Source organism: Peromyscus eremicus, chromosome X (assembly GCF_949786415.1).
Source record: "Peromyscus eremicus chromosome X, PerEre_H2_v1, whole genome shotgun sequence".
Classification (NCBI taxonomy): domain Eukaryota; kingdom Metazoa; phylum Chordata; class Mammalia; order Rodentia; family Cricetidae; genus Peromyscus; species Peromyscus eremicus.
The window spans coordinates 8,565,490-8,708,388 of record NC_081439.1 but is presented as its reverse complement, the minus strand read 5'-3'; the positions used below and the strand labels follow the sequence as shown (position 1 = coordinate 8,708,388).

The window sequence follows — 142,899 nt, the reverse complement described above, 5'->3', positions numbered from 1 at the left end:
GAATATACAGAACCAGTGCTCATGTACCTGCCCAAGTTATCAAGAACATAGATTCCTAACTTCCTGCCCCATCATCCACAGGACACAGTTTTCATCCTTATGGTGCCAAAATGGCTGCTGCACCTGTAAGTACAGCATTTGTGTTTCAGGCAGAAAAAAAAAAAAAGGCAGCGATATTAAAATCTTCTCCATATTAAAATCTTCTGCACTCAAGGTCTGCTTTATTTGAGACAAGAACTCCTCTCCAGAGATGTCTGCTCACTTCTCACTGACTGACACTACATCACATAACCACCACTAGGAATTTGGGAATTTGAGAGTTTTACTATTTAGCCTCTATGACAAAAGACAAAAAAGCAAAAGGAAATTTAAATGGGAAGTAAGTGACACTGACCCCAGGGCTCTTATCTATTGGTCCAGGGCTCTCGATATTTTACACTGTGACAGGGCTGGCTGCTGTGGGATAGGAAGGAAAGGGGCCACTCATTTATCTAGGCCAGAACCAGGGAAGATGGCCAGCTCATAGACACTGATAAGGTTTCATGGAAGACGCGGGGCATTAGGAACAGTTCAAAAGGAAGATTAGTGAGCATGCTCGATGTGGGGAGGAGGCAACGGAATCCACACCACAACAAAGGAGCAAATACCAGGCGTGTGGGCTACTAGGTGCTAAGCCCTGCCTTCAGACCCAACCTGAGAAGAGTTAGCAGAGCGGGTGGAAGAACGCGTTAGTGGCTGGGGAGATGGCTTGCTCAGTAAATGCTCTGGTGAGCATGAGGACCTGAGTTTGATCCCTGCTACCTTGTAAAAAGGCAGACATGGTAGCTGGCATGCAGTTGTAATCTAAGTCTAGGGGAGGCAGAGACAAGAGGATTCCCGATGCTTGGTGACCAGCCAATCTAGCCCAGTTGACGGACTTGAGCTTCCAGTGAGAGATCCTCACACACACACACACACACACACACACACACACACACACACACCCCAAGCTGAACTGCTCCTGAAGAACAACACCCTAGGTTGGCCTTAGGCCTCCACAGACACAGAAGGACAGGAAGGGGGAAGAGGGGAGAGAAAGGAGATTACATGAGAGGACTGGATGGGAATAAAAAATATCCTTGAAAAGTGGGCAAGAAAACCCAACCCAAAGGAGAGAAGTTCATCTTAGAGGAGCACTCAGGAAAGTGAGAACACAGTAGGAACTCCTGGACAGGGTGAAGAAGGCTGGCACATTAACATCCCTCTGGGTAGGACCTCTGGAAAGACACACGGCGGAGAGGGGGGGAGGAAAATTAATGGATGACAAAGTTCCCCAGGCCACACACAGCGACTGAAGAAGAGGTTTGGGTTTCCATGCTAACCCTGTAGCTCCTTGGATTGAGCTTTCCCAAGCTTATCAGAGGGTAAGGCAGGTCCTCTATAGTTCCTGAGGAGGCAGGGAAATCATGACGTGGTCATCTTCAGAACAAGCAAGTTGGGCTGAAAACAACCAAGTAAAAATGATATAAGCAGCCAGGTGGTGGTGACACATGCCTTTAATCCCAGCACTCGGGAGGCAGAGGGAGGTAGGTGGATCTCTATGAGTTCAAGGCCAGTCTGATCTACAAAGTGAGCTCCAGGACAGCCAGGGCTATACAGAGAAATCCTGTCTCAAAAAACCAAAACAGAAAAAAAAAATTATGTAAGCAAAGAAAAGGGAATTTCTTGGCTCATGTAACTGGAATGGATCTAGTTTCAGATTCAGGTAGATCCAGGAGCTCAGATACAGGTAGATCCAGGAGCTCAGATTCAAGTAGATCCAGGAGCTCAAATAGAAACTGTAACCCAGCTCTGTTCTACTCTCAGGCTGACAGCCCAGCTTCTTGGCAACTACAGAAACATAGAAACATACAACACAGAAAGTATGATTCTCGGGACTGGAGAGATGACTCCGCGGTTAAGAGCACTGACTGCCCTTCCAGAGAACCCAGGTTCAGTTTCCAGCACCCACATGGCAGCTCACAACTGTCTGTAACTCCAGGATCCAGCACCCTCACACAGACATATATGCAGGCAAAATACCAATGTACATGAAATTAAAATAAATTATTATAAAAAAAAAAAAGAAAGTATGATCCTCTTCCCTGTTAGAAACAGCAAGTTGCCTTTTTTTCTACAATCTTTTCTTCTACAATCTTGGGTACATGTCACCTGTGAGCCAGTCGCTGTGACCAGGTTCATATGAAGGAGGATGTCCAAGTGTCCTACTCATCCAACTCCCATCCCACCCCACCCCGCAGCCCAGAAACAAGTCTCCAGCAAACATATAGACTCAGCATCCAAGAACAGTGTTCACCCAAACAAAGCGTAAGTTCTGCTTCTAGATGGAGGGCCAAATGATAGACAGGCAGAGCCCCAGCTGTCTATCACAGTGGTTCTATGGAGCTGCGAAAAGAGCCCTAATTGCCTAAACCTCCCCATGCATCAAACGCTAGCTACATCCCGTCTTGGGGATGCAAACATCTAGCTACATCCCGTCTTGGGGATTGGAACCCTGGCTACTTCTAGGTCTGTCCAAGAGAATACACAGGAGTCAGAGCTGAAGGAACCTTAGCAGTCCCTCTCTCCCTCCCCCCCTCCATCTCTCCCTCCCTCCCTCCCTCCCCCCCTCCATCTCTCCCTCTGCTAACCAGGAGCAGAGAAGGAGGAGGCCAGCTTCAGCATGCAGGGCTGACTGGCCGGCCACAAATAGAGTGGAACAGACTGACATTTCAGTCCTGGCTTTCCCTTCTGCCCACAGCCATCCTGGGAATGCTTTCTAAAAGACTGGAGAAAGTCCCCAACAATGGGAACAACGACTGGCCTCCCTACTGGACCAGTTCAAGTTTACAGAAGACCACCTTTTGGAACCAGGTGTGATTTCTCATGCCTATTCTCCCAGTACTTGGGAAGTTGAAACAGGAGGATCATAAGTTTGAGGACAAAGCCAGGTGTGGTGGCGCATCCCTTTAATGCTAGCACTCAGGAGGCAGAGGCAGGAGGATCTTTGTGAGCTCAAGGCTAGCCTGCTCTGCATATGGAGCTCCTGGACAGCCAGGACTGTAAAGAGACCCTGACTCAAGAAAAAACAAAAACAAAAAACAAGTTTCAGAACAGTCTCGGCGCCGGGCAGTGTTGGCGCACGCCTTTAATCCCAGCACTCGGGAGGCAGAGGCAGGCAGATCTCTGTGAGTTTGAGGCCAGCCTGGTCTCCAAAGCGAGTTCCAGGAAAGGCGCAAAGCTACACAGAGAAACCCTGTCTCGAAAAACAAAAACAAAAACAAACAAACAAACAAACAAAAAAACCCAGAACAAGAACAGTCTTGGCTACAGAGCAAGACTCAGTAACAGAAAACAAAAAGGAAATGAAGGGGGCGGCGGAGGGGGGGGGGGGTAGAAAAACATCTCTAGGGAAAGGAAACCCATGGCATGACTCCTCCAGCTTCAATTAGTGTGGCTAGGAACAGGCTGATTTGGGCTGAGGACAGGAGCAGAGTTGAGGCCCGCCCACACCCCCAGCCATCATACTACATACATAAGGAAGAAAAAAATGAAGGTGTTCAGGGTCACCATGTACCATCTGTCTTCCAGATAGTGGTAGCCCAGGCAGTCTTATCAGCCTGCTGCTCTGATCTGACCTACTCCTGGCCGGCTCCCCAGTCAGGCCACGTGTGCCCTTCACCTTTCCATCCAAAAGGAAAATTCGTCCCTCACCTAGCTCTTCTTTCCCTTCTGTCCAGCAGAAGCTTTTCTCAGAAACTTGGGGACACACTTAGGAAGTTTATCTGGACGGTGTACCTACGCCAAATAGGCAGGCTGCAATGGATATTAGAGATTAGAGACTAGGCTCTATTCCCTCTTTTTTTCTCCTCATCTTTTTCTTTTTTCAAACAGGACTCCAGCGGAGGACACCAAAATGCTTGGACCCTAAGGAATTTGAAAAGGTTATCTTGATTACTTAAAGAGGGGTTTTCTGAAACTCCCAGCCAGTGAGAAAGAGAGAAACCTCTAAAGTTATATAACCCTTTGGCCATTGGTTAGATAAGAGCAGGGCCGAGCAAACAGAGAAACCAGGAGTGAGAGGCAGTGTTCCCATTAACTCTTTCAAAGCCTAGAAGACACCCACAGGAAGTTATTTTAAAGTCTCCTAGGCAGTGGTGGCACACACCTCTAATCCCAGCACTCGAGAGGCAGAGGCAGGCAGATCTCCGAGTTGGAGGCCAGCCTGGTCTACAGAGCCAGTTCCAGGACAGCCAGGGCTACACAGAGAAACCCTGTCTTGAAAAACAAAACAAAACAAACAGGTCCCTAGGCACCCGGCCATTCTATCATTTGCCAAAACAAGCCTTCGCTCCTAAACCAAAGTTCATGAACCCAACCTTTCACCTTCTGCTTTTACTCCTTCCTCCAAAGTCTTCCAAATCTGTTTCGACTGTATCCCTAGCTAGGAAGGAAAGTCCCTATTTCCCAGGGGGCTATGGTGGGTTTCCCAAGCAGGCAGCCAGCTCTGTGTGCACCCCAGGATTGCCCAACATTACCTGGCACAGTTTCCTATGTCTCCCCTGGATGGGAGGAGAACATGAGAGAAGGTCTTAAATTGCACACACATCACCAGACAGTTGGACGGTGAGAGAAAACTGAAGAACTTGCTCTCCATCTCAGAAACCTGAGGTGGAGGTTGTTGGGGGTGGGGGAAGCTTCTGGCCTAGGCCCAGGTATGCCGCACAGGGCAGGAAGCCCTCACTAAGGACATAAGGACAGAGGGTAATGTGCCTTCAATTTCCCCCAGTCTTGACACAAAAACAAACAAACTAACAAAAATAGCCCTTACAGTGGGAGAGGGCACCTGGACTAGACAGTATAGCCAGTGTTCCCAGGAACTGGCAACCCCTGGTACCTTGCCAACCTGGGACCTGGGAAAGGAATAGGGGCTTTATCTGTCCCTGGGCAGGCTTCCAGTCAAGGGGCCCACAAAAAGCGAGCCCTCTACCTCCCCAGATCATGCTCAGGCCATGCAAGAGCCCAAGGGGCCTCAAGTCCCAAAGCGTGGGATTCTCCCAGACCCCACCCAGACCTTGCACCACTCCCAATCCTATGGGCGAAGGAGGTCAATGCCATTCGAGTAATTTCTCTGCGAACACAAGATGGCAGCCTTAAATAAATGCAACCCTGCGCAGCTTTTAATCTTACACATCATTAAATTCCTAATTTACACATTATGTTTTCGTGGGCCAACCCATAACTCATTAGTGTTGAACTCACGAGGCATAAAGACCAACGCACGATGGGCGCCGGAACGCTGTCACCTGCCTGGGTTAACAGTGCCCGCCATGGGGGCAGGAGGAAGGTGTGAGAGGGACGCTAGGGTGCCAGATCGGCCAAGGCCGCAGCACAGAGGATCCCTGGGTGCCAGGCTCAGGTCGCATGCTCACAGTGCTGCTGCAGGGTAAAGTACTCCCTCCAACCCTCCTGGGGCCCACAGGCGCGAGTCCACTCCTGCATGCTCACACCCAACTCAGGTGGTGGAGCCGGGCTCCAGGCCACGCAGGCCTACTTGGCAGACATCTTCCTATGGGAGGATTTCAAACGAGCAGTGAAAAGCCAGAAACTACATGGGTTACTAACTCCAGAGTCCCTGGCTGGTGCCAAACCCTTTCTCCACCTCTGATGGGGCCTAGGGCCAGGAATCCACGAAAAGACAAAGTGCACAGGCCCAGGGCTGTGGGAGCTCAGGGACACATAGTCCGCTCTAAGGTCCCATCCCTCCTGCTCCCAGAGTGTCGCGCAGACAGCCAGCCATAGCACTCAGGCGTTGGGGCTCGGCCAGGCCCTGGAGGATGAAATGCAAGGCCATGAAGGCTGCTGCCTCCCTTCTAGGGAAAGGGCGGGCAGGGTCACCCAGTGGAAGCTGAACAGCAGCTCCAGGCCTCGGGCAAGGCGCGCCCTAAAGGAGAGGGAAGCTGCGGCCTGCTCTGGCCTGGAGCTTAGGATCGGGATGTGTACCCAGGACCGGGGGCGAAGGAGCTGGCCTCGCTAGGCGGTTCAGGGCCGAGCCCGGTAGGTGCTCAGCGCCTACTCAGTCAAAAGGCGGCCAGCTCCGAGCCTGAGGCGGGGTGGGAGGGAGGAGGCTGGGAGAGCGCCCCGCCCTCGCCGCCCGCGGTCACAGGGGCAATTACACTCCTCGCTGCAGACGGTTACCAGCTCGCCCGCGCATCCCTCTCCGGCTCCCCTCCCTCCTCCGCACAACTGCTTGCTCCTTCTTAGCGAGGGCGCCGCGAAAACGCGGCGGCGGCCGGCGGCCTCTGGGGACTTCCCTAGGCTCCTGGCTCTGGGTGAACCGCCTAGACCGCTGGGGCGAGGCCGTCGTACCGTGCAGTTCGTCCCCCAGACCACCGACAGCCTGGGAAACGACTTTGCTGGTGGTGAAAGGGCCGCCCAACCCTTCACCAAGGCCTTGCAGCAACCCTCACGCTCCCCTCCAATCTCACGGATGCCCCCTGCCCCTCGTGTCCTTTCCTAGTCCCAGAGCATGATTAGACCTCCAGCCAGAAACCTCCGAGGCTTTTTACTCTGCCAGGCATGCGTCCTCGGCACCAAATTAACAGTCCTTCTCCCGCCCCCTATGGCTTCTACAATTCCGGAAGGTGTCTTTGAAGCTGTGAATGAAAACTCAGGCTTTGGATTAAGGCTTTATTTTCAACTAGCTGCGTGATTTGAAGCGAGTTTCTTAACCTTAGGTATTTCATCTGCAAAGGAGAAGAAATGATGCCCATGTAAGGGTGGCTCCTTGGATTGGGAAGAGATATACAGGAATAGCATGTGAAATGCTTGGCACAATATCCTAGTGGATATTATTGCCACATGGCCATAACTGTGGCGACATTAAAAGTGAGATTCACCACCACCACCACACACATCGGAGGGTAAGGCCGGTCAGAGTTCTGGCACACATCCACAAAACAAGGTGCACTCAAGCCATGAGCTAGGCCGTGAGTGGAGGCTAGGGGCAGCCAACCAAGCGAATCAATCAGCCTTCCTTTGCAAATGAATAGGGCTCTGTCTCTGGCTTCCGCCATTCCAACGCCAGGTCTACAACGCCTAAGGTTTAAACCTGGCGCGGCAGTAAATTTAGCCTGAAGGCAGCGCCTCCTGTGGGGCGCGTGGGGGGGCGGGGTGTCTCCTAGCAGAAAGGAAAGGGAACAAGGTAGGAAAAAGGAGTTGCCTCTGGGAAGAGGGGTCCGGGAAAAGAAACATTTCCGGCTGCTGGAGGAGCACTGACAAAAAGAAATCGGACGCAAAAGAAGCCTCCCCAGAAATTGGGCCACTGTGGGAGCCGTGCGAGACAGACTTCCCATCTGGGAAGGGCTGCCTACGGGTAATTGGGTTTGTTCGAGTTGCCTCTATAATTAATAAGTGATTTGACTTGGAGATTGGAAATAGTCATTGAAAGGAAGCCGCAGGCTTAGGGGTGTGAGGCCCGGGAGTCTCCCTCTGAAATCCAATGACCGCGGAGAGGGACGGTTAGAGGAACAGGACGAATGTGATAATATTGGCATCCAACCTTCTAGTGTTTGAGTAATTCGTTGCTTAGCTACTTTGGATAGGCCATTATTTTGCAAACTGGAAACATTTGCAAGTGGTGATATTTTGCTCCTGCCTGACGCAGGGGCTGCAAACCTACCCCGACTCTGCTGAACTCTTCGAAATATATATGCATAAATTGTTCCTAATGAGACCATCTGTTTTTTATGGCCCCTCTGGAAGCAGGAGGAACCCGAAGACTGCTCTGTCTTGCAGAAATCTGTGGCCAGGCAGGCCTGAGAAATAAATAGGGGGGGATGAGAACAATACGCAGACAGCCGGTTCCGTGGTTGAGATGTGTGCTTGGGTTCCCGGGGGTATGAGTCATTTAGGGCAACTCCGGGTTGCTTGGAGCATGGAGATGCCAGTCAGTGGACTTCCTAAGAGGCCCAGGACCTGAGAAGGGGTTTCTCCGAGTACAAGACCTGATTTTTTTTTTTTTTCCGTGTCTGGAACATCGCCAGAGCTTAAAAGTTGAGACTGCTCTGGGGTCCCAGGACACAAACCCTAGCTGTGGGTGGCCTCGGGCATCACCCACCGGCCCGGACCCCCGCCTCATGGAGGGAAGAGAGGGGTGAGCTCACAGCGACCGAGAGTAGCTCTCCCTCCAGGGTTTGATTCCAGCGTTCCTGAGCTTGTCTCAAAGGTTGAGCTTTCTGCTCCGCGTGTCTGGCAGGCCCAGCAACACGGCCTGAGCCCTCACGGAGGGTGGCAGGGCAAAGACTTTTCACATTACCGGGTGGCTGTTAATTGGGGCAGTGCAAAAGACGCCGCTCCTACCCCTTTGCAGTGGGGGTGGGGGTCAGGAATGGGCAGTGGGGCTGCTTAATAATAGAGGGGCTGCCCTGGGGAGCCTCAGATATCGGTAACCCCCATGATTAATTCATAACCCTCCACTGCGCCTGGCACCGTCTCGGGTCTTTAATCGGTTCTGAATGTCAGTGAGGCTTCCCCGACAGCCTGAGCGCTGTCTTTTGAATGTGTTGAAAGTGGTTGCGCACACACCAGGAGACAAAGTTGCCATCTGCTCCGGGGACCACAGCAACTGGGCACTGGGAGGGGTCATCCTCCCGCTGTTCAGGCTGCCTCTGGGGACCTTCCCCTCCCAGCCTGCCCCAAAGCCAACACAGTCCGAAATATTCCTTATAGCCACCACTACCCGGCTTTCGGGAACATGGGGGTGGGGTATGTGTGTGAATTGTGGAAACTTCAGCTTGCTACCGTAGTAGTGTGCCCCATGGGAAGGCAGATTCGAGGTCGCCCAGACCTAGGCCTATGCTAATGAGATTATAAAACTCTGTTGTTTGTATTCGGGTAAGTGGGGGGGGGCAGATAATATACAGAAATGGGGATAATTTAGGGGGGAGGCCCCTGGAGAACAAAGCTCCTGGCCCTTGGACTCCAAGGAGTCGCACAAGTGACCCCTTCGTGCACAGGAGGAAGCAGGGTTGGAGACCGGGAGGGGGAGGGGGGGAAACAGACCTTTTAAAAGGGGGGCAGGCAGTGTGGACCGGCTCAACGCGAATCTAAAATGTTTGGCCTCCTGGCCAGCCGCTAAGAGGCTGGATCTCAGTAAGTTGGGGCAGGGCGGAGAAGTAGGCAGTCTCCATTTAGCTTGCTGGGAGAAGCCTTGTGAGCCACACTTCCCCCTTATTCCCACCCCCACCCCAGACTGCAGAGGATCACTGTGTTAATCGACCTTTTGGCTATGGACCTCAAGGAGGACTAAGCAAGCGAGGCAGCCAGAGGCTTTGGGGGTGGGGGCGGAGGGCTGCTGGCCCAAGCTTCCGCACTGCCGGGCTGGCTTTGCCTTGCCTCTTGTGGCAGGCAGCGCCTTGCTTACAGACTGTAATTCCACACTCCCTCGAGCACCAGGGCTGAGGAATCCATTGAGGGAATTGGAACTGCATCATCGGATGAGCACCATGGGTGGGGGGATTTAGAAAATAGCCAAACCTTTGGAGTTAGACGCTGCCTCACCCCACCCCACCCTTGCATAATTACCCTCCCCCTCCCAGGCCACCACCTCCCCCAGCCCCCTTGATTCTTTAAGGTTTGCAGCCAGTCTTGTCATATGGTTTTGTTTCTGTGCTGCTTTTTTTTTTCAGACACCAAAATTGGACATGTGTAGAAGTAACCCAGCTGGAGAAGAGAGGGATTCCGACTCCGAACAATGGTTTGCTGCACCTTCCCCACTCCAACCCCAAAGCGACACCATCTTGTCTGCTGTGAGTGGGTAGGCCCTCTCCCCCAGACCTGACCAGCCTCTTGCTCCAACTAAAACAGTGTGTGTGTGTGTGTGTGTGTGTGTGTGTGTGTGTGTGTGTGTGTTTAGGGGCAGGGGGGTGTTCTCAGAACTCAGTAGCGAAGAACTTGCTGTTTTCTATGGAAAGGACCCTACCTCAAAAAAAAAAAAAAAATGCCACCCGGATACGAATGTTTTAAAATCCAACCAGTCTCCATACATTGTACTTTGATAACTGGAGGTCCCTCCCAATCTGATGAACCATCTCCAGGTACTCTTCGCTGAAGCTTCCGCCAGAATTGTCTTCTACTCCAACTCCGACCTTGCCTCCCACCCCCTAGCTCCCTAGTGGCAGCCTTAGCTTCCCGACGCAGTTTCTCTTGCTCCAGTGGCCTGTGCATTCTCGAAGGGCACACTCACAGCACGGGAGCTCCCCAGCCTCCTGACCTCCTGCCTCCCAGAGCTGGTTTTCCTTTTACAAGCTTTCTTCCAGCTGCTGGGACTGTGGCAATGCCTGCCTGCGGCTCCCTTGCAGCTCTGGGTCTCCCTGCAGAGCTTGGGGCTGTGATCTGCCTTCTCCCTTCCTGCAAAGGTCAAGCCTGCCCCTCTTGAGTGGCCACCTTTCAGTTCATACCTTGCAGAGCTCCCACACTACAGCAGTGTAAATATGGAAACGGGGGTCACACCCAAGCCCAGGGCAAGAACCAAGGGGTGCAGGATTGAAGGAGGGAAACACTGCAAACCCCAGGAGCAGTTCAGATTTTGTAGCCAGACTCAAGAAAGGGCCAGAAAACCCAGAAATGCACCTAGAACATAGGCCCTTCACCTCCTAGAAATAGATATGGAAGGAGGCCTCTGACATCTGCAGTGATACTTTGTGGCCCAGCAGCTCAGAGGACCAATGTTCTTCCTGACAGGCTGCAGTTAACTCAGGGTAGTAATCAGAAGCTAACAGCTTAAGGCTCAGAACTCAGCAGCCACCTGATACCAAAGCAGCTCCAGCTCCCCTCCAAGGGGGAGCTCTGGAAGAGTCCTTCTACCATCCCGGTCCCAGAGACTAGTGAACTCTGTAAACAGCAGGGAGAAGGATGTGGAGAAAAATAAGAGGAAAAGCCATTAAATTTGCTTCCTCTAAAGAACACTACCCCCACCCTTTCTCGGAACTATACCTTAAAAGTCAGAAGAAAGAACTCGTTAACTTTTGTTTGGTTTAACATTGCCAGTTTCAAGTCAACCGTAGCCCCCCCTTCCAAGGTTTTGTAAAATATTTAATCTAGCTCAGACAATTTCCTGCAGTCCCTAACTGGACCACCCCACTTACTGAGAGGCTGCCAAAAATCCGTCTTGACTGCAGGCTGGCAACCGGAGGCCCTCCAGCTGGAGCAGCCACAAGACTCCTAACAGAACCAGAGGAGATCAGGGCCAGGGAATCCCGGAGGTACAATCCAGTAAGAAGGAGAAGCTCCAGAGATGAAATCAAGATTTTTCACACTAAACTGATTGTTGACCCTGTGACCTTCTATGGTCCTACCCACTCTGAACTCTTGTCAAACGGTCATGGGGATGTCTCACTTCCCTCCTGGTGTCATGCATTTGTAAGGGTGGTGTGGGAAGGCTGGCCCACTGTGGGTCTCCCAGCACCCTCTTCTGCTCCATTCCGTTTTCTTAGACATGATCATACTGAGGAATACGAGAGACAATACGAGAGAGTGGGATCCTTCGACGTTCTGGATCGTGAACCCCTTCCTTCTAAAGTCGACGCTCATGGGGGAGAACAGCTCTGCCCAGTTTCCATTCCCGCCTCCAGAATAAGGAGCCGAAAACATGTGTACTGTAAATAAAGCCTGTCTAAATAAAGCACTCGGGTAAAGGCTGCCGAGAAAACACTCTGCATCGCTCTGTGCTCAGAGTGAGTCAGCTTCCCAGCCCCCGGGGAACAATGGAGACCTTGCCAAAGGACCCCTTCTGTAGACCCCGACTTCTCCCAGGCACGTTTAGGTGGGGCGAGGGACACCAGTGTCCTGGGACTTTTGGCCCTGAGAATGGAGGGAGGGAGGGGTGTCCCCAGAGACTGAGGTTGGGATCCAGCCCTGAGATTAACGCCACCAGGAATCCCTCTGCCACCAGCTGCGGAGGCTGGGTAGAGAGTTAAACAAACAGAAGAGTAGAAGCAAGGTTGTCTGTCCCAGGCTGTGGACTGCCCTCACTTGTGCTCTCGCTCCCCCCCGCCCCCCCCCCCCCCGCCGCTCCAAAATCTCAGAGGGAAAGAAGAAAGAAGGTAACCAACTACCTGAGTCACCTCCACTCCTTTCTTCCTGCACAGGCCCACATCCACACACCAACACGCATGTGTTGGAGGCCTGGCCTCCCATGTTGGCAGTGTGGGCACCAAATCGGAACAAAACTGCACGCCCTCAATGAAAGGCACAGTGTTAGGACTCATGGTGGCTTCCTTGCCGTGCCTTTTATGGTGGTCTCTGTACTTTCTTGGGAAACCGAACACCCTTAAAGATGAGGCGATGTGGAGATATTCAGCAAGGTGTTAATTGGTATAGTGGCTTCTGCTCTGGTGTGAGCCAATGGCTCCAGTTCCCCCTCCCCAGCCCGATGACCTTGAAAAAGTCAGGGATCTACCTCAAAGGCTTGGGATTTTCCCACCTCTCGAGGTCAGCCTTTCAACTCAGCCTCTCAGGCTAAGGCCACCCTTGGCAACCCAGCTTTGTCCTGCTAGGCTGGCTAGCCGCCTGCTCTGGGAGGAGGTACAGGGGGCTGAAAAACACCAAAGGCTTCACTCACACCCTTTGCACCCCCTTCCTCGCTGGGGCCCGGGCCAGTGCTCCAGCCACCTGATGTTGCCAAATCGTCCCTGGGCAGGGTTGCGGGGTGAGGCTTTGGGAACATGGTTTGAGCTAGAGAAGATGAGGAAAACAAGTGAAACGGGAGGGGCGGGGTGGGGTGACGGCTCATAAATCAACCAGCTCCACCCCCAGGCTTCAGAGCTGAGGCACCTCAGCCCGCAGGGAAGAGGAGGGTCACTCGACCACTCCTGGACGACCTCTGAGCTCTCCCGGAGCCAGCGCCCCACCCAGGGCTCAGACCGCGTTAGGACCAGCTCCCGGCCCAGATCGTAAACCGCCTGCCGGATTCGGCGGGAAGCCGCCCTTGGACGCAGCGCTCATCCGCCCAAGGGGAAGTTTATTTATAGCTTGTAAAACGTAAAGGAAACCAGACTTCGCTAGCTTGCGGAGCCTGAGCGCCTTCGATCCCCACCTGCCCACTAAGAGGGCTCAGCAGGGGTTCTTGGGAGTAAGGTGGCTTCTAGTCCTCCTTCTACTCTGCACCCAAAGGAGAAAGGAAACTTCTGATGCTCTCCAGGCTTAAAATCTCTCTCAGTGTGCCTAAGCAGGGCGCTGAATGCCACAGAGGGTGGAGGCCAGGGCTTGGGCCCTGCGTGGTTAGTGTGGAGGAGACTTGAGTTGGCCCACTTGGCACGCACGCACCGACAGGCCAAGCGGCCGGGTGCGGGATTCCACAGCTCCCGCTCCCCGCAGGGGAAGTCCCAGAGTGCCAGGAAGCCTTGAGTGGGTGCTCCGGGAGCCTCTCCTTGGAAAGCAGGGATGCTGTCCTCATTCCTGCGCACGTGTCCTCAGCAGAGCAGGCGAGCGCTGTGCGCCCGGGGCTGCGATCCGCGGGTGACAGCGGCTGAGAGCGCGCCCTCTCCACTTCACACCCCCGCCATCACCTCCTCCCCAGGGGAAGCTCCTCGCTCCGGGGTGCGCGCGGAGCAGGAGCCAGGGAAACGGAAAAGTGCCGACAAGATTAGGACGAAAAAACATAAAGAGCTCAGCCGAGCTCCCCAAGATACCCGCGAGTCCCCACTACTCAACAGCCCAGCCCAGGCAACCCTTCCCAGTCCCGGCGGAGCGCACCCACCCCCTGCCTCAACCAGGGAGACTTCGTGTCGTGTGTGTATGTGTGTGTGTGTGTGTGTGTGTGTGTGTGTGTGTGTACACGCGCGCGCGCGCGCGCGCGCGCGCGTCCCCGATCGCCGGGAGGGCAGTTGCGAAACAGGCTCTTGGCTGCAGCGCGGCATAATGGAGGTGGCTGGAACAATGCGCGCTTTGTGCGCGCGGGTTGTTTTCTACCCGCCTCGCCCCCCTCGCTCAGGCCGTATGGCACTTTAATCCCTACCACGGCTCGGCACAAATGCACTTGTGTCCTGTGGGTCACTGGGGGCCGTGCGGCTGGAGCCGTCCCCATCCCTCCCCCGCGGGGCCCACGGCCCGCCGCCCTGTCTTCCTTCCTGCACTCCCCCCCCCCCCGCGCCACCCCCGCGCGCCACCACTTCAATTCCCGGCGTGGGCCGCTCAGCCGGCTTGGAAGCTTCCGGGCCCGCCGGCCACTTTTATTTTCCAAGAAGACGGCCCTCCCCACCCCCTTCGCGAGCACGCGCGCGCGCACACACGTGGAGCGCAGGCCTCACACTTGCAGCCCTCCCTCGCCTCGCCCCGCCCGCTCCCGCCCGGCGCTCCGGACTCCTGCGAACAATAGTAAATGTCAACAGATTCCGCGCGGCGAGTGTCTGACTCGGCCGAGATAAGGGTGCGCGGTTGGCCCGGAGCTCTGCGACACCGCGGGGGGAGGCCACCCTGACCCCAGCTGGAAAGAACCGGCTGTGATGAAGCCGGTGCCCGGGGAGAGAGGGCAGGAGGGGAGAGCCCCAGACTCAGCCCGGGTGGGAGCGGCGCCTGGACGCCAGGCCTTGCCCAGCCCCCAACCCGCTTAGCCGGGTGCTGCTGGGCAGCCTAGGGGCCGGGTGAAAAGCCACATGCTAGATGTCAGCCCACGGCTTGGATCCCTAGAGGACATTAGAAAAACTCCGATGTGGAGGTGAAGTTTCGACCTACGGGGAGTCGGCACCTGAAAGATGTAAAGGATCCCAGCCCTTGTCTCCTGAAACTCACTAAAATGTTTTTTAAGCTCACACAACACTTGCAGGTCCTCCCCCTGGATCGTCCACAACCCACCACCCGAGTTAAAAAATCGCAAATTGATTCCCACGCGTTAGTATTAATGGGTTGTTCCTCTTAAATTGTTGCCAACTTTGCTAATGGATTATTATTTAAATTTCTTTTTTATAAAGTACGTGTTGTTTTATAGATGCGTATTTACTTAAAGAAATCAACTGCATCTATTAACATATTAAAGAGAGAATAAAGCATGAGGCCGGTGTAATGTACTGTTCAGCCTTACTTTGGGTGCTGCGAAGATAGGAAAATCTTATTTGTTTAATAATAAGTCACTCATGAATATGCAAATGACATCGTTGCAGTACCTCACTTCTGTCACTATTAATGAGTTGCAAATTAATGTGACAACAAAAGGAAAATCTATTTAGCGGAGGAACTCGGGTTCCTACCTGGGGAGATCACCAGCAGGCCTGGAACTTACAGACTCTGGAAGGAAAGGACTGGAGATGGACACCTCCTCACTCCGCCTTTTCCTGAATCCACCGCTATTGTTTGAACCCATGGACCTGCTTTGTCAGTAACCCCTTAAAATTCCAGCTCCAGGCCAGGGGAAGAATGGCTGCTCCGGGGTAATTAGGGCCAAGTGTGATTAATGGAAATCAGCCCACAGTTTGAAGTAAAGCAATTGGTGAAGCAGATTGGGAAGGGGGGGGGGGGGAGTTCGTCTCTCCACCCAGTTTAAAGATTCCCCGAAGCCTTTATTGGCCTCTGTTTGGGATAGGGACAAGTTAGGCCTCAGAGTGCTGATTGATCACAGGTATTAAGATAGAGCCCCATCCTCTTGCGCCTGGTTTTTACGAGGCGACTTTGCTGACGGGAGATTTAAGAGCAGATCAGCTCATTTTCCTGCCAGCGGACTTCCCAGTGGCTACAGATTGAAGTCTGCTTGGCTTCCATTGAGTTTCACTCTTCTGGCCTACACATCAGAGCCTGTGTTTATTTCCTCAAAGGATGCTGTAGAGATTCTTTTTCATTCACTTAAGTTTGAAAACATCACTGCAAAATAATAATAGTGGTAGTAGTAGTTGAGCCATAGACTTGGAGCCCAGGTACCTGGGTAGTATTTCAAGTTTGTCTAGAGAACGTTCTAGAGAGATGCAGACCTTCTCTATCCAACCTAATTAACAATTACGTGGTTTTATAAAGATAGAAAAATACATTTAAGATTTGTGTACTCTGTTATGGCTAAATCATATTTTGTGACTTATTACTGAGTGAATCTACCCCAAGACTGCTGGTCTAAAACAATAGTCACTTATTTGGCTCAAGAATCTAGTCTGAGGCTTGACCGTGCTGTGTGCTGTGTGGGTGAGGGTAGCTCCGCTGAGATCCACTTTCAGGATGGTGCACACACAGAGCTGGCAGGGCCATGCTGGCTGTGCTTCTCCTCCATGTGGGCCGCTCCACAGGGTGGCATGGGCTTCCTTACAGCATGGTGGCTGTGTGCCAAGAGCAGAGCATCCCAAGAGAGAGCAATGGAAGCTGCCAGTTACTTAAAGCCTAAGCCTAGAAGCAGATTTGGAGTTTTCCCAGCTTAAAGATTCCCCAAAGCCTTTTTGGCCTCTTGCTTTGAGTAGCAGTTTAGATCTGTAAGTGCTCGTGGACCTGCTTACCTGTCTAAAGAAAGCACCCAAGTCAGGTGTGGCGACCCGTACCTGCAATCGCAGCACTTAGGAGAAGAAACGTGAACATCCTGATCTCAAGGATAGTCTGGGGTGCACAGTAAACTTCTGTCTCAAAAAAGAAAAGACTGGGAGTTAAGCGCTTGCCACACAAGCATGAGGATCTGAGTTCAGATCCCCAGACCCCAGAAAGCCTGGCAAGGTAACTTGATTTCGTCGAGCCAGCACTACAATGAAATGGGAGATGGAGCCATCCTGGGGTACCAAGGCAAGCATGAGACCCTGTCTCAAACAGGGTAGAAGGAGGTGAGGATTGACATCAGAAGCTGTCCTCTGATTTCCACATAAGTGCCATAGCACCTTCACGCCTGCCTGCGTTCACACAGGAGCACATGCACCACTTGGGCAGGCAGGCAGGCATACACACACACACACACACACAGAGAGAGAGAGAGAGAGACAGAGACAGAGACAGAGACAGAGACAGAGACAGAGAGAGATTTACAAAAAGAGCACCCTATGGTGGTGTCATCTCTGCAATAATATATTGCTCAAGCAGTCACAGAGCCAGATTCAAAGGGAAAGGAAACAAACCCTTCCCACAAAGGGAAGTGTGTCAGAGAAGTCAGGGCTATTGTTTGAAAATGGCTACATATGTGACTTCAGAAGAATATAGTACACATGACTTCATTTCTTCATTCACACCTAACCCCATTTTTTTTTTTTTTTTGAGGAGCTGATGATAGAGAGATGGAACCCAGGGATCTCAAGCATGCTAAGTAAGTACTTTGTCAGATGAGGTACTTTAGGGCTAAGTGCTCAGTGCCTTAAGACCTGTGCAAGCCTAAGCTTCCATTTACTGGCCTTGTCTTTTTTTTTTTAATTAAAAATTAATGCAATTATTTTCTGGGGAAGGAGGATTTGATAAAGTTTTCGTCAAGGCAAATCCAACAAGTTAGGCTAACCATTTCTCAATATTGCCTAATATGACACCTTCATATATGGAATTTCTATTGTTTTTTTTAATTTAATTATGCCTGCCTGGATGGACAAATTGATGACCTTGATAAGCAAAATCTTTCCAAGGACATAAACATTTGTAAAGCAAATAAATTTGTTCAACATATAAAATGTGTACTTGTCTTAGACTCTGCAGCTCTGTTTGCTGGATAAAAATGTTTAATTATTTTAAAGCAAGTATAGTGGTGCAGGATGGTAATCCCAGCACTCAGAAGGGAAAAGCAGAAGAATCAGAAGTTCAAAGCCAGCTACATACCGAGTTTGAAGTCAGCATGGATTACAAAGAACACTGTCTCAGATAAATAAGTGATTTTAGTTATCTTAAGCATTTACTTATTTGAAGTACTAAGAATCAAACCCAGGGCCATGCCAAACTAGGTGACTATTGTACCAGGTAGAAAGTCACATTTTAAATTCCTTTTACCTTTAAATCACAAGTCTAAAATCTGTCACAGGAGACTAGGGAGAGATGACTCATGGGGTAAAGGCACTTGCCACCAAGTTGGTGACCTTGGTTAGATCCTTGGAGCCCTGGAAGGACAGAATCACCTTCTTTACTTGGCATACATGTGCACACAGAAACAAATGAATATAAGACATTTTAAACAAATAAACAAATAATTGGAAATAAAGTCTGTTTTCAAGCCAAGGGGAGCAAGCCAGTAAGCAGCATTCCTCCACAGTCTCTCTGCTTCAGTTCCTGCCTCCAGGTTCCTGTCTTGAGTTCCTTCCTCCAGGTTCCTGCTTGTGAGTTCCTGCCGTGGCTTCCCCTGATGATAGATAGACTATAACCTGTATAGTAAATAAACTCTTTTCTCCCCAAGGCACTTTGGGTTATATGGTGTTTAGCTCAGCAGTAGAAACCTAACTAAGACAGTAGCCCAGGCTTGCTTCAAACTCCTACAATCCTCTTGCATCAGCATCCAAAGTGTTGGGATTATAGGCATGCAGCACCAGGCCCCATTACTGCACCATGATTTTTAGAGAGAAACCGGAGGCTAATCTATCCATTTCTTTAATGCTCTCAAGTTTTGTAAACTCTAGACATTGAATCGCATACATAGATTATTTTTTCCTTAACACCAAACTATTACTACAGTATATTGAATTCATTTCATCTTTGCCATATTCAATTCCCAACCTTCTCAAGGTCAAAAGAACACTCTCTGAAGAACATGTTTTACTGTGTTAGGGAGTTAAGGTTATTTGATGTAAGGAAACATATCAAGGCTTTGAAATAAGGGGGGGGGGAAGGATTCCTAGGTATTTTTTTTTTTTTTTTTGCAACGGGATGTTGTAAGAGTAGAAATACTTAGCTATGTAAAGATGTGTTACATTTGTTTAGGCTGTGGAATATTACTTTAACTTTGTAAAGGTGTGTTACATTTGTTTATACTGTGGAATATTGAACTGTGTAAAGGCATGTTACATTTGTTTCTGCTGCATTTGTTTAACAATGTAAGGATGTGTTACATTTGTTTACGCTGCATTTGTTTAACTATGTAAAGATATGTTACTGTTTCACCTTGCCTGCCTAAGGCACCTGATTGGCCTACTACAAAGCTGAACGGCCAATAGCTAGGCAGAAGAGGAATAGGCAAGGCTGACAAGCAGAGAGAATAACTAGGAGAATGAGAAGTGAAGAAGAATGGAGAGAACGAGGGAGAGAGAGAGAGAGAGAGAGAGAGAGAGACCTGGGACCAGTCAGACAGCTGCCAGCCAGCAGACACAGAGTGGGATATACAGAAAGGAAGGCAAAAAGCCCTGAGGCAAAAGGTAGATAAAGAGAAACAGGTTAATAATTTAAGTTAAAAGAAGTAGCCAGAAACGAGTCTAAGCTAGGCCGAGCATTCAAAACTAATAAGTCTCCGTGTCATGATTTGGGAGCTGGTTGGTGGCCTAAAGGAAAAGACTGGTACAGAGACCAGTCTGGTCTACAGAGCGAGTTCCAGGATAGCCAGGGCTACACAGAGAAACCCTGTCTCGAGAAACAACAACAAAACAAACAAATGAAAGTTATTTAAAAAAAAAAAAAAAGAGTAAATCGTAATTGGTAGCAATGGGAATACTTCTAGCTTCTAGACAAGCAAGTAACTTCTGAAGGAAGGGTCAGCCCCATCCCACCCCAAAACCCATTTATGTCCATTTACAAACTTATTTCAACATTCCTTATCTATAGAAAGATCTATAGAATTCTCTTTTGAATTAGTAGGTGGGACTATCTTACCCATTCCTTCAAATAAAGACTCAATGAAACTTTTATTTTTTTTATTTTTTGACCATGCTATCTATGCATTGGACCCAAGATACACTCTGCTACTGAGATATATTTCCAGCTCCTTTGCTGATACCTATATGAAAGTCATGATTTTGCCTTCTTTTTTTTTCCCTCCTGCCTCTGCCTCCCAAATGCTGGGATTAAAGGTGTGCAAGGATGTGCACACATACACCTCAGAGGCCAGAAGAAGGCATCCGGTCCTCTGGTAGAGCAATGAGTACTCTTAATCACTGAGCCATCTCTCCAGACTGAAACTATCTTTCAAGTGTGGGTGAAGGGGCATGTATGCGCACTTGTGAATGCACCCCAGAAGTCTTCCTCTCTAGAAGAACGTCTGTCTTCCTCTACTGTCTTCTCTTCATTTTTGGAGACAGAGTCTCTCTCTGAACGTAGAGCTCACCTCTTTAGCTAGACTGCCTAGTCAATGTGCTTCAATGATCCGCCTGTCTCCACCTCCCCAGCTTTGAGTTTACAGGCTTCTGCATAGGTGCTGGCGAGTCTCAACTTGGGTCCTCATGATTTCAAGTCATGTGATTTCAAGGACATTACTGACTGAATCATCTCCCCAGCCCCTGAGTATTAACTTTTAACACCGGTCAACAGTTCAGCGTTACATTTAGAAAGTAATGCATTGCATTTAGAAAGTAATTAGAAGTCAGGGTACAAATCTCTAAGGAAAACGTGCTTCCACTGTAGACAAGCAAAGGGAGCCCTTTAATGATACTGGGGATGCTGAGGATGGACTCAGGGCCTCAGGGCCTCTCCCATGCTAAGCACACACACTCTACCATTGAGCCCCACCCCCAGCCTCTATCCTATTTAAAATTGCCATGGCAACTGAAAATCCAAGGCCAGACCCTTCAGGTGGAATTGTTTTTCTCAACCTCAAGTTCCAAGTTCAAGGTAAATCCTTACCTGATTCCTTTTGACACTGTCTTTCAGCTCTGCCATCTGGCTGAAGGAAAAGAAACTATGTAGCTACCACTCGTGTTGCTGAAACACTTGGTTGGATTCAATTAGCCTATTTACTGTCTGCACTGGTTTTAAAATATGTACACAAATTCTTCTGTACTCCTCCCTCCAAAAGGTGGAGGCCGATTTTCCTCCTTGGAGTTGTGAACTGTGTTTAGTGACTCACTTTTAATAAATAGAATGTGACAGAAGTGACTGTGTGACATCCAGTATTGGGACATATAAAAGGCATTACAGCTTCCTCTTAGCAATCTGGGGGAAGCTTAGCGGTCAGATCACCAGGACATCACCATGGCATGAACCACATGCCCACAGCCTTGGGAGGGAGCCATCTTGGAAACATATCCTGAAGCCCCTGGTTGGGTCTTCATGTGACTCTGACCACTGCTGACATCTCACCGGCAGCAGCATGACGTGATAAGAGTCAGAACTACCTGGCTAAGGTGCTCATTTTTTCCTGACCCCTAGGAACTCTGGGAAATAGGAGTGTGCTGTTTCGAACCACTGAGTGGTGGGGTGCTGTGTTATACAGCAGCAGATAGCTAATACGTAAGCCAATCTTGCATATGGCCTTAGCTTCCACCCATTTTTCCTACCCACACACACTTTTAAAATGTTGTTTCTTCTGTTTGTTTGTTTGGATACAATCCCTTTATGTAGCCATGGCTGTCCTGGAACTGGATATGTAGCCCAGCATGACCTCAAAATAACAACGCTATTCCTGCCTCTGCTTCCCAAGTGCTGGAACTGTACCACCACACCCAGATCTCTCTCTCTCTCTCTCTCTCTCTCTCTCTCTCTCTCTCTCTCTCTCTCTCTCTCTCTCTCTCTCTCACACACACACACACACACACACACACACACACACACGCACGCACACACACACGCACACACATTCTGCAGTACCGAGAATAGAACTTCATGCCTGCTAGGTAAGTGCTTGCTCACTGAGCCGCACCCTCTGCCCTGCTAGGCCATTCTAATAACTTTCACACTGTTTAAGGCAGTAGAGAAGCCCTCTTCCAATCTTCAAAGCAAGATAGTCACCAGTTTTTAACAATTACATTCGATTTCTCTACTGTGTATATGTATGTGTGTAGGTGTGCATGTGGCATGGCATCCATGTGGAGGTCAGAGGACAATTTGCAGGGGAGTTGGGTTTCTCCTTCCACCATGTAGGTCACACACGTGGCTCAAACTCAGGTCTTCAGGCTTGACAGCAAGAAGCTTTTGACTCGCAGAGGCATCTCACCATTCCCTCACCGTTTTGTTGTTTTTTTTCCCCCCTCAACCTCGAGAACCATTTTCTAAAAACTTGTGAGGAGTAACCTACATCACATGTCTGGGAGTGAGAGAAAAGAGTGAAGGGATGGAGCAAAATCAAGTTTCCCGTGACTGTAAACTCCGAAGCAGAGGCGGTAAAACAGTTTTAAATAGTTCTTTTGATCACTTTGCAGTTGCAAGTTGGATCTCTGTAAGAGCTCATTAGCATTTTCACTTACAGAGAGGAACCATTCTTGAGGGTAGAGTCAAAATGAAAGCAAACACACCCAAAGTCTGAAGAGGAACCAGGATCATTCATTTCTGGAGGAGGTATGCCCCCGGGCGCTGCTTGCGAACCGGCAACTTCCTTTCCCTCCTTCTTGGTAGGTTTTCGACAACTACAGTGATAAAATGTTTGGTGTGTGACCTAAATGACTAAGATTGTTTCCTGTCCCCAAAAGGGGTACATTATCGAGTCAACTTAAGACTCTCAACTTCGAGTCACTCCTTTCTGGTCGCTCACATGAGTCAAGAGAAGAGCAGAGAGGAGCGGAGAGGAGAGGAGAGGAGAGGAGAGGAGAGGAGAGGAGAGGAGAGGAGAGGAGAGGAGAGGAGAGGAGAGGGAGAGGGAGAGGAGAGGGAGAGGGAGAGAAAGAATATCACCTACAGAGGAATTGACAAACAGGACTTGGGTTTAGAACCTCATCACCCATGTAAAAACCCAAGCATGGCCACGCCCTCCTGAAGCTTGATGACTGAATCACTGAGTTGAATCACTGAGCTCCAGGGTCCATGAGAGACCCTGCCTCAAAGTAAGGTGAGTAGGACACATTTTTGTTCTCTGATTTTTGAAACAATGTTTCTCTGTGTAACCACCCTGGCTGTCCTGGAACTCCCTCTGTAGACCAGGCTGGCCTTGGACTCAGAGATCCACCTGCTTCTGCCTCCTGAGTGCTGGGATTAAAGCTGTACACCACCACTGCCTGGCAGTGGGACACAATTTAAGGTGACACCTGGCATTGACCTCTGACCTCCGCACATGTAAGCGTATACACACACACACACACACACACACACACACACACACACACGCATATATGTATCCACACCCATGCACATGTGAACACAGAGGAATACACACATATATATACACACACAAAATGAAAAAACATAGTAGTGCATGCCTGTGATTCTAACACTCAGGTGGTAGGAAGAAGACCAGGAGTTCAAGGTTATCCTCCATTACACAGCAGGCCAGCTGGAGCTACTGAGAATGTGTCTCAAGAAGCTAAAACCAAACAAATAAAAGAAAGCAACAAACTCCACAGAATCAGGGAGGGGCTTTTCTTGTTTGGTTTTTAGGCTGGTAGTGATAGAAGCCAGGACTTTATGCATGTTGGGTAAGTGCTCTATCTCTGAGCTACATCCTAACCCCAAGGGGGAATTGAGCTAAGAGTACAAGGATGCAATTATAGGAAAGCCGTTAGGACATACTTTCTTCTATCAGTTTGGAAACACCCAATATTCATTCATTTGAATGATATGTGTTGAGCAGCTATTGTGAAGCAGAAGTTAATAATACAAAACTATTTAGAAGGGAAGGGGGTGTGGCTCACTGGTATAGTGCTTGCCTAGCATGTGAGAGGCCCTAGGTTCTATCCCCAGCACCAAACAACCATGGAAGAAAGATGCTCTGAGTGCAGTAGAGTGTGCTGTGCAACCTAGTGTTCTAGCTACTTCCACAAAAGGCTTTGGAGCCAGGTATGGTGATGAATGCCTTTTATATGAGCATTCAAAAGGCTGAGGCAGAAGGATCAGCAAGTTTGAGGCCAGCCTGGGCTACCGAGTCTCAAAAAGCAAAAGGCAATTGAAGAATATTCAGTAGCTAGGAAACTGGAATTGCAAACAGATATTCTCCAATTCATGGCTTATACTGGGATTGTTGGTAATGCCCCAAGCTAGAAACTGCCCAACTGCCTATCTATACCAAGATGAGCAGAGAAACTGTGATATGTTCATATAGTGGAATACTACACAGCAGTGAGAACCAACAATAGACGCCTGCACATTGCAGTGTGAGGAATCCCTTCTATATGGCGTAGGGTGGAAGGATCCAGCCCTAAGAAAGCAAGTACTGTATGATTTCCCCATAGACATTAAAACCAAGCCAAACTGGCCCATGCAGTCAGCAGTCAGGAAGATGGTTATCTCAATAGAGGGAGGGACATGATGGGGAGGCAGCCACTGGGGCAGCCTAGGAGTCAGGGAATGTTCTGTTCCTTAACTGGGCGCTGCTTATGTCCATGTGCAATACGTCTCCTCAGTTTATGAGAAACCATTGGTAATACTTGCACTTTCTTCCTGTCTGCAGTACATCAATAAAATGTGTTTTTTTTAAAACCCACAAAAGTCCTCCCTTGGCTGGAAGGGTTGGACCAATGAGGAAGAAAGGAATGGGCAGGGCAGGAAGTCTGAATTCTGCAAAAGGTGATGAGGTCTTGTTTTTTTTGTTGTTGTTGTTGGTTTGGTTTGGTTTGGGTTTTTTTGTTTGTTTATTTGTTTGTTTTTGAGACAGGGTTTCTCTGTGTAACAGCTCTGTCTGTCTTGGAACTTATAGAGAGAAGTTTCTCTGTGTCTCTTATGGCCCCAAAATTAGAATGAATCTCTCCCACCCTTGGTCCTGCAGCCACTTATAAAATAATCACTCAGAGGCTTATATTAATTACAAACTGTATGGCCTATAGTTTCAGCTTCTTACTAGTTAGCTCTTTCATCTTAAATTAATTCATTCCTATTAATCTATATATGCATACCAGTCTGCTGGCATCTTCTTGCTTCTTGGGCTGGCGTCTCTCTTAACTCTGTCCTTCTTCTCTCTGTATCTCTGCTTGGATTTCCCACCTGGCTGTAAGCTTTCTTGCCATAGGCCAAAATAGCTTTATTTATTATCCACTGGGAGCCACACATATTCACAGCATACAGAAAGACATCCCATAGCAGGAACTCGCTCTGTAGACCAGGCTGGCCTAGGACTCAGAGATCCACCTGCTTCTGCCCAGTGAGTGCTGGGATTAAAGGTGTGCACCAACATCACCTGGATTGGTTTTGTTTTTTAATGTGTTCTTTTTGTTGTTGAATATTTATGTATTTGTGGCATGTGCACAAGTCACAGTGGAAGACTGGAAGGCAAGTCCGGAGACAACTTAGGAGAGTCTTTTCTCCCCTCCTTGTGTGAGTGGGTCCCAGGGCTCCAACTCAGGTAATCAAGTTTGGCAACATGTGCCCTTACCTACTGAGCCACCTCACTGACCCTTTTGCTTTGTTGTTTGAGGCAAGATCCTATACAACTTCAGCTGGCCCTGAATTCTATGCAACTAACGATGACTTTGAACTCCTTGTTCTCCTGCCTCTACCTCCTAAGCAGCAAGATTACAGTGTGCCGTCCCTGGCTGTTTATTTGTTGGTTGGTTGGGTGGGTGGGTGGGTGGGTGGTTGGTTGGTTGGGTGGGTGGGTGGGTGGTTGGCTTGCCTGGTATGTGCTATGACCTCAAATTTTCAGGAATCCTTCTACCTCAGCTTTCCTAGTACTGGGATTGTAGGAATATGCCAGTATGTAAGCCCCGCCCCCCATGTCTTACTTTTGGAGGCAGAGTCTCGTTTTGCCTCCTAGGCTGGTCTAAACCTTATTATACAGTTTGTACTAGTCCCAAATGGGCAATCTCTTATGTCACAGCATCCCTTGTGTGCACCACATCCATCTCATCTCAGGCTTGGTCTACACAGAAAGGTCAACTTTAGCCCAGGGGATAGATGGGTAAATGTTCAAGTAAGAGCTGAGGGGCTCGAAGTAGCCTGAGCCTGGAGGAGTGCCTTGGGAACTGGAGAAGAGACAGCTGTGGCAAACTTCACACAAACCCTTTTCAGCCCTTCCTTCCCAGTATCATTGGCAGTGTGACCTGGAGAGGAGGACTTGTGAGGGTGGATGAAGTCCTGAGGGAATTTGTATCATCAGCACAAGCATGGTCATGCCAAAGACCCCAATGCCTTAGACCCATGGGGATGGCAAAGCCCTCCCCAGGTCAGTTTCAGAGGAATGGCAAAGCCTTCCTCCCCTGGTCCAAGTACAAGTGTTGACCAATGGTCGACCTTTAGCTAAAACCAGTGTGTGCAGAAAATATCAAGTGCATCTTCCTCTTAGGGTCTGGATGCTGACCGTTGCATGCAGAAACTATTGGCCCAGGCTCCCTCCTCCAAGATGACTGCAACCTGAGACAGCTCTCCTCCAGACACCTCCTACCGAGAGATTCAACCTCCACCTGGTTCATGCTATACATAATAAATGCTCTGAGTTTCTGGCTTTTGTCTCCATTAGAGTACACAGCCCATGCAGTCCCAGCTTTTCTGTATGCGTGTCTGCCCTTTCTTCTTTCCTTGTGGCCCAAATTAAACCAATCCCTAAGCAGCAAAGGTCCTGGCAAGGACAGGATGACACTTGTGTTCGAAGAAGCTCACTTCAAGAGTGACAGCAGAGCTGGGGGTGGTGGCACATGCCTTTAATTCCAGCACTCAGGAGGCAGAGGCAGGTGGATATGTGTGAGTTCAAGGCCAGCCTGGTCTACAGAATGAGATCCAGGACAGGCATCAAAACTACACAGAGAAACCCTGTCTCGAAAAAACAAACAAACAAACAAAAGAGTGACAGCAGAAGCCACCAGTGGTGGCGCACACCTTTGATCCCATAATCCCAGTACTCCTGAGGCAGAAGCAGGAGAATCTCTGAGTTCGAGGCCAGCCTGATCTACAGAGTGAGTTCCAGGGCAGCCAGGACTATTACACAGAGAAACCCTGTCTTAAAAACAAAAACAAAAAAAGAGTGGCGGGCAGAGAGCTGAAGACCTAGAACTTTCCTAAATGTGGTTTAGATAGGGGATGAAAAGTAGGGGTTGGGGAGGGGGTAGAAGAACCGACGATTTTAAGGGGCAAGTCCATGGAAGAATGAAAAGGAGGTATTTTAAAGATTCTGGTTACACATATAAAAATGCAGTCTATCCAGCTTTCTATAAAGACAGTGTTCTTGAATTCTTAAGGACGGGATTGGCCATCAAAGGGATGCCCCGATTTCCCTTTGAAATAGATTCTTACCTTGGTATCCACAGCACGAATTCAGGAGACTTGTGAACTTCAATGGCAAACATTTTTCTTTTTCTTTTCATTACCCTTGAATTGTAGCTTAACATTTCCTTTGGGGTACATAGGTACACGGCAACTACAACCATATCAGAAGCACCCAGAACTTCATCGACAATCAAAATCACCAAGATTGTCATATCAGATTACAATTGATTTAGATATTGAAATATATTGATCATACACATCACTAATTCAAAATTATGATGTTTGCTGGGTTGATCTTATTTAATTTGTGATGAGTCTTTGCAAACTTTTTATTATTTTTTTGGTTGTCTGTGTTATGTAACGAAGTATTCCCCAAATTTGGTGGCTGAAACAATAGGTTTCTTTTATTTTTCTTTCATATTTTGTATTTATTCTTTGACAATTTCATACATATCTATATGTATATTAACCGTCTGCATCCCAATGCACCTCTTCTCACATTCATGTGATCATCCTCCGCTTCTTCCTCTTCCTCCTCCTCCTCTTCTTCTTCTACCTTGAATCCAATTAGTGTCACCCACTGGAATGTTGATGGAACTTGTTGGCTTGATCTTGAACAGATCTTGTGCAGGTGACCATAGCTGCAGTGATTTTGTGACTACAATGGCCAGATTATGTCCACAAGCCATTTCATAGTACTCCTCCCACCCTCCTGCTCTCATGTTCCTTCCAACCCCCTTTTCCTCCAGTTTCCCTGAGCCTCGGGGCTTTGGTATAGATGTCCCATCTAGGGTTAAGCACTCAATAGTCACTTCCTATTCCATGACCAGTTGTGAGTCTTTGCACTCCCTGCTGCCCACTGAAGAAGCAAGCTTCTCTGACCAAGGTTGAGAGCAGGTCTCTGAGTGTGAGCATATGCATTTAGAAGGCAGTTTGACAGCATGTTCACTTAGCAAAACCACAGCAGGAGGTTCCACACTAGGGCCTATGACCTCTTGGCCATGGGGTTTAGATCAGGTTCACAGCACCAGGTATGAATTCCATCTTGTGGAGCAAGCTTCCAATCCAATCAGAGAGCAGCTGCTGTTGGCCTAACCTTTACACCACTATTGCTCCAGTGGACGCGTCTTGCCTGGCTGATCAGTAGTGTCGCATGCAGAGTTCATGGCATCCGAGTTTATCAGCATGGGCCAATACCACTAATGGCTTTTCACCCCCCAGTGTTCTGCTGGGCACCTGCTGACTCGATAAAATCCAGCCTGAAGGGAAGAAGTTTTCATGTCAGTTCCAGCTTGATTTCTCTAAGTCTATGACCAAAGTGTCTTGCTCTACCATTACGGTGGTTAACCAGGGGCAATGGCAATAGCCCGTGTTCTTCTAGAGGCCACTGGGGCCTCCTGGGCTAATAATTCATAGAGAGGTAGCCTACACATGGTACTGAGATTTTCATTTGATAACTCATGTCTTCTGGGAGAAGTATGCTCCATTCATGCCGAGCACCTGTGTTCAGACGCCTTTTGGAAAACAAGGAATTTAGTGACTCCATATATAAATTTTCGACAGTTTGTGGGAAAATAAGGGAAATGACAATGTTAGTTGGTTGCATCTATAAGCTTAAAATTGACAAAGGAAAAGTATGAGCTCAGTGAAAAAAATTAACCGGCTCCAGATTTGCATAAACAGTCTAAAGATTTCTCAGTGTGCCCTGGAAAAGAATATTCTCTCTGGCAGCCGAAGAGCTTAAGTTTTAGAAAATTAAACCCAAGCCCTCATGATAAGATTGTCTAACCTAAATGAAAATTCAAGTCTCAGCCTCAGAGAGTGTCGGCAGCTAAACTAAAGGCATTGATTGGTAAGGAGTGGGATCCTGTAACTTGGGATGGAGATGTGTGGGAGGACCATAATGAGACTTCAGACTTTGAACCCTCAGATTCTGATGGATTTCTCTCATCCGAGGAAGTAGTCTTTCTATCCTTAACAGAACACACACACACACACACACACACACACACACACACACACACACACTGGGGGTAGGGGTTGTGTTTTGAGTCAAAGGTTTCTGTATGTAGCCTTGGCTGGCCTGGAATTCACTATGTAGATCAGGCTGACCTCAAACTCATAGAGATCTGCCTGCTTCTGCCTCCTGAGTACTGGGATTAAAGGCACGCATAACCATACCTGGCTTCCCCTAAGACAGGGTGGTGGTGGCACACACCTTCAATCCCAACACTTGGGAGGCACAGGCAGGTGGATCTCTGAGTTCAAGGCCAGCTTGGTCTACAGAGCAAGTTCCAGGACAGCCAGGACTACACAGTCAGATGCTGTCTCAATGAACAAAACCTAGGCAGGGCATGGTAGGATATTTCCTTTCTGCTCCAGGAAATGTTAGGGGCCTCAGATGGGATGGCACAAATGATTGGGGTGGGAGTTGGGGATGGGGACTCTTGGGACATTTCTGCCTCTTTCTCTTGGCGATCTTCAGACCTCTTCAAGTGCTCTCATTTGATTTTAATGGGTGATGGTAAGGATCGAATTCAGGTCCTCACAGACACTGAGCAAGCACTCCACCAGAGCGCTATCCTTGGTCCCTTTGTTTACTGACTTGCCTTTTGTTTTGTTTGTGTAAAGCAGTCTCAGTGTGTAACCCAGGCTTTCCCACAGCTACTGGACTCAAGTGATTCTCCCAACCTCCGCCTCCATAGTCCAGACAGAACGCAGACTTCTAAGGCTGAAGGCCCTGATGCCTTGGGGACATTGCAGCTCTGAAATTGTGCCGGGCCTCTCAGCTCGAGAAAGACTCGGGATAGTTTAATTAACTCGAAAACAAAGAAACAAATGAGTAAAGGGGATGGTATTTGTGCACTCGGCTTCCTGGAGGGAACAGGAGCACATGTCCTCTGTCTTTGCTAACTAATGACAGTTCCACACATGAGACAAGGCCTTCCCCCAGCTGGGTCTGGTACCAGGGCTGAAGGAACACAAAGAAAACTCTCAGCCACCAAGATCTCCAATTTAGCAACAGACAATACAAATTCCTGCAGGTAGGTTGCCTGGGATACGAAGTAGCCAGTGTATAGAGAGTAACCCAGGGCTAAGAGATGGGATTGTCTCTCTCCTTTAAACTGGTAATTAAGGAACCCAGGCCAAGTCTGTCTCCATCACTGATGGAGGGCCCATTGTGCAGCACAAGGCTGAGGAGACCTTGGTGCCTATCTTCAGGGAACTTAGGACACCGGGAACAGAAATGTAGGGGACCTGGGACCAGAAAAGAAAATGGACAGAGACCTTTGTGTGGGTCTCTGGATGTTTCATTTTAAACATGCAATTCTTTCCTTGACAGAGTTTCATGTGTCCCAGGCTAGCCTCGGAGTTGCTAGACAGCCAGAAATGACCTTGAACTCCTGACCGTCCCATTACAGGCATGTGTGCCACCATGTCCGGTTTATGTGGTGTCAGAGAGAGAACCCAGAGCTCCAAGCTTGCCACACAGCTCTGTCCACTGGGCTGCGCCCTCTGCCCCTAAACTTGCAGAGGCCTAAACTGTATTTCATTTTGTGTTGTTTATTTTCAGAACTGTGGTGCTGAGCCAAAAGAAGAGGCAGGTTTGGCTGGGCGGTGGTGGCGCACACCTTTAATCCCAGTACTCCAGAAGCAGAGGCAGGTGGCTCTCTGTGAGTTCGAGGCCAGCCTGGACTACAGAGTGAGTTCCAGGACAGGCTCCAAAGCTACACAGAGAAGAAAGCCTGTCTCCAAAACAAAACAAAACAAAAACAAGGAATTGCCAGGCTTGGTGGCCAGCCAGGACTATATATACATAGTCAGAGTGTTGTATTTTTTTGTTTGTGCCTGTCCTGGAATTCACTCTGTAGCTCACAGAGATCCGCCTGCCTCTGCCTCCCGAGTGCTGGGATTAAAGGTGTGCGCCACCACTGCCTGGCCAGACTGTTATATTTTAAAAACAACACAGGAAGGAGTCACACCATACAACAGGGCCTCCGTAGGAGGTTTATTGAGGGGAGGGGACAGAAGGGGCAGAGAAGGGGGCAGGAACTGGCCACTGGGGACGAGGAAGGCAAAGAGAAAGGAGATGAGAGGTGGGCAAGGCCGGCCTTTTGTAAGGAGACCAGTGAATGCGCACAGGAAGTACTCTTAGTGGCTGCAGCTGAGGTCTATCCTGTCAGGACCCTAAGGGCAGCCCAGTAGAGATGCCTGAATGCTAACATTCCTACCTTTTGTTTATTATAAAAAGTGAGGAGTTAGAAAGGGGTAGCAGGTGAGGTGGGAATAAGGGTGCCGTGTTCTCGAGACTGCTTCCTGCTGGCCTGGGGGACGTCGATCATCTCTGGGGACCTGAGAGAGCTGGGATGCTGACCATGTCCTAGGGGAGCTGGCTGTTTCACTTCACTGTCTAGGCTCTGTGAAACCGTCCAGTGCCTCATGGACCTGGCAAGATGCTGTTTGAGGTGGATCCAAGTCGACTCCCTGGAGCTCACAAGAAATCATGATGAGGTCACAGCCAAGATGGAGGAGAGCCACGTGGTTGCTGTTAATAGTTACATGCACATACACACAGAATTAAACAGGAGTTGAGTAAATAGAAAGGGAGAACCAGTGTGTGCTGAGCAAGACGAAGCTGGTTTCTCCATCTCTGATTCACACGTTGCAGCAAAGAGATAGAACATTTAAAGAGGGAGAGCAGACAGACACAAGCAGGTCTTGGAGCAAAAAGGGGGAAGAAAGTGGAGAATTCTTTCTCAGTTCCCCAACTGCCTGGTCCGAAGAATGGTCAGTGGGTCTCCAAAAGACATCCAATGGGAGGGAGCAGGTGTATGACACAGTTTCCAAGGATGAGGCAGAGAGAAGATCACAGGGCTGGAATCGCTAGCATCCCAGGGATTCAGTGAGGACTGACGAGGAGGCACATGCTGCTCAGTGGACCGTCATCAAAAAAAGCAGGGGCTGAAGAGCCCGAGAGAAACACAGTCGCCTGGTACCAGGACTTCGAGAAAAGCCAGAAGGCAAGGAGAGGACTGTGCTTGAGAAATGAAGCCTCACATCTAGGAAAATGGTCAGAGGTGAGTGGCCCCACCAGAGATCCAATTGGTGGTATTGAATGGGAGGCAAAGCTGTTGGTGAATGAGAAAGCAGATTTGTTGCAGGTGTGAGGGAGGGGGAGCGCAAAAGAGTGAAAGAGTGAAAAGCTGCATTGGAGTAGGGACTGAATAAGAGAAAGCTTGAAAGCAGGGTACCCCCTTCCATCTATCAGATCACCAGCAGAAGTTACAAAGGTCCTGGAAAATACCAGGCAGGATATGGAGTGCTGGTAAGTGGTCATTTACCCAGTCTGACTACAAAGGCAGATAAATTAAGCCCTTATGGTGGTAGGCACATTTTCCGTGAGTGAGGTAGAAAAGGTCCAAGGGCTGGAATCTCCAGCATTCCAGAAATTGAGCGCAGGCCGATGAGAAGGCACAAGCTGCTCAGTCTACCTTCGTCCAAAAAGCAGGGGCCGATCGCCTGGTACCAGGACTTTAAGAAAAACCAGAAGGCTAGGACTGTGCTCGAGAAATGAAGCCTCATTCACAGGAAATGGCCAGAAGTGGGGGGTTTACCAGTTGTCAGTGGTGGATGGAGAGTCCCAGCGATCCGATCCGTTAGGTGGGAAAGTAGGGCTGTGGCGGGCAGACCAGGTTCCAGGGTCCCAGCACATTTTGGACTGCCCGGAGAGCCTTCCTGGTCAGGGAACCAATGTTGTATTTTAAAAACAGCAGGAAGGAGGGGCTGGGGATTTAGCTCAGTGGTAGAGCGCTTGCCTAGCAAGCGCAAGGCCCTGGGTTCGATCTCCAGCTCTGAAAAAAATAAAAAAAATAAAAAAAAACAGCAGGAAGGAGTCACACCATACAACAGGGCCCATGTAGGAGTTTTATTGAGAGGAAAGGGAGAGAAGGGGACAGGGACTGGTCACTCGGGACGAGGAAGGGAAAGAGACAGGAGGTGGGCAAGGCCTGCCCGCCTTTTTTGTTTGTTTGTTTTCTTTTTTCGAGACAGGGTTTCTCTGTGAAACAGTCCTGGCTATCCTGTAACTCACTCTGTAGACCAGGTGGTCTCAAACTCACAGAGATCCACCTGCCTCTGCCTCCTGAGTGCTGAGATTAAAGGCATGCACCACTGCCACCCAGCAAGGCCCGCCTTTTTAAAGGCAATGTAGCCAAAGTGCCCAGAAGGTGCTCTTAGTGACTGCAGCTGAGGTATATATATTCTGTGAGGACCCTTGGGGCAAGCAGGCCAGTACAGATGCCTAAATGCTAACACAGACCCTGTCTCAAAACAAACAATAAAAAGAAAACAAAAACAAAAGCCCAGGGCATTGATGAAATTATCTCTTGGATAAAATAAATCTTAGTGTACTGGCCAGTTGTAAAGGCTCACATCTGTAACCCCAGCACTCAGGAGGCTGAGGCAAGAGTGTTCTCTGTGAATTTGAGGGCAGCCTAGGCTACACAGTGAGTTTCAGGCCAGTCTGGGTAACAGAGTGAGACTATGTCTCAAAAGGCAAAATATAGGGCCACTGACATGGTTCCATAGCTAACGACGCCTGCCCATGGGCCTTAAGAGCTGACTTTGATCTGTGGGACCCACATGGTAGAAGGACAGAGCTAACTCCCACAGTTGTCCTTTTTGGGGGGTCAGGGAGTTCGAGACAGGTTTCTCTGTGTAGTTTTGGTGCCTTTCCTGGAACTCACTCTAGCCCAGGCTGGTCTTGAACTCACAGAGATCCACCTGGCTCTGCCCCCCCCAGAGCTGGGATTAAAGGCGTGTGCCACCACTGTCTGGTTACCTTTTCTTTTCTTTTCTTTTCTTTTCTTTTCTTTTCTTTTCTTTTCTTTTCTTTCTTTCTTCCTTCCTTTTTTCGAGACAGGGTTTCTCTGTGTAGCTTTGGCTATCGTGGGTATTTTCTAAAATTTATGTTTATGGGCATATGTCTGTATTAGTGTATGCCACATGTGTGAGAGGCCAGGGAAAAGTGACAGATCTCCCGGAGCTGGAGTTACAGGTGACTGTGAGCCACCTGACTTGGTTCTAGGATCAAAACCCAAGTCCTCTGGAAGAGTAGCAAACACTCTTAACTATTAGGTCATCTCCCAGAGAGTCCAATTTTTTTTTTTAAGACAGGGCTGCATGGGACAAACCCAACTTTAATCCCAGCACTCAGGAGATAGTGGTAGACAAATATCTGTGAGTTCTAGTTCATCCAGAGCTACATACTGAAAGCCAGTCTCAGAAACATACAAGGGCCCTCCATGGAGGCCCAGGCTACTCTTGAATCAAAGCTCCTTCCGTCTCAGCCTCCTGAGTGCCAAACAGTTATTTGAAAAGTTTACAGATTTATTTTTCAATTATTTGAAACTATGGGTATGTGTCTGTGTTTATGTGTGGGTATATGCAGAGGCCAGAGTACCTTTTCTACACTTATCAACCAAAACTTAAGACATGAAGCTTAGGCATTTCAGACATGGGAAGTGGAAAGGGTCTCCCTGGTCCTGCTAAGAGGATGGTTGGTTGGGACTCACTGACTGGCTGTCGGCCTAGCTCCAGGTTCAGGCAGAAATACAGTCTCAAGAGAATACAACAGAGGAGAGCAATAATAGCACCCAGTATCCTCCTCTGGCTTCCTCGTGTACACACATGTTGTATATATTTCTCGCGCACATATGCACACATCAAGGGCTGGGTTGTAGGTCAGTTGGTAAAGTGTTTGCTTAGTAGTAGGTTCTGGGTTCAGTTCCCAGCACCACATACCATCACTAGGTGTGATGGTATAAACCTGTAATCCTAGCACCCAGGAGATGGAAGCAGGATTAGAAATTTAAGGTCGCCGGGCGGTGGTGGCGCACGCCTTTAATCCCAGCACTCAGGAGGCAGAGGCAGGTGGATCTCTGTGAGTTCGAGGCCAGCCTGGGCTACCAAGTGAGTCCCAGGAAAGGCACAAAGCTACACAGAGAAACCCTGTCTCGAAAAACCCAAAAGAAAAAAAAAAAAAAGAAATTTAAGGTCATTTTTGGTTCCCTACTGAGTTGGAGGCCAGACTGGGCAACATGAGACCCTATGTCTCAATAAATTAACCCCCCAGTGCTTCTCACAGCCAGCAAGGTCCAATGCATTCTTCTTATATGGACTGGTCTTAGCCATTGGTCTGTAGCAAAAAGACCACGGTGGAAGTGGCACTGTATGACATTGACAGCTAGGTCAGGGAAGGGAGCAGTTTGTGAGTGACCCCTTCCCTCGCCCGGCTACTATGGAGGCCAGAGGCCTGGACCACAGGCAGAACTACTGTGCTTCAGCTGTTGGACCCAGCTGTTATCCAGTCCACAGCCAGCTGGAGATAGGGCAGAGGAGCCTCCAGAGTCTAGAGGTTTCTAGTCTAGAAGATTCCAGACCAGTCCTTGCGCCACCCAAGCTGACGCCCAGTGGATCAGAGGTGAGCTCTCCAGGGGAGGGCTGCTCCAGCTGCTGCTTCACAAGCAAACAGATTGTTCCTACTTTGAGACATGAAGTTCCTTTTAAAAAAAACTTTATTGAGATATAATTCACATACCATAAAATTCCCTCATTTCAACTCTACAATCAAGTGGTTTTAACATACTCGCAGTGTTGTGTGACTATCTTCATCACGAACGAACGAAGGACACTTCACTGCCCTTCTGACACCTGGAGCTTCCCCATTCCCTCCACCCTCTCCCCGGTCCCTGGGACACACCAGGCAGCTTTCTGTTGTGTGGATTTGCCTACTGCAGACATCTCACATGAATGGTCTCCCGTAGTCTGTGGGTCTTCACATGTCGCTTCTTTCATTCAGTGTGCCTGCAAGGCTGTGGTAGCTTGTTCTTACCTGAGTGCTTGCTTCATTCCTTTTTATTGCTAAATATCATTACTTGTATGGTCACACCACACATTCTTTATCCATTCATCAGCTGACTGACATTTAGGTCAACTGTGTGTGTGTGTGTGTGTGTGTATGTGTGTGTGTGTGTGTGTGTGTGTGTGTGTGTGTAGGCCAGAGGTGGACACTGAGTGTCTTCCTCAGTATCTCTCCACCTTATTTTTCATATTTTATAATTGTTAGTTTAAATTTGTATTTTAGATATATGGATGTTTTGCCTACATATAAGCCTGTGCACCACATGGCCAAGGAAGTCAGAAGAGGGAGTTGGATCCCTGGGAAACAGACTTATGGATGGTTTTGAGCCGCCGTCTAGATGCTGCCAATCTAACCCAGGTCCTCTGGAAGAGCAGGCAGCACCTTTAACCACTGAGCCATCTTGCCAGCCCCTTCCTCTCTGTGACAGGATCTTACTGTACAGACTTAGGCTGGCCAGTGAGCTCAGAAGGACCTGTCTCCTCGACCTTGGTCAGAATCGAGAAAGAGCTATCAATCTGTCAATCCTGTCCATGTCCCAAGATTTTTGGTTTGTTGTTGGTTTTTGTGTGTGTGTGTGTGTGTGTGTGTTTTGAGATAGGGTTTTTTTTTTGTTTTTTTTTGTTTTTTTTTTTTTGTAAAGAAGGCTTGCTTTGAATTTGCAGTGTAGTAGACAAGGACTTTGAATTCCTCCTGATCCTCTTGCGTCTGTCTACGTGGTTATGCCGTGCTGGGCATCAAACGCAAGACTTCATGAATACATCCTGAGCACTCTACCTGAAGAGGTACATCCCCAGCCCTATTTTTTTTTTAAGATTTATCTTTATTTTTAATTATGTGTACTGGTGTTGGGGGAGGGGGTGAAACATGTGCTCATGTGTGTAGACCAGAGGCGTCAGGTCCTCTGGAGCTGGAGTCACAGGTGGTTGTGATCAGTCCACATCACTCCTTTTCTTGTTTTTACATCATCACATTAAGAATATAAGATGATATTTTGCCTATTTTTAAACTTCATATGAATGTGTCCTATTATACGTATTCTTCTGCAATTTGCCTTCTACTTTGGTCGATATTATGTGTGTGACATTTCTTTCTTGGGTGGTGCAGCTGGAGTACAGCATCTTGTTTCACTAAACGCTCATTTCTATGTCCACTTGTCTTATTCACAGCTCCTCTCTCTAGGTCTCTTCCCTGACCCCACAACTTACCTAAAGCACAAGCTTTGCAGTCTTCTCCGCCCCACCCCCTTTCCCCTTTCCTTGTGGTATTTTGGGACAGTGTGTCAGTCTGAGCTCAGGACTGTCCAGAACGTATGTGACACTGGTGACCCACCACCGTGAGCATTGACAGGTCAGGCATCTAGGAGAAAGGAGGGGGAAGGTAGGTGGAGCTTTTAGCCTAAAAGTCTTCTGATGGGCGTGGACGAAAAGGGAAAGGAAGGTCAAGGAGGGTGAGTGGGAAAAGCCCCGGAAGGCAGCCAGGCTGAGGAGGATTCCTTGAGCCAAAGTGGCCAGTTTGGACTTGCATCCTATCTGGATGAGTCAGTCCAGCACCACAAGTGATGATGAGTGAATGGCCACCCCTAAGTGAGAGTGCTGAGGCCCTACAATAGGAAGGTTCTAGCTTCTTGCAGTGGCCTAGCCTCTCTCCAGCAGCTGGCTCCCATCCTCCTGGCTTTAGTGTGTTCACGAGGACCTTCTTGCTCAGGAGGAAATCTGGCTAGGAAATCACCTTCTTTTAAGCCAGAGTGCACTAAGAGGAAGCCAGCATCAATGTGCGAAAAGACCCCTCCCCCAAACCAAATTTAAATCTAAACCTTGAATTCTGATTCTGAACTCTGTGTGTGTGTGTGTGTGTGTGTGTGTGTGTGTGTGTGTGTACACAAGGTGTGTCTCTGGTGCTCTCAGAGGTCAGAAGAGGGCACGGATCCCTGGAACTGGAGTTGTGGGTGGCTGTGAGTCAGTATGGAGATGGTCCAGTGGAAGAGCAGTTAGTGCTCTTAATCGCTGTGCCGTCTCTCTAGCCCCAAGAATTTATAGTCTTTATTTCAACTTCCCAATTGAATCTATACAACCACATCATAGGGTGAAGGAGGTGTAAAAAGAAAAAGGAACTTTGGTGTTGACAGGTTTCCTTCTTCCCTCCCTCCCTCCCTCCCTCCCTCCCTCCCTCCCTCCCTCCCTGTCTCTGTCTCTCTCTGTCTCTGTCTTTCTCTGTCTCTGTCTCTGTCTCTCTCTCTCTCTCATTGAGACAGGGTTTTTCTGTGTAGCCCTGGCCATCCTGGAAATAACTCTAGATCAGGCTGGCCTCGAACTCACAGAAATCAACCTACCCCTGTCCCTGCCTCCTGAGTGCTGGGATTAAAGGTGTGTACCACTGCAGTGGGCTGAGAGGTTAGTTTTCTAGTAGATTCTGAACCAGGAGTAGTTATACTGGGTGTAAAATTCCCAAAATGAAAACAGAACATTTACATGAGTTTTTATTTTATTTTATTTTGTTTTGTTTATTTTTGTTATTTTTTTTTTTCAGGCAAGATTTCTCTGTGTATCCCTGGCTGTTCTGGAACTGGCTCTGTAGACCAGGCTGGCTCCAACTCAGAGATCCTCCTGCCTCTGCCTTCTAAGCACTGGGATTAAAGGCGTGGGCTACCACCGCCGCCGCCACCACCTCCACCACCTCCACCACCACCACCACCTCCACCACCTCCTGGCTGTTCGGTTTTTTGAGACATGGTTTCTCTGTGTAGCCCTTTTTCCTGGAACTCAGTTTGTAACCATGCTAGCTTTGAACTCAGAGATCTACCTGCAGAGGAATGCTGGGTTTAAAGGCATGCTCCACCACACCCAGATACGAGTTCTTTTTCTTTTCTTTTTTTTTTTTTTTTTTTTTTTTTTTTTTTTTTTTTTTTTTGGTTTTTCGAGACAGGGTTTCTCTGTGTAGCTTTGCGCCTTTCCTGGGACTCACTTGGTAGCCCAGGCTGGCCTCGAACTCACAGAGATCCGCCTGGCTCTGCCTCCCGAGTGCTGGGATTAAAGGCGTGCGCCACCACCGCCCGGCGAGTTCTTTTATTACATACAAATAAGACCTCAGCAGGGTGGTGGTGGTGGCGGCGGCGGCAGCAGCTGCAGCGGCGGCACATGTCTTTGATCCCAGCACTCGGGAGGCAGAGGCAGGCAGATCCCTGAGAGTTTGAGGCCAGCCTGGGCTACAGAGTGAGTTCCAGGACAGGCTCCAAAGCTACACAGAGAAACCCTGTCTGGAAAAACCAAAAAAAAAAAAAAAAAAAAAAAAACCAGTCACACGTGTGACTATTTCCTGTGTTTGCGTCTAGAAGCCTGTCAAGGTTTGTACGCTGCATTCCATTGTCCTTTCTTTTTAGCCTCCTCTGCTCTAGGATATTCCCTCCTCTTTAATTTCCTTTCCCCTGATGCTGATTTTTAACAAAGAAGAAAAGGAGGAGGACAACAATGACAACAGTCAAGAAGCAGCAGTCAAGCTAGTGTCTACATTATGGGTTTATCTGTTTCATCGAAACCAGATTCAGCTCAAACATTTCCTGACAAAAATCCTACCTCCTTATTGGCCACCTCAGGTGGCAGGTGGACCCTGTCTGTCCTCTGACTGGCCAGGCTTGCCTGTGTGTGCCTTGCTACAGACTTGCGGCTAGCTGTCTATGAAAGCATAAAAGTGTTGCCAACGAAGACTGGAGACCAAGAACGTGGTGTTAAGAGCGCTGGCTGCCGCCAGGCTGTCAGGGTTTCTTGCGCCCTTTTTACAAACCAAGCTTGGAAATCGCGTTTGTTTCCTGAACTCCAATTTATTTGTGACATCCTAAGATTCTTTCCCCCTTTCCTACACTCCCTATGAGTATGTCTCCAACCACAGCAGCTCTTACCCCACCACGTTAAAAGTATTTGCTCTGCCCTACAATGTATACAAAAGACTTCCAGTGCAATACAAATACTACTGCAGGGGCCAGTACAACAGATCCGTGTCCTCCCTCATCTCATTTTGTGCTTCGATTATGGCCCGTCAAGGATTAACATGCAAGAGTACTATGTTCTGGGATAGAGATGTAGCTCTCAGGTTGGTAGAATGCTTGCCTAACAAGCATAAAGCCTTGAGTCTGATCCACAGTAACCTCAGGGCATCATGGTACATGCCTATAATCTTAGTACTTAACAAGTAGAGGCAAGAGGAACGTAAGTTCAGGGTTATCCTTGGACACGTAGTAAGGTCAGCCTGGGCTACATTAGATCCTTTCTCAAACAACAGCCACCAATTACAGCACCCAACAAGACAACAATAAAGACAAGTACCATGGTGGGAGGGAGGCAAGCCTGTAAGGCCAGCACTGGAGCAGCTGAGTCGGGAGGATCAGAGTGCTGTGTTTGGAACATCGGCTAAGTCTTTCTGTGTAGCAATGTCATCAATGTGACACAAAGCTTTAATTTGTTCAGGTTTATAGTCAAATTTGGTTTTTGTCTTGGTTCATCTACTTTCATCCAATGTCTTTTTTTTTTAAATTGAGCATTATTATGGTCGGTTTTCATGTCAGTGTGCCACAAGGCAGAGTCACCTGAGTAGGAAGCCTCACCGGAAGGACTGTCCTGATGGCCTTGACAGATAGGGGAAGACCTGCTCTGACAGGGCCTGCACCTTCTAGTAGCAGCCCAGCTGAAAGAGAAGGCATAAGGAAGGTCTTCCTGGCTGGCTTTCCCTCAGCTGCAGTATTGACTTGCCCTGCAATCAGTACGCTGCCTATTGCTATGCTGATAATCAGAACTTGGGGAGCAGAGGCAGGAGGAGCCAACGCAGAAGCTTCCAGGTTCTTCAGTACCAGACTGGGGCTGCTGAGACACTCAGCCTCAAGGAGTGAGCAACTGCTGGACTCTCCGCCTCTTAGGTGTGATTCAGCTGTTGTTACTATTTTAATATGGCAACTTAATAAATTACATATATAATCCCACTGGTCTGTTCCTCTAGAGAACCCTAATGATGCAAACATGTACACCATTCAAGTGAAAACTATATAAATAGGTATGCAGAAAGAAATCTGCATGGTGTACTGCTGGGTAGTACAGTACTTGCTTAGCATGCACAGGCCCTGGGCTCTAACCTCGTCACTGCAATTAAAACCAAACAAGTGCCCCCACAAATTTGGTTTGGAGGAACAGACTCCCTTTTCTTTTCTTTTCTTTTTTTTTTTTTTTTTTTTTTTTTGGTTTTTCGAGACAGGGTTTCTCTGTGTAGCTTTGCGCCTTTCCTGGAACTCACTTGGTAGCCCAGGCTGGCCTCGAACTCACAGAGATCTGCCTGGCTCTGCCTCCCGAGTGCTGGGATTAAAGGCGTGTGCCACCACCGCCCGGCGACTCCCTTTTCTTTTAAAGCTTTGTTTTTTGGATTTTATTTTTAAATTTTATTGTTAAAAAATTTTTTGAGGCCGCGCAGTGTTGGTGCATGTCTTTGATCCCAGTGCTCTGGAGGCAGAAGCAGGTGGATCTCTGTGAGTTCAAGGCCAGCCTGGTCTACAAAGCAAGATCCAGGACAGCCAGGGAAACACAGAGAAACCTTGTCTCAAAAAAACGAAGCAAAGCAAACCAAACAAATATTGAGATAGGATCTTACTAAGTAACCTTGGCCAGCCTCGAACTCACTACATAGACCTGGCTGGCCTCAAATTCAGAGATCTACCTGCCTGTCTCCTGGAATTAAAGTGCTGGGATTAAACAAACCCAGCTTCTTTTCTTCAAGAGATGGTGGAATAGAGCTTAGTTGACTGTACCGATTAAATAAATTATTATATTATTAGTAAAACCTCAGGAGTCAGGCCGGGTGGTGGTGGTGCACGCCTTTAATCCCAGCACTCGGGAGGCAGAGCCAGGCGGATCTCTGTGAGTTCGAGGCCAGCCTGGGCTACCAAGTGAGTTCCAGGAAAAGGCGCAAAGCTACACAGAGAAACCCTGTCTCGAAAAACAAAAAACAAACAAACAAAAAACAAAACAAAACAAAAAAACCTCAGGAGTCAGATATGGGGCAAAAATCTGAGTGATCAGAGTCAAAAGGCCCAAGAATCTCTAAGCTCTCCCTACTACTTCCTGTGTTTCTTTCTATGTCTTGGGTCCTCCAAAACCTCTATGGCTAATTCTGGTCAGCAAGTAGCCAGCTCTGCCCTCTGACTCAAGGTAGACTTTATTGGCAGTCTCAGGAGCGTCACAGTGGGATCAAAATATCCCACAACAGTTGACAGAACGTCTACCTACCTAGCACAAAGCCCCAAGTTTGATTCCGAGCACATTTTTAGCCTGGCATGGTGACACAGTCCATTAATCCCGGCACTCAGTAGAAGCAGGAGGATCTCTGTGAGTTCAGGGTCAGCCTGGTCTACAGAGTGAGCTCAGGACAGCCAGGGCTACATAGACTCTGTCTCCACACACAAACAAAAACAACAACAGAAAAGGTGGATGAGATCTCCCTATTTGCTTAGGCTTCTCAATTGCTGGTCTAAAGCAACCCTTCTGCTTCATCCTCCTGAGTAGCTGGTATAGCCTTGGCTGTTGGTATCCATCTTGACTAGGTTCTATGGCCTGCTGCCCACTGTGCAGAACACGATCTACTTCTGCTCATGCCCAGTTCCTCTATAATCACAGTGGTGATGGGTGCTCTCAAACTGAAATGCTGGTCCATATGAATCCTCTGCTTTTGTGGGAAGCTCCTCAGTGCCCTAATTCTGCTCAGCTATATTACTCTTTCAAAGGGAAAAATATTAAAGGTTATTTTATATGTATGACTGTTTTGCCTGTATGTACATATATATGTATGTGCACCACATAAGTGCCTGTGTCCACAGAAATCAGAAGAGGACATCCAAACCACCAGAAATGGAGTTACAAACTGTTATGAACCACCATGTCCTCTGCAGAGCAACAGTTTTTAACCACCAAGCCAACTCTTCAGCATCGACTCCCCACCTTTTCTCACACTTTTTTCCGCCCAAGACAGGATTTCTGTGTAGCTCTGGCTGTCCTGGAACTCACTCTGTAGACCAGGCTGGCCTTAAACTCACGAAGAATCTCCTGCCTCTGCCTCCTGAGTGCTGGGATTGAAGGCGTGTACCACCACTGCCTGGCCCCACTTTCTTTTTAAGACAGGGTCTCACTATATAACCCTGGCTGGCCAGGGACTTGCTCTGTAGATCTGCCTGTCCCTGCCTCCAGGATGCTGGATTAAAGGAGTGTGCCACCACTTTCCCAGCTCCACTTTTTTGAGGATAAAGTTTCACTATGTAATCTTGTCTGCCGGGAACTTGAAGAGACTAAGCACCCACATTTGCCTCATAAATGTTGGAATTGAGGTCAAGTGCCACCCCTACCTGGCTAAAATTTTTTGATTATGTTCATTTATTACGTGTGTGTGTGTGTGTGTGTGTGTTGCATATATGGAGGTCAGAGGACAACTTGTGGGAGGAGAGTCTCTCCTTCCACCATGTGGGTCCCAGAAATGGAACTGAGATCATCAGGTTTGGGAGCAGGCACCCTTACCAGCTGAGTCATCACTCCATCACCCCAACCTTCTTTAACTTGGTCCCAACTACCAGAGGCTTCTTGAAGGTTCTCTACCAGCTTCCCCTAAACCTTTTTCCTACACCGAGCTCATTTTGTCTTGCATCCGCTAAGCCCCGACTCAGGACTCTCCCTCTGCCTCCAGCTGAAATACCCTTGGAATTTTGCTGTGGATTTTCCTTGAAGCTCCTAACCAAATCTCACCAAAATCTGAACAGTGGTTCAGTCTGGAGTGGGGAGAGTACTGACTTTGGATGACAAAACCTTTTCTGTGTCGAAAAATGCTTGTTTAACATTTTTTTTCCATGATCAGAAAAGTTCACCAAAAAACAATGAACAGAAATCTCGCTTGCTGCCTTGTTTTCAACACGCATTCCAAATTTCACTTGGTAATCCGTCTTTGAAACAACAACTTCTGTTACGTGGAGTTATTCACCCACAGGACATTTCCTCATTCCCAACCACGTGTTGATTTTCTTGCCTGTCAGGCCCCAGCACTTGCAGGTCTTCTCCATCCCGGTGTACTTAAGACTCCACCTGGTAACTAGATGTTGGGATGCTATGGCAGTCACTGGAAGCCTCCCTAACCCATCTTCCTGTTTTCATTGTTTCTGCTCTTGGAGGGTAAAACTAGTTGCAAGGGAGCCCAGCAGTTAGTAGCTTTCCAGTCTTTGTCTTTAGGAGGATGGAGTTAAATGCCTGTAGGATGGGCTGATAATACTAGTAGATGGTTCTAGAGAAAAGTAAAAATAGCGCAAAAGTTAAAACTGATCATGCTTCTTTTTTTTTGATTTTTTGAGACAGGGTTTCTCTGTGAAACAGTTCTGGCTGTCCTGGAACTCACTCTGTAGACCAGGCTGGCCTTGAACTCACAAGAGATCTGCCTGCCTCTCCCTCCTGAGTGCTGGGATTAAAGGTGTGCACCACCACTGCCCAGCTCTGATCAGGCTTTTTTTTTTTCTTTGAGACAGGATTTCTCTGTGTAGCCCAGGCTGTCCCGGAACTCACTCTGTAGACCAGGCTGGCCTCGAACTCACAAGACATTCTCCTGCCTCTGCCTCCCGAGTGCTGGGATTAAGGGTATGAGCCACCACTGCCCAGCTCTGATCAGGCTCTCCCCCCCCCCCCCCCCCGAGACAGGGTTTCTCTGTGTAGCCCTGGCTGTCCTGGAACTCACTCTGTAGACCAGGCTGGCCTCGAATTCAGAGATCCTCCTGCCTCTGCCTCCTGAGTGCTGGGATCAAAGGTGTGCGCTAATGCGCAGCTGATCAGGCTTTTAAACAGAGCAATAGAACAAAAAGAGGCCTAGAGGAAGGGAAGTGACAATAAATATAGCATTTCAGGGAAAACCTGTCCTAAAGGACCAAGGACTGGCAATGGTGTGGGACTGCAGTAGATGAAGGTCAAAAGCAAAGCCAAGTCTGGCAATCAGAGGAGAAAGGGAACAGAAGACCCGAGGGCTGGATATGCTGGTACATGCCCATAACCCCAGCCACTCAGTAGGGTTGAGGCAGGAGGAGGCTTGAATTTGAACACTGGAGTGAGCACTGTAAAAAGAGGTGGGGGTGTGGCCCAATGGTAATACAGTTGCTTATCATGTGTGAGGTCCTGAGTTTGATCCTCAGTACCTCAAAACAGGATCCGAGAGATAGAGTTAAGAACCAGCTCTTGGAATAGAACGATAGATCATATTCTCAGCACAGTTCCCCTGAACTCTGTAGTCTACTTTGGTTTATGGAAACGAAATTGTTTGCAAGTTGCCCACAGGGAATCCATCATCGGCATTTAAAGGAAACCAGTGATGATGGTGACCCTTTCGGAATACGAAGGAGGCAAAGTACTTCAATTTGCTCCTTTCCTCAACAGGTTTATTGCCTTTTAAGAAAATTTTTGTAAAATATAAATACAAAGGCAGAGATTTACTTACAAAGTTAAAACACAGATTTCAAACATAAACACACAAGTCAGAAAATTTTAGTTTTATGTACATTTTCAAGCAACCTCAACATATTATGTTAGTTTTCAATATTTTACAGGGTACAGAAAAAAATAGCTCAAAGTCTTCTTTAAATAAGAGCATAAAATGTTTAAACATATAAACAATCCGGTTTGATGTGTGAAAAGTAATTTCACAGCTTTTAAATTAGGATACAAAAGTTTCATACAGTTAGTTGTTGTGTGTGGATATGGTTTGAATTTATATTACATACTACTGGATTACATCCAATAGCATTTACCTGGCGTGAGCAGGTACTCTGTAAACAAAACATAAAAGCACATCGCCACCAAGTGTCCTCACCCAATTCACTCCCCCAAACTACCCACACGACTCTGACCACACGGGACAGCCAGGGCCCGTCACCAGAGCTTTGTATGAAAGAAATAACATTAAAGTATGGGGCTCCTTTTTCTTTTTTTTTAATTTTTTTATTTTTTCTCCTTAGAAAAGAAAAGAAAAATGTTCCAAGTAAAAACAAACATACATTTCTCAAAGCATGTGTGCACTGAAAAATAAAGACATTTGAACAGCTTCATAAAAACTGACTTAAAAGTTTAGAAAGAAAACACAGGCTTCTAGGTTCTTCGGACTGGAGTAACGTCTCTTATATAAAGAAGAGATATTCTCATATGTAATAGTGTCCTTTCTTTACAGAAATCGTCGTAGTATGTATGACACATATGCACAAGGATTAACACTATAACACACTGTACACAGTGGGTGGGCAGGGCAGGGCAGGGCAGACGGCTCACCAGTAGTCCTCAGGGACTGTGTCGCTAGGGTGGAGCCACTCCACGCTGGAGCCCAGCACAGTCTGGAGCTCATTGGTGAATTCCACCAGATCTAACAGCTCCTTGCTTTCGGAGTTGAAGGCTTCCAGGTCTTTGGGGCAGGAGAACAGGAGACTTGCAGAGACCTGTCGGTAGAACTCTGCTTCTGCAATGGTGACAATTTCCATATTGGGAAAATTGCAGCGGAATATCCGGGAGGACATTTTCAACTTCTTGAGTACATCTGAGAGCAGTAGCCAGTTTCGTGGCCTAAAAAATAGAAAGGGATGGAGGTCTAGTCAACTCTCCTGCCCTGTTCCACCACATCCTATCACCGGGCTGTAAGGTAAGGAGACTAACCACAGCCTAAGAACGTGGGACAGATCTGGTATTATACACAGAACATCTAGTAGAATTTGAACATGCTTCACTGTGCCTGCTACAGATGGAAACAAATGGGGAAAGTCTTGCTCATCCAGCTCTGGCTGAAACTTGCTTCATGCTTCTCCAGTAGACCCTGTACTCACCGAGGAAAAGCAGGCCTGCACCCCAACCTCTTTGACCTCTCTGAGGACTCTCACCAACAGATTACTAAACATACAAGGCTCTCTCTCCTCCCCTTTCCCAATTCTATCCCTGTCCTTCAGTTATCTGGGTAGTGACTCCTCTGAGAAAGGATGTTTAATCGTCTTTGAGGCTGACACAATTTAGAATTTCTGTCACTGTTTGTAATGGCATATGTGTTTATAGCTTCAGAGCCGAGGAGGACATTACTCATGAAACACCTTTGTTAACACACAGTTATAGCAGTTTCTTGACATGTACAGCCCAAAGGACTGGTTATTAAGGCGCAGTGGCACACCCATAGGGAAAACATGGGATCTGACCAAATCTGATGACACATTAAGGACTCCAAGTGTCCTAGATAATTGTCCTATTCTTAGGTGAGGAGGTAGTTTATCACTGTAGTCCAATTATATCTCAAGCGCCCGGGGGAGCCCCTAGGGTGACTTGGTGGGGGATGGGGCAACAGCTACTAGGGAAAGACTCATTTCTTAACTGTTGACTGCTGTAGTATCCAAGATGGCAGCTTTTCTGTGGAATTTGAGGTCCTGGCTTCCATGCCCACAGACCCCAAGAATGACGTGAACATACACCTTCTCAGGAGGGCAGTCTATACCATGTTAGGGTTAAGCCCCATCTCCACTGGGCATAAATAATCAAGCTGATTGGGACCATTAGCCAAAGACTGAGGACAGCTAAGCAGCCACCCGCCACTCCATCCACCTTCATCTGCCTACAGGGACATCTGCCTTAGCAGCTAGTTTGTCCTGACAGCCATGCTCACCCCTGAGCGACGGACACCTGGATGTTATAACACGGCAGGAGGGAGCTTTCGGAAAACTCAAACTCAAACATATCACTGTAGGAATCCTCCTCCTCATCTTGGTCCTCTGGTCCTGGGGGGTTAGCCAAAACATCGTACCCACTTTCATCATCTGGGTCTAACGGAGGCAAAGGAGAGAGGCTCCATCAGTTAGCTGTAGAACAGTAGCTGGCCACCATACCCTGAGCAAGCAAATCCCTCTTCAGTGCCCATCTCCCACCTCCCTCCCTCAGAACAGGCTGAAACACTCTAAGTTGCTCACTCTCCCCCACTGTACTATGCACAGTGATGCTCACCACACACGCAGCTGCCATAGAACTCCCAAGCGCCACTGGAGTCCTCATCGCTGCGACCCTGTAGGTCATTTAAATAGTCTGCAGAGAAAGGGGTGACAGAAGATAAAATATACTGGCAAGTTAAGTGTGGTATCACCCAACTATTATCTCAAAACTTGTGAGGCTGAGGCAAGAGGATTCTGAGTTTGAGGCCAGTCTGGACCACACAATGGGATCCAGTCCCCACGCCAAACAAAACCCTATCTGACAGGAACAAAATGCTGATCCGGTTAGGTGCATTTTCCTTATGAACTCATGATAGGCTGCTTTGTGATTGCGCCTGCAAGTCACCTCTCAATGTTTAGAAGCCCTCTGTGGTACCTGACTGTTAACCTGACTTGCTGAAGGAATTCTTGGCAATAGATGTCTGATAAGAAACTTAACCCCAAGTGTCTGACATTTTCTGACACCGCTGCTTTCTGTTTTCAGGATCTATTAACACTGGGGCTTAAAAGATGGGTTTATCCTAAGACCAAACACCACAACGCAGTGCTGCATGCCCAGGAGCTCAGGTAATTTCACACAGACTTGCTATGTAAACCTATGGGCCATATTTAGGTGAAAAACAGATTTGTAGAAAGTGAAACCAACTAATCAAAAAACCAAAACAAAGTCTGGCCGCAAGGGCAGACACATTTCTGTGAGTTCAAGGACAGCCTGGTCTACAGAGTAAGTTCCAAGACAGCTCTGTTAACAGACAAATCCTATCTCAAAAAACAAAACAAACCAAAAACAAACCAAAACCAGAACAAAAAAACATACCAAAACTTTAAAAATATTACAGTGAAGAAACCAAAATGGTTTCGATACAAATAAGATTATACCACAGAAACCTTTGCTTTCTGCCTAGTCAGACCCAAATCTAAAATATGCAGGTTCCATCTCCTCCCTTCCTACCCAACCCTTCCCTTTGGTGAAGCCCAGGGCTTCATACATGCCAAGTGTTCAACTACTAAAGACACACACACACACACACACACACACACACACACACACACACACACCCCAGGCCCGATCTAACACGTTTTTTTCTTCTCCAGACATACAATCCTCCATCCTTATTTTCTCAGACATGCACAAGTGAATTGAACTTTTGAACAAGCTCATTCACTGAACTCTTATCATACCTGTTAAAAACTTCTCCATCAGTTCACTGTGGGTCATTTTCATGATGGTTCTACCTGAGTATGTGGCCAAAGTAGGGTCAGCACCATAGGAAAGAAGCAATCGGACAATTTCTAAGTGGTCATTCTCCACAGCATCATGCAGAGGCCTGGGAAGAGACACACAGTAGCATTGAGCTTGTGCAGCACAGCGTCCTTGTCTCCCAACTGTCTGGTCTAGAAGCAGGGAAAATGGAATACGTGCACACCTCCTCCTCCAGTGAGCATCCTGCCTGCAGTGTCATTATCACTGCATATGCAAGAGACCAAGGCACAGTGAGAGGCTGAAGTCAGTCAATCAAACAACCCAGTGTTATGGACACGGAATCCGCGGAAGGGCCAGTTCTCAATTAGACATCTATTTTATCCTTAGGCCTCAGGAAGAGCTGAAATCCATGTTGAAAATGTCTTCAGTGAAATGAGGAGAGACATGGTCTGTTTCTACCTCAGACAGAGCAGTCCAAGTCCCATGACTGCAGAAGCCAGCCAGTGCAATAAGCAATCACCAGACAAAAACAAAACAAACCAACAAACAACCAGCCACCTCTGCTATTAGCAGAATTTGCTAAGAGAAGCATCCCCCAAGTCCTGCTCCAGCACTGTATGGCCAGAAGCCAAGGGCCTGGCAGTGGCCTATTCTCAGGAAGGCACACACCACCCCCAGGTCCCTGAGTTAATGCTATTCGGAAAGTATGATACTCAGGAGGCAGAGGTAGGCAGATCTCTGCGATTTCAAGGCCAGCCTGGTCTACATATCAAATTCCAGGACAGCCAGGACTAGATAGAGAGACAAAACAAAACAAAGAAAAAAAAAAAAAGAAGGAAGGAAGGAAGTCTATAAATCTTATAAATTATAAAGCATGGCACAGGTTACCTTTAACCCGTGTTCTGAATCCCAGCAGTGCCCTACTCAAACATCAGCAAGATGCTTCTGCTGACTCAGATCTGGGTCTTGTCAATCAAACTGAGGTCAAGGACAAGGTGAATATTAGGGCCTGGATGTGGGTGATGACTGAGGAACCAGTGGAAGGAGGGACGGATGGCCTTTAGTTTGTCTGGGGGGGGGGGGGGGGCGGGGAGTTCAGCTCATAAATACTTTGAATAGTTATCTCACAGATGGCAATGAACAGTTCAGGGTTCTATAAGGCAGCACTCTCGCCCACCGACTCTTCTTGAGGACCATGGCCTTCTTGGAGAACTATAGAACTGGTTAAGACAGGGAGCTTTTTGTCTACACGTGCCAGAAAAATCTGTTCAACTCAGTTCTAGGCTGGCATCAGCGCAAGTGTGATTTGCTCTCCATCTCTCTCCCCGGGGCTTCTGCATTCCTTGAGAGCTACTGTCTGCTTGTCAGCAGGGCAAGGATGCAGGGAACAAGATACACCACTGACCTGGTTCCATCCTGGGCACTGCAGTTGACATCGGCGCCATATTCAAGGAGGTGGCGAACTATGTTGAGCCATCCCCTGGCACAAGCTTCATGCAGTGCACAGTAACCAGCATTGTCTCGATGATTCACGTCACAGATCTTGTTCTCCAGGCAGTATAAGACCACTTCCTGTGGGGAGGGAACGGAAAATACCATCCGATCACCACACAGTCACCTCATAAGGAAGACTTCTTCATAGTTCTAAGACTACACATGGAGGCCTGAGAACCCACTGTGGTTTGGGTGGTGCCTGGATGTTTACTGAGGGGACCACAACAACAGTGTGAAGGGCTCTGTGTGGCCTAGGGCTGGGCAGCCCCAATCAAATGGCGTTTTACCTTCTCCCAAGCCTCCATAGGCTGTTCGTGGGGATGTAAGCAGTGTGCCCCCAAACACTTGTCTTAGTGTTGAGGGAACATTCAGAGACCTTAAAAGGGCTCACTGGAAGTTGGGCATGGCGGCTCACACCTGTATTTCTCAACATTCAGAAGGTTGAGGCCAGAGAGCTGACGTGAGTTTGAGATCAGCCTAGGATATAGAGTGAGATCCTGTCTCAACGAAACAAATCCAAGGGTGCATTCACCTGTACAATGGCATTTATGTTCCACAGAGTCATTATAGATAGTAAACGGCCAAGTTTAGATAAAAGCAAGGATGAGGGTGGCGGTGGCGCACGCCTTTAATCCCAGCACTCGGGAGGCAGAGGCAGGAGGATCTCTGTGAGTTCGAGGCCAGCCTGGGCTACAGAGTGAGATCCAGGACAGGCACCAAAACTAAGGATGATCAAAGTGAAGCAAAATGGGAGAGCTTCATAATATCCTGCAACCCAGAACAGATCAGGTGGATGGTGGCCCTGTGTGTAGACAGGAGGCAGAACCTGGGCAGCCAGGCCTCTGGCTGAGATGCAGAGCTCTAAGGGGCTCTTGCCAGATACCTTCGACCTCACCAAGAACTCACATGAAGCCAAGTGAGGTGGTATACACATGTAATTCCAACACTCAAGGGACTAAGGCAGGAGGATGACTCGTTTGAGAACAGCCTTGATGGCAAGCTTGGGATACATAGCAAATCCCCTCTTAAAAACAAACAAGCCAGGCGGTGGTGGTGCACACCTTTAATCCCAGCACTCGGCAGAGGCAGGTGGATCTCTGTTGAGTTCCAGACCAGCCTGGTCTACAGAGCGAGCTCCACGACAGCCAGGACTGTTACACAGAGAAACCTAGTCTCAAAATACCACCAGCCAGCCAGCCAGCCAATCAACCAACAAACACCCCAAACAGACAGACAGGTGGAAAAAAGAGACCTAAAAAGGGCTGGCAGAATAGCAAGTAGCTCAGTGGTAGAGCCTTTGCTTGGCATGGGCTTCATTCTGGGTTTCATTTACACCACCACCACCACCACCACACACACACACACACACACACACACACACACACACAGACAGACACGGACACCAAGGCCTCAAATAAGCCCACCTTTCCTCACTTTTCACTCTACTAAAGACTAAATCAATGCAATACACTCTTGTTTACTTAAGTCAATGACAGGAATCGGATAGATCACATACTAGAACAAAACAGAACAAGCCTGCCCCTCCCCCTCTGCAGAAAGCATCCGAAACACTGTTATTAATCTCACTTCTTTAGCATGTTAAAATAGTGATATGAACCACTCCCAGTAAGCATAGTGGTAATTTATTCAATGTCCAATTACCATGATTAAGCAAGTTTTCAAACACATTAAGCAGTATCTGTTACCAGGAAACAGGTTACACTATCTTCCTCTAAGTCATACCAAGTAGATCCTTACTAACTTCTAAGAATGGGGGTAAGCAATGTGGGGTGGTCTAATACCTGGCCTATCAGTGAAGGGGAAACTTCACATTGGGCCATCCTTTGTGACACTGGGGGAACTCGTCTGTTAGACATAAAATATGGCTCCTCCTGGTCACTGACATGAGGTGGGTTGTGAAAAATCTCTTATGTCCTTTCTAGGACAGTTCAGTCAAAGGTAAAGGCTCACTTGGGTGCTAACTAGAATGTTCCAGATGCCTCCCTGGGAGCCTAAAGCTGCACGCTGGTAAATCTGACCATCTGTGCCCTGTTGCTCCAGGTCGCCACAGCAGCTCCCTTCTAAAAACATGAGGAAGAAGAGAGATGGCATTTCTTCCTTCAGGTCCTAACCTGCCAGAAAGCCCACAATCCTCTGAGCTCCCAGGCCACCTGCCCTGAGCACCGGTATCCAGGATACCGCATGCAGCCGCTGCTCTTTTAGCAGGCCCTTACTAGCCAAACTCGAGTGGATGGCTGCAATCTAATGAGTTGTGTGCCCCAGCCAGGAAGAGACCTTGTCACATGACTCTGGGATCGGCCCTGAGCACCACTGACTGCTGTGCAAAGATCAATTTATGTGGATCCCGGCAGTCTGCCTGGTGTCCTCTCAACCCAGGGTTTATTTGTTCTGACAATTATGGCCCTCACCTAGAAACCTTCATCACTACAGGGCTGATTTGAGGGAACCTAGAAATGAAAGAAGTCAGCGCACAAGGCTAAGTCGATTCTCTCTTTTCCTGGAGGATGGCACTAAAGACAGCAGTGAGCACACACTAGGTGAGCGAGCATTTGCCACAGCCTAGCCTCATTCAGCTGCCCTGGTGTCATTGGGCCTGAGATCTGCTCATCTGGGGTGTATCCCACACTACTCTCCACAGCCTAGGGAACAGCAGGAAGAAAAGTGCGAGTGTTCTCATCTAATCCTTGGGGTGACTGCGATCCAGAGGGGGCAAGACTCCCAGGTCTGCTGGGAAGAGTCAAGAGGCCCAATGAAAGGCTCTGGCTGGAGGGCTTTGATCCAGCTGTGATCAGCATGCCTCTGACCCTCTGCTGGGCTCAAGCAAGCTAATAACCACGCTCCTAGCTGGGAGAGTGATAGCCTCTTTGCAGATGCCAACTGCTGTCCCCAACAGAGAGAACGGTGAAGACGTGTGCATTTCTCAGTTATTTTTTTTGCCTCAGAAATGGGTGTGTTTGAAGGACAGCCCACCCATTCCCAAACAAAATCAAACTGTTTTTGTTGGACAATTCTGTTAAGAGGCCATAAGCCGAATGCCATTAACCGCAAAATGTAACCATAAAGGCCATAAACCCGACATTGTTAATTAATTAAATGCCTCATTAACTTTTTTAAAAACATGATTTATTTAATTCATAGAAAATTTAACCATCACCACTAAATGCACAAGCATGTGGTTGCATACTGACATTTTAGCTGGAGAAATAGAAGCTTCCTTAGCAGGAGACAAGCACCATGGGTGTGTCTGGCCTGATCGGTGGTCTAGGTAAGACAAAGCTGAGGAGAAGCGGTGCTGTAAACCCCTAGACCCACATTAGCTGGAATAGAACGAGGCTTGGGTGACAGGGAGAGCCTTTTTATTGCACACAAGGCATCTTTAGCCAAACAGGAAGCAATGGTGTCAAAGTTCACTCCTGGGAAACTCTCCCATAGCTGTGGGATCAAGCAGTCTCGTACAGGACTACGGAAACTGTCCTTCATTTAGAAAGCTTGAAATCCCCACATCTGAATGGCCTATCATTGAGCATCTTAAATCCTGCCAAAAGAAATCCAGGAAAGCCAGATTCTGAGTGAGTGAAATGCTTTAACATCAACAGTTAAAACACTGGGCATCGAAATTTACATACTGAAAATTACATGTGCCTGTATGTTGGGGGAGAAGTTCAATAAATATCCCCTGGGACAAAGGAACAGAGCCTAAAAAGTGCTCCTTAGTCCAGTCTACGCCTCGGACCTCCAGGCTGTATGAAAACTGTTCCTTAGAAGCCATGAGGGTCTCGAGCCTTGCCATCTCTCTTTGCAAAGGAGTAAGACCTTTGGAAATGATGCCGAGATCAAAGGCTGGGATAGAAGCCTTGTTTCTGTGAGCAAAGCAGCCTGCTGCCCTTGAGGGAACCCTCATTCCCTCACTGTCGTCTCCCCTGGTGAGCTTGCCGAAGCCCCTCGGAAGGAGCTGGTGCAGAGCACACAGCCCCACCCTTGCCCTTCTAGGGGTAGATGCTCTTGGCTTCTGGGAAAATAACCAGCGGCCACTTGGACTTAATCCACAGTAACTGAGCTAATTACCAATCTTTCCATCTAGTTGTTTCGGAGATAATCCAGAGATCTAAAAAAAAACGAGCAAACAATGGCACACACATCCAGAAACACCAGTGCACCCAAGACCATCCTTGCCTCAAGTTCCCACCCACAAAGCCACAATTCCCAGGGTGGGATCTGAGTCACTAGTTAACGCAGGGCTGGGTAATGCCAGTAGGAAGTACAGTGGTATCATAATGATGGTAAGGGGTTCTGGCTAAATCCTGGCGGCCCTAGCCTGCTGTGGGCCAGTGTGGATGCTGCTACCTCTTTCCTTCACGCCTCCACACTTGCTGAGCTGCTTTTTATTTTCACCATCCAACTCCCAGAGGGCTGATGTCAGCATAAAAAAAAAAAAAAAAAAAAAAAAAAAGCCTTTGCCCTGTGGGCCACTGCATCACAATTTCAAGTGGTAAGTGTGTGTGGGGGGGTGCACATGGGGGCAGAAGGGGCCAGTCAGTTCCAGGAGGTTCTCAACTGCAGAAAAGGTACCAGTGTGAGCCCTTAGAGAGATGAGCTGGAGAAGGTGATGGGACTTAACTGGACTTTGCAGCCACCGTACACGATCACTATCTTTCCAAGTTCATCAATCCCTCTTCGACTTCCCTCAACAGAAAGTGCAGAGAACAGCAGTTACCAGCCCAAAGACGATGAAAGAGTCAAATGAGTTCCTGTGGCTCACACAGGCTTGAGAGCACTCCGTGAAGTGCTCAGTCAGGACGACGACACTGAGGGGACAGGCCCAGCTGACAGCAGGGAGTTCGGGGCAGAGGCCTTAGGCCACCATTCCCTCTCATCCGTCATTCCGGTCACTGCCGCCTTCCCCACCTCAGTGGGTCCATGCCAACCCTCTCCACAGTCACTTCCTACTCCCCAAGACCGCCTTTCCAGCAGCAATAGCATAAGCCACCCTAAATAAAGCTAATCACTTCTGCACACCCTTGTCAATCACGAACCAAAAGAAGTCATTACAATCTCCCCAGCCGCCAAGTCCCGGGTTATGGCAGACATTCCGACATAAGTGAGCAAAGAAGCCTGGTCTGCGCATAGCCTACCTGCCTGAACAGGAACTGAACAGCTGAAGCGTCTTTCTTTACTCCAACCCATCTAGCCACCCAGAGCCAGCAGCCAGCAGCCAGCAGCCAGCAGCCAGCACGTGGGGCTAATAACACAAACATCCTGCCGGGCCTTGGAACACCTCCTGATGTGGAGGGGCTGGGCACTGCTCTCCAAGTCCCTCCCTGAAGCTACTGCCCCCAGCCTGGAGCAGCAGCTACTGGATGCTTCCGATCCAGAGCGCCCGCGAGCACACTCACCTCATAGCCCAGCCGGGCAGCACGCTGCAGGAGGGTCTCGCCAGCATTCTTGTTGACAATAAGTCTCCGAGCTTCTGGTGGCATGGGGCGAGACTGGGTGGTCTCTTGAGGAGAACTTGAGCGTGGCAGCTGGGTGGCCTGGGTGGCCGGTAGCAATTGTTGCAAACGGTCAAAGGGCTTTGGGTCCTGCTTGGCTGGTGACAAATCGTAGTCTGAACTGGGCTCAGGTCGTTTTCTGAATCTCCGCACAGTCATCTGTCAGGAGACAAAGAGGTATACACAGGTAAGGCTGTGACCCTTCAAACAACCCATTGCTTCTCCCTAGCCTCTTCCCAGAGTGGCAAGCCCATAAAGACACTTTTTTCTTTCTTAGGAAGGGAGGGGGCTGTCAAAGGAGGGTTGGGGATGGCGTTTCCCTCTTACTAGTTTGAAACTTCATGGCCATCCTCTAGGACAGGAGTGAGTTGTGAAGGGGAAGGGAGGGCAGTCCCGGAAAATGGGAGCTTGGTCCGTGAGAAGCAGGCACTGGGGGGAGCGGGGCAGAAGGTACCTTGCTGTCAGTGCTCTCCACATAGTACTCTCCCGTGATCGGCAAGCTCCTCCTGGCCTCCTGAGGGATCAAGTGCTTGGTTTTGCACAGTCTCTTCCCGGATGGCTTCTCGCTGTTGTCGGTGTATTTCTGCAGCGGGGAGGCAGCCTGGCAATCCTCTTCTTCGTCTGTGCACAGCACATCTGTCTTCTGGCTTTCTTTAATTTTCTGCTGTTTGGCAGGCAGCCTCGAGGCTGGCGTGCAGCTTGGCTGAGTCTGCTTTTTGCCACTTGCATTGGTGGATGAAAGGCTCTTCATGGGCGGAGAGCCGGAGAACACAGGCAAGCCTAAATACGGAGGGGGCGGTGACGGGCGGGGGAGGGGGAGAAGAAGCAGGCGTTACACAGTTGTAGCCGATGCAGAAAGAAAAGCCCATTGTTAGCACTGATCACTGGAGCGGCTTCAGTTTTTAAAGATATACCAATTATGTTTTCAAAGCATTAATATTTTAATTATCCCACATTCAAATGGCAAATAGGTTAACCCTCAAAATGCCAAGTGCTAAGTTTCTTCAAAGGGCCAGGACAAGAGGACAGAAACTGCCTCTTCCTACTCTCCCCCACCCACTGGGCTCGGGTGCTCAGAATCCAGATGACTGAGGCTGCTTGAGCCTGTGTTGGCAAGGCTGTGCGGCCACCCAGCCTTCCCTTCCTGACCAGCCACAGACTGGGAAATCAGGAAGGAAGTGGAGAGAGTCCAGGAAGTGGATGTCCAAGGACATCACAAAAATGCGCCAGCTGCCACAAAACCTAGTCAGAGTCAAGTCCGACGGCTCAAGTCCCCCTTGCCCCTCAAAGCCCCTTTCCCAGCGAATGCATGACCCATCCTCTAGGAGCAGAGCGGGGAGTTGAGAGGTGGCCTCTGCATACCTTGTTCATTGTCACTGGGTTTGAGGGACTCTTCAGACCAGCCTCTGTTGCCTTTGGCCTCTGCCTTTTTCCTGCCAGGCTTCTCTTCAGTGATGTTATTCCCCTGGGGGGTGACCTCAGGCTGAAGAGCCTGGGTCACTTCCTTCCTGCTTTGGCGGCCAGGTTTGCTCTCTGCTGCCGACACCTGCCGCTCCCATCGTTCTCTAAGGTGCAGCAAGTGGCGTTGCTTTTTAGGATGGAGCCCTGTTAATTCAATGCACACCTTCAGGTTGGTCAGCTCACTATAATGTGGGTCTTCTAAGTGGTTAGAGGAACTGTTTGTCATTTCCCTCTCAGGCCAGTCATCTAATGGAGAAATAACTACAAATTAATCAAAAAGCCCCCTGGGGAGGGAACAAACTGTCTTACATAGCACCAATGGGGTGGGGGAGGGGAGGGTGCGGCCACTGTCTCGGCTTCGGCAGGTCTCTTTTTTTCCTTCGGCCGCCTCTGGATCTGGAGGGAGGGGAGGTGGGTGCCGCCTCCCCAAGGGTTTCAGGAATGGCAAGGCTGCACCAAACCCCCGCCTGCTGTCTATGGAGGGAGGGGGGACAGGTGCTGCAATAACCCCACTGTGTCCCCACACAAGCACACCTCAAGTGTGCCCCCTGCGGCTGCATGCACAGGCCTCCCAAGCAGGCAGTGGAAGCTGGCCAAGCTCACCTTTGGAGACCCGTCTCCGCTTGGCTTTCAGAGGGTCCTCTGGCAGCTCTTCCACAGTGGCCTCAGCGTGGGTGCTGTCACCTGACGCTTTGCGTTTCTTGTCTAGCCGGAGGGTGGGGCTGTGCGGCATGTCCACCACCCCCTGGTCAGCGGGTGGCTCGCCTGTGCTCACAGGCGGCCTCTCCAAGAAATACTTTTCCACAGGAAGATCTTTGTCCTCTGGGGCTTCAAAGAGATCATGTTTGTTTCCAGTGCTATACTCGCCTGTGGGAGGAGAGACAAGAACACAGGAATGAAGGTCCAGGTCCTCATGAGGAGGCAGGAGACAGGGAATCAACACCTTACAGATCTTGAAGACAGGCTCCTTGCCCGTCAGAAGCTGGGAACCAATGGAAAGAGAACTTCGAGAGGAAAGGCATGTCAGACCGAGCCAGCAAGTGCAGTAGAAAGCAAGGCAGGCGCTTCATCTTTCCAACTTTTTCATCACTGGGGCCTGAGGGAACTCAGAAAGGGGCTGAGGTACCCACACTCTCAACCCAGCCTGGTTAAGCTAAAAAATATATATAATCTCTTCAGGGAAGCATTTGTTTAAGTCATTATTATGAAATAGAGGGGCAGAAGGTTGTAGTAAAAGACTAAATATCCCCAAAATGTCATGTTCCCAAGGGACAACATCTATGTTTACTTGAATGGTGGAAAATGAGGAATGCAGATGGCAGGGTGGAAAGAAGCCTAGGACCCTGATGGGCAAGAGGGGGCAGAGGACCCTACAGATCGAGGGCTGCTGGGAGGAGGGGCCCGGCAGAGGCACCGGCAAGGATTCCTAAGCACGCACATCGACAACTTCAGAGACAACTTCAAAGGGCTCAATCTGATGGCTGCCCACAGACATCCCTATCACTAAATCAAGGAGCTGCTCTCATTTAATGTCCAAAATAGGGGATCCCCACGGGGACTCAGGTCACCTAACCTGCACTCTTTCTCTCAGGCAGACATCTATAGACAAGACCTCACCCCTTCACAGTTCTCGGTGTCTTTTGTAGCCGGGCAAGCATGAGGAGAAGGGCTGGCTCCAGCCCCCTAGGGCTGCTTCTGTTCTCTGGACCAGACCAGACAGGAGGAGCGGTAGGCACCCACCTTTTCCCTGAATCACCACAGCCCAGAACCACTTCCTAGTGGTGTTCTCGCTGAGAAGTGACCCACAAATTGCTCTGGTATGGCAGTTTTTCTAATACACAACAAAATAGCAACACTATGGGAATCAGTGAGGTGGTTCAGCGGGTAGAGGGACCTGTTGCCAAGCTGAGGAACTGAGTTCCATCCCTGGGACCGACATGGTGGAAGGAGGATTGTGCTGACCTTCACATATGCATCGTGACACGTGTGTGCGCACACAATAAATCCTCCAAACAAAAAACCCCTCTGTAACGATCACCATGCTATGTAACGATCACCACGAGGTTCGGCACTCACCCCTGGACCACTAAACTGATCCCCCATGGCCCTGGGGGTGTGGGTCTGGTGTTTTGGTAGCGCTGCAGAAGTCATTTTGTAGATGAAATGAGCGCACACCTCGTAGGCTGAGCTCCATCCATTTCCAATCTCACCCTTACTTCCCAGTAGCTCAGGGCTCATCAGCTTCTCTCAAGGGCAATCCAGCACTGAGTGGCTCTCAGCTGCGGGGTGAGCAGCACCTTGGGCCGTGGAAGGCTGGATCCAATCTGAGCTAAGGAATGGATGGCCACACGGCCCCAACCGCTCCTCCTCTTCATGGTGGTATACCTTACAGACAACAGCCGGCGGCCAGGCCCCTTGCAGTTCTCTGAGTACACCTAACTCAAGGACACGGCCAAAGCAGGCCTCTAGTAAATGGCAATGTCCTGCCATTAGGATGGACAGCAGCCAGAGAAGACATGCACACTGTCATAGACCACTGCACTCAGCTTGGCAGGGTCTCACTTGTGCCACGTTGGGCTGTAAAGTGGGAACATTATGAGCAGCTGCCTCTCCTCCAGGGGTAGACTTCACCAACCCAGGCTGCTCAGGGCAAAGGGAAGGGCCAGAGAAATTACACTGACAGGATGCCACTTCCTTCACCCCAGCCTTTTGGAGGTGATGTGAAAGAAAGGTAACGAACGATACTGTACTAACTGTCTATGCAGCCACTCACTATTAGACAGCATAACCAGTGTGGGGCGTAACCCAGATCACACCCCTCACTCTAATCGATCACTAAGGCTCTCTCTCTAGTGAGGGTTTTACATTCCCTTCCTAGTCTTACAGCTGAACTCATGTAGGCACCTGTACCATTGTCTAAGCTGTCTTTCATGGGGAGGTTTTCCACTGAAGTTTTCATTTTCAGCCTCACTGCCAATTCCTAACAGTGAAATGAGGCTTATCTCAATCATGTGACCATTTGCCCAAACTGCCCTGTAAAACCACCCAAAAGACTATTTTATGGGCTGGCATCAGCCAAGGGTGACCTGTCTCTGTTCCTCACTCAACAGAAGCATTCCTACAAAACCCCATGGTTTTGCTATCTCTTTTTCTTCTGGTCTTTTCCCATTCGGGCAAACTTGCACACAGTGGGTAGGTAAGAAAGGTGTCTCTACCACTCCATTACCACCCGCTATTCATTGACAGGGAGGCTGGCAGGGGAGAATGGAGAACACACTGCTCACTGGCTCCTTCAACTCCCCACCATTCCACATCCATCTGAGCCTCGGGGGTTGTGAATCACTGCATGGCATGTCCCCTTCTGCCTTATCCTGAGAAACCTCCAGAGCAGTGCCTATTCTCTCTCCATTCCAAATTATCACCAAGAACACTCACTGATGAACCTGGGGTTCACACTAGTCCACACACCATCACCAGAGCTGTTTTCTCGGCCATTCCCCAAACCTTCACAAACTGGGGGCAACCCTCCTCCTCCTTCCAGTCATCAAGCCTCTTAGGGCACCAACTCTCCTTCCCTTCAGAGACGCCCCAAAGATCTTGCACCGAGGTGATCTTCCAGGAGCTAACAACAGTTCTGAAGCTAACCTACCTTACCCCGACTGCCATCAGCCATGGGAAGCTCCATGGCATTCCCATACACTTGGACGTGGACCTCCTCAAACGGGGCCAGTCCAACCACCACTTACAAGATTACCCTTAGAGCCAAGGAGATGGGCCGATGAGAACAAGCAACAGAAGCCCTAACCACCAGGCTCTACCCACTGCTTGCACTGGCCCCTTGGTCATGCCATGTGGGCAGATGAGGGTGTGGCTGTGTTAGACACTTACTCCCTATAGCATGGTCACATGACTTGCAGCACCTATATCCCATAATTTATTATGGCTGTGCTGCCATACTATACCTCATAGAAGCATCACCATGGCAACATTTACAAATCACCATGGCAACAAAGCAACTTCATCACTGTGGCAGCCATGCCCACTGAGCCCTAAACAAGATGGGGAGAATTTAAGACTTCTAAGGGTCATCCTAGATGTTAGTCCCCTCTGCAGGTAGCCAGCTGTCACCCACAGCAGAGCAGACCAGGTGACTGATGCCAAGGCATCTCTGCTCCAAACTCAAAGTAGTTCATAAAGCATGCTGCTGCTGTCCTGGGGGAGAAATTCCCCAAGTGACAAGTTCCCATAAAGCCCCTTGACTCAGGCTCCCTCCCGCTCTTGCTCAGGCTACCACTTAGCAGGGTCCAGGGCTATGTCACCCACAAGACTGGCAAGGGACACGGTAGCTTATGTTCGGGAAAGAGCAGGCGTCCTCGTCCGTCTCCATCTCCAAAATGTGACTGAGAATTCCTTTCTACGAATCTCGAGTGTGCAGGGACGTGCTTCACTCATTTGATCAGCTTCTACAATGATTGGATTCGGCCATCATACCAAAGAGGGCAGATTCAAATCCTGACCATGGCCTCTTCCAAGTTCCTTCATTTGTTTACATAGCCCTTCCAACCAGACACAGCCACCATCTCAGAAGCTACTTATGTTCTGGGAGCAGAGGGGCTGCCTCAGAAGGTGAAGGGAGGGAGATTGACAGCACAGGTCTACAACCCCAGCATCCAGGAGGGTGAGGCAGGAGGACTAAGGCCAGTTTGGGTTATGCGGTAAGATCCATGTACTACACTCCTACCAAAAAACCAAAAGAACCAACCAACCAAAAAAAATGTGGGAGGAGGTAGAGCTTAGAATCCCCAAATCCCCACCCTCGCTCTCATATGCAAACAGCTTGGCTCTTTCTCCCGAGACATCTATGAGAAGTAAAGAAATCCACAGGGAGCACAGCCTCAGCCCACCTGAGCTGTGAGGGCCAGGGTGGCTCCGTAATTCGCAGCTGAAGAAATCTAGGAGTCCCTGTCCTCCCACAATAAAGCAGTAATGAGAACGAGTATGATGGTTCTTTTAGGGTGTCCCTGCCAGTCAGCCACAAACACCAAGTCCCCAGACAAGCATGGGGTTAGTAACATACTTCCTTCTTGAAAAACAAGCCTCTTGCCCATCACCTGCAGAGCACTTGGTGGCAATTTCTGGCTCTTACAAGTGGCAGGAGCCCTGTTTGAGTCTTGGAGGGGCCTCTCAAGCCACTCCAATTTCTTGTCTCTAGGGTCAGTGGGGGGGGGGGGGGACCAAACCAAACCTGAAGGAGGTGGACCTCTCAGGCAGGTAGGTGGGTGGCCTCTGATTTTTATCTGAGGGCAATGGCCACTCAGTCCAAAAGGCTGGAACCTGTCCAAGTTCCCACCTCTCAACCTCTTCTTACAGTGTCTCTCACCATTCACTCAGAACAAAGGGGAACTCCCACTTGTGGGTAGCTCCTCTCTTCTAGAAGCACCTTGGCTACTTCTCAGTTCTTACAGGCCCTGCCAAGATCTTCGGCCTCACAAGATGCTGGTGATGGGATGGCTTTGTATCCACTCTGAGCACCAGAGTGGAGGAGGAAGGCTTTCTTTGCTAGTTCCCCCAAGAGCAGCCCAGACCCATTGCTGCCCCATACATATCCTGTGATGGGGAATGTAAGGATACTCCCACCCACACACAACAAGAGTCCCTAGGGAAAGGGCATCGCTTGCTTGCCCCAGAAACGACTTTTCTTTAGGACTAACTCACAGCAAACCCTCTGCCTGTTGCTGCAGCCTGGCCAGAGCATTTGCTGGACCTTAAAGGTGAACTGAGGGGTAGTGGAGGAAAGATGGTGCTCTAGATAGCCAAAAACACATGCTCCTGGACCACAAAGGCCCAGATTGCAGCAGGCACTGAGGAATTGTAGTGGGGATACTTCTTTGCCTTCAAGGGCAACAACAACAACAACAACAACAACACAGGGCTCTCAAACACTCAACATCAGGGACTGGTTTGTCTAGGAGGCTTCTGCAATTGTCCTCCATGTTCACCCCGACATCCTAATTGGGCCAGAGCAGGCCTCAAACCTTAGGTGTGCACATTTGAGGAAACCGAAGACCTTCCCCAAGTGTTGCACACACCCTCACCCTCACAATTCTCCAAGGTTAACTCCCACAGGGGACCCACTGTTGAGACTCAAGTGTCCTCAGAAAGGCACTTACTTTTGCCCACATTTTACCTCCAGAACATAAGCCACCGTCTGTCTGGTGGGGACAGACCTTGCACAGAAACCATACTTGGGGTCTGTTGGTAACTCCCAATGACAGCAAAGGAATTCAACAAACACCTGTTCCTATCTTTCCGGTGCCTTGGCCAACCTTCATCCTGTCTCACCAAAAGCCTGAGTACTTTCCATTCCACATTAGACCGTCATGTGGGAGAAGGGCAAGGTTAGAGTATCGTTCCAGCTGCTACAGAAAAGAACTGACCCTCACCACCCACTTCCTACTGCTACATTGTATTGGGCTGTCATTCACTTTGCACCTGATGTTTCTTTGAAAACAGAGATGATGCCCCAGAAAAGAACCCCACAGACGCCAAATTCCCTGCTGTCGCAAGCAGACATCACTGTGCTAATGGCCAAAGCAGCCCCTTGCTCAGAGCAATCCCCAACTGGACCTTGGACCATTAGCCAACCTCTTCCTCTCACCATCCGGGGCTCTGGAAGCAGAGTGGCCCTGTTTTCACTCACGGACATGGTACTACAATCCAACTACTCAAGTTACTTACATCTCTCACTGTCCTTCTGCTCGGCAATGGCCTCTTCCAGGGCGACTGACTTTGGCTTTTTGTCCTGACTTCCTTTCAACCTTTCCCAGTCGGCTGGGCTGAATTTGCACACCTCGGAGTCTTTGGTTGCTGGGTGGCCACCTTCTCTCTCTTTCATCTCCAACTCTGAGAAGCGCATCATTGCACGCTAGAAAGAGAACGGAGACGGAAAACAACATCTTACCATAAAGGCTATTTCATGTGCCTTATACTATAAAAGAAAGGGTTTTCAAAGAAAAGCTTGCCCAAAGCCAACCACAATTTATGAGATCCAACTCAGATATTTTAAAGTTTAACAGATAAAATTTAAGAGTGTCTATGTGAGTAGTCACAGTCTTTATCCGTAAAGTCATGTGTATATAGATACAGACGCAATGTGTATGTATAGCCATACATACACGATTGCACAGAGACAGACATTCTCTTTTGAAGGTTATAAATAAGACAAAACAAAACCACAACGCAAAGAAAATAAAAGAAAAGCACAACAGAAAAGAAACAAAATATACAATGAATAAAGACGACCATGGCCCACAAACTTCCCTTTGTATATTTGGAAACGAAATTGAACTCAAAAGGTTTATGGAAGATTCTAGTAATAAAAATTTGAAGAACTGACCTCACAGTAAGCAGCGGGTAGACATAAAATACTGTCCTCTTGTAATCCTTCCATCTATGTAATTAAAATGGGCACTCAATGGATCATTTAGATAACTTCATCCATTTTTATCAGCATAAACCAAGTCTTTTCTTAACATTGCAAAACAATTTGGCTTTATTCATCTTTTAATTAAAAGTAAAATATCTTAAGGAAATTCCTATACAACATCTATCATAATTCACTAGCAAATTAAATACATACTCTATCCCTTTAAGCGAATTTTTTCTTTCTGTTTTGGTGAAAAAAATTGCACGATTCCCACAGACATGCGACTGCTACACATCTCCACCAAGTATCAAGTAAGGTATTCTAAGCAATGCTTCTAGATATATTTGTTATCTTACAGGCCGAGACATCAAAGCAATTGCTAGGTAAACGTCATGCAGTCTTTAGACATCCTTCATAATAATTACAACTTGTTATCAGCATTCCAGTAGAGTTCTCATATAATCTACAGAATAGCTTAAAGTATCCAGACACATGAACCTTCTCAAAGCTACTACTGCCGTCCCCTTATTGAACACATTTCATACATTCCAATTATCTTAAGTGTCATTAAACCAAATCTGCCTGGTGCTCTGTCCTACCACGTTCCCCCCAAATCCCCTTTGCACATTACAAAACTGACAACTGATAAAGTTAGTGAAATTAGGGTGGAGGTGCTCACCTGCAATGCCCGCTGCTCTCGGCTGAGCTGACTGGAATCTGCGTACAGTTCGGTAGTGACACACTTGAATCGGTCGCCCACATAACCTGCCGAGTTAGCAATTCTCTTTGCCAGCTTGGATGGCTTCGGTTTCAGAACTTTGCCATCGTTGGATTCTGCCTCATCAGTTCCATCTTTGGTATAGGTGGGAGTGACGTCCATGCTCGGTGGGGCGCTGCCCACACAAAATGGTTTGGGATCCTCTTGGGTTTTACCAAAAGTCACAGCAGGGGCCTCGGTGCCCAGAGTTGTCTCCAAGAATGGAGTTGCCACCGGCACCCCCAGGTTCTCTTTGTTGGTTCCTGCTGCAACACTGTCCTTGCCTAAGCTGAACACTGGCTGGCTCGGGGCCTGTTTGAAAGCGTAAGATTCGTGGAAGTCACTGATGCGGCCCAGCTCCTCTCTGAGGGAGATGAAATCACGGTGTTGCTGGATCACAGGGTCAGCCGCGGGCTTGGTGGGCTCTGTGGTCTGGCCCACATTCTCGGCTACGAGGCCTGGTTTCGATGCTCCTGCATCAGTTTTAGAATCTGCTTCTTCTCGGAGGTCTACGTAGACTAGCTTGTCACTTTTGACCCCAGTTTTGCCTTGATTCCAGCCAGGGTTTGGCTTCAGGTTCTTCTCAGTGGGGACTTCTGGGTGTAGTTTGGTGCTGCTAGCTTCCAACATCTCAGAAAACCGACTGCGGAGGGTTGGGTCCTCATAACGGGTTCTCTCATGGGAGCGGGACCGTCTCTCCGGTTTCTCCTCTTTCGTGATCTCCATGGGTGTGTGAGGGATCAACATGGGATGTACCATGCCCAAGCCCAGGGCATCTTGATAGGTCACAAACTCTGGCCGGCTTGTATGCAGCCCATAGGGCAGGCCAGGCTTGGGGGCAAGGTGCCCAGGAAACAGACTGCCATTGGGTAACAAAACTGGGTGAGGGTACACAGGTCCTTTGCCATGTAAAGAGAGGGGACTTAGAGCGATGCCTTCTGGTGCTGGGTAAGGGAGGTAACTCCTAGGGTAGGGAATTGGTGGGGACCTGAATGCTTCATTTGGAGATAGAAATATTGAGGTTGGCGGGAGGCCATTCTCACTCGCTTTGAAACTCGGTTCTGGGTTGCTGGCTTTGGCTCCCTTGCTGCTGGTGCTGCCACTGTGCTTGGCAGGCGTGGCTGGGGGCTGGCCCACGTGCTGAATGACTGATGGCGTGGTATCCATAGAGCTCCTGCTGCTGCTCTTGGTGCCATCTGCATTGGCATTGGGGGCTGGTGATGCGGAGGCTGGGCGTCCCGAGCTGGACACCGACCCTGAAACGTTAGTGATCACAGCGTCTGTGCCGCCCATGCGGGGACAGGAGGAACTCCTCTGTTGTGGTATTGCCCAGTCCAAAGCCTTGTTTTTCAGCGACATGCTCTTGCCATTGTTCTCTTCATTAGGACTTGGCCCTGGCACCACCCAGGATGAGGGAGCAGTGCTGATGATTTCTGATCTATAGATAGCACAGCCATTTCCTGGAGGAGATAGTGTTTCTTTTGGAATCTCACTTCCGGAGAGCACTAATCCACTTGCAGCCCGACTGTGAACCAGGACTGTGGGGGCCATCTTCTTCATGTGGTCAGCTTTGGAAGTGTCTCCATCCACCACTTTAGAAGACAAGTCCAGTGGTTTATCTGTGACATCTTTGGTAACACTCTGCTTTTCCAACAGAGGTGGTGAGCCCCCATCTTTTCTGTCTTGAATCGTTGTCTTCCGGGTGTGCCCAGACATGGACTGGGCACAGTCACCCCCATCTGGAGCCTTGGGGTACTTGCCATTGGACAGTCTGGCTGTTGGGAACTCGCTACTGACTGTCATGTATGGCTTTGTCAGGGTGACTGAGGGGGAGGTGGAGATCCTGGGATAATGCTTGTGGAACTCAGAGTAGGTCTCTGCAGTGGGCTGCGTGGGGAGATGGACACGAGGTGAGGGCCGAGGTGAAGGGGGCAGCAGGAGAGCTGTGTCGCCTGGCAGGCCACTGTTGACTGCCTTGGCAGAGGGCACCCTGGACTGTTTACTGTTTTGGATGTGGGGATAGTTATGGGAATCAACAGGGTTCCCAGGGCTGACGCCCACCTTCCACGGGAGGCTTTTGTCTGAGCAGTGGACAAGAGGTGGGATGGCTGGAGAGGCTGAAGGTGTGGAAAGCCTCATGGGTGAAGCCAAGGAGGAGGGGATGTGGGGGTTAACATAGTGTGGGGGCGGCAGGTAGAGGAAGCGTTCCCCACTGGTGCAGACTGGAGAATACAGCGGCTGGGCCAAGCCATAGGACTGCTGAGGTAGCAAGGCCTTGTACATGTTCAGTGAATACTTATTTGGCGAGTCGAGGAAAGGATAGATGGCTGGAGTGGCCCCCTCCATGTAAGGGTTGACCCAGGGCAGCCGCAGGTAACTAGCACCGTTGATGTTAAGAGGGCTCTGTTTGTCGCTGGCAGGTCTGTCCAAACCCAAGCTTTCTGCTGTGGCCACAGCACTTTTTTGTATTCCAGGCGGTGTTTTGTATATAGCACTGAAGCCATTTGGGGCCTTTCCAGAAACAGCAGAAGCCTCCACTGTCTCAGGAGTATTCGGTTTGAATTGCATCTCTGGATTTCTTTCTGAAGAAAACCCAAGGCCACTGAGAGAGCTTGAGGCAGCCTCCCGACCCTTTTCTGAGCCCAGTCCACATAAGCCAGAATAGACGATGTTTCCAGGGACGCGGAGCCCTTCCCGGATGAGGCCTGTGCGGTCCATGCTCAGTGCTGCCAGGCCATCAATCCGATGGGCGCCACTGGTATCCACCTTTGTAAAAGAACAACATGGGTTACTTGGGACACCTGTCACAGTAGCAGCCCTGGTCCCCACTGGGTCACCCACTGGCACCCACTGGGTCACATGATGTCACCCACAACACCTCCCAGAAAGGTTAAAGACAGCTTTGCTGTATCCAGAGCCCCCTCCTCCCACATTCCAATCCTCCCAAAGCCTCATTCTCCATCTCTGTTCAACTAGTACCCTGCAAGTACTGAAAGATCCACGCAGACTAGAAGCCAATACATTATTTTGCTGCAGCACAGACAAGACCAAATACAACATTCTCTGCACCACTCTTGTAGGGTACAGGACTTAGACTAATCCTTGTAGAGCCTGGTAGGTTGGATTGGGGGTGGGAGTATTCATTTTTCCTGGACACAGAAAGGTATCATTGAACAGGACAAGAAACTATTTTCCACGGGACAACTGGTATGGGGAACTTTAGCTTAGCCTCATTTCCAAATCAATAATGGGGCCAGGGGTCAAAGTGTGCTCGCATGTTTTGACTTCTTCTCCCTGGTGCCTGAAAGGACAGTCCAATGTTTCATGTTACATTGGCAAAGTAAAGCCTCAGGAACTACTTGGAGGCTGGAAGTTATCCAGCTTGGAGCACTAATGGGGCACACAGTTTATGGAAGCCACACATCCCATCAGTGAATAAGGGATAAAGACCCGTGGGGCAGAGCATGTTAAAAGCAATACATAGTCAGGCCCTGACACTCTCCCCCTTACACGGAATGAATGCGCGCGCGCACACACACACACACACACACACACACACACACACACACCCTAATTGCATACAAGCTAATGCATAGTTGATTACAGATCACTGATATTCAGCCACCCTATCCAAAGGAGCCATTCATCCCTTACCACGGTGTGATTCAAGGGATTCTCCTCCCTCAGTTCCAGCCTGGCTTTTGAAGCGTCACCATCATTCACAGGAATTTTCCTATTTAAAAGGATACACCAATTTCATGAAAACATTTCTTGCTGAATATATCTTTCATCTATCTCCCCAGACCAGACCAGTTTCTACTAATCTCATTTCTTTTTGTGAACTCTCCTAGCCCTCCCTGCCATGACCTAGAGTGAGAGTTGCTCCCAAATGCTGATTCAATATTACCCTGGCAGAACAAAGCAAAGGCAGGCCTTTCATGTGTGGGGACATGAATAACACATATGTCCCAGAGGTGGGCAAGCCAGAGATTAAGCACACTTCTCTCACGTGACCTTTTCTACAGAGGCCAAGCGCTGTCCTAGCTAACCCTTACGAGCTGTCTTGGAGGGCGGCAGACACTAAGTGAAATGGCCATGGACCAAGCGGGCTAGAAGTCTACAGACTAGCCCCTTCACCTACCACATCTGCATTAATTAACCCTGAGGGCAGGTTTTCAAAACTTCCCCCAAACAAAGTTAGGGACCACATCCGCGAGACTAGTTTCCATGGTGACAGTGAAGTTATATTTGCGGCCTTTATCAAAACAATGTGGAGATGTGTGTGGATATACAATAGTATCAGAGAAATGTCAGCTACTCCAGGCAGAAGAGGAAGCTACACATCTGTGCCAGGCTGCTGTTGGCTGTCCCGGGACTTGTTATCAGAGAGCATTGATAAAGGAAGTGTTCTATGCCAACTTCCAAATCCCCAGGATAACATCGCTGACAAGCAGCAGAGGACAAGCTTCACCATTACAGCAAAGCTGCTTCAATCGTCTACTGTTCGGTTGTCTCTACCCCAGTCCGAAATGACTGATTAGAAAGCCCAACCGAGCTGTCCAGTGATCAGATCCGGGCCAAAAGCCACACGGAATGGCAGCAGAGGGCAACCTGAAACCTTGGGCTGGACCCAAGGAAAGGGTAGCCATCTCCTCATTTATTACTAAGCAAACTATTTGTTTTAAAAGCACATCGAATGCCGATCCACCTGGGCCCACACTCCTGACATTTAGAGTTAAAGCAGCATATAGACGGGGATTAATTCTCCTTCATAAATATGAAATAATAAATTAAGGACGAAAGTGCACTGAAAGGCCGCTTCAGGGGCTAATCTTTTAAAGGGCGGCAATGCTTCGCTGAGCCAGACTGCCTGTTAAAACTGTAAATCAAGGGCCACCAGCTAGGAGATCTCTCTTGCCCAGACCTTTTGGGGCCCTCTCTGGCTGTGAGAAGGTGAGGGGGCTTGGGCATGGGTTCTGCTCAGGAGTGTGGGGGAGGAGAGCACTTTTCCCTCACCAGGCCTGGCCCTGGAGACCATTCACCTGTCTTCACTTGTTCCACACATGCGGACCCTTTCGCTGTTCATCCAGCTGTGAACGTTCCCATACAGGGGAGTTGCTGAAAGCATGTCGTCCTCTCGGCTGGCAGCTTGGCTTCAAGCGTCTAGTCTGTTTAAAAAAAGATGGGGGGGGGGTCCCCAAGAGGTTAGCTAAAGGAGAGGCACTGGCGAAGCAGAGAAGGCCTCTCTCAAGGCGATTCATACAGGATGCAGCTTGTGCCTGAGGATTGTCTACAAATGACCAGGAGCCAGCAACACATCTGACCCCGTGATTCGGGGGAACAGGTTCAAGCTAACAGGAAAAGCCCATCCAAGCCACAGCTCTCCACCTGCCCACACTCTTGCCACACAAAGAAGCCATATTTGAGGAGGGACTGGAGATACACAGGGCGCTAGATCACTGGCAAAATGATCCCTCCTCTCGGGGTGGTAGAAGGAGTAACAACAGTGAGGTGGTGGTGGCAGGTTTGGGACTCACATTAGGACACATTGTTAGGACTGAATTTCCAAGCTGTCCTGTGTACGACCCAAAGATCGAGGGTGAAAGAGAGAGTCCAGTGGGCTGGTGAACCTCTCCACTGAAGCCCTGGATTAGATTAAGCACCTAACAGGGGTGGTTTTGCCTGGGAGCTGCAGGGGGAGGCAGCTGAGTAATTCAATGACGCCTGCTCGCTGGGGACAAGAAATCATTAGCGCATAAGTCTTTGCAGCCAGGGCTGATGCTGATGGGCTCCGGGTAGCTGGCACACAGGAACAGGCAAGCCACCCATTTTCCACATCATGGGAGGGGGAGGCTGTGTGTGTGAGGGAGGCTGTGCCGTGCGGGGGAGGCTGTGCGTGCGGGGGTGGGGGCGCGTAGGGGCTGCAAAGGAGCCCAGACCACTTCCCCCACTTACCTTCTCAGCCCACCGCCCCCACCCACAGCACATTCTAGTTTGCTGCATGAGTGAAGGGTCAGGACAAGCTGCATTTTATTAACAGGATTATCACGGCGCGTGATTTATCCTCGTGCAGGATTTTAATTGCTCTTTGGAGGTTGAGCCGTTTCTTTTGACTGCGCTTCAGCCCATATCCTGCTGTTAAATGCTGGGTTAATAAGTAGGGGAGCCTTTAATGCCTGGGACCGATGGCCCTCGGCAATTCCCTGCTCACAAACACATCTCAGTTTCCCTTGTCCAGGACAGACCACGGCATTTTTCCACGGGACCCAAACCTGAGTGTGAAATAATTGGTGTGCAGATAGATCATCAGGGGAACTTTTCTTTCTCCTCCCTCACACACCCACCCACACAGTTTCCGAAAGCCCAAATGTTCCCTTAAGTCGACACATTTCCTTTGTTAGCAGGAGAAAATATGCAAATGCTTGCTTTTACACTTTAGCACTCGGAGAAGCAGACTGCCAGGTCGGTTGGGTGGAGGCACCCTGTCCAGGGACTCTTCTGCCAGGGACTGGGGTGGGGGCAGGGAAGGCTCAGCTATGCTCCTTTCTTTGTCCTAACTAGGTCTTTTGTCCACCAGCAACCCCCACTGGCCCCCAACCATAGAACAACACGCACCAACACAGCACGCACAGTTAGAGCTCAACAATGAAGCTGGAAGAGGAGGAAGGGCCCTGAAGAGGCCAGAATCGGTGAAGGCATCATGGGAATGGACTTTGTCGAAGCGGTTTTCCTAGTAAGGGTCTCTTTCTCCAGACAGGGGAACGAACTCCAAATGGCTTAGCCATAGTGCATAGAGGAACTGACTAGGGTGTTGCAGAAGGCTGGGGGGGGGGGGCTGTCCACCGTTTTCTATCCTCCAAATATACAGGGAACGCCACCCGACCAGTGCTGGAAAGACCCAAGACCTATTCCACGGAGTGGTGTCTCTTTCCTGAGGATCTGCTGCCTATGTTGTTGTGTGAGGATCTCACAACAAAAGGAAGACATTGTGGGTGGCCTCATCAAGTAGAGCGCCATTCCTTGGTGCAGGTGTCCTGGACAGCAGTCTGCAACGGAAACCACACCATGCCTTCGTGGAGCACTGATCGAGTGCAGAAATTCCACTGGAAACGGGAACTCCACAACCAATACCCAGGAAAAAGAGCCTGCCTAAGAAAAAGTCCAAACTCCATGCTCCAGTTCCTCAGTCGGCCTTCCCTTGAAACCCAGCTGCCTCCTACATATCTCCCTGAGTGGTCTGTCCGCCTCGGGAAAAGTACCTCAGGGAACCTCAAGGAGGAACAGAATCAACTTAGGGAATGCCTGCCGTCTTCCCCACAGAAGCATCTCCAGTCCCTTCGCTTTTCCAGAAAAGGCCACCTGGGATAGACGAGAAAACGGAGGCTTCCGCCCCTCTCTGGAGCTCGTCCTTCAAGATTTTCAATATTAATGTCACAGATAAACAACATTAGCCATCAGGCTGAAGCGTCCGTCACACACAGGGTCAGACAGAGAGTTAAGGCCTGGAGTGCATCTCAGTCTCTTCTGTATGTGGCTGCCAGGGAGGGGCTAAACGAAGGGGAGCTGCACTGTGGACTATGCACACATGTGCATTAGTGCTTGTGCACACTCGTGTACACACACTTACAATCTTTCGCTGCTCCGTGAACTTTTTGTGAACTGTTTAAGAGTGGAGGTCTGTTGAACAAACAGCGGCGCCACTGCCGGCCATAATTTCATTGCAACAAGCTAAGGACTTTTAACTCTTCAGGTGCCTGGCCAAAGAGGAACAGCGTAGAAAGGGCCAATGGCTGGGATCCCGTCTCCAGGAGGCCCTTCTGGAGGGGGACAGACAAGGGCAGCTCAAGGCCCCAGCAGGAACATAATCAGCAGAAGCATCCTGCTTCCACTAAACCATTGAGGAGCAGGGATTACCATCACTCAAACTCATGGGTGAAAAGCCAAAAAGAGAGCAAGAGGCAGAAAAGAGCAACACTCAACTCAGCCCATTCAGTTTCTAGAAAGTGCTAGTAAAATGGCTGGGGCTTTGCTTTCTACTGCCGAGGCAAAGTACTTCAGAACTGACTTTGCTGACCCTTGGCTGTGGGATGTGGTAGAGAGAATACAGAAGACCTCAAGGCACTTGGCTGCTATATATAAGGAAGAGGTTCACATTTGCCCCTTCTTCTGCATGCAGGCTATGCCTCTCCAAGTGCCAAGATGTGTGAAGTCACTCATGAAATAACACTTTACAAGCACCAGCCTGTTCCGAGGGCAAGTTGCTAGCTTTACCTTGGCTCTGGGTTTTAACCCCTATCGCCAGTTGTGGAGAGAAAAGCAAGGGGGAGAAAGGAAATGCCAAGAAATGACGGCTCAGAGAGCCAGCCAGGGAAGGCTGTCTGACTCTTCCGGAGCAGGTTGATTACTAACTGCAGTATCTGCCTGCTGAACACACGGGTCTTGGGGACCCACCATGCCACAGCTACACATGGTGTGTGGTCACAGCTCCTGGAACCGTGTTTAACCGGAGTCGCCTGGACAGACTTTGAGCAATCATCTGCTCTAGAGCCAAAGGTTGTGGCTAGAGTACCCAAGCTTGGCCTGAACACAGGGGAGAAGGACCTGACTGGCAGAAGAGGGTCACAGGGACCAAGATTAGATGCTGTCCCTCCAAGCTTGGCATCCTTGAGAAGGAGCATTGCTTTCCTTTACAAAGAGACAAGAGGTGACAACACTGTAGATCCAGGAAAAGGACACACTTTGCTTTTTTCAAAGACAAGGTCTTACTGTTCTGGCTAGCATGGAACTCAAGATTTATCTGTCTTTGCTGGGATTAAAGTCATATACCAGCCCGCCCAATTTACCTATTTCTTCTTCGAGGGCATCCATCTAAGATTTCCCCTGCAGACAACAGGGAGCGGACGAGGGAAGGGTAGAGCACTGACGCACTGGGCTCTTAACCTTCTGTTCCCTCCACTGTTAGCCCACTACGACAGGCCACTGCTCCCGGTGCCCCCTGCACCCACAACAGGAAAGCGTCGCTCCCGACCAGGGGCTAGGAAGAGATGATGAAACCTTTTCCACTCAAATGCTGCCAGAGTCCCTTCTTTGGAGGCTTTTCTCCATCCCGCAGGCAGGTTGGACATAAGTAGCCTGATGTCAGCTCAGTGTGCTAGGGAGGGTCCTCTGGAGAAAAGAAGCCTCTCCTCCCATGGCTGGTTCTCTTATGGTCATCACAGCTCCCACTCTCACCCTCACCCACCCTGTGTCCCTGGGCAGGTGGCCGAATCTCTCCAACCTTGGTCCCCTCTGTAAATATTTGGCACCGTGTTTTCCAGAGGCTTCAGCTGCACTATGGACTTGAGTTTTGACGGCAATAGCTGGAGCTGGCCATGGTTAACCCCAACAGCGTCTGACTCCACTAGACACACTGTTCATATTAAGTCCCAGAATGGCTACACGGTCTTCATCGCCGGTGCGGTGCTGAGGAAGGAGATCCGGAGGGGCCGGGCTGGGGGGAGGGGACGACAATGACTGGTGTGGATTTCACCCAAGCCTAAAGCTAGCGCCAGCCCTTCCTGGGGTTGCTCCAAACCCAGACTGAGTCACAGCAGCACCACACTCTGGGTGTCAAGGAAGGGAGGGGGAAGAAGTTTCTATTTTAGAAGGTTGGGGGGAGGGCCTATGTGGGGGTGGGAAATGAAAAGAAAATGCTTTCCCGGATGTGCAATGCAGGGCGGGTCCTCCTGGGCTGCTTTCCCAGGTGCCATATAGCTGAGGAGTAGGGGACCTCAAATTGCTCCCAGGTCCTGAGCTATGTTAGCATTGGAAGTGTGGTCCAGGCTGCCCAGGTGTATACTTCAAGCCACAAGCACTGGCTCTGTTCTGTGGATGTCACCACCCACAAGCCCCAGTTTTACATCAGTAACAGGCTAAGTCAGGGAGCAGAAGGGGGAGAGGGGACAAGGCTTACACAGACCTGATCTCCCCAGCTTCTTCTCGAAGCTCTGGATCACAGCAGAGAGCCACCAGGGTGGGACTAAACCTGGCCCTCGGTGGCAGCCCAGGAATCGAGGAGGAGGGGCCCCCCTCTCCACGCCTCTCTGGAGCATGATGAGATGGGTCTGCAACAAAGGGACTGTCTTCCCCAGTACTGCTCGGAGCTCACTAATCCCTCTGCCCCTCCTCCCGCTTCCCTGCCAAGGTCCAGCAGGACTGGCCAGGAGTCCCCTCAGGCCTTCCAGAAACTCTACCATTCTCCCTTGGGCAGCCACCCTCCCCCAAAGACCCTGTGTTCTCAGGGGACTTCCAGGGTCCCTCTGCTGGAGCCTCCATCTCCTTTGGTCCTCACCATGAAATTTCAGACAGAAGCTAACTTTTGAGTGGGTTCAGGCAGACTTGGAGCCCTCAAGGGAAATGCTCAAGCCCACCACAGAGTCAGGACTACAAACCCTTCCTACCTTCAAACTAGAGGGCTGCTCCTCTGGACCCGACTGCCCCCCTTAGGAAGATGGGAGCCAAGTATAGCCTACAGTAAAATGGGACAGGTGTGGAGCCCTGTATAGGGCTGACCCTGAGAGTCTTATCCGAAATGGGGCTGATGGTCATACATCGTCCACACTAGGCAGAGCCCCAGCTCCTGGGATCAGATTTAGCGCTGCTCCCAAATTAAGGACAGAGATGACTTCCCCTCTCCCTTCTACAGGGCTGGCCAGAGACTGACTGGTTTTTTGTCCTTTCTCTTTCCTTCAGGTTGTGCCACACCAACTAGTCAGTGAACTACATGTCCACCCAAAGTGCAGGTGGAGGGAAGTCAGAAACCAGAGTTCCTTAAAAAGCAGGTGGATCCCCCATGCAAAACCTAGGAAGCTCCAACCCCATGCTTGGCCTAGTCAAGTTTAATCCCCACTAAGGAATCCATACAACCTGGAGAGGAATCCTAAATAAATGCCCCATATCAAGGCCATAGTAGTATATATGTCTCCACTAGAGCTCTGTATAAACGAAACACATTTAATGTCACTCCCCACTACAGAAAGTACCAAGTTACACGGAAGGCTTCCCCTAGTAAGCACAAAGGAACTTCTTAAGGAATTAAGATGTGGAAAATGCAAGGGTCCTGAAATTTGCATGCGGGCTTCTTGCTGATTGTGCAGAGCCTGAAAGTCCTGGGAAGGCTAGGGGGCGAGGGCCAAGAGAGGGACATTCACTTTCTTTACGAGGAACAATAGGAATTCCATGTCTGCTGCTCAGTCTTGGAACTCAAAGTACCCCCAAAACAAAGCCATATAGATGGGGATCCACGAATTTTTGTGGCTGTTCAGAGCTTAATTACTCCTCCTTGATCCATGGGACGAGACACGACACCGCCAAGGTTAAAATGCCCCAACAGCGCTGAGCAGATGTGAGCGAGCTGGCAGACACGCAAATGAGGCCTGCCTTGGAGCAGGATAACAAGTGACTAATACATTGCATATCGTTGAAAGAAAATTATTTTTCTCTAATTTGCATTTGCTTGGGGGGAAAAAAAGCCAAGCGAGTCCCTCCTTGCAAGCATGAGTCTAATCCTGGAAATACAGCCCGGCTGCTTTAAGAGAGCTGGAAGGAGGGAAAGACTGCCAGTGTTTTGGCGTTGCAGGCTTGTTTATCTTTCCGCCTTTCCTCCAAGGCGAAACTCGTTTTGCAAGCAACATTCCTACAGAAAATGGCACACGTCATAAAAAGAGACCAATTTATAGAACTGGCACCGAAGTTCATGTATCACTCCAGAAGCATCTCCCAGCTCCCCAAGGGGAGTATGTAGAAGTCCACACTAAAACTCAGCATGTTTACTTTCCCTGGGGGAGGGGCTGGTGAGTATCTAGACTCAGCCACCCTGCAGTTGTCCACCCAAGGGCCAAAGTCACCCAGAAGGGGAGAATATAGAATTAAGTCAGCCTGAAAAAATTCTCTATCTCCTGTGGACAGCCAGGGCTTAGAAAGCTTCTTTCAACCCTAGAGTTCCTGGGGGGTAGGAGTGCTGCTTAACTCTCAGCTTGCTCCAGGCCACCTAAGAGGCAGACCCAAGTTCTTGACCATCTCCACACTTCAGGACAGCGGGGAGTCCTGACCATCAGCAACTGTTCTCCTTTCCACCCCGGTGCCCACAGAGCGCTGCTGCTGCTGCTGCTGCTGCTGTTCCTGCCAGCAGGCCTTTTGTGGCTGGAGCTGAAGGCCAATGCGTTCTGACAAGGGAAGGTTAGGAGATGTGTTCTGAGATGTGTGCGTCAAAGTCGAGCTGCACCCCTTCCCCGAAATGCACCCCTTCCCCTCTGGATCCTGAACCCACACACTTGCATTGGCAGCCTGAGGAACAGTGCCCAGTGCCCAGAACACAGCAGCCGCCTGTCTCTAACTAGTCTGAATAGGGCCACTGCAGAGGAGGAACAGCCTTCAGAGCCTCTGGAATCCCCAGAAAGCCTTCAGTTAATAACGCATTCTTTCCACCAAGCTTACTTAGGGCTGCTGCTTGTTTTCCCAAATCTTGCAAACTCTTGTCACAAGCAGCTGAGGACCTAGGTCCAGGGATCTTGGCCAACCCCTCCAGACACAGACACACCAGGCCCCCTGGGCCTTCTCCTGACACCTCTGCCTAACAAGTTCCCTAAACCACAACATATAAACCATTCCACACCCTCACCCCACCCTTGGGAAGTCCTTAAGGTGTGCGCTGGGGATTGATTGGTGACGGGATGTGGCCCAGCTTTCTCTCATCCGAAAAGCGCCAGCCACAAAGTGGTGGCCACCTCTGCAGCTCCTCCGCGGGGCCTGCATAGTGCGCGCTTTGTGTGAGTGCTGAGGAGGCGCAGTGCTGCTCGCGCGCGCGCCAACAGCTGTCACATTATTTGCACTCGCTGTAAACAGCCTTCACATTCCCCCCTTACCACATAGTTAAAGCCAGACTAACAATCCACAGTTAGAGATCAAACCAACAACAGCAGCATTGTGTCTGCCTTCGCCTTCGCACCAAGCCCAGCAGCTGGCAGGTTTCTCCGGAACAAGGGACCCTGGCTCTCCCCCCACCCCACCCCTCCGGGCTCTAGCCAAGGCCAGCTAAGGAAGCATGCGTTTTCTCGGTGCAGTTTGTTAAAGCTCGAAAGCACCGCCATTTCGCAGAGACTCCGCTGTGGTTTATCAGCCCTCTCCCAGAGTTTGAGCCTCTGGTAGAGTCTGGGGAAGCGGGATGGGAAGACATAGCTCACACTCCTAGGCCACTGGGCCAAGTGGCCAGGCTGGGTCTGTAGCAGGGAGGCCTGCAGCTCTCCAAGTTGTCGCAGAGGCTGGGCATGTCTGCACTCTGTGCAGGCCCACAGAGATCTGCCTCTGGTCTTTCAGAAATTGCCCAACGCATCGAACACTTACTGGTCGCCCCACTGATCAAAATGTCTCCTTTATGATTTTTGGTTAAGTTGAACATTTCCATAATCGTCATTATTAGCGCAAATTACACGCCTAATCGGTCCTTAAATAGATTTTAATTAAATAATCATACAAGGCTCATTTTATGACTTAAGAAAGGCATTACTTTTCGTTAGAAACTTTCCACCAGGATATGGAATAACGACAGACAAATACTTGTTCTTTGAAGAGCACCAACAACCAAGGGACAGGTAGCCTGTAGTAGACCCTGTTTTACCTTCCAAGTGGAAGCTGGGAGCCGACACACTAGAGAAGCTTAACTGGGCTCCTAGGATGGGAGGGGAGCTCTCTTTCTCCTCAGCACTACTTTTGGCTCTCTCTTTTTTTTTTTTTTGGACAGTAGAAATAAACTGCCTCTCCATCTGGAGAGATCTCTCCAGCTAGTGGGTTTGTAGACCACTTTTCCCCACCCCCACTCATTTTCCACCCCAGTCACTGTGGAAAGCAGGCAGTCTGGGCTTGTTAAATGCTGTGTAAAATGCTGTTAATAAAATAATAAATACAAAGGATGGAGGCTGCTGGGTCCATGGGTGTTTTGACTGGAAATGCCTTGGCACTTGTCATGTGTTTATGGGAGGGCAGACAACTCCAAGGATTTACATAGTTTGAACATTTTTGTACTTCATTTCTCCTTTCCTAAATGACGTAGGTCCTGAGCTATTTCAAGTTTGCATTTGTACAGAACTGTGAAATGCCTAGGAGTTTCTCCAATTAAAGCAAGTTTTTCAATCAGACTCAAAGCTGGAACGTACTCTTGCCTGTGTCCACCCTCAGCCTCTTGGGCTTGAGAAAACAAACATCCCAGAAAACAATCCTGGGTCCTCAAGATCCCCACCTCTGCCCCCTCCTGAAGGGCCCCCAGGGCAAAGGTTATGGAGCCTTCGGATTCCAGGCAGCTGGGCTCCACACTGTGGCCATCACCTCCGCAGTTAGGAGCGTCCTGTCCATACACTACCTCTAAAATAGTGAGCTAAAACGAGGGTAAACCTGCTGGTCTGGTACAACCCACCGCTCACAAAACAATGTCAGCAAAGGCTGGAAGGCGCTCTGTCGAGGGACCAGGGAAGCTCTTTCAGCACAAAGGCTTTTAGGGAAAGAAGGGAAGGGGGGGGGGGGGGCTCCTGTTTCAGAGCAGGCATCCCCTGAGAGTCAAGAACCAAGTGTAGCTTCAATCAAAAGCTGACTTCCCCTGTGGGAGTCGAAGAGGAAACCTGATCACAGTAGCTTACTACCGCCCTGGATCCATACAGGTCTGGTTTTCTTCTCGTGCTAGTAATTTTTTAAAATACATATCGATATAAAAGAAGCAATCTCTGGCTGACTTTATTGAAAACCACATCGAGCCTTCCTAACATCCGGACTTAATCCCTATCAAACCACAGCACCTCTGGCCTCTGCAGCAGGCCATCCCTCCACCTCTTCCAACTAGGACTTCTCCTCCAGCAGCTCCAGTCCCCTCCCCTGAAATAATGACTGGAAAACTTGCCAAACAGCACCTAGATACCAGTTCTGGAATCAATTCCTAACCATATAATGATCCCACTTAGAGAGAAAAAAAAACCCAACTCGTTGCATATGGAATCCCTTAAAGGCATAAGGCAAGGAGCTCTAACAAAGGAAAGAGGAGCCCACATAGGCTGACCCAGAGGAATGGCCCTGGGACCCTGGCCTAGCAGGTCTTGAGGGCAATAGAGAACTGAGGAGCAACTTACAGAAACATGGGCAGTCATTCGGGGCAATTATTAACCCTCTGGGCCTACTATGTGCCAAGCGTTGTCTTTGATCCTAAAGGTAGATAATTATTCCCAGTCATACAAATGAAGAAATGTACCGAGGCTCAGAGGCCATAAATAACTTGCCCCCAAGGTCACACAGCTAGCAAAAATGGGCGGGCCATGGTCAAACTCAGTCCTGGAGTTGCGGAGAGGAGCCCATTATTGGTCTAACTGTGTCATCTGAAACCCCCCGTTTTCACACACTGTCTCCACCTCAAATAAGTTGCTAAGTTTTAGGTCTTGCGTATCAAACACAAGGTAAAGAGCCAGCGCATGAGCCTTATGTAATTCATCCAGTATGAGCCCAGAGCCATTTCCCCAAAACATTACAGCAATCTCTAAGGCCACTGAAAAGGCTTTCACAATTTCCCCCTCCATACTACAAATCCCTCACACTGAGATGCCCCAGTTTGAGGGCCAAGGCTCCCAACAAGGTGCCACATTCCCTTGGGGTGCTAGCCTGCAGCAAGCATTGAGTAAGTGGCCTGGCCTCTCTGTTCTCAGGGAAAATGCAGACTACTGGTCCTATGGCTGAGATTTCCACCCTCGACTTGCCACATGATGCAACAGATTATCTAGATAGAGCAAAAGGCCTTCGGAGGTGCGCCCATGTCTAGTTACCTCCCATAAGGCTCCAAGAAAACACCCTAGGAACCACAATGAAGTGGGAGCGAGAATACCAGCCAAGTGGCTTGCAAGGTATCAGGCCCTATTGGGCATTCCAATGCTCCTATCAAAAGCCAACCACCAACCCGGGCAAGCTGGAAGACTTTCCTTTTCCCAGGCTTTCCTCCCAGGATATGGTCTCCAAACCTTAGTGCCCCAACATCCTCTCCCCACTTCCTCCTAATTTTCAGACCTACCCCAGGCTTTCAGTTGCTTTTGGAACTTAATGTTCACCTTTGCTCAGTGAGGACTACTTGTTCGGGCACTAGACCCCTGCTCACGTCGGCCAGTTTCTGCAGCTGTGTTCCAGGAGAGCCTCTGAAACAGACTGGCAGAGACAGTGAGAGGGACAGAGGCTAGGTGGACAAGGACTGCACACTCCCTCTGTTCACCAGCCGAGGGGCCAGGCAGCCCAGCTGACCTGGCCCTCAGCCAGCCCTCCGCAAGTGGCTTGCTTTCTCTTTGAAAAACTTTCCAGCCTTGGCTAGCCGGCCGAGTTTCCAGCTCCCGCCTACCCCGGCTCCGAACTGGTCTAGCATGCCGGAACTTCTAGGGGCGACCCCCTGTTCCTGGCACTAGGCAGGCCCGCAGACACCTTCTCCCCTTCTCCCGCTCCAATACAATCCACTCGAATTCCTCACCCCCATCATCGGCCACCTGGAGTCCGCGGCTTCCCGAGCAATTGCCATCCAGCAGAGCTTGCAACCATGGCTCCCTTCGTGAGCCAACCGCCCATAGCCCTATCGGTGCGGACCCACCGGGCCTTGCGTAGGTGGAGGGCGGTGGAGGGCTGTGGAGGGCGTGCTTAGCCCCAACACATTCACGCCCACACGGTCTACCGCTCCAGAGGGGGAGGGGAAGGAGCAAGGCGGGAAGGGAAGGGCTGCCTTTTCCCCACTTCTTCCTTTCTCTCTCTTCAGATTTTGGTGTCCCTGGCACCACAGCAAAGGCCCGACAGAGCCAGAACAATAGAAATGGGAGGTGGGAGTGCCGGAAATGGTGCAGGAAGACCCCCTATAACCCTATAAACCTCCCCTCTGCCTTATAGTTATCGTTAGCATTAAAAGACCTGGGGCCTTCACTGCAATTGTACCTTTTTATAACTTTTCCCCTAAACTCGACTCCCTTTCCACATTTTGAAATCACAAGGCAAAGCTATCTGGGACAGTTGTAAAGTGCCCCCCAAGCTTTGAGAGCCTCTTACCTGCTCTGCCCCTGGCAACCTAACCTGCCTCACCTCCCTCCCCCAATAGTCCCCCTGGTGTGCACCTAGACAATAAATTTAGTTTAATTTAGCTTCCGGTCTTTAATTTTAGCAGGTCTCCTTTTTGCATGCAAATCAATATGGCAATTACCATCTAAAAGCTCGCCCAGCCCCGGGTCAATGTAAATTGATCATTGTCCGCCTTCCACAAAATAACACCGGAGTCTGCGGTGCATAATGAGATTATACTGGAAACTGTCTTTTAGATCACAAATTATATTTTATGCTGTCAGGATCTTCTCGGAGTGGACTTCTCCATTTGTCTAATCGTGGGGAACCCAGCCTGTGGGTGCTGGCTAGCAATACACAAGAATCTAGATTGAGAAAACCCAGAATGGAGCTTGAGCCCAGAATGGGAACCTTCAGAAACAACCCCAGAAGAGCACCATTAACTACTACCCCACAAAATGTCAGATGTCCCTTCTGAGTTTGGGGAGCAGTTGGGGTGGCCAGTGCACACCTTGGGACAAGTGCTCAAGATAAATGGGGTTGGGTTACCAACAGAGGTGGACAGAGGGGTCTTACACTACAGCTCTTCTGGGTTTCTCAGCTCCACCACCTAAGTCTCTCAGCAGGGAGGCCATCTCCGCAAAAAGATGGAATCCCATTGGCCATCAACACTGACCAAATTCCTCCGACGGTGGCCAGCCAAAGCCTTCCTAAGTCTGTGAGAGGCCCCCACTAGACCGGATCCAGACTGTTCCAAGAGACTCCTCGGCAAAAAAAAAAAAAAAAAAAAAAAAAAAAAAAAAAAAGCAAAAGCCACTGCATTTACACTCTTCAGCGACTCTCAGGACACCCCTAAACAAAGGGCCTTCCTAGCTCCTTTCAGAAAAGCGGTGGGATGCAGCCTTGAGGATGGCCCATGAGATTCCCCACCCTGCCTGGCTAGGTGTCTGGATGAAGAGTCCCCCAGGAAACTAGGGAGGCTTTGTTAAGGGCTGCTGGTTGCTCTTGCGAACTGTGTTAAGGTTGGGGCAGCACTCAGGCCTTTTTGGAGGCTGCCGGCCTTCTGCACAGCCCAGCCCTGCCCCGCCTGGCCTGGGCTCCACCCAAGTGTGATCTTCCCAATAAAAACTGGAATTCCTGACTGCGCTTAAACAAAGAGGGAGGGAGGCAAATCGGTGCCCCGAGCGAACTAAGCCCTAGCAGGAGTTTACATGCCCTTCTGGGGTCACTGAGGCGCCTGCTAATGTACCCAGCACAGGTCGTCCCAGGCATGGTCTCCTCCAGCGGGGAGGAAAAATACAATGAAAGCATACCACTCTCTCCTTTATTTCTCCCAGAGGGCACGCTTCTTCGGATTCTTTCTCTGTTCAAGCCCAACACCACCTTCCCCAACAAGACTTTTACCACAGTCTCACATCTTTCTCCCCACCACAAAGTAGAGAGCTACTTCTTTTTCCTTCACCTTCCAGCCACCCAAGGTCAAGAACTCCCATCCTCTTTAGAAATCCTGCTACCTGGTCAGTAAGGGCAAGAACTAGAAGTCATCCTAAACAAGGGCCATCACCAATTCGGGAGCTGCTTTACCATTTTCTACTGCCCAAACACATTATTGCCCTGAGAATGTGTCAATGGAGTTGCCCCCGTTTTTTACTTTCAATCAATCTCACTAGGCGAGAAGTCTTCCTCAAGGCAAAGGGCTGCTCTTAGTAACACTGGGCCCCTGTATCTAAGCACAGGTATGAATGCATATGCGTGCGTGCCTTTTGTGCTTTTTTCCAAGTGACCATCTTCACATGTTTAAATTGATTTTTTTGTCTTTGCAACACGGAAATTCTGCCCCAATTTCCAGCTTCACAATGTCTATAGTTTTTCTTTTAGAATATCACTATACATTTCTGCATTTGCACAGCCACGTTTATATTCCTCTTGGTCAGTTCTTTATCTCTTGTTCCATTAGGACATAGGAACCAAAGTGTCTAGATTTGTCCCAGCACACATCATTCTGGGGTACATCTTAATCTGAGCATTCCTCCCTACTACTTAGGTTCTTTGGCTATCCCTGTAACGCAGTTCATTTCCTGGCCAGACCAGTATGGCTTTGCAGTTTAAATGTAAATAGAGGGGCCTTAGACCACAAATCTTTAAGAGGAAAAGAGGGGAGGGAATAAGTTAATTATCTATAGGGGGACCCACCCATCAATATCCAGCTCTGGAAAGAACTAAATTAATGTATGCTGAGTTGTACTAAGTTTTAGACCTTTGATACACAAATGATGGATTTTTTAAAGTGTCCAGACCATCTCTTATTTAGATCGTCTCCCTGTACATGTCTGATCATAACTGTTCACAAGTTCATGGTTAAGTGTTTATATATGGACAGCTCAAGGAATGCTGTGTTCTCCCTCCAGTGCACACATACTGTCCTTACTGGCCTGGCATTTCAGGCTCAGGGCCTTTAACAGGCAGCAGCCTGGCTGGGTCAGAGCCTTTGCCCAACTACCTTCTCTCACTTTGAGTCTCCCCTACACACGCCAGTTCCTCTAGGAAACAGGTTTTCATAGCCTGCTCTCAACTCAGATCCTTAAGTGAGGGTGCCCATTTTGTGTTCATAGCTCCCCGGATGAGTACCGGGTTAAGCTAGTTACTATCTAGCAGCTGCATTCGATTTGTGAAAGAATCGCGGATGCACACACAGAAGAGAAAGGAAAACAGTAGTAGGTCTAGACCTCAAGGCCCACACCCCTGCGGACCACTCGACTTCCAGTCACTTCTACTAGACTCGTCACTCTTCCCCCATCAAACTCTTTACCGCACTTAAAGGGTTAAGAGAAACCCCCGCAACCTGCCTTCTACCCGGCTTGCTGGGCCCCCGCAGGCTAGCTTTAGCTTGCTCGCTCGCCGCTCTCGGGAGTCTGCTGCCATCTCCACTGCCGGCCCCCTCCCCCGTCCTTCAGCCGGGAGGGAGTCTGCATGCCTGTCTAGACCGATCTATCACCCGCACACCAACAACACCCGCGAGAGCGCGGAGACCCCGTTCAGGTCCCCCTGGCCCGCACGGTTCACAGCGGACGGAGTCCAGCGAGCGTGACGGCGCCTGCGGGCTAGCGGGTGAGGGTCCAATAAGAATCAGGCCGCCCCGAGCGCCCGGCTAGTCTTCCCCAGACCCTACCCACTGCGTTCGCACCAGCCCGACTACCCGGGCACAGTCACAGCTCTGCGCGCTGGGCAGTCCTATTTTTATCTTGTCTAATCCCAAACTGGGCGGGGAGCACAGGCGTCGTGCTTAAAGAACAAGAGATAGGCGAGGGAGGCGGGGAGGAGCAGCCAGGCAGCAAAGCCAGCTAAAGCGAGTTAAAGACACAGTGGAGGCGACCGCGAGCAGGAAGAAAGAGCGGGCTGTGTGGACCTCGCGGCGCCGCACGCAACGCGCCGCCCTGCGAAGTTATATTGGCCCGCCAGCTGTCCCTCACTGACCACCCCTCCCCACTTCCCAGCGGCACTCTCCGCAGCCCGGACCGCGGGGGCCCGGGCTGTGTGGGAGGCGGAGGCCAGGCCGGCCCTGCAAAGGGCTGGAGAGAATCGCTAATGAGCTGTGCGGCCCATTGATCCAGAGAACACTTCCTAATTAACTCTCAGTCACCTACTGGTGACAGCGCCTCAAAGGACAGCGCTGATCGAGCCCCAGTCCAGACCTACCCGCCCAACGCCTGGTGACCGAGCCCCGCGTGATCCCCTAACCGCAGGCAATTCCTGTACGTAGTGTACACTCTAGCACTGAAGGCCAGCCTCAGAATAAACCTGGACGGCATATTAATCATCACCCCTCCGCGTAGTTCCACGCGACACAATCCAACCCAAAATAAACACCAGAGCCAACACTGCAACCCAGACTAGGTAACAAGTCCGGGATGGAGCGGGAAGGGCCGAGAAGCGAGTATTTCCCAAGTGTCCACATACAAACGTCTCTGAGGTCGACAATTAAAATACCTTTCACACAAGCAATTCTGTTGGTAAAACCGAATCCAGCACCTTGTACAGGTCGATCTCTCCCGGTGGTGTCCATTTCCAATGCCACAGGAAGTGTCAGATGGCTAGAAATACCCAAGTCTGTCTACTCACCACCCACCACCTTCTGGGGTGGGCTATTTCCTCGTTTTTTGGTTTTTTTTTTTTAATATTTTTTTCCGCCCAAGGGACTAACCTTAGAACCAAATAGCAGTACTCCTCTCCTAGCCTTCTCTCAATAAGGGTGCGCGAGGAGGGGGTTACACAGTTAAAACCCCGGACTGTCTAGTCTAGACGCAACCAGGCAGTACGAATACCTATTTGAAGAGCGCTGGTTTCTTTTTGAGGTTTGTTTTTAAATAAACATAACCCTCCTCCAGTTCCTTCTTCGCTTTCCCATTCCCCCAACCCCCACCCTCCAGACGCCGGCGGCGCGCGCCTTCGCGCGGGCACTCACAACGTCTAGCTGGAGGTCGCGGACTTCTGGAAAAGATTCATTAGCAGCAAATTAAGCCTCGCTCGGCCTCGGCTTAAAAGCGGACAAGCTCGGTCGTCTTCGGGACGTGGGTACGCGTTCCCGTGAGCAACCAGGCAGCCCGAAGTCCACCGGGACTACACGTGCCACTAGCCGCCCTAGTCCAGGGCGCTCCTAGGCTCTCTTCGTAAACAGCAGGCGCTCTTCGCCACCGCCCTGAGCCCCCGGGTTGGTGGTGGCTCTGCAGCGCAGCCTCCCGCCTGCTCCAAGCGCTGGCCCCGTGCCGCCTCGCCCTCCCCGCCTCAGCCGAGGATCGCGCCCGGTGCGCAAGTTCCTCTTCGCCCAGAGCCTCCGCGTCGCCCGCCCTCCGAGTGGGACCAACTTCCTCCGGCCGCAGACTTTCACACGCCCATCAGGGCTCCCCACTGCCCATCAGAGGGCTGGGGGCTCTGCTCGCTCCCCCGCCCCGTCCCTGCTCCCACACAAGCAGTCCAAACCCGCTCAGAACTTAGAACCTACCCCAAGGACGTCACCCAAAGGGACAAGATGGGAGGGGGTCGAATTTAGAATCTTAAAAGAACATTTACAAAACAAAGCAGCTGACCTGGCAGGCCCGCGGACTGGCCCAGTCCGAATCTCCGGCTCTCCATGGATTCCTAGTAGTTTTTTTTTTTTCCTCCTAAATCCACGTGATTCACGCCTTGGGGCAAGCCAAGGGAAAGAAAAAAAAAAAAAAAAAAAAAAAAAACCCGGGACTCCCCTCCGGAGTTGCGCGACGACGGCAGGTAGAGCTCGGCTCGGTCCGAGGCGCCCGCCGCACACACTAGCGCACGCACAAGCCGTCGTTCCACTCGGAGGCACCACCGGCCCCTGGAGAGGCCAGACGAAGCGACGGCGGCGGCTGGGGGTTTTTACAGTTCTTTTCCGAGTCGAAAAAGAAAGCAGACGGGAACCCGCCGCCTCCCCTTCCTGCTAGCGAGGTAACGCCGAGCCGAGCTTCCCAGCTTCCAGCCCAGCACTCCCCCCCCCAACCCCCACCCCGCGCCTGACTCCCGACGCTCGGCGACGACCGCGCTCCCGCGCAGACACACGGAGGCTGCAAACTTCCACTCGCTGAACTCCCCGTCCTCCGAGCCCCCTCTGGAGACAGCTAGTCCCCCGCCGAGTCCCTCCCCCGCCTGGTGCCCACGCGGGGGCCGCTTAGGTTGGCTGCATTTTTAATAACTTACAGTTCGGATGTAAAAACGAAAGCGAGCAAGGTAGCTAAACCTCCCGACGGGGTTCTACCGGAGTCGGAGGGGCAACCCTCTGAGGATGGGAGTCCCGGGGGACGGGGTCGGCTGCAGTCCCCCGTGCGCCAGCCCGCCCGCGGCCTCCCCGGGGAAAGGTGTTCTGGGCACTGACCTGAAATCCCCAGTCGGGAAGTAGGCAGGGAGCCTGCGATCCGGAGCTTTGAAGTTTTCCCCGGAGCGGAGTCCAGGCGGCGAGGAGGATCCGGGGGCGGCTTGCTGGGTGGGTGGACGTGTGCGGGGTCGGGGGAGGACGGCTACGTTAAGGAGCGGAGAAGGAGCCGGGCCCGGGAGGCGCAGCAAGCAGCAAAGTTTGCCTTCCCCGGCTGCCCGCAGCCCGCTCCGGCGCCGCGCTCGCTCGCTCGCCTCCGTCTCCCTCTGCAGCCAGCCGGCTGCCCTCGGGGTCGGCCCGGCGGAGGGGTGGGCTCTGGGCCGCGTGGGGGTGGGGCGGGGCGGGGCGGGCTGCAAGCCTCCGGGCAGGTGGCGACGGCCCCGCGCGATCCTCTCCTCCCGCGGCTGGACTGGGGCTCCGTCAGCCTCAGCAGCTCCCGCGCCGCCGCTGCCGCCCGCGCTCGGGCAAGAGCCCCAGCGCCATGTTGACGGTTCGCCGCGAGCGCCCGCTCGGGCTGGGTGTGTGTGTGAGTGTGTGTGAGCGAGTGTGTTGGCCAAGTCGTCCCCGCGCGGCGACAGCGCGGCTCGGGCTCTCGGCCCGGCGGCTCGCGTGCTCCCCCTCCGCCACCGCCGCCCGCCTCGCTCCCGCTCTCGGTCGTGGTCTGGGTTCCGGCGCGTCTTCCCCTCGGCCGAAGAGCTCGGTCGCCGTTGAGCCCGGAGCGCGGCTCTGCCTCACCTTGCCGCTGGGAGCCCGGGCTCCGTCTGCCGCCGCACGCCGCGATCCCAACGCGTCCCCCCTCCCAGGTTCCCTCCTCTTCCTCCTCCCCCTCCCTCCGCCCGCCCTCCTCCCTCCCAACAGCCGCCTCCCCTCCCCCCTCAGGCGCAGCGCTCGGGCGACAGCCGCCCGCCCGCCGCCGCCTCCAGCTCTCGCAAGTTTGAGCTCCCCAGTCTCCGCTCACCCTCCGCTGCGGCGCCTCCTCGGTGGGGTTCCGGGAGGGGGTGATTCCCCGGGAAAGGTTCCCCCGACTTTCCCCGGCCCTCACCGATTCCCACCCGGGTGCATCGGGGGCTCAACACATCCGAACCCCGAACCACCTGGGTGGCGGAGTCGTGTCGTCGACCCCCCCACCCCCACTCCACCGTCCTCTCCGTCCCAGCTCGGGCCGAGTTAGCTATTCACGCCCAGCCGGGGCTCACGTCCTAGGGGAGTGGAGACCGACTGGGGAGACGGCGACGGCTAGGTCGGCCAACGGATGGATCCCCGGCCCGAAGAATGGGGGGCTGCGGGGGCGGCTTTTCCCTGCTGCGCGCCTAGACTCCCCTTGCTACCCAGAAGGCCAGTGGAGGACCGCAATTACCATAAAGCGCCTCGCACTCCTCTCAGCCAAAGCTGTCAAACCCCAGAGGCAGGCGCCACCGCCGCCTCTCGCCACCAGTGCTGCGCTCTCGGGGCCTCGCGTCCCCTCCGAGACCCAGCCCAGCAGAGGCTGAGTGCTCGCGGGCGTCCACCCACCCCACCTCGCCCCCTCTTCCCCCAGGAGCTACACGTAAACACCACCACCCGCAACAGTGGCCGTTCCGCGTCCTAACTCCGCGCGCCCTTACCCCCACCCCCCCGGACGTTTCGATTGTGTGGGAATTGTCGAGGGGTGGGGGGAGGCTGCTCCTGGGGGCACCAGGGGGTGGGAGGGCCGTAAAGGGAACTGGGATGCGGCTGAGTTCCTCCCAGTTCTTTAGCATTTCCCGGTCCGGACCTCCGATGGCTGGAGGGTCTGCCCTCGCCTCTCACCTCGGCCTCGTGAGAGTATCTCCCGCGTTTTATTTTACTTGGCCGGGAACAACTTTTGGCTTCACCGTTCAGCACATAAATTTCCACTCGGTAACGTCGTGCAGATCCGGGCTCGGCGGCGGCGTACAGCCTGCGCCCGCAGTTCAATTCAATTGACACGTATTGAGCCTCTAGAGCGCACCCGGAGCAGCTCTGGGCGCCAGAAGGGGGAAGGGCAGGCAACCGAAAGGGGGAAGCCGAGAAGCGAGGTTCCGGCCTCCCCGGAGCGCAGAGCCTCAAGGGCGAACCCAGCTCCGCTCCCTGAAGCTGGCGGGAAGGGAAGTCAGGGCACCCAGGCTGGGAGCTCTGACACCGAGGCCAAAGGTGACCCTATTCGGTGGTTCTATGGGGTCTTTTGATTCTGGGAAGGGGGTGGAGTATCTCTTCTGCCTAGGGGCAGGATGGTGCAGGCCTGATGAGAACCAAAGTCCGAAATGGAAGTGGCTAGTAAACCCACACGGAAAGTTTTTAAATATCCTGGAGCGTCCACATGCCAAAAAAATAATCAAAAGCATCTCAAGTTGATTACTAAGTCAAGGTCAAGGCCAAAATCATCTCTAGCTAGAAGATATTTTCCCTTTTAAAAATGAGGCCCACTACTGACTGTGGGACTGATATTAGGTGCAATTTTATTCATTCTGTTTTAGTTCTCAGCACATAGTTATAAAAACAGCCCTTCTCAAAGCAGAAGTGAAACATCTCTACCGTTTGAAACCCGAAACTTCGAGCAGAATTAAATCTTCATGCTCCAGAGCTGCTTGTAACAACTGATGCAAAAGACAGGCAGGCAGGCCGGTGAGCTGTGCCTAGCCACGCTGGGCTGCTAATGCGTCCAGGACCCGCGCCTGCAGAATGGAATGCATGCCCTTTTTCTTCCTGGTCTTTCTGGGGGGGGGGGGTCTCTGAAAGCTAATCTACACGTTTTTTTAATCTCCTGTAACAAGCAGAAAGACACCTGGACTATTATGCTGTAAAGCTATTTTTTATAAAGACGTTTTAAGGCTAGACATTAAAAGTTATTAGACTGAACGCATGCGAGTTACAGACACAGCTGGGGGAAAGGCCGCTGGTTGTGTGTTGTGGCAACATTTCTTTATGAAGCGACTCCTTTTATTCAAAACAAGTCTAAAATAACCAGGAAAGCTGGAGTCGAGTATTTGTGGAGGAAACTCTGAACGCAGTTCCAGGCAGAAAGGCCGCTGGGCCGCTGTGGGATGGGCAGGAGGGCTGGCCTGGGTGAGCAGAAGAGCAGTGCTAGGCTCCTCTGGCCTGCACCGCAGAAGCCCTGGCTCGATGCCCAGCCACCTTCTCTCCCCCTCTTCTCACCTCCCAACTCTCCCAGGAACAGGCTTTTCCCAGAGTCCGAGTCACTTTAACTGTCCAGAACTTTTGGAAAACCCAGGAGCCGAGCACGGGCCCGGGTCCGAGGCCTCTCTGAATCCTAGGGCCTCCAGAGACGGCCGACAAAGGGGTCTGTTTGTCTAACTTTAAGTCCTAGAACTAAAGTGAATGGGGGGGGGGTGAGGGTGAAGGGGCCTTAAAGAGGGCTGAATGCTTGGGAAATTTGATGCTGGAGACAAACAGGCCAGTAAATTTGCCTTTGACGTAATTTGTGGCAGTAGCGCCCTCTCCTTTAAGGGAGTCTCTGGACTCCACGGTGTTCTCCAACGGGCTGGTGGGATTAAAGGCTTTCGCTTCCATCTCCTAGGATGCGTTTCCCAATTCCATGGGGTTTTAAAAATATCTTATTAAGGAAGTCCTAAGAGGCGCACGCGCAGTGTGTGTGTTTCTGATTCACTGAGAATTAAAATGTGAGATCTTCTCCAGGTCCCCTAAGTCACACCTATTGGCCTGGTTAGTGGGAATTGTTGCCTGTGAAGAGAAAGCTGTCGAAAGGCAGTCCCATCTTGTGTCCTTACTCAGGGGGTCGCTACCAGATCCTGAGGCGCCCCGGGGTCTACCTCGGATGCTCAAGGTCTGGCTCTTCCTGTTCTCTCAACTGCCCTCTTCCACGTCCCTTTGGAACTGACCCGGTGTCAGGCCGCCAATATCCCCTGCCCTCCGAAAGGGGAGGATTTCAACGAAAGCAGAGGAATAGATGGAGTGGACCAGCAAGTGAGCGCAAGGGAGGGGAGGCCCCATAGCCAGCTGAAAAATAAATCAGCAAGGAAATGAGAAGTACTCCGAGGTGGAGCTGCGGAGGCTGCCCCTCCCCCACTGACCTCATATCCTCCCCCCCCCACCCCACCCCAAGAAAAGGTCTTGTGATTACAACATATGGCTGGACTTTAGGCTCCCAGGTCTTCTCCTGCTGCAGATTCTAAGCAGGCTCTGTAACTGGAAAAGCAAATTGGAGCTTCTGGGAGCAAACTTGAAATCTGCCTGCCCTTTTCGGATTCTGCTGACTACAAGACCTGCCAGGCTTCCACCAGTCGGGCTACCCCTAGGCCTGGAGTAAGGCCTTGCATCCAGTCATGAGGGTTCCCAACTGTGTGCATGGTTGGGGTTCATTTATGACAGGTATGTGTAGACTAGAAACCCTAGTTCTGTCCGCCTCCTCCGGGGGTGTTCTCTGGCCTATGGCATTAGATGTTGGAGTTACTGGAATACTGCACACTTGAATGGTAAAGATGATACATTTTAGTTAATGTAATGTGAGAGAAGTATCCTGTTAATGTTAACTGTCTTTTCAAAGCATCCAAACACCCACAGTTACAGTGTTCCAGTCTTCCAGTCACTTTGTAAATGAACTCCAGGTTTACCCAGGGGCACTTAAAAAAACAACAACAAAACCCACAGGCTGAGGTGGGGGTGAGGGGAGACCAATCTAGCTCACTCTCTTGTCTTCCTTTCAAAACTCAGATGAAGTAACAATTGGAAGCCTATCCTTGACGCTAAGGATTTGACTAATTGTGAAATATTTAAAGAGAGCTGCCTTCCTGGGCAGGAAACTGCTGGATTTGAGGTTGGACAGAATAATTGCCTTTGGAGAGTTCTAGGCTGTTTGGAGGTGGAAGGCCCAAAGAACAGAACCAGCATGGTTCACAGAAACAACATCAGGAAATTCCTGGTCTAGGCTACATTTAGGTCAGGCGCTGAACTCTGGGATCTCAACGTCCACACTACTGTTGCCAAAGGCCGACTGACTGGGTGTTGACCAGATGGTATGGGGGGCGGGGGCTTCGGGGAAGGGCCTGGCCCCGGGCCCTCCGTCAAAGCCGGATACTCCTACAGATCAACCCCGACACTACCTCCAGGCCGGGGGTCTTGTTTAGCTAGGCCCTCTAGTGCATATTTTACCCTGCATAGGGGCGGGGATTCATGGGAGCTCAAGAGAAGGGGCAGAGATAGTTGTCCTTGCACCCAGCATACCTGCTTCCCCACACCCCAGTCTGTTGGCGACCCTACAGCCCCCGTGCCTCGATGGAGGGAAGCAGGGATGCAGAGTGGTTTGCATTGCGAGAGGCCTGACAGAACCTTCCGCGTGGGGCAGCAGTAGGGGGAGGCTAATGCATAATGCACAGCGCCTGGAAGCCTGGCCATTAGCGGCCTGTCGGTGACACAGACAAACGACTGAGAGGGAGGAGATCCAGCAAGCTCTGGAGTTTAAATATACCAGCGTGGAGGGGAAACGCCATGATTTAAAAGTGTGTGTTTGCAGACACCCGCATATATTTTAATGATTTCCAGCAGGCTGCACGTCCCAGCCTTGCATCCCGCCCGCTACCCCCCCCCCCAAACGGAGATGTGGAGAAGAGAGAGGATGAAGGTGGAGGTTTCAGGGAGAGACCCAGTGACAGTTTGGGGTGGAGATGAAGGGGAGAGCTTGGTAAACAGGGTACTGAGAAAAAGAGGCCTTGGGACGGTGCCTGAGCCAAAGCCACACGCGTTTCTGTTTCATTCTTTTAAAAAAGAAATCTGGTCATGGTGCCTTCCAGCTGGGACTGGACCCTCTGCACTGTACAAGAAAGGCCTAAGGGAAAGAATAAATTCTGTCGCCGTCTTTCCCCCAGGACCCCACATTTTTTGAATCTTCCTGTTCTACTGACAATCCAGAGACCTCCTTCCTGCCCGTTTAACACACCAGTGTTTTTTAGCAATTAAGGCGAGAAGGGGGTGGGGATAAAGATAAGCCAATTTTTTTCCGCCATGCAAGTGTGAAAGATAAGATAAGGGCTAAGCTGGGGCAAAGCGGCTGCTTACAACCTCCCCTCAGCGATTTTGATCGGTCACTTCTTATCTCGAAAAAATGCTCCTTTCGAAAACTGCATCAAAAAAAGAAAAAAGCCGAAGGAAAGCGTTTTCATTTGGAAGTGACATTTAAAACCCACCTCCCTTCCACCAGCAACCTCTCTCCAATGGCGAGGATCCCCAGGAAAAGTCACACCTCTACTGCAGGGTTTCAGGCTTTCTGGGGGGGGGGGGGCAGGATTTCTAGTGTAATTAAACTGAATAAAACCATGGATGCGTGATGAGGATTTATTCTGCATCCAACACAAGCTTCCAAAGGCAGTTTTCTTCTTCTAGTTACTGGCCTATGTTTGTATTATACCATCAAGCCGATGTGTTGAAACTAAACAGGTAGCTATATTTGGGAGGGTCATATAACTATGTCAACAATGAGGTGGCTGTTAATTGGAAATAATAAGAAACTCTGCTGATTTTCACAAGCCCCTGTAAAGGGGGGAGGGGGGAAGGCATCACACAGCCCAGACCCTGAGAACTCCCAGCTAAACTGGACTCTCCAGGAGTTTTAGTAATCCTTTCTTCCTCACAGGGATCTCACTGAGGGATTTCCGGAAGACTTTCTATTTGTTGAAGGTTTTGCTATCGAGGTCCACGCACTCAGGATGGCTTGCAAATCTCCGCCACCCCCGCCCGGCCAAACTGCTGGCCCCAGATCGCAAGCTGCAAAGGAGGCCAATCCCTCAGGCCAAGCTGAGCCTTTGCCCACCACCAGCTCAGAGCTCTCTCAGGCACCTTCTCCAGTCGGCACCCCGGAGCCAGGCTCCCTGAGTCTGCCCGCCGGGGGCCAGGCTACGGGACCCAAAGCCCAGGGCCAGCCGCAGCCGGATTGTCCCCAGGGAGCCGAAACCACCGATCGGGGAAACCCCTCCTCTTGCCCTTCCCCGAAGAGCCTGGCCGCGGCGTCAGCGCAGAGCGAGCGGGCATCTGCTGACAGCCGGGCCTCTCAGGAGGCCCACACGCGTCCCATTAGTCAGCTCGAGTTCCCCTCGGGCGAGCCGTCTGGCACGGCCTCAAGGCCCGGTTCGGGCAGGGAGGGGGTACGGGGCTGCAGCGAGCTCCGCGGGACCTGGCCCGACTTGGTTCCGCGTTCCTGGACCCGTGGGGAAGCCGAGCCGGCGGGCCAGGCCGCTCCCCGGCGGGCTCCCGGCGCCGAGCTGCGCTTCACGTGCCCGCCATAGAAGCGGCGCGGCGAGGAGGGGCTGGGAGGCGAGCGGCTGCTCCGGCGGGGTCCCAGACCCCTGCCTCCCCGTGGGGGAGCTGGCCGGGGACCACCCTGAAAGCCCCCATCTCGGCACAAGGTGAAGGCGACATCGCCAGACGCCCAGAGGCTCTTAGGGCGCCGCTCTCGGAGCGGCGCGGCGGCGGCGGCGGCGGCGGCGGCAGCTGGGGGAGGGTGCTCCTCGCGGCCGCGCCGGGAACTTCCCGGCCGCCCCGCCGCCGCAGTCACGGGGACCGGAAGCCCTCCCGCCACCCCGAACTGCCTGCTCTGGCCCCCAGGGCAGTTCCAGACGGGAGCTGGCCGCCCGTCATCCCAGATCCCTCCAGGCTCCCGGCGACTGTCCGCAGCCTGGAATATCCCCATTTAAGCACGGAGGACCCTCCCCGCGGTCCGGAGAGACGTCCCTCGGTTACAACCACCACCACGACCACGTCTTCCCTCCCTCCTCTCTGGGCCCCGCAGCTGGGACAGGAGGGGCGCGGAGCCGCCAGCCACTCCGGCCAGGCAGGAACACCTGCTCCGGGCCCTGCAGCTGGGCGCATGGTGCTGGGGAAAGCTGCCTACTGTTGTGTACGGAGATCGCGGAACAGAAAATGGGGCTCCACAGCAGTGGGGTCGCATCCTGCCCCGTTTCCTACCCACACTGGGCGGTCAAACCCAAAGCCAGAAGGCTTGCTGAGGGCACTGGTCTCCCTGAGGGTCTTAGGGCAACAACACCTGAAATCCAGCTTCTGGCCTTAAGAGGTCGTTCGCAATCGCATGGGGCAAAAACCAGTTGTGGGGACCTTCCCCAGTGTCCACCCGCCCCCCCCCCGCACCCCGCTCTTCAACCCAGACACTCATCTGCCCCACGCATTCTCGCCTCGTGCCGCGGACGGCAGTAGGTCAGGATGGCACCAGCATCTCCCCCCCTTTCCCGAGGGACAGAGAGTCTGGTACGGACCTCCGGCTTTGCCACTGCGCGTGGGGGAGGGCCAAAGGGTCCTCCCCATCTTCTGGATGCCCCGGGTCGGGCGGCGGAGCTAACCTGCGTGGCTGTCCCAGCCTTACCCCGCCCCCGTCCGGCCCTCTCCGACTTCCCTGGCCCAGGGCCCGGCCGGGGAAGGCGTTGTTTTGCCAGCGGGAGCCGAGCGAGTGCGCAGAGAAAAGCCACCCTGCTCTAATGAGAGTGCACACAGCGCTGCAGCGAGGAGGAGGATTACCCGGCGGGCGGGGGAGGGGAGCGCGGGCCGGGGCCGCGGGGCGGCGTGTGCGGCGGCCCCGCGGGCCCGGAGTCCCCGCCTGTCTGGCTGCTAATCGCACGCTTTCTGCTGTTATGGAGGCAGGCGGGAGCTGGCGGCCGAGCCCAGCGCCGGCGACTCGGCGGGTGACACGGAAACATGGCGCAGCGCCCCTCCCCCGCCCGCCCTCCCCGCGCTCCCGCCTCCCGCCTCGCACTTCCTCCCGCCCGCGCGGCTTTTGCAGTTCTAATGCTCTGCTTTCGGGCCTGGAACCATTACGCTAGCAGACGCTTCTCTGCGGCCTCGCGCGTCTCTTTCCCCTTTGTTTTCAGGGTCTATAGAAAAGGTTTGCTTTTGTCCCGAGCTCTCTCGTTAAACCAAACTTGTGGTGGCAACGGAAGGCAGTGCGGGCGGGGAGGGGCCAGGGGATTTTGGCAGCAACAGACCAAAGCGTGGTGGAAACTTCTCTTGCAGGGTTCCCCGCCACTGCCTTCCTACCCCCACCCCCACTCACACAGACCAGCCGCCCCGCCGACGCTTCTCTCTTGAGAGGCCCTGGGGCTCCAGAAAGGAAGCCTGGGCCACAGGGACTGTGACCACGGGCCTTCGAAGAGACCAGGGTTCCTGTCTGTGACCCCAGACTTTTGGCACTCAATGACCTTGCTCCTCGGCTGCTTTTACTTGACTTGGCTTTCCTTTGGTCGGTCATTCGGAGTCTGTATCTCAGTGGGTGGATAAAGAAGAGGAGCGAAGTAAAGTGTTGAGTGTGTGCTTCTTATTTTTTAAAGGCACGCTGTAATCTTACCCTTTACTGTAGGCCTCCTTTATCGGGTCTGGGGCTAGAAGAGGGAAGCACAGACTCAAGGGACAAATGATAGAAACCCTACTCCTGGTGACTGGCCACCTCACCCACACTCACTCAGCACGCCCCCTGGGAAGACCCTGCAGACTGGAGGACCCGAGAACTACCTCCCACGGTCCAGGAGATGCCAAACCTTCTTCTCTTTAGGCGAGAAATCTGGACAACCCCCTCCCCCCAGGGCGCACTCCCCAGACCCAGACCCACGCGTATGTTGTGGCTTTCTGCACTGGAGCTGCTCAGGCGGCAATTTTTTAAGCCTGCAATTAAGCGAGGCGTCGCCGTGTCCTCTGCTAGTGTCGCTCCTGTCAGTCGCACATGGCCTTGGTGCTCCGGTCCGAGGCCCCGCGATTAGTCACAGGCTCGCTTCGCTCCTTCCCTAATCCGCCTCTGCAGGCAGCCTGGGGACGCGGCCGACTAGGCGGCGCTGGCAGGGAGCCACCGCACGCGGGGCGGGCCTCCTGGTTAGTGCCAGCCCCACTGCACCCGAGCCAGCGCGGGCCCCGAGGTGCGGGATTGACGCCCCCCCCTACCGCCCCCTGGTGGGGCGCCGGCGTCCCTCCTCCTCCCGCCCCTCTCCTGGGCCTGCGAGATCTATTTGTGTGGTGTCATTTGCATAAAAATAGGACAAGTGTTTCAGTGCGTTCGAACGCGGGAGGCGAAATCCTTATTGATGTGTCTGTGTGGAGCCTCCGGTTGTCGGAGCAGTTTGATTTAGGGTGTTTGTGTTGCCTTCTACGAGAAATGAGAGGAAATCCTGTGCGACGCTTACGGCGCCCAGGGCCCCCTGGAGCATTCCCCTCCGCGGGGCCGGGAGTAGTGCATGGCTTGGGCCCAGCACACCAAGTCTACAACGGGCAGGTTGAGGGCCAGGCGGGCGGCCTATTATGACTCATAAAACCGGGCGGCCTAATCACCAGCTGCCAATCCCTTTACATGTGGCGCTTCCCAACGCACCCTTCTTCGTCCAGGCCGGGCCTCCCGCGGGTTCGCCGCGGACACGGCTAGAATCTCCCAGTGGAAGCTAACCAAGTGGTTGCTCCTTCCCGTCGGTAGCCTGGCTTCCCCTTCTAGGCGACCGCCGCTCTCTAGGCCTTTGCACCTCTTTCCAGCAACTCCTCAGCTTGGACAAATAGCTTGGGAGGGCGCCGGCCTCCCGGAGCCAGTAAATCAATCATTAACTCCCTAGCGAGGCCAGGCCAAGGGAGGGGGCGGTGGCAGAGCCCGGTGCGTGGGGCTAGAGCAAGGCCCCCCTACCCTGGGCTACGAGGCATCCCCGCGCCAGCGGACAGGATGCTTGAAGACGGCTCCTCCAGGTCTTCTCGGTCTCCTCCAGAAGCCTTAGCCCGCTGGGCCTTTCAAGCTGCACGGCGCCTCGCCGGGCAGGTTGGGTTACTGCGCAGCCCCTTGGCTTCGGGCTTAGCAGCCTGCTGTCCCTAGGAGAGTGTGCCGTACTGGGGCAAGTTCCCCGGATCCAGCCGGGCTTCACGCGACTCCGGCTTTACCAAACCTAGCTGATCGGGCGGACCTGTCTCCCGAGGCATGCTCCTCTTGGAGCCCTCAGTGGATCTGGCACGCGAAGGGTTAAAAAGCCCCAGTTCGCCCTGGCTCCTCGGTTGCACAGAGGAAATGCTGATTAAAGTGCCTTACGGGGAAGGAAACACACGCACACTCGGGGCTTGGGTCGAAGGAGACCGACTGGAGACGGCTCCCGAGTCGGCCGCCTCGAGCCGCTTCCCACACTCCCGGCAAGGCGGCGGCGGCCCGCAAGATTCACCCCGCGGAGCTCTGCGTGCAGGGGCTGGGGAAGGAGGAGGGACAAGGGGGCGGGAGGCGAGCCCGGGCTGCGCGCCAAGAGGCCCGGAGCCACAGATTAGTCACCGCTCGGCTCGGAGCTCACGAGTGCGCCGGGGAAACGGGAGGGCAGGCGGCGGCCCAGCTCAGCCGGCTCCCGGGGCCTCGGCGCCGCGGCCCCCCGCCCCCACCCCCGCGTGCGCCTGGCGAGACTCTCCGGGACTCTCCTAGCGGAGATCCACTTGTCAGTTCAAGGGCAGGACAGAAACTGCAAGCTGAGTCTTGTGAGCAGGAAATTTTTCATTGACAAGGTGCTACATCCCCCCCCCCCGCCCCCGCCGCGCGCATTCTCCCCCACCCCACCCCGGCGCGCAACACGGCTTTAAAACAAAACCAAACCCCAGCGCGAGCAGTCGGCGTGCCCACTCGGCCTCGATCGCCTCGGTGTCTCCCGCCCCTTAGAGTCCCAAGCCCCGGGCCAGCACACTGGCTCAGCGGATGGGCTCGGCTAGGGGCTCCACGGAAGGCGCAATCATCTCTGCAGGACCCGAGCAGGGGCGTCGGGCCCCGGAAGCTCTGCGTCTTCTTGGGGAGTGAACCGGGCAGATGAGCTTTGCGCTGGGTGGCCGCCGGGTCAACACTGTCTGCGGAGATGGGGAGCTGGGAGGCCGCAGCGAATATCGCTGCGGGATCCTGGGAGGGCTGCGAGCTCGGCCTGGCAAAGTTCCTGTGGAAACTCCATGTTTTGAAACTCCAGTGGCGTTGCGGAAGGAGGGGGAGAGGGGATCGCGCCGAGCTCCAAGGGCGGCCAGCACCCGCCTGGCGCTCAGGGGGAACCGGGCCCGCGCCTCTCCCTAGCCCACTGCAAGGCTGGGAGGGCCGAGCCCCTGGAGCAAAGTCTTTTGTGCATTCCCCTTTTCCCCCGCTCTCCAAGGGAAATTCATTAACCCGTTTTATTTACTGAGACGAAGGCTGCCTTTTTAGGGGCCCTGATATTCAGGGTAATTTCGTATTTGACACGTGTAAATACTTAGTACTCTCAGGTAAGGTCAAATTATTTATCATCTTAATTTATATTTCAATAGGCCTACAATTTAGAGTCGAGAAATGCCTCCTTATGAATCATTATGGTCTATTAGAGGAACTAATGTCTAAACAGCACTATTTGGGAGCGAATCACTTATGTTGACATTTAAATGGCTCTTCAATGGTTAAAAAAAAAAAAAGAAGCATTCGAGTGCCTTTGATTAAATATACAATTTACAAGACCATCAGCAAAACCATCAGGACTATAAATTCTAGGGATTTTTATTTATTTTCAATTTTTCCAAAGCCTTCCAGGACATATGTCATTTCCTATGGGAAAAAAATTACACAAATTTCAGATAATTCTCCCCCCCCCACACACACACACACATACACACACAAACTAAAGTCTTATCACGGCCCCAGATCCTGTACCTTAGTGGCAAACTTAACCACTTTTTAGCACTGCAGCAGGTAACCTGTAAAAACAGCTTACCTAGCTTGCTAAGCCAACCACTCATCCTGATGTCACCACAGCACCCAGAACAGCCTTCTATTTTTTTAAAGTCGCCTCTACACCTGCTTAAATAAACCCCAGCCTCTTCTTAGCTGTCTCCCATCTCCAATTCTAAGACATCCTTGTTAGGGCTCTGTAGTGTCCCTTTGCTCAAAGCATCTCCTGTGACACAACATCTCTTTCAGGGCCACAGATTTGCTTCTTATGTGTCTGTTTTCCAAGCAGCTGGACCCCTTGAAAGAGATACCTACACCCATATAACATTTTCATTTCATTCTTCATTCATTCATTCATTTTGAGACAGAGTCTCTACATAGCCCTGGCTGTACTGGAACTCACTATGTAGACCAGGGCAACCTCAGAGATCTGCCTGCCTCTGCCTCCTTAGTACAGGGATTAAAGGCCTGGGCCACCACACCAGGCTGATTTCCTTACTCTTATTTACTGGTTTTGAAGTTCGTTTTCTTTCTTCCTTCCTTTCTTTCTAATGATACTGGTTAAGCACAGCTTTGGGTATAAAAGCATAGGATTCCAAACAATGTAATTAATTGTTCATTAACAATTTGGATAGCACCTGCATCAAATGTTCTGCTCTGTTTACTGATAGGGAAAACTTCAGGGTCCGTGGTTAAGGAAAGAAACAGGCACAGGGCTGTGTGCATAGTTATGTTGCAGTTCTTGTTTTGTTTTGTTTTGTTTTGTTTTGTTTTAAGCATGGGTTAGGGAGCTTCCCCCAAGTATCCCGTGCTTCCCCTGGGGGTGGATTATAGACCTTTAACAGTGCCTGTGACCCAAATTTATTTGTATAAACTGTTCTGAGCTTTATCCAAGAAAACTTATTGCTACATCTTGCAGCTGCCAATATGGGGGGGGGGGGGGGGCGGGGCGGGGCGGTCCTTTTAGGTTACACAAGCTGGCTTCAATTCCTGACTTCAAGCAATCCTCCTGTATCAGCCTTCCAAGCAGCTGGATTTACAGGTACAGACAGTTAGCAGATGACTTTCTATCAGCATAGGGAAATGGTCCTTGTTTGTGGCAAAGTTCATGGAACTTCACTGTATAATCCATCATCATTTATCACACTATTTTATCCATCCACCCTAGGTATTCTGTAGCAAGTACTGGGAACCAGATACTTCCTTCAGGCTGAGTCCGGGAGTGTTTGTTTTGTTTTGTTTTTGAGACAGTGTCTCTACATAATCCTGGCTGTCCTGGAATTCACTCTGTAGATGAGGCTGGCCTTGAACTCACAGATTTCCCTGCCTCTGCCTTCTGAGTGCTAGGATCAAAGGTGTGTGCCACCACCCAGCTTTTTCAATCCTTGTCTTCCTTAACCTCCCAGAGGCACTTAGCACCCCTTAATCCCAATCCCCAACTGCTCCCTTTTACTGGCTTCCCGGTGGCAGAATATACAGGAGTTTTGTACAGGCTGAGAGTCACCTTCAATTTCTTTCTGGGCACTTGTCTGCTCCTGCAGTGATCTTGGGCCTGGATACTCCCCTCCATTTTGACAAACTTCATCTGTTTATAGCTTTAAATACCCCTCACTTGATGATTCTTGCTTTTTTTTTTTCCTTCAAGTTCCAGGCCCCCATATCAAACTGCACAGCAGATATCTCACCTTGGCATCCATATTCAGCTTAGTAACCACAGCTGACCTTTACACACTGGTTTTAAGGTAAGAAAGCACACGATATAAATTGTCTATGAATTCCTGAAACCAGTAAGGTAGGGAGACACCGCTCATGGGTCACAGATGAAAAACTGAAGTGAAGGACTTCAGAACACTCACAGGAATCTGTGTCCTGTGCCAATAGGATTCAAATATAGGCAGCCCTCTGTCTGGAGTCCCATGTTCTTAATCACCCCACTACACAGACCTACACAAAATCCTACACAAGAATAACCCTTCTTTCTACCTTCTACCTTGCTTCCTGCAGCACTCTGGCAAACAGAACTAATTCTACTTTTCAGTATTCTACCTAGATTTCAACCTTTCACATCAACTATAGGCCAGGCTACCACATTCTCTTGCCTGGATTCCCTAGGGTTTTAATGCCAGGTACCATTTTTCATGCTCCTCCAAATCCATCCTCCACATAGCAGCCAGACAGGCCTTTTTGCAACATGTCCCATCTGGGCTTGGTGGTGAGCACCTGCAATCCCAGTATTTATGAAGTAGGAAGGATTATGAGTTCAAGGCCAGGCTGGGCTACATAGGAAAATCAGGTTTCAAAAGATGAATCAACTAGGCCCTGGTGAGATGGCTCAGCAGCTAAAGGTGCTTGTTGCCAAGCCTGACACCCTGAGTTCTAGTCCCATGACCATTGTGGTGGAAAGAAAGAACTGACTTCCCGAAAGTTGTCCTCCAACCTCCACCGTGCTGTGCTGCACATGCGTTCAGGGACACATACGCAAGTAAGTGAACTTTAAAAATTAAAAGCAAACACACAGCATGTCACATATCTCATTAGTTCCCATCATACTTGAAACAGAACTCAAATTTCTTAGTCAGGTGTGTGGTCACATCTGTAACATCAGTTGTTGGGAGGGGGAAACAGGAGGACTTCTAGTTTGAAGCCAGCCTGAGCTACGTCGAGTTCCAGTCCAGGTTGGACTGCGCGGTGGTCATATCTCTAAAAACAAACCAACAAACCTGAATTCTCTGACCTAGCAACTTGTTCTCTACCATTTCACTGCTTGCCACAGTCTAACTCATCATCTGAGCAGGCCTACTGTTAGCTCCTGATTAGGCTCTTTCTGTTGCTGTTTTTCCAGACCGTGTCTTCCTAGAGCCTGTCATGATACCTACCACACATAGATTTTATATGTATTAAAAATGAAGGAGTAAGATGAGAATGGTGTGTACTTGAGAAGCAGAGATGGGTATATCACAGGTATATCGGAAGTTCAAGGCCAGCCAGGTCTACATAAGTAGACCTTGTCTCAAACAAGGGCTGGGAATGTCACTCAGTTGGCACAGTATAGTGCCCCGAGTTCTATCCCCAGCAACCCCAGCAACACGCTTTAAAAAATTGGGTGCGGCACACTCCTGTAATCCCAGCACTCTAAAGGTAGATGCTGGAGGATCAGAAATTCAAGGTCTCTTTAACCTCAGCATTCCAGAGGCAGAGGGCAGCTTGGTCTACAGAGCTAGTTCTAGGACAGCCAGGGCTACAGAAAGAAACAATGTCTCAAAAAACCAAAAACAACAACAACCAAAAAAAAAAAAAGAAGAAGAAGAAGAAAAAAGAAAAAAAGAAAAAAAACACCCAGAAAAATTCAAGGCCATTCTCAGCTGCATAGGAAGCTGGAAACCAGCCTGGGCCACATGAAACTCTGTCTCACAAAAACAAAGACTCAGTGTGATGCTGAACTCAGGAGGTGGAGGTTGGTGACCCAGGCTCCATGGTGAGTTCCAGGCTGACATGGTGACCCAGCCTCCATGGTGAGTTCCAGGCTGACATGGTGAGACTTTGTCGCAAAAACATAAATGAAAGAATGAGTGATACATCGTTATTCTGTAGCACAGTCAGAAATTTAAAGCAAGTTCAAGAGAGCAAGACAGCTGTAGGGTGGTGCTAATGTGCAGGGAGTGGGTCTGTGGTGCTGGTGAAGACTGAGGCAGAAGTAATTAGGAAAGTGAAGTACAAGGCAAGAAGTGCTAATACTACCATCTGGAAAGACCCACGGGAGCACGAGATGAATATACGCAGCTCTTTGTTGGTCAGAGGAGCTAAGTGACTTACTTGGGTGTGCATGTTTCTGGGAGGCTCTGAGAGTCTTAGTCTTCTCATCCCCAGGAGGTGATAGCAGGGGCCCTTAACCAAGAGCAAGACAAAATCAAATGCAGAGACCTCTTCAGTGTGCCTTGTCTATCCCTGGCCACCCAAGACAGGGTCTCCCTGTACAGTCCAGGATTACAGGTGTGCACCATGCTCAGCCAACTCAGCTGGTGCCCAAAAATGTAGGCTCTTCCTCCTCAAGACCCTCAGGAGCCATCAGTGTGGCTCTGGTCATAACCGGCACTGGGCCATTGAGGTTTTTCTCCCAGTTCCATGCCTTTGACCCCCTAACAGGAACCGTGTCACTGTGCTATGCTTCATAGCAAGCAAGTCTGTTTGAATAATTCGTCCAGGATAAAAATAGCTACTGTTTATTGAGGACCTTCGCTCCCTTCCAATTCTTTACTAGGTACATTTCCTTGCAAGCTCACTTATGCCCCCTAATAACCCTGTGGCTACACACTACCATCTACTTTATAGCCGAGGAAACTAAAGGTCTTAGAATCCTCCCCCGCCCCCCCCCCCAAAAAAAACCTATATATGGCTAATCTAAGAAAAGCGTGTGGCCACAGGGATTCCCCTAACTTCACACTTCTCAGCCATGCATCTGCAGTGTTTCCTCAAACCAAGTGCCTTCAGGGGCCAAATCCTACATAGCTTCTCCAATCACATCTTTCTTGGGTCATCTGGCCACTTACCAACTGCTGAAAATATCATATAAGGAGTTTCTTTCCTTCCAGGATCAGCAGGTGTCAACTGATCCATCCTGTTCACCATGGGAACCTGAGCATGTATCATCTCCATGAAGGGTGCCTTCCTCCCAGGTAAGCCTTAGAAACGTGGGGCCAGGAAACTCAAGGCAAAGACTTACTCCTCAGACAAAGCAACCAGACCCTGGCAAGGAGCTGGAAAAACCTCTCTGTGCCCCTAGAGATAGTAAACTGTGGCTGTGCAGTGGATAATATTATGACCTGCCTTGTCTTTTCCGACTCCTGGGCAAGTTCCTCCGATTTTGAGCTTCCGTGAACATCACTCTTGGGGCTGGCTGCAGATCCAGCCTATCAGCAGAGTACTTACAGAGCATGTGTGAGACCCCCTAGGTTCCATTTATGGTCCTGCAAACAAGCAAAAAGTCCCCCCCACACACACACACCAGAGAGAGAGAGAGAGAGAGAGAGAGAGAGAGAGAGAGAGAGAGAGAGAGAGAGAGAGAGAGAGATGCCCCTTCCACTCAATTCCTCTCCTGAAGTTACAGAGCTTTTGAGATCTGGGGAGCAGATTAGCTTTCTTCAGCTCTTAGAACAACAGCTAGAGTTTACTAAAGGCTTTCTATCTGCCAAACACAGTATACACTGATCTCATTCCTTATAGAAAACTACCACCACCATTTCAAAGATGAGGGAAGGAGACCTAGACACTAAACATGACTGCCTGGACACTCACCACCTGATTCCCCAAAACCCAACTGCTACCCAGGTCATCACTGCCCCTGCCCTCATGGTGGGACATGGGCAAGTACCATCATACCTTCTAGGACCTATGGGCAGCTTCATTCTTTGGCCAATTCCCTGTGCTCATCATAAACAGGCTCTGATGACAATGTCCTTCACTGCATCCAGCCAGGCAAACGATGTCCCCTAAGGACATCATTGTCCTGTGGTGAATTTATCTGCTAGGTCCCTAAGAGAGGGCTTCCCCCACCCCTCTTGTGGCTTGTAAAGCCAAGGATAAAGCTGGCAGCAAGTCCAGAATGAAGGCTGGGATGCCTACACTGGGACCTTCCTGGCCTGCTTACTGGCACAGGGAGTTTGGAGGAGAGATAAATCTGGAAGATAATTTAGCTTCTGTCTTTTCTGAACCAGCCATGGTCCTCTTCTCTAGGTCTGCTGGCGATGATTAATGTCGAATGAATGCTTCCTCCCCTCTCCTCTGCTTCTTCCTTTCTTTGGGGTTATTTTCCAACTGCGGCCACAGTTTCTCTTCAGAGTACACACACAGAGCACAACCTGAATGCTGCTCTCACGGGTCCCAGGTGGCAGATGGCACCAGATTACTCCTATAGGAGGTACTGCTACTGTTTATAGAGTTCAAGGCTAACCCGCCACTGCCATCAATTGAGGCCTAATCCTTTAATTATTCTCAAAATGCCAAAAATAAAGATTGCAAGGAAGGCAATTAATAGGATCATCCGGTGTATTCCTCATTTGTAATTATATATTATTATTTTTCTCCCTACTTTGTTCCAATAATGATTTAAGGCTGCTTCCAAAGATACACAAATGCAAGCAAAGATAAATAAAAGGAGTGGGATGTGAATTACAATGTCATGCCTGCTCGAGACATCTTTGCCCCATTCTACATAATAGAGCTGAATTCATAATGCCTTTCAAAAATGAGGTAATTTCGTTCTTTCGGTGGCAACACTAGGCTCTTTGTCAAGAGAAAGGGTGTTACACTGTCTGGAAAGAGCTTGGAGAGGACAAGGGGTCTGTTTTGTAAGGCTGGTTGTATCAGTGTGTGATCTTAGACAAGTTGTTTGTGTTGGTATAACAAAATACCTGAGATTGAGCATTTTATAAAGCAAAGAGGTTTATTTGGCTCACAATTCTGGTGCCTGAAAGTTTCCATCAGCATGGCATTGGTGTCCTGGTGAGGGACCCCTGGCTGCATGACAATGTGGCAGAGAGGCTAGAATACATACATGACAATGTGGCAGAGAGGATAGAATACATACATGACAATGTGGCAGAGAGGATAGAATACATACATGACAATGTGGCAGAGAGGATAGAATACATACATGACAATGTGGCAGAGAGGATATCAGCTTCACAGAGAAGGAGACAAGAGAGTCAGGTAATGACTTCTGCTTTGCAACAACCCAATTTCAGGAAAGCTAATCCACTCCAGAGAGATTGCATTAGCCTCTTAAGAAGGGCTGTTAGGACCCAGTCACCTAATCACCTCTTAACCAGACCCCACCCCCTAAAGTTGCCAGCACCTTAACACTACTAGAGAGCAAGCTTTCAGCATGTGAATCCGTGTGGGGGGGTGGAGTGGGGGGGGGGGGGTTGGGAGGTGTTCACACCACACTCAAGCCATAGCATTCACCCCCTCTGGACGTTGGATTCTGAAATTCCCACAGCTCTCTGTAAGTCCTTGAGGCGCCCTTGGATGTGGGAGGCAGAGACCAGCAATGCTCCTCTAGCATGTGGGGCCCCTGTAAGAATTCTTGTTCAAGAAACCATCTCCCAGCCCAGAAGTCAGTCTCTCTGTTTCATCTCTTGCTCTCTGTGTCTCTCTGTCTCTCCCCCACTCCCGGATGACCCAGATAGTAAAACTTGAATTGTCTCCTATCCTATGGCAATGATTCCGCTTCCCATCCTTAGGCCAGAGTGGCATGAACGTCCCTCAGGGCAGGGGCAAGGTACTGCAGTTTAAGCAATGCAGTGGACTTTAGAGGCGGGCTTATCTCCTCTTCACTCCCCTAACCACTTAGAAATCCCAAGGAACACCTAACACAAAGCTTACCCTATCACTTCCTTAAAAAGACTGATAGGAAGCCAGAGGGGGTGGTGACACACCCACAATCCCAACACCAGAGAGGTGGGGGAGGCAGAAAGGGACTCAAGAGTTCCAAGCTGAGCGGTGGTGGTGGTGGTGGCGGTGGTGGCGGTGGCAGCGCAAGCCTTTAGTCCCAGCACTCAGGAGGCAGAGGCAGACGGATCTCTCTGAACTTGAAGTCTGCCTGGTCTATAAAGTGACAGCCAGGGCCATACAGAGAAACCCGTCTCAATCCCCCTCCCCCGCCATGCATACAGTTCCAGCCCAGCCTGAGCTACATAGTAAGAAAACCCTGAGAGGGCCGGGACTTGCATTCTCTCTGCCCCATTCAAAGTCACACCAGACCCCTGCTGCCTCTATCAAGCCCGAGTTCCCCTCAGTGTATACTCCACAAAACAGAGCTCCTGGGGCTCAGCCCTGCTGGAAGGCTGTTTTGTAAAACACAAGCGCAGACAGCATGGATGCATCTAAGAGAGGAAATGTGGCTCAAAGGAAGTCTGCCCACACAAACAGGGATTGCAGAATTCCCCTGCCATCTCCTCTGAAAGTGGACAGAGCTAAGGCATTAGAAGTTGGGCTGGGAGTTTCTTTTCCACTGTGGGGACTTCTGGAATATTCTGCATGTTGATATGGATGTTGCTTACACAGATGTATGTATTTTGTGTGCCAAACCCCAGTAGAATGGCGACAAGTTCAAAATATAATAAATGGATTTCTAGATTTATTTTATTTTTATTTGTTTGTGTGTCGGTGTGGGTACTTGAAGAGGCCAGCAGAGTATATCGGATGCCCTAGAGCTGAGCTATTTCTCCAGTTTCCCCCTCCCCTTAATACAATAAATATTTCAAAACAAAACAACTGAGTGAGAATAAGACATAAAATCAGGAGGATAAAGTGCAAACTTGTATGCCCAATCTGGCTGGGCATGATGGCTTAGTGGGTAAAAGCACTCGCCACTCAAGCCTGATGACCTGAGCTTCATTTTTAAAATTTATTTATTTGTATTTTATGTACATTGGTGTTTTGCCTGCATCTATGTCTCTGAGGGTGTTGGATCCCCTGGAACAGGGGATACAGACAGTTGTGAGCTGCCATGTGGGTGCTGGGAATTGAACCCAGGTCCTCTGGAATTGAATCTGGGTTCTCTTAACTGCTGAACCATCTCTCTCCAGCCCAAATAAACAAAATGTTTAAATAATAAAGTAAAAATTACCTGAGAAAGTTGGGCATGGTGGCCCATGCATGCAAAGCTGACTCTTGAGCTGAGCCAGGATTATTCCAAATTCAAGGCCAGTTGAAGATTACACAGTGAGCCTGAAAGCCAGTGTGAGCTACACACAGTGGGAGACCCTGTCTCAAAAAAGAAAAACATACCCCCAAATCTCATGAACAGAAACACCCTTACTTCTCTAAGTACAGCCCAGTTGATTCAAATGGTACGCCAGGCAGATGTTATGGAAGCTCTCTGCTCAGGCCAGGACACCAGCTCTAGCCTGTCTTTCCTCCAGTCTGCGGCCTTTTCCACAGGGACATCTATTACAGCCCACAGTGGATGCTACAGTCCGTATATTGTTATGTAACCCCCATTAGTCACAATTGTTAGTGCTATTTGGGGGTGGGTCTGCGGGAAATAACATGCATTTGTGTCTCACCTCATGATGCCTCTACCATGTTGTGATAGAGCAAGGAGGCCCTCACCAGAGGCCTGTCTCACTCTTGCACTGACCAGCCTTCAGAACCTCAAGCTGTAAACCCTGTGCTCCCTCTCTCCTAGCCTCTTCCCTCACTCTCTTATTTTTTGTGGTGGTTAGATTCTCTTTCCTTTCCTCCTCCCTCCCTCAGAACCCAGGGTCTCACACATACTAAGCACAGGAGCGACATCTACATTACTCTTCTCCCCCTCTCCCCATTCTATAGCCCAAAGGGATCTACAACTTGCTATTGTAACCCAGACTAAGTATTTCCAGCAATCTCCCTGCCTCAGCTCCTTGAGTGCTGAAATTATAGGTGTGAACCATCATCACCCCTGGGTTAAATTTTTAATCTTTATCTTTTCTTTTCTTTCTTTCTTTTTTTTTTTTTTTTTTTTTTTTTTTTTTTTTGGCTTTTCAAGACAGGGTTTCTCTGTGTAGCTTTGGAGGCTGTCCTGGAACTCGCTCTGTAGACCAGGCTGGCCTCGAACTCACAGAGATCCTTCTGGCTCTGCCTCCTGCGTGCTGGGATCAAAGGCATGTGCCACCACCGCCCAGATAATCTTTATCTTTTTTTAAAAAAATTGTATTTTATTTGTTTATTCATTCAGTGTGTGTGTGTGTGTGTGTGTGTGTGTGTGTGTGTGTGTGTGTGTGTGTGTGTCCTCTGTGGCCCTTGTGTGGATTAGGGGACAACTTTCAGGAGTCAGTTTTCTCTTTCTACCATGTGGGTCCCAGGGATCCAACTCAAGCAAGTGCCTTTACCTGCTGAGCCATCTTGGGGCCTATTTATTGTCCCCTGAGACAGGGACTCAGACTGGCCACAAATTTGCCTATAATAATTCATGTTGGCCTTGAACTCCCAATCCTCCGGTTCTCACTTTCTAAATGCTGGGATTATAGGCATGCCCCAACATTTCCAGCTTAAATTTCTATTTATAAAGTATCTGGTCTCCAGAATGATATGCAGTGACAGAAAATGTCCCTGGAGTGGCCACTTTCCTCTGTCCCCCACCTTACCATCCAGTAATACAGCCCGGGAATCCTTGATCTGGCCAGCACACTTCACTGCTCCTTCATCACCAAATCCTGCATCCTTTGCTCTCTGTAGCATGACTCATCCATTGCTTGTCATCCAATGCCCTGCTTGCCTAGCACAGCCTCTTGTCAATGCTGTGGCAATGACTGCCTGACTGGTTCCCTTTTCTGTTCCTGTCCCTTTAGAGTTCGCGCTCTATCCCACCTGCAAGACACACACTCAACTGTGTACAGAGGCCAGGCCAGGCACTACCTACCCAGTGGGGACAAAGCAAATGGCTGCCCTCAGGACATTTGTGTTTGAGCAGGGCAGATGGCAGCTGAACAATCCAGGTAATGGGTTATACAATGATCCAAGATGGTGGACAGCGGACACAATAGAAAAAGTGAGAGCAGGGACGGGCACCTAAGAAGTAGAGTGTGGGGAGAAGTCTGCATGATTCCGAGGTGAGCAGAGGAAGCCGTGTGTGAGTGAGAGTGTGTAGGTGCACGTGTGTGACACAGTGCTCGTGTGGAGGTCAGAGGACAACTTGCCAGAATTGGTTCTCTCCTGCCAGGGATTGAACTCCGGCTGTCAGGTTTGGTGGCAAGCACCTCACCAGCTCAAAGCCTTTTGGAGACATAAAATGGTAGGAAGACTGGAAAGGAGGTGAGGGGTGAGTCAGGTGGATTTCTGCAGGAAGTGTGTTGGAGGCAGAGGCACAGGCCATGTGCAAAGGCCCTAAGGAAAGAGGGTGCCTGCTCTGTGTAAGGGGAAAAACAGGCTCCTAGCATGGCTAAACTAGAAGGCTCAGGGGTACAGGGGAAGCAGGTCCTGTGGCCTGCCTCTGTGGAGCTTCAGGGCATTCCTTGTGGAGCTAAAGATGAAAGACCTCAGCCAGCTCTCCTGCACATGCCCAGACCTTCACTGTGGGGTTGTTTTCAGCCCCTGCTCACCTTGGGGCCTACCCAGAGCCTATCCTGTTCCCTTTCCCTTAGTTCCCTTTGCCCAGGCCCCCAGAGTTCTGAAGAAAGCACGTGCTGCTCCCAAGAGACCACCGTCCAGGCCCCGGGTTAGGGCTTCACCACCTCAAACTGCCCCCTTGCCTGCACCCCACTCTCTCCTCCTCTCGGCAACTTAGCACCACCCCTATGATCCAATGATGACTCACATGTTGGGGGGATATTTGAGGGCTCATGCCTCTGCACCATGAGCCTCCCTGGATGCCAGAGGCACAGCGGTGACCAGAACCACTACCAAGCCTATCCCTAGGAGATGAGCCACACAAAAAGCAAATCAAAACAACTTTGGGAGATGGTGAGCAGGCTTACGTAGATGACCTGGGACACTGCAGGTTCATAGTGCTGGACCAGAAGAACACCTTCAGTCAGGGTGGCCTAGGAGGTCAGGAAATGACCGGAGGCTGAGAAGAACTCACGAGTTGGATGAGTCTCTAACAAGGATAGCTCCAGGGTTAGACAAACTCCAAGTACATAAGCCCTGAAGGACAACTGACCTTGGCTCCCATCCTGGATGACTTTTTTTTTTTTTTTCTGAGACAGGGTTTCTCTGTGTAGTTTTGCGCCTTTCTTGGAACTCGCTTTTTAGACCAGGCTGGCCTCAAACTCACAGAGATCCGTCTGGCTGTGCCTCCCGAGCCATCCTGGATAATTTTATGTCAATTTGACACAAGCTAGAGTCATCAGAGAGGAGGAAGCCTTAATTGAGAAAATACTTCCATAAGATCGGGCTGTAGGAAGGCCTATGGGCATTTTCTTAATTAGTAATTGATGGCACCATTGTGGGTGGTGCCATCCCTGGGCTGCTGGTCCCGGGTTCTATAAGAAAGCAGGCTGAGCAAGCCGTGTGAAACAAGCCAGTAAGCAGCACTCCTCCACGGCCTCTGCATCAGCTCCTGCCTCCAGGTTCCTGCACTGTTTGAGTTCCTGCCCTGACTTCCTTCTAGATGAACAGCAATGCTGAAGTGTAAGCTGAATAAACCCTTTCCTCCCCAATTTGCTGTTTGGACATGGTGTTTCATCACAGCAATAGGAACCCTAGGACAGTTCTGAGAAAGCAAGGACAGCTCCTCAGGCTGGAATGACTCTTTCTATCCAGGACAGTGAATCCACTGCCCAGAAGCCCAGCAGCCCTTTGCACTCCCTGTGTGGCTGTCTGACCCTCAGGCTAGCTCGCAGTTGATGGACATTGCATTTGTTGACTCTGAAGGTATAGACATGAGGGCTGGAGGTGGCTCTGGGGAAAACGCTTGCTACGAAAGCACAAGGACCTCAGTTTGGATCTCCAGAAGCCACATAAAAGTCGGGTGTGGCCATGCACACTTGTGACACCAGCACCCAGAAGATGGAGACAGGAGGATCCGTGGGGCTTGCTGGCTAACTATTCTAGCTGCTGAATCAGTGAGCTCCAGGTTCAGTGAGAGACTCTATCTCAAAAAATAAAGTGGCAGCAGGGCAGCAGTGGCGCACACCTTTAATCCCAGCACTCAGGAGGCAGAGGTGGATGGATCTGAGTTCGAGGCCAGCCTGGTCTACAGAGCGAGTTCCAGGACTACACAGAAAAACCCTGTCTCGAAAAACCAAAAATAAATAGATAAGTATAAAAAAATAATAAAGTGGCTAGGGGCTGGGTATGGTGGCACTTAGGAGGCAGAGGCAGGCAGATCTTTTGGAGTTCAAGAGCAAGTTTCAGGTCAGCCAGAGCAACATGAGACCCCATCTCAAAAATAAATAAAATAAAATACATAAATAAAACATAAACGAAAGCTGGGCGGTGGTGGCGCACGCCTTTAATCCCAGCACGCGGAAGGCAGAGCCAGAAGGATCTCTGTGAGTTCGAGGCCAGCCTGGGCTACCAAGTGAGTTCCAAGAAAGACACAAAGCTACACAGAGAAACCCTGTCTCGGGAAAAAAACAAAAAAAAAAAACAACAACCCATAAACTAATAAATGTAAGGGTGGGTGTAGTGGCCACATAATGAGATCCTGTCTCAAACAAACAAGCAAACAAATAATAAGTAAAATGTAGAGAGGGGTAGAGGAAGATACCCAATGCCAACCTCTGCCTCCCACACTCATATGGACAACACACATACACATATATTTCTGTCCTGTTCTTCTACCTTTTATTTGGTTGAGGATGGATCCAAGGGCCTCGCAGATGCTAAGCATGCATTTTACCTCTAAGCTCTAGTCTCGGACTCTGAAGGCATAGGTATTCCTATTCTGCTCTTTTGTTATTGTTGTTTGGCTTTTTACTTTGGTTTTGTTTCTTGGTTGAATTTTTTGTTTGTTTTTGAAACAGGTTCTCAAGTAGCCCAGGCTGGCTTTGAACTTCTGAGGCTCCTGACTGCACCACCCAGTGCTGTATCATAGCTGTGCACCACCACATCTGGTGTACGTGGTTCTATCAGGGAACTGGTCTACCAACTGAGTCACTTTCCTGCTCAGTCTTCAATCTGCTTCCTTAACAAGCTTGCTCCAGTCCTCTGAAGGCCTCTAAAAACAAATGCTAAACCCTAAACCCCAACTGAGGTCATGACTTGACACCCTGAAAACAATGTGAAAAGTGTTCTTGTATATGCGGCCTCTCTTCTACCTCAGAGAGGCTGTGAGATCACCAGGACACAGATATTTATGAAATGCTAACTAGAATCCCTCATGTTGCATCAGAAGGAAATATGTGTATCAGGGTCTTCCTGGCCCTCATCACCTAGTTGCTAGGCCTCAGATGCACCTGACCTAGCTGCTGATGCTCCTTGGTGTGCTGTGCCTGGTCCACTCTAGACGGCTGGCCTTGATCTTAGAAGAGATGGGCAATAAGTCTATGCTTTTCGAGTTTTACATCCCTTGAAGGCAGGCTTTTTGACGTCCCCTCCTCACTTCCATGTCTACACACCTCTAGCAGAAGGACAGTTCCACGAGTTGGGACTTGGAAGGAACCTCCTGCCTCCCATGCCCGAAGGACAACAGAAGCCACCACATAGGACGTCAACTGGCTTGTGGTCAGGCTGGCTATTCTTAGCAGCCTTCGGTCACCAGCCTGAGAATTCAAAGTCCCCTGTCACTAGGGCTTAGCTCTCTCCCCACCAGGGCAGGGGATTTTTCTATTTCTAGGCACAGAAGTCAGAGTATGCAGTGACAGGGTACGTGCTGATTTAGGAAGCCCAAGCTTTGGGGCACAGCCCAGCGACACACTTAGCCTGTTGCTACCCACCAGTGCCCCAGGCCTGACTGACTGGCCAGACTGTTTGGAAAACATGTTCTGGTTTAGCAGAGAGGCATGGCATGGTGGGAGCTCTGGCCACAGCACAGCGGTTATCACGTCTGACCTCATTCCTGGGGCCTGAGGCAACGCTGAGGTCTGCATGTCTCAAACACTTAATCTTCCTTTAAAGATACCCACCATATGAGTCAAGAAGCACATTGAACAAGGGGTGTGAGCACTGGTCATGCCCGGCTGGGTCCTCTCCTCAGAATCCTGGCGAACCCCCGCTCTGGAGGAAACCTTGTCACCCAGTGTGGAGGGAATATCGTGTGTGGCCTGCCATCAAGCTGCATCTGCATCGGTAGGGATGCTCTAGAGACAGCAGCACTGTGGGAGGGCTGAGGAGAGTGGCGGCTGGCCCCAGCCAGAGAGCTTGCTGCAGAAGGAAGGTTTCTGCGAGCTGCTATGGAGGCCTAGCAGAGTTCCGAGACAGGAGCCACGTGGAGCCCAACTGCCCTACAGAAGTGGATCTGGTCCAGGATGTCCCGGCTTTTGTCGACTTTGCTATTGCCCTCTGCTGCACCCTGAGCTTCCAGAAGCGGGGTATTTGATGTCCTCCACTCCATGCTGCTTATTCTTGTTTCCTTCCTCCTTTCTCATTTTTCTTGGGGTGTCTGTGTCTGCAAACCGTATTTGCCCTTGAGTTGTCTGGTTCTAGGAGGGCCAGAGCAAAAAGTGGGAGGAGATGGGGTCTGGGATGGGGACAACGGGGGGGGGGGGGGGGGGATTTACATGTGGATATGGGAGAAGCAGAAATGGTACATCTTACCAAATACCTGCAATTTTCTCCCACCTGTCATCAGTGCCCAGACAGTGGAAGGTGGCGAGTTCAAAGCTAGCTAGCCGAGCATTAAGGTCTCAAAACCAAACAACAGAAGAGCCGCCTCGTTCCCCAAACCAGCATTCCTCCAATCCACAGCAGGTGAAAGTCAGATTGTGGACACAGTAAGGAGGACCACTTACAGAAGCGCTGGAGACATGGCTCAGCACTGAAGAGCGCCGGCTGCTCTTCCAGAAGCCCCGAGTACCATTCAGCACCCACATTCGGCAGCTCCCAAACAACTGTAACTACAGATACTGGGGAGTCAGATGCACTCTTCTAGTCTCTGAGGGCACCCCACAAACAGATACATACTCACAAACAGATACACATAATTAAAAACAAAACCTTGGCAGGGCGTGGTGGCACGAGCCTTTAATCCCAGCACTCCAATGCCACAGGCAGGGAGATATCTGAGTTCAAGGGTAGCCTGGTCTACAGAGTTCCAGGACAGCCAGGGCTAAATAGAGAGATCCAGTCTCAAAAAACTAAAATAAAATATTCAAATGAGCAGCTGTGGAATGGGGGAGGGGCAGGGAGCCTTGAAGGGAGGCTCTGATGGGAAAACCCTTCAGAATCCTCATGGAGGGGCAGAGGGATGGATCAGCAAGTAAAAGCACCTGCTACACAAGCCTAGTGACCTGAGTTTAATCCCCAGAACCCATGATGGAAGGAGAGAACTGAATCCCACAGAGGCACCAAGCACACAAGGCCCACATCTCCCACATAGTGCAAGCACGCACACACATACACACAGAGAGAGAGACAGACAGACAGACAGACAGACAGAGACAGACAGACAGACAGAGGCTGGCCTAGAACTCCCTCTGTAGCCCAAGCTGGCCTCAACCTCACACAGACAGAGACAGACAGAGAGAGAGAGAGAGAGAGAGAGAGAGAGAGAGAGAGAGAGAGAGAGAGAGAGAGAGAGAGAGAGAGGATTATTTAAAAACAAAACAACAACAGAACCCCCGACATGGCTCGTGGAAGTTCAGGGCTCTGGGCTTCTGAACTAGGGCCTGAAGACCATGACGACTCTAAAATGAGTCCTGCTCTGTAAATGTCTTCTGAACATTCCCTGTGTCTGGGAACAAGCGGAGATGCTCTCTCCAAGGAGACTGCCCTGCAGAGACATTTGACACCGTGGGGGAAAGGAAGTCAGACGGAAGATGGAGGGCTGTAGCCAGGAGGTGACAAAGGCAGCTGTGGTCAGTCTGCCCTGTCCTGTTCTGGGAGGCCACCCACATAGTCCACTTAAGGTGAGCTGAAAGGGAGCAGGGAAAGACAAGTGGTAAAGACAGGTCGGGCGCTCCCAGAAGCCTGCTGTGTGGCCAGCAATGACATCTTAGGGACAGCAGCCACTCCAGCAGCTGCCTGGGGAAGGTGCCTGCTTATGGCAGAAGTTGAAAATGGAGGACGTGAGGCCTAGTCGGAGTTTTTCCTCTATAACCTCCAGGTGAGCAGATGATACAGTAGCAGTAACAGCTGTATTAGCAGCTGGCCTGTTTGCACCCGCCCAAGATGAGACACTGGGTCTCCTCAGAGTCCATCAAACACAGGAATGGGTTCTTGTCAGCCCCTCCTGCCAAGGTGGGGAGAGGGGTATGTTTTCATGTTAATGCCGTGGGACCTCAGAATGTGACCTCATTTGAAAGCATGGCCCTCAAAGAGGTGATTAGGTAAAATGCTGTCACAAGGGTAGACCCTAATCCACTTTGCTGTCTCATAGGAAGAGGAGGTTAGGACACAGGCACACAGAGAGGGGAGAACATATGAGGACACAATGACAAGGTGGACATCTACAAGCCGAGGACAGAAAATTCACAAAAGCCCAGCCCACTGACACGCTGATTTGATGTCCAGACCACAAAATCATTGGTTGTACCATCAGCACTCAGGTACTCTGCTGGTGATGAAATTCTCAGGCGACTAAAACAGGAATACCTATAGCCCCGCCCCCTGGAATTTGGACAGGCTTAAAACTTGCTCTGAACAAACAGAATGTTCCCGAAGTGGTATTGGGTGACTTCTGGGGTGACACCTTAAGAGGCCTTCCTGAAGCTTTTTACTTTGTTCTCTGGGGCAGTTCAGAGACTGCCACATGAGCATAGCCAGTCTCATATACTAGAAGACAGGAAGCCCCTGACTGAAGCTCTGGAGGTCCTTATCCGCTGCCAATGGGCACCAACTGCCAGGCCCTTGTGGAGGCCATCTTGAACTGTCCTGGCAATCACACTAGCTCTACAATCTAGCCCTGTTGTATCCAACTGACCAGACAACCACGCAATTGTGAGGTTAGGTGTGGCAGTGCACGCCTTTAATCCCAGCACTCAGAAGGCACAGGCGGAAGGATCTCTGAGTTCAAGGCCAGCCTGATCTTCAAAATGTGTTCTAGACGGTGAGACACCATCGAGAGAGAGTGAGAATGAGAGAGAGACAGAGACACACAGAGAGAGTTTAGTTACCATGTGGCTGCTGAGAACCAAATCCTGGCCCTCTGGAAAAGTACTAATCACCCTTAACCACTAAGCCATCTCTCCAGAAACCCTTTCTCCTCCATTTCTCCGTGTGTAGCCCTGCCTGTCCTGGAACTCACTCTATAGACCAGGCTGGCCTCAAACTCACAGAGATCCACCTGCCCCTACCTCCCGAGTGCTGGGATTAAAGGCATGCGCCACCCTGTCCAGCTCTCAAAGCCCCGTTTCTGCCTCTGATAATAAGCAGCTGCCAATGTAAGTCAGATCTCCAGTTATCTATAAATCAAACACTGTCTCGTGAGCTAGGGTATAGCTCAGTGGCAAGCAACTGCCTGGTATACACAAAGCTCTGAGTCCAACCCCCAGCACGGCGGCAACAGCAACCAAACACCCTCTAGATGCACAGCTGTGAGCCAGGAGGGAAAGAGCCTTTATTTGTTTACTAATTTCATTTATGCCACCACATGGTAAATACCAACAAAGTATGAAAGGTATAGTTAATGCATTCCTTTATGTAATTTTCATGAATGCATGATCAAAATAAGGCACAGCCATGACCTTATTTTATAGGTGATAGAACTGAGGCTTAAGGCCAGGCTCAGTGGTTCATATATTTAATACCAACACTCGGGAGTCTGAGGCAGGGGGATCATAAATTCAAAGCTAAGCCTGGCATGGTGGCACACACATTTAATGCCAGCACTCCTGTGGCAGAGGCAAGTGATCTCTGTGTGTTGAGGCCAGCCTGGTCTACATATCAGGCTCCAGGCTGACCAAAGCTACATAGTGAGACCCTGTCTCAAAAAATAATAATAATAATAAATAAATAAATAAAAAGTTCAAACACAGAAGTTCAAGGCTACCCTCTGATACCTATGAAAACAGTTTCTCAAGAACAAAGACAGAGGCCCTGAGATTTAGTAGCTGACCTGAGGTCACAGAGCTAGGGGACTCTGACACAATGTTTCCTCTACCCTATGTCAGCTGCTAAGGGAGAGTGCTTAAATTCAGTTTCCACTCTCGGCCTCTTAGCTTCTCCTTCCAGATACCTCTGGTCTCTTTCTACACTCCCCCTCACGCCAACCCCTAACAGCTGGGGAGCAACCTGGTTAAGGGCACCCCTCATTTCCTCCTCATGAGGAGAGCACCTCCTTACCCTCATTTTACAGGTAAGGAAACTGAGGCATGGAGATGAGAACAGGCAGTCTTCCCTGTGGCCCAGTTCTGTTACTCCTTGCCCTGAGGAGGCCTCTCCTGGCCCTGCCCTCCCTACCATGGATTCCTGGGGTGCTTACCCTGGGACTTGTGGTGTGTGTTTATCAATGACAACACAGAGGCCTGGGGATGTAGCTCAGTTGGTAGAGTGCTTGCCTAGCGTGCACAAAGACCTGGGTTCAATCCGCAGCAGTGCAGAAAATTGGGCGTGGGGGCTGGGGGATAGCTCAGTTGGTAAAATGCTTGCAAGGCAAGCATAAGGAGCTAAGTTAGATTCCCAGAATAAACACACACACACACACACACACACACACACACACACACACACACAAACATACACACGGCTGGGGGGCGGGGGCGGCCCAGATGGATGACAAATACCAAACATGGCGGTGCATGTCTATGATTCCAGCATTCAAAAGGTGAAGGCAAGAGGATCAGAAGTTCAAGATCACCGTCAGCTACATAGCAAGTTTGAGGCCAGCTTGGGCTGCTTGAGACCTTGTCTCAGAAAAAGAACACGTACACACACACACACACACACACACACACACACACACACACACTGCAGCTCTTTGCAGCCATCAGGACTATGCCCCGTGAAATACAAGGAACACACACTATGCGGGTGGAGGTTAAACTTGCACATTCCTGTGATCTTCTTTCCCCACTAGCTCTGAACACAAGGCAGTTGCTAAATGTAATGCCAGTGGAGGAGGGGCGCTGGTGGAGCAGCTGGAGAACCCCAGGAGGAAAGGAAGGAAGAAGGGCCTGGGAGAGCGTTTCCTCAGAGCACCAAACACGGACTCTTTTCTGCCCCTCTGGACCCCTTTCACAAATGCCAGGCCCATAATAGCTTCTCCCTGTGCTGTCCTGCCTTTCAGGGTACATTTCTGCCCCCTCAGGCACTGCAGGGAGCCTCAGCTCTGTCTCCATGCTCTTCAGATGAGGCCTGTCGAACTTAAGCAAGGGGAAGCAGCCATCTCCTCCTCCCTGGGACTGTTCCCAGAGTCTCTGCCTGACCTTCCCTCGGTGTCATTCAACCTGGAGTCGGGCAGAAGAGCCATGCCACCAAAGGTACTCTCTAGTAGTCACCCTGTCACAAGTGGGTCCCTGGGGGTCTGAAGTCTCCATTCCAATCCAAAGAGCTGCCAGTTGAGACTAGGCATAGGGGGAGGGGTGATATTGGGGTCACAGGGAACCAAGAGAGGCTTTGTGGATCTGACCACTCTTTGGGGGGAGCTAAGGTGTTCAACATCAGATGGTGCCTCACTGCTGCCTTGAACTCTATCCAAAGTGACTAGAGATGGCCAGGAACTGAGAAGCACTGACCATTCTCTACATTTCTATGGCCCCATAGGCACCAACACCCCCATCAGGAAAGGCGACGCAGGGTACTGACTGTGCTGGGAGCTCCCAGGCCTCCGATTGGAAGAAGTTCTGTCAGCCCAAGAGCTCACCTCACTGCCTGACAGCTCACAGCATACAGAGCTGCTTTCCAACGCTGCTGAGTGCTGATGGTCACAGTCTTTCACCATGAGGTGGGGATACACCCTCAAACCTAGCTGGGCTTTCAAGTGCTTTCCATGACCAGAGGTGACACTGGGAATGATGACTAAGTCAGAAAAGGCCACACAGTTCCTTCCTGGCTTTCTTGTCCCCTCGTCCACCAGTATCACTAAGAAGTCAACTGTCAATGGGCATGATAGCTAGCGCACGCCTTTAATCCCAGCACTCGGGAGGCAGAGGCAGGTGGATCTCTGTGAGTTCGAGTCCAGCCTGGTCTATATAGGGAGCTCCAGGACAGCCAGGACTACATAGAGAGACCCTGTCTCAAAAAAAAAAAAAAAAAAAAAAACAAGAACACCTTAAATGAAGTTCTAGGGCAATGTGTTGCATTGCCCAGCACTAGTAATCCCAATAGATTATGGTGATTCCCACTTCACAGAAGAGTGAGGCCCAGGGAGCTGTGTAAGTCACCACATACCTGGTGAGAGAGCTGAGATCCAAGCCTCGTCTCTGGATCTGAATCAGGGTCCCTGACCTTTCCTCACTCCCAAGAAGAGAATATTCTTTTCAGACTCAACTAGCTTCCAAAGCTGGCCATGTGTCAGGGCCAGAGTTGCCTGTGCTAAATGTCAGAGGTAGAGTTCCAGATTCCACCCCATGCATACTGAGTCAGAGTCTTCAGGCATGGGGCCAGAACTGTGCATTCTAACCTGGCACCCCAAGCAACCCCAAGGCCATTGCCATTGGTGTGGGAGCCAGCTAGTGGGCCCTTCTACTCAGCCAGGTTATTTATAAGACAAGCAGAAGGGATCAGAAGTCATTCATGGATATGTTCATCACATTAAATGTAAATAAACCCTTTCTTTTCTCTTTTCTGTCTCCCTCCCCCTTTCTTCTTGAGATGGAGGCTCACTCTGTTATTCAGGCTGGCCCAAGAACGAGCAGCTGATACACATGTGTATCGACACAAATGACAAATTTACTTGTCCAGACCCTGGGAAGTCCTTTTCACTCTTGCACAACGAAGAGAGAAAACTTTTGCTTTTTTGTTTTAGTTTATGTGTATGAGTGTTTTGCCTTCGTATATATCTGTGTACCACATGCATGTAGTGCTTGTGGAGGCCAGAAGAGGGTGTTTAATCCCCTGGAACTAGAGTTACAGACAGACAGCTGTGGGTACTGGGAATTGAACCCATGTCCTTTGGAAGAGTAGCCAGTGCTCTAACTGCTGAGACATCCCTCCAGCCTGTTTTGTTTTTTGTTTTGGAGGTTTGTTTTATGCTGTTGTTGAGACAGGATCTCACACAACCCAGCTACTTGCTAAGTAGTGGAGGCTGGCCTCTACTTATAATCCTCCTCTTTCCAGCTCCCAAGTGCCGATGTTCAGAGAGGGGATTGGCTCTAAGACTTCCATCGGCTCTGTGGGCCCTGCCTTCTAAAACTGCTCAACATTTAAGTGACTGAGGCAGGAGGATTTGGGGTTCAAGGCCAGCCTGGGTCAGCCTTGGCTGCTACTTAGTAAAACCCTCTGTCAGAAAGCCCCAAACAAACATATAAACAAAGTAAAACAAATCAACCATACAAGTGAACTAAGCAGGAACTGAGCTATGAGACCTTTCAGAACAATGCAGTGGTAAAGTGTTGTGGTGGTAACAACTGGCACAAAGACACCAGGGAGAACCTGCCAGAAGTTTGGGAGGGGCTCCCTGGAGAAGGTAACACCTGGAGTTAGAAATTAGGGCGAGCTGGGCACGGTGGCACAAACCTTCAGTCTCCTTACTGGGGAGGCAGAGGCAGAGGCAGAGGCAGGCAGCTCTCTTTGAGACCGGGGACAGCTTGGAGTTCCAGGCCAGCCTAGGGTACACTGTGAGACCCCATGTCCACAAAGAAACAAAAGGTTTCCTCACAGAAGGCCAGTCACTTCACATGACTTTGAAGACAGGAATCTGAACACCCAACTACGAGCCAGTCTGCATCCAAACAGAGACCTGGTAGAAGCCATGCCTGCCCCAGAACCTCGCTCTCCCTGCTTACAAGGGGAAAATTTAGATTCCTTTTCACCAGGTGGATTCCTCTGATTGCAATCACTCCAGGCTTCGGTGATTAGATTCCATTAGCTGTGGGAATCAATTGAACACTGACCTTTCCTAAGGAGAAGGGCCAGCTTCCAGAGCTTTGGCTGGCTGCGGAGCCCAGGAGGAATATTCACTGAAGGGAGGCAGATGAAGACACGATCACTCTCCAAAAAAGCATGAAAGGGATCCTTCCCACACTACTCAAGGACAGCAAGACAAAGGCAGGGTAGGCGCGGGGAGTAAGTTGCTGCAATCTTTCAGCCCTACCCTGGGTCCTGATCAGCCATTGAGACCAGCTGAAGGGCTTGTCGGCCACAGAGCAACAGATTAGTGCTATTCCAAGACATGCACAGAGGTCAGCAGGCACAGTTACTGGCCCTGGGCTGTCCTCTGGTCTTTTCCTCCACCTCTCCTCTCTGCATGAGAAGTCCAGAAGGTAAGAAAGGTCTCCCTCAAGACGCACTTTTCTCTCAGCACTGGTAAGGCCTGTGGCTTGTATTCCCAGGTCTCCTGAGGTTGGCAACCATGATCCATAAGCCACCTCAGGGATGCTGATGTGTAATTATCATATGGGTTTATTTAAATTTAATCTAAAACACAAGATTCCACCAAAGGCGGTTTTATCATTTGATATATGTATTTGTATATATAAATGTCATAGCTAGAGACACACAGTTTTGGTTTGAGCCATCTGTTTCAGATTGGGCTACTCCCCACCCAGCCCACTGCCCTGAACTCCCTCCCTATCTGCATCCTGGTGACTCTGCAACTCACTCCCTAGAGGTGAGGCCTACCTCCCCAACACACTGATATCTGATCACAGAATTCCTTGTAGCCAATGGGATGTAAGCCAAAGTACCAGTGGCAAGTTCTGAGTAGGAGACTTAAGAGCCATTGTGTTCTCATTCTGCACTCTTACAATTTTGCCGTGCCCCAGCTGGCCCACTCATCCATGGAGGATGAAAGACACATAAAACCAACGTGGACCCAGCTCTTACTCAGGCCTCTGCTCATCAACCAAAGCCATGTGACCAACAGACATGTCCACAAAATGAAGTGCTTACCTGTGCTAAGGCTTACACAGCATTATTTCAGCAAGAGCTGACTGCTACACCACCTAACCGTATTCCTCTGCCTACCCAAGACTCACAATGCACTCTCTACCTTCTAAAACAATATACTATCTCTCTCTATTCCCTTACCCTTCTTCACTTTTCCTTAATTTAGCACAACGTACAGTATTCTTTTTTGTTCACGAATCTATTCTTCCTTTGTAGTAAAATGAACATTTTTAATAATTTATTTATTTTTATTATTTTATATACATTGGTGTTTTGCCTGCATGCATGTCTGTGTGAGGGTGTCAGGTCCTGGAGTTGCAGACAGTTATGGGCTGCCATGTGGGTGCTGGGAATTGAACTCAGGACCTCTGGAAGAGCAGTTAGTGCTCTTAACCACTGAACCATCTCTCCAGCCCCCGTAAAATGAAATGTTATGATATACAAGACACTGTTCAGTACCCAAAGCATTGGTAGGAGGGTGGCAGGCATTGAATAATTTTGTACAGATACATAGGTATAATTCTTTTTCTCCTTAATAAGTCTCTTATCTAATTTATGTTCTAATTTATGCGTGAAGCTCAGAGACTTTATGATAGGTGAACTTGAAGAAGAAAGCATTTGTTTAAAGGGCTGTGATCTCTCCAGATGTGGTGGTGCATATCTATAATACCAACACTTGGGAGACCAGGGCAAGAGGATGTCAAAGAATTCTAGGCCAACCTAGGTTACACAGCAAGTTCAAGACCAATCCAAACCATAATAAATGGTGAGGCTCTGTCAGAGAAAGACACACCCACCCCACACCCACACACATATATACACACACACACACAGACACACAAAGAGAGAGACAGACAGACAGATTGACTTAAGGGTAGGTACATCATATATTGCCATATTAGCATTCAATTTGTAGACTCAAGTGATCGTCCTTCAGTTTCTCCAATAGTTTGGACTATAGGTAGGTACATGCCACCTCACCCAGCTACAGCAAAACATTTCTTAGAGGAAAAAAAAATTCAGGGAAATTGCAAATGTTGGAAATGCTGATAAAATTCTGCACCCCATATCGGGGCTGTCTTGAACCTTAAGGGCTTTGTCTATGTGTTACTGGGGTGTCAGGAGGGACTTCAAAAGGGTTTAGGCAGCTCCCAAGAGCTGTCAGAACGTTTGACTCTGGCCCGGTGCCTGCATCACACGTTAATTAAATTATATGGCAGGAACACCACAATGTCAAGAGCAGATATTATAGCCTTCAAAGCCTAACATTAGGCAAGGTGTTTTCTAGCACAGAGCAAAGTATCCCTTTAAACAAACTCCTTTGTCTTTCCTTGGGCTCTCAAGACATCTACCATTCAACATATCCTATGAGAGTACATCCTGGACAATTGGATCAGGTGCAGGGGGTGGTCCCCGCAAAATTATCTAACTTGTAGGATAGTGGGAGTTCATGGAGTCATACCTGCTTCCTCCATCTGACCCTCAACTTTGGTTTTTTGTTTGTTTGTTTGTTTGTTTGTTTCTGAGACAGAGTCTGGTTGTCCTAGAACTCTCTATGTAGACCAGGCTGGCCTCAAACTCTCAGAGACCCACCTACCTCTGCCTGCTGAGTGCTGGGATTAAAGGCATGTGCCACCACACCCCTAGGTATCTGCATCTCCCTGGGGGAGAAGAACTGGCTTTCTTTATGTAACAGCAGGTTCTGTCTTCTGAGATGGTTCTATCAGCAGGGCAGCAGTTAGCCAGAACACAGAATGGTGGGAGTCACATAAACTTCCCCCTGTATCCCCTCCCCCCACCTTCTAGCTCTGGAATAGAACCCAGGACCCAATACAAGCTAAGTATAAGGTAGCGCTCTACCACTGAGTCACAACTCCCACCATCTAAATGCTGCCATTTTTTTTTAAAGATATAGTCTCATGTATCCCAAACTGGCCTCAAACTTCTATGTACCTTCCACCTCTAGAGTGTTACTACTCTGCCTATTTTCTTCTTATTACTATTATATTTATTTACTTAGGGGGGAGCATACAATGGTACCAGTTGCCAGGGTATGCATACAGAGGTCAAATGGGTCCCAGGGATGGAATTCAAGTGTTCGGGCTCTGAGGCAAGCCCAGGGAACCATCTTGCTAGCCTTACGCCTGGTTTTTATGTAGTACTTCGGATAGAACTCAGAGTATCATGCACCCCACCCCCCAATGTCTTAAATAGGAATGGTGTGGGCTGAGGGCTTGGCCAAGGGGTTATTGTCCCAACAGTGCGGATTTGAAGGGGAAAAAGTATGCTGGAAACTGTCTGAGGGTTATCACAGGCAAGTAACACCTCTTATCTCTTGCAGTTAACAATCAAACTCCCAAGGCTGATAACCGAACAGCACAGCAAGGTTGAACCCAAGCAGATGTGTGTGATGCTCAAGTCTCCCCAACTCCCAGTGAGTGCTTTCTGGATGCCAGGTACTATTTTAAATCTGTGATGCCCACCAACTAATTTAATCTCCTCAACGTTGTCAAATGGGCCATGTTGATATTTTCCATTACACAGCTGAGCAGAAAGTAACTACCTAGTCACACGGCTAGGGAACTGGTGGAGGCGCTTTTGAACCCTGGCAATCTGGCTTCCCCAAACTACCTTCTACAAGGTCTGCACTTTTTAAATGTATTTATATTTATAGTGCACATGTGTAACTATGGAGGTCAGAGGACAACTTCTAACGGTTCTCTTTTAACCTCCTGGGTTCTGAGAATCAATCTCAGCCTGTCCTGCTGGGCAGCAGACTCCTTTCCCTACTGAGCCATCTTATGGACCCTTTTTTGTTGTTTTGTTTGTGGGCTTTTTTTTTTTTTTTACTTCTTTATTCCTGTATTTTATGTATATGAATTCTTTGTCTTCATGCACACTAGAAGGAATCTGATCCCATTACAGATGGTTGTGAGCCACCATGTGGTTGGTGGGAATTGAACTCAGGACCTCTAGAAGAGCAGCCAGTGCTCTTAACCGCTGAGCCATCTCCTTAGTCCCTGTTTTTTTTTTTTTTTTTTTTTTTTTTTTTTTGAGACAGGGTCTTATGTCACACAGGGTCTTATGTCACACACAAGAACCCACTAGTAGGTGAGGATAACCTTGAACTACTGATTCTCCTGAGTCCACCTCCCAGGTGCTAGATTAGAAGTAATCATCACTGTGCCTATTACTTAGTTTGTTGTTGTTGAGACAAGGTCCCTGTCTGTAAGCTCAGGCTGAACTTGAACTCATAGTGATCCTCCTGCCTCAGCTTTGAGAATTCTAGGATTATAAGCATGAGCCACCATACTGGGGTCTGGAAGTAAGGGTGGGGGATAAAAAAAATTGCTATATCTATGAGGACAATACATTTCTCAGTAACAGTTTAGGATAAAGTTCAACTAATTCAGACCTCCAAAAGGCTTTTGAATTCTTTGTGATGGGCATATCAGATAAATAATAATGTGCTTTTGAAAATGTGCCTTCCAATATGGGTGTTTGTGGCACTGGTCTTTTGATTTTTCTGTCAGTTTGGGCTTTTTCAAGGTAAAATTCTATTTTTCCAACTCTCTCTTTCTCAGGACAAATTTAAAAAAAATTTTTTTTTTCTTTTTAACTGTCCTAAAAGTGTAGGCAGGAAACTAACAAGGAGGGGAAATCCTGCAGAGAGGCAGCTAAGAGTTGGATGGGAGAGACCTACACTTCTCCTCCAGCACCCTTTGATAGCCTTAGAATTCTATGCCATGTAGCCACCGTCCTGGCACACATCTGTAATCCCAGCATTCAGCAGGTGGAGACCGGAGGGAGGATCAAGAGTCTAATGCCAACATCAGCAGCATAAGACATATACATAAGACATAAAACAAATACCACCTCCCCCTAAAAAGAATTTTTGTCATGTGCAGGTGTTACCCATAACATCTGCAACCAACAAGATCCAGTTGTCTGGGTGGAGTCTTGGGGAAGAAAACACAGGACACCAGCCAGCAAGTCCCCATTTAGTGGGCTGGGCTGAAGGTGTTTGTGGCAGTCCATCCGTATGTAAGTGTATGGGTAAAAACACAGCATCCCATTTTAGCTTCAAACTACATTCTTAGGGCTGGGGCAAGGCTCAGTGGGTGAAGCAGTTGTTGGACAAGCGTAAGGACCTGCGTCTGGACCTGTAGCACCCATATACATCTTGCACCTGTGACTTAGGAGCCTGAGACACAAAGATTCAGAGTTCAAAGCCAGCCTAGGCAATACATGGAGACCCTGTCTCAAAACAAAAAGTATAAAAAATGGCTGAGGCTGTAGCTCAGTGCTAAGGAACTTTCTAGAATGTGTGAGTTTGATTCCTAGTACTGGGTTGGATGGGGAAGAAGAGGGAAAAAAAAAAATCCTAGCTAGGTGTGGTGGCATAAAACTGCAATCCCACAGACACAGGCTTAAGTAAGACAGCTGTTTGAGCCTCCCTCCCTCCCAGGAGCTCTGGGCATCACAAGCTCCTGTGCAGAACATACACATGAACTGGTCATAGTGGCATACACCTGTCATCCCAGGACTCAGAAGACTTAGCAGTTCAAGAATACCTCGGCTACATATCAAATTCCAGGCCAGGTTGGGCTACATGCTAAGACTAGGTCTCATACTCCTTTCCCCTCCTCCCCCCACCTCTGCCTCCTTCCTCTCTGTCTCTGTCTCTGTCTCTGTCTCTCTGTCTCTCTCTCTCTCTCTCTCTCTCTCTCTCTCTCTCTCTCTCTCTCTCTCACACACACACAGAGTAAAAACACAGACTTTCTCTTAGCTTTTGAGAGAGACGGAAGCAGGTTCCTGGAAACCGTGCCTGTTCCTCCCGCCTTCCTTGTACCAGCCGTCAGCACAGTGTTGAACAGACCAGAGACTTGAGCTAAAGGTTGGCGAATGAATGACTAAACCACTCTTGCTCACTACCCATGGAGAACCATGTGACTTGACACTCACCCACCCTCACCCTCTATTTCTAAGTATAGGGAACTTCCGATTCCCAACCTCGACATATACAGACTATGATCATACTTTTGTGCATCACAGGATCTAAGTTATCAAGTTTCCACAACTACTCAAGCTACCAGGCAGAGAACTCAGTCTATCCCAAGCCCCCCAGGCCATCTGAGAAAGGGAAGGGACCCTGCTATTGGACAACTCATTCACTTTCTCAGGAAGCTCTCACAGAAGCCTCGAATTATCCACCTAAACCTGAATGAGGAAGTAGTATTCTGAGAGGCCTGCTGCGGAGCAGGAGGAGGGCTTCCTGGGACTGAAGTGAGTGAGCTTGGGGAAGGGTGCCCAAATTTAGGGGCAATGAGGTCTGAGTAGTGGGCTGGAGAGGGCACACTGCCAGCTCTGGCTGGCCCAGAGCCAAGAAGTCTGACTGAACTTGGGCCAGCCCTGTTGGGCCACAGACTCGGGAAGCTAACTGCTCCAGCACCCGGGCCTCTTTGTTTGCGCTTCCCTCCAGTTCCCCGGTAGTGCTCAGGAATGCGCTTTGAAGGTTCCAGCATGTTTCCCCAGTGCTGAGGGAAGAAACCAAGAGCGAAGGCTGGGCCCAGGCCAGGTGGCTTGAAGGAGGGCACCTGTGATCACACTGAAACACCCCAAGGGGCAAATAGAATCTAGGGGACACAGGGGGGTGTGCCCAGGGGAGAGGGGTGTATTTAAGCCAGTTCAAATTCTCTGATGGGAGACTCCCCTCATAATTCGAAACCTTGGAGATTCCCAACTTTGTTTTGTTAAGGGAGTCAGTATTCCCTTATCAAGTTCCAGAAAGAGAGAGAGGGAGAGGGAGAGAGGGAGAGAGGGAGAGTTGGGAGTTGGTGTGCAAGCTACTCTTTTTCTGTTGGTCTAGGGCTACAGTGCTGGCTAGTTCTGACTTGAAAAGCTGCCTTCTTGATTTGCATCAAAATCTCTAGCCTACCTCCCCAGGGGAAATAAAGGCAGGCAGGCTTTGCAAGGAAGGGGAAGTGAAGGGTCCATGTGACCTCTGCCACCATCTAGACTGAACAATCTGGAAGGCCCTGGAGCTTGGCGCCAGCGGAGTTCAGTTCAGGTTGGAGGTAAAGGGGTCCCTTGCCACAGGCTGCCTGTGGCCTTACCTCCCTTCTGGAATTCAGCTGTAGGCTAAGGGTAAAAGTGGAGCTCTCAGAGATGTTGACTTCCTTCTCATTCAGAAGCTCACCCACTGTCTGCCTTTGTTATCCAGCACACAAAAGGAAGGAGTCTCCCCTGCTGGGTCATTTAAGGATTTTAGCTCCTGTGGCCCCAGATGCCCAACATATTGCTTTGCATACAGCAAGTGCTTAATAATGGCTAAAATATTAGGCCAGGAAGAACACCTTTCTCTAACCAGAAGTCCCTTTAGTCCTCTAACTCTGTTTACATGTGCTCAGTACTTGGGTTCTGGTCTTCCTTTTTGTCACACTGGCCCAGTGTTTTCGCCCTCAGAATCCGTTTCCTCCACTGACTTAACCAGGGCTCAAAGCCCCAAGGCCTTTCCAGATCTACCATCACCTTTGTTTGCTGTCTCTTTACCCTCATTCTGATCATCTGGAGCCCGCCCAGCGGGGCCCAGGCTTTGGGCTGCACATTCCCCTGCTCCGTGTTTCTTTACCCGTGCCCGGTGTAACTTTACCATCCGCTCGGTCCTTGGGCTCTTTGACACATCTGTTCCTTTCTGTCTCCACAGCCATTTATACAGTGCCAGCTCCTGAGTACATAGGCCTGTAGCACATGAGCAATGACTCCAAAGCCACAAGGGCGCTTGGGTCATTTTTTTTTTCTGCAGCCAGCATTGTCTAGAGAGCTGACAAACCTCCCTCTTGCTTCCAGATGACAGAGGCCTGGTTTAGGGACGTGTGGTCTCTGGACTTCCCCCTTCATTCCCGTTTCTCCCTGTTTCAGTGTTGAAGCTCGGCTTAGAGGAAACAAAGTGATCAGAGGGGCCCCTTTCTTCCCACTCTCAGAAAAGTCACTTTCCCTGCTTAAGTAATGACTGCCTGTTCCTCCCAGCTTCCTCTCAGCCTACGTATATTTAGTGTAAGCTGCCCTGGGTAGAGTTTAATTAGGTACCAACTCACCCAGGGGCAAAAACCAAGGACCCCTCTCAGGCTGAACAAATGGGACCCAGGCCTGATGTAGGAGCCTGTAGCCAGCCTCCTCTGGTTGGTAAGTGATTGGCGGCCAGCAGGTAGAGGGCTGTCCATTCTCAGCTAATGATTGCCTTAGGCACCAAGTGATGGAAAATCCAGGCAGGCTGGCAAGCTGCAGGGCTCAGCCAGGGACAATTGTATGGACCAGTTTAACATGGCTGCAGGGAGGGACGGCAGAAGGAATGCGGAGTGTGTGTGTGTGTGTGTGTGTGTGTGTGTGTGTGTGTGTTTTCTCCCTAGCCTCCCTGCTACCTTTCCTTAGCTTATGCTCTTTCCTTCCATTTTTCTCTTCTGTTTCTAGCCCACGCGAGTTGAAATTAGAAAGGTCTTTGAATTCATTTATTTGTTTTAATAAAGACAGCATTTTAAGCAGCATATTTGCAGCAATTGAGTGTTAAACTAAACAGCAAGCCAGCTAAATGTGTTAGGGGGAAATGAAAAGTCAGTTTACAAGAAACATATAATTAACACGTTCTTTGACTTTCTCTAAGCCTTTGTCTGGCGCAGGACAAGACAGAAGAGCCATAATCAACTTTAATAAAATGAAAGATCGTATCCAGGCAAAAGGGGGACAAAAAAGTTTGGAGTGGGAAACAAAGGCTGAAGAAGGGATTTGGGGCATTGGAATAAATATGCTTAAAAATACATCTTTTGTTTCTTTACGCTTAGTCAACAGCCATTTTTTCCTTCCCAATAGGAAGGTTCTAGTTTGGACTGTACCTGTGAACAGCCACAGAAACACAGACCCGAGGGGAGGGGAGGTGGGACTGTACCTGTGAACAGCCACGGAAGCACAGTCCTGGAGGGGGAGGGGAGGTGGAACCAGGCAGCCGCAGGAAATGCATGGGAGTTTCAGGAGGCTGATAAATCCAGGCTAATGGAAATTACTATTGCACAACACGGGAGTCTTCACGTGGCCCGACTTCCAATAAACTGTTCCCCTCCTCACCCCTTGGAGAAAGTGAAATAAGACATTAGACTTTCAATAATCTCATATGGTGATGATCAATCAAAACCCAGAGGAGAAGGCCAATTTATAGAAATTGTATCTGCTTCACTGGGCGGCTGGAACCAGGGAGCTGAAAAGAACACTGTGGTCGCCTTTGATGTGTGAAGTTGCTCCCAAATGACAAACGCCAAAAAGCCTGTACACATGGGGTCTTTTCAAAGAGAGAGGGTGCTCCACAGAGGCCTGTCTTGGGCCGCTCACTGTGGGGACCTGCCTAAAGGGAAGCACATGGTTAGGCCACATCAAAGCTATTTATTTCTGTTATCTGTTGGTTATTTTAAGTTGGAGTTACCATCTTTCTTATTTGTTTTATCGCCACTGAAGTTTATTTACTGAATTAACTTTTAATGGATCCTCGACTTTGTTCTTCAGAGTTAGCTTCTAATACTTGGGCCTTTTTAGCCTGGCCCCCTCCAGGCTTTGTGATCAGCTTGCCTTTGTGACCCTCGGGCCCCCATCCCCTCCACCCCAATCCTGGAGGTGAAGAGCTCAGCCTCTGTTAACTCCTTGACTGCTGGTGTCTTTTTTGTGTAGCTACTAATCACCTCCTTTTGATCACTGCCAAGTTCTCAGGTTGAAGGAAGGAAAAAAGACCTCTTGACCATTCTGACTGGCTTTCCACATGAGCTTGAAAATGTCGACAAATTTGAAACATCTGCCGGGCTGCTTTGGTCTGATTGCTAAAATATGCCGACCTCAAGCCCCCTCCCCCCGCCCTTTTTAATCTGTTTCATATTCACAAATTAAGCATTTAGTCTGGGTAATAAATCAGGGCGGTTTACGAGGCTCACACGAGACAAACAAGCGAGAAGGGCGCAACACAAGCCCTTGGAAGTGGAGCTGCCAGAGTTGGGAACTCCACGCACTAGAACGTCTAGGGCAGCCCTGGCGCGCCCCGAAAAGCCTCCTTCACCCACTCTTTGGCGGGTCGGGGGGGCCGGGCAAGGTATAGGATACAGATGAACAGCCCTAGCCCAGGCCCACACTCCTGGAACCTTCCGCGACGAGCTGGTGTACCTGGCCTGCCCCAGCTCTATGCAACTCGGCGCCCTTGCCCTGCCAGGAAGCTGCTGCTGGCAAAGGCGACCACCTCACCCCCCCCACACAACACCCTGTGGTGGGCCCATTAAGTCTCTCCCGACGAGAAGGCCGGATTCCCCTCCCCCACCCTCTCCTATCCGGCTGGGCTTAGCCTTAAAGATTGCAAGCCTACACTACCCAAGGAACCAAAGAGTCCCTCCATGCCCACACGTGACTGCCACCAAGCCTGGGCATTAACCTCTCTGGGCCCTGACCTTTCCCCGCTCCCTCCTCCCAGGTTTCGAACCTAAGTAGCTACAAAGCTACTTTCAGATTCAAATGCGAAACGGATGGCGCCTTTTGAGTGGATCGAGGCTTTCTAGAGGAGTTGGGAAGAGGACCAAAGACACAAACGGGACTCGTTCCCGCTGCAGAAACCCCAGCCTCGGCTTTAGTGGCCACGCAAACTCAGGGGGCTCTTATTTATGCGTTTCCCGCCCTCCCCGAATCAACCTTGAGAAGTAGACCTGGACCAGAGGTTTCGGGTCAGTCCCAGCCCGAGACCTTGAGAGACCTCCCTCGGAGTGACTCTGGGGTCACCTCAACTGGGCCTTTTGTCGCCCAGCTATATACTCAAGTTCCCTAACGACTGGTGTTCTTGATGCTATCATGGGACGCGGCGGGGCGGGAAACCGGGGATCCTGGCTGTACAGCCCACCCCGAACCTAGGGAGAGGGTATAGAAACAATTCCCCCAACCCGCAACACAGCACAAACGTCGCCCTTCCTCTTTCCCTAGCACACATTCCAACTGCGAAAGCCATTACCGCCGGCGCGCGAGAGACTTTTAAAATATTTACAGCCCGCTCTCCGCACGGTAGCCTGATCCATCTTGTGGGCGCGGAGGCGGGGCGCTCAGGCGGGGGAATGGAGCCCGGGTGGGGGGCGCTAACTGCTTCTCCCCTCCCGCGGCCCCCGGACCCCCTCGGTACTCCCACTTCGTAACCCGGGGCTGGAGAGGCGACCCGAGCCTGTGCGCAGCGCCCCCGGGGGCCCTGGCCCGGCCGGAGAGGGTGGGGGAACAGAGTCCCCGGGAGAAGGGAGGGCGGGGAGGCTGATTTAGAGGTTCTCACCGGGAAGCGAGCAAGGCACAGACCTGAGAGCCGCCGCGCGGTGAAATCCGAGGAGCTCTCTTGGCGAGGAGGGGCTGTCAGAGGCCATTTATCTCTCGCCAGAGTGGAGGCTCGGCTCCCACACCGCCCGCGAGTAACAATGGCAGCGAGCAGCAGCTCTGCACGCGCTTCAGTGCATGAATGGATTGCGGAAGATGCCTGCGCTCCGCTCCGCTCCGCTCCCGCGGCTCCTCGAGCGCCCCTCCCTACCCGCCGCCCCCGCCCCCGCCCCCGCCCCCGCCCCCGCCCCCGCCCCCGCCCCCGCCGCCTCCCTCTGCCCCCGCCCCCGCCGCCTCCCGCTGCCCCCATGGGCGCCTAGCGTCTCGGGGTTCGCAAGTTGGGCCTTACGGCGTGGTCCTTCTCACTCAACCCGCGCCTCCACACCCCCCCCTGCTCCCCCCAAACCGTTCCCAGGGCCTTGGCACCTCGCCATCGATTGTCATTAGGGGCTGAAACTTGACACTAGCCTTCCCAGCCTCCCCGACGCAGACACCCCCGCCGGCTTGCTCCCTCTCTCCCGGCCCTGGCAGCTCGCGGCAAGTTTACTTTCAAGGAGTTGGACCGTGTTTCCGCCGCAGAGGCCGACCGCATGCGGGCCGGGGGAAGGGGGTGTGTGGGGAGGAGGGAGTCGGGGTTCCGAAGGGTGTCACCTGCCCTGAGGCTTAGGGTGTTCCCAGGTGTTTGCTGGCTTTCAGCCCAGTCACCACTCCCAGCCCGCTGATCCACAACGGGTCCTTGCATTTGGCGTGCGCATGCACTCTGGGTACTCGGACCCCAGCCCATATGTCCCGCCAACTTTCCGACAGGCAGCGGAACAGTGTGCCCATATTCTTCACGGCGACTAACAGTCTCCGGAGTGTTGGGAGAGGGCCACATACAGCAAGGTCAGCCGCAGAAGTGTGCCCCTTCGACTCTGCATAGGAGATCTAATAAAAGCCCCCTCGCCAGTTTCGGCCTGGGTTGGAACGAAGCAAACCCTAGCCCTCCAGGGCTCCTATCTCGTAGTCCTGCGAACAGTTTCTAAGGACTGGAGAACCCTCTAGAAGTGGACACACACAGCAACCCTAAGGCAGTGCCCAGTAGCCCGCAGGAAGAGGCCAGGTTTCGGGAAGCCAGCCACACGTGCGCAAAGGCGCACTCGGGGAGGCAGAGCGCGACCTGTGGACCCAGGAGACTGGTGAGGACAGGCGAGAAGCTGGCAGTGAGACAAAGCCAGAGGAGAACGCCAGGAAGGCTCAGCCGCAGACCCGGAAACACAGGCGGCAGCAGCCGCCCGAGCCCAGCGCAGAGGCGTGCGCAGCCAGGCCCTGCCTGGCACATCTCCATTCATGTGCCTAGTGACGAACGCGCACCCCTACTCTAGGAGGGCCCTGCTGCTTGAAATGGTTTCTGTCGGCCCGGGGTAGATCAGGTGTATTTGGGACTTCCCAGCAGAGGAGGGGACCTAGGGCAGTCTTCATGGGTCCAGGCCCCTCTGGAGTCCACCTTTCTTTTCTCTGAGCTTGGGACAAAGGTAGTAGGTTAATAATAGTAGTTTAGCACTTTCTCAGAGGTGGAGCAAAGTCTCAGGAGTGCCATTGGGCTTTCCTAAGGCGGTACCATTAGGGCACACTACCCACTTGGACTTTTCATCAATTAGGAACCAAGCTGGGCTTCCCTCAACCGCTACTAGCCTTGAGTAAAGACCTGGGGTAGGTACCAAGGCTCTCTGGCCACAGCCATCATACTGGGCCAATCAGTGCCTAGCAGCCTCTGCTTCCCTCCTGCCATCACTGGCTCTGCTCAGCTGGCAATGGCGGCAAAACAGCCCCCCCCCCTCCAACGAAGCTGAGGACTTTCCCACTGCTGTTGGCTTGGCGGCATAGACACTCCCTGAACCCACACGGAAATACACACATGGTCCTTCTGGCCCTTCCTGTCTTCCTGTGGCTATCCTCTCAAAAGCTGTCTAGCCCAGTGGAGTAAAAGATGGCTGTCATGGCGTCTGGGTGACCAAGTGGAGGCCGCTGAGGAGTGGAGGGCAAAGCCTTTAAAGAGGAATGGCTTTTCTGTCTGAGAAAGAAGACATCTAAGAGTCACAGCCTGAAGGATTGGGGAAGCAGAAAGGGAAGGCCAGTACCAGTCCCTTGGCCTCCCTCCCTGGGGACAGCAGTTGACAAAAAGCCTTTTCCCTGAACAATCTCTCCTTTGCACCAGCAGTTCCCTCCAGCTATAGGGCAGCCAGAGCAGACAGCATTACACACGGGGGCAGAGGAGGAAAACTGCCCCAGATGTTAAGAGAGGTGAGTGGACAGATACTAAGGCTACAGAGTTCAGCTGGTGGAGTAGGCCCAGAGTTTCCTGCTGAAGTTGACTTTCCTGCTCAGTAGTCCTGTGTGGGTGTCTGAGGTGAGTGTGTAGAGGGTAGGCTGACTACTGGCCAGGAACAGACATCCAGTTAGGGAAGTCCCGGAAGGAAGGACAGGGCTCCACACCTCTTCCTCTGTCCAAACCTCATACAGCAGTCCCAGCTCTTTCCATTGAAACATGGGGTAGGCCCCCACCCTACTGCCCTTGGGTCAACACTATAAAGTACCTCCCTATCCCTTCAGCAGGAGGTCTCAAGTCAACCTCGGGAGGTTTTGCTTAGCCCTCCCCTCTGTCTGCCATCCCTGCCCACCCCCAGCCTTGGCTGCAAGATGCCTTTGCATCCAACTGTGGTTTCTGGGCAATAAAACAACTATTAAAGTCACAGGCACGGTTGGTGATTTGCATCACATCCTCTCATGCATGGATTCAATATTTAATACACAATATTGAATACGGATATTAAAAATCAATAGCTAGGGACCCCTGGGGAGGTGTCACAGTGCGATTCTGCTTCAGGACTACAACCAGCTCCTCTAAAAAGACAGGAACAGCAAGTTCAGCCAAGCTAAGGCAGGTACCAAGGGAAGTGAGGAGTCGGGACTGCATCTCAGCTTCCTGCTATGCTTAAGGGTACTGTTCCTAAATTGAGGGAAAGCAAAGCCAACTAAATGGGGTGCCTGTGGGCTTTACTAGCTGCAGGACGGACAGAGGAGGGACAGCGTGGTGTTTCTATGCAGGCTGCCGGCCAGGGCCACGGAGCTGTTTCATTGCTGTTTGTACTTTCCTTTGGTTCAGGTCTGAGTCTTGCATGCAGGCTCTCAACTTTTCCCACCACTATGGCTCCTTTCCTGGGCCTCAAGACATCCATCACCACAGGCCCCATGGGGAGCTCTTGGCATAAGCTTTCAGGGAGATGAAGCAAAAATTCCAATGGCTCAGGATAGTCTTTGTATGATAAAAAACGAACATGCATGCCTAAGGTGCAGGGTCTTCTGAGGCACTACCACCACCCTTAAGCCTGTTGGTGGCCAGGGGGTTGAGGGCGAGTGACAGAGAGGGAGGGAAGGGGCTAAGACAGCACTTGTGCTCCAGAGCCAAGATCATCTGTTAAACAGACAGGAGACAGCAAGCTCCTGGGACGCATAATTATCTTTTCAGGCCTGCGAAGGAACACCAATTATTCTCTGCCTTATCAAAACATAGAAATATGCTTTATCCTAAAAAAAAGAACTAGGCATTCACAGACTGAGTGGGTAGAGGTGAAGGAGAATAAACGTTTTTCAGGTATCCCCCCCCCCAATGGCAGAGAAACTGACAATAAGAGACAATAAAGTTAACTGATTGGAAGGGTCTGGATAATTTAGATAGGAACAAAAAGAAAACCCTAAGTGAACTTGACCTACTGAGGTACCATCCTACACATTAAGTTAGTGATACCAACTCTGTGAATTTCCTTTTCATCATAGTTTAAACCTATATGGAATGAGTGAGAAATCTTGGAAAGATACCTCAGGAAAGCTTCACAGTAGTCATCTGAGGAAAAATCAGAAGTGAAGACCAGAGGTGTTGAGAAATGGCAGTTAAGAAGCTCATGGCCTCCAGTCTTTGTTCCCTAACAGTTGTCCGAGAGCCATCAAAGCCAGGATGGGAACAGACACCCTTCTCAGAGCCCAGACAGGAAAAGCAGCTGCTCTCTGCTGTGGATGATCCTCTGATGGTGGTAGTTCACTCACCCAGCCCCCTGGGAGCTTGCCTGTGTACATGCATGTACTTCCTGGCTGGGGGTTCCTACTCTTACAACATTGGACCCTGAGCCTGTGAAATCCACTAGCAATGATTCCATGGGCATGTTGGATAAAAAGCAACAGAGCTGTTGTGCCATCATCCGCAAGCTCTTCCTGAATCTATCAAACTGTTTTCTAGTTCCACTCTGCCACAAGGCTAAACTCTGGCCCTCTTACAGGCCACTACACTTTACAGGCTGCACACACAGTTTGCATCCAGTACAGATGTGTAGCTAGGGCAAGCAATGGCTGGCCAGAGAAGGCTGGGGGGGAGGGGGGGAGAGCACCACAAGCTGGAAGCTGCCCCAAGCTTGGGGAAATTGCACCTCCAGAACCCAAAGAGTGATCTTTTTCCTTAGACCTGCCTGGTACTTCAACTCAGAGTGCAAGCACATTCGTGGCATTTCGGTGGCCTAGACCCAAAAGCGTGGGCAGCCTCAGCCAGGAGGGACTTGCATACAAAGTCCCAAACTGTGGTGTAGACAAGGGTAGGTAGGGGACCGGGTAGGAGAGCGGAAATTATTTTCCTGCCTTCACCACCCCCACCCTTTTGTAATGTTTTCCTGTTAGGAACCGAAGCTAGTGGAGTTGTTCTTGGAGGCCCTCTAGACTGCCACTACTTCCTGGTGCAAGGCCGTGAGAATAAAGGCTTTCTGCCAGGAGGTCCCTGGTTTAGTACCAAGAGCCTCGAATCCTGGCGGGAATCCTCGCACTTCCACCAAGACTCTACTCCCCACACCTCTCTCTCTCTCTCTCTCTCTCACACACACACACACACACACACACACACACACACACACACACACCAGAAACTACTCCTAAAACTGCTGAGGTGAATGCGGACCCTAAGGCCAGGGTCAGTGGAGGGACTGTCCCCATCACCAACAAGTTGCTGGCCAAGATAACAGCTGTGGGAGGGGGAAGGGAGCCGCAGGCAGCCACGACTGAACGGTTGCGATCTAGAAAATTCAACAAGAGGCCGCCACAGTGGCGGCGGCTCCAATTAGCTGAGCCAACAGGGAAGGCAGAGAGCGAGGCAGCGGCCCTGCCGATCGTGCCCGGGGCGAGCAGGCGGGAGGGGGCGCGGGGCCTCGGAGCTGCCCGGGCGGCCCTCGCATGGCCCCTCCCGTGGGCTCACGGAGCGCGCCTGGTGTTTACATACTGTCCTTCCGACACGGGATCAAGTTTCAGGCCGCGCTGGAGGCGCCTGGGGCCGGCCACAGGCCGGGGAGAAGGGAAGAGCTGGAGCGGGATCTAAGGCCGCGCTGCACTGCTGAGAAGGCCCGGCATAGCGAGGCCACAACTAGTGTAGCCCTCCCTCCCGGCTAGGGGTGAGAAGTCTACCGTGTGGGGTGACAAAGGCAGGTGGAGCTGCCGAGCGCTGTCCAGAGGGAGAAGCACCTCTGGGTCGCGAGTGAAGTCCAGAGCACTCCCGAGTCTGAGAAGTCACGGGGAGGGGAGGGTGTTGGCAGTCTGATTGGAACCCTTTGAGTCCCCTTTGTGAGCTCTTCACTCCTCCAACCAAACGCTTTGATAGACTACGCGATCGAGGCTATTGTTGGGGCCAAAAGGTCTGTGGACCGCAAAAACCCAAGATTGGAAGCGACCTCTCGCTTTTCCTGGCGCACCTTGGCCCCAGTGCTGCGGAAGCGGAGTGCCCGAGGGGCTGGCAGCCCGAGGGTGCCCCGCGCTGTCAAGTGTGGGCAAGTGAGCTCCAGCTGCAGACACACTGTAAACAGCCCATGCGCACCCTCCTAGCCTTGGGTGGGAACTTCACCCAAACACCAAGTGTCCTCTCCCAGGCGAGGTTTCTGTGGCAAAGACTGGGGAAAGCAAGCCCTCACCACCACCCCCCACCCCGCGCCGCCACCTGGATCCCGAAGAGAGTGTTCTGAACCTGCAGAGGCGCCAGGTGCTGCTGGGAGGGGAGAGTCAGCCTGTCCCCCTCCCCGTTGAATACTTGCTTTGTTCCCGAAAACAGGGGAAGCATTAGGCTGCTTCCCCCAGGGAAACACAAAACTTCTTTTTGAATCTCGGAAAGGGAGGTTGACTGCATTTCGAAGTTCCCGAGATCGACCAAGGAAAGGAAAAGCCAAGGGCGGGAGGAGACCAGGAGCCTTCAGAAAGAGGCCAACTGACAACGTGGGAGGAAAGCAGCTCAGGGTGACCGGGCCGGAGTCTCGGGAACTCAACTCAGCGTGACGGTGCTTCGCGAGTTCCAGCGAACAGGCAGCTAGGCCAAGTGGTCCTTGCCCAGCCGACAGCGGCGCCAGCTTCCTGCCCTGCCCAGGACCGCAGAGCAGTAAGGCACGCCACCTCTGGCTGGCTTGGTATCCCAAGAGGATGAGGGTATACAAATAAACCCCGAATCTCTGCACAGTGCGCGCGCGCGCGCACACACACACACACACACACACACCCCACCACCACCACCACCACCACCACCACCATCGTCTGCAATACAGGGGACCCAGGCCAGTTGGTGGGTCATCCGCTTCAGGCTTTCAACCTGGGGTGAAAGGCAAAGGCCCACTGAGCTAGCCAGCGATTCCAGTTGAGTCAATCTGAGATATCTCAGGTCTCATTCGTTGACTGCCTGTCCCTTCAGCTCCCACCCCGTCTCCGTCTAGCTGAGGGTACCACCGGGTTAGCGCTATTAGTCTGTATAACAGGCAAAAGGATCAGGGAAGGCAAATTTGCTATCGTTCCCGACTGCCACCTCTCACTTAACCTTCCCCACATTCAAGGAAGGGGAGGGCACCTAGACTCTGTCCCATTCCCCGTGGGACGCTCCCCTCCCTCTCGGGAGCTCAGACTGCGAACGAGGGTTTCCCCCCTTCCCCGTGGGCTTGCAAGGTTTCTAACTTCCTCTAAACCTCCCTCCTCGCTCCGAAAAGCCCCGAGGAGAGGAGCAGAGAGGAAGCAAGCCGCTAGTGTGCTAAATGAAGACCATGTGTGAGGATGGCGGCATCAGAGCCGGGAAGGGGGTGGTGAAGGCCAGCGGCCCAGGGATCCAGGTCGAGGCAGACAGGATGGGCTTTGGGGACTCAAAGCCTCAGCGAAGTACTGCTAGGCTGGCCGCGTGGCTGGCCACGGTGACGGAGGGAGGGAAGGAGGGAGGGGGAGGGAGGGAGGGAGGGAGGGAGGGAGGGAGAGAGAGAGAGAGAGAGAGAGTGAGAGAGAGAGTGTGTGTGTGTGTGTGTGTGTGTGTGTGTGTGTGTGTGTGTGCGTGCGTGCGCAGGATCTGCCGCGCCGCGGGGGGCGGGGGCGGGGACGCAGCCCTGACTTCCTGGGCCGCAG

General features: G+C 50.6%; 1 protein-coding gene across 4 annotated transcripts; it reads right to left on the bottom strand.

Moving 5' to 3' along the window:
* Positions 1-45,518: 45,518 nt before the first annotated feature.
* Bcor (BCL6 corepressor) lies at positions 45,519-89,138 on the bottom strand. Of its 4 annotated transcripts, none has more exons than XM_059250839.1 (15): positions 88,890-89,137; positions 70,957-71,082; positions 69,569-69,647; positions 65,837-68,680; positions 65,128-65,181; positions 64,470-64,656; positions 58,335-58,598; positions 57,633-57,977; positions 56,725-57,050; positions 56,175-56,429; positions 50,672-50,838; positions 49,245-49,390; positions 48,079-48,156; positions 47,744-47,900; positions 45,519-46,665 (listed from the first exon to the last, which is right to left on the bottom strand). In XM_059250839.1, the coding sequence occupies exons 2-15, from the start codon at positions 71,040-71,042 to the stop codon at positions 46,374-46,376; spliced, it is 5,280 nt and encodes a 1,759-aa protein (XP_059106822.1). In that variant the 5' UTR covers positions 71,043-71,082; positions 88,890-89,137; the 3' UTR covers positions 45,519-46,373. The 4 variants fall into 4 exon arrangements, with proteins under 4 accessions (XP_059106822.1, XP_059106824.1, XP_059106823.1 ...); XM_059250841.1 differs by having other exon boundaries at positions 57,633-57,875; XM_059250840.1 differs by lacking the exon at positions 65,128-65,181 and having other exon boundaries at positions 88,890-89,138.
* Positions 89,139-142,899: the final 53,761 nt, after the last annotated feature.

What these genes read in the sequence shown, in the direction of transcription:
- Bcor (XM_059250839.1), bottom strand. Translation starts at nt 71,042, where the DNA reads ATGCTTTCAGCAACTCCCCTGTATGGGAACGTTCACAGCTGGATGAAC. An exon ending in TACCCGCTGCTTACTGTGAG is followed by an intron (nt 64,657 to 65,127) that starts GTCAGTTCTTCA and finishes TTCTCTTTCTAG; the next exon opens with CGTGCAATGATGCGCTTCTC. An exon ending in ACCCAGTGACAATGAACAAG is followed by an intron (nt 57,051 to 57,632) that starts GTATGCAGAGGC and finishes CTCCGTATTTAG; the next exon opens with GCTTGCCTGTGTTCTCCGGC.